Source organism: Microchirus variegatus (genome assembly GCF_963457635.1).
Source record: "Microchirus variegatus genome assembly, chromosome: 13".
Classification (NCBI taxonomy): Eukaryota; Metazoa; Chordata; class Actinopteri; order Pleuronectiformes; family Soleidae; genus Microchirus; species Microchirus variegatus.
Window position 1 is genome coordinate 20,400,117 of NC_139814.1, and position 123,602 is coordinate 20,523,718.

Consider the following 123,602-nt stretch of genomic DNA (forward strand, 5'->3'; position numbering starts at 1 on the left):
CCAGCTGCCAGTTCTTTACTGTTTTTTTACAGGAACATTTCTAACAGTGTATGCTTTTAAATCGTACAGCTTGAGCATAATGTATAGAAACAGTAGACTCATATGGTTGAAAATGCATATTTTAAATGATCCAAAACCAAAGTTACTCTTTAAGAATGATCATGAACACTTGCATCCGAAGCTTTATTTGCTTTTATGTTGATATAATAAGGAAAATGTATTTATTGACACTTACAGACAATTTTACAAGACTTTGAATTAACTTCCCACATATGTTACGCAGGTATTGTTCAAACAGATTCACAGTGGGGCCAAGTTTTTCTCATTTACTCTGTCTCTCTACGTAGTTTCGCCGGATTCTCCTGGCAGCAGGTCAGGGGTCATTAGCTCATCATATCTCCATCTGAGGCCTCGCGCTCCAAACAGCAGCGCTAACATTCCTCAGCTGGCACTGACTGCTGTGTCTGCTCCTCCTCCTCCTCCTCCTCCTCTCAGCTGCTGGTAAATAATCACAGACGTAAACTCCATATGGACGGGAAAGTGGTCGCAGGGAATCGCTGAAATTCTGCAGACTCAGTTTTCAGTTTCATGTCGTCAGCGCGTCTTCCTCGATGTGACGTGACATAAATGTGACGCTGACATATAAGGAACTTTAATGTTGAATCTTTACATTGCTGATTCATTTATTAGCTTTTAATTTAAGTTTGGAGTAGCTTAAAGTGTTTATTTCAGGGTTTCATTGATTTGTTCAGTGTATTTTGTTATTAATAATATGACATAAAGCTTAACAAAACGATTGTACCCTCATTTTTAAGATTTAATCATCATTTTTGAGAGTTTTTTTGCTGTCTTAATTAAACTGCACTCACTAAAATAGTGCAGAATAAGTATAACTTTGGCAAAAATAAAGGTCTCAAACTAATTTCAGTGCTATTAAAAGTAAATATACATTGTCTACCTTATATGGTTATATTTCATCCACTACTGGGGTATAGGCTTCCTGTTGAGTTATTTGAATCCACTGTCAGTGCAGTATGGTCACCACAATTTCAATATTGTTGTTTTCTTATATATGATTAAATAACGTATTTCAAAAATTAACATATATTTTAAATAATGCGGTTGAATTCAAACAGATCATTTGTTTTATTTGCATCTTATGCATCGCTGATGTTAATATACATCTCTTTAACGCAGGAGTCTCAAACTCAAATGACCTGGGGGCCAATGTGCATCTATCGTGGTCAGATTAAATAATAGTGTGGACAATGGTAATTAAAATATGTACCAAGAGAGATTACGGCCACTGCCATTTGTGGCTCAGGCCCTAACAAGCGTATACAATTGAATGTTGTATATGATACATTTAATAATGGGATAATTATGACCAAATGTCTTATTATTACTGCTATAAAAACATTGCTAACAAACATGTATTATATTCTATCACCTCGCTGTGACACACTGTGTTTAAAAGACACTGAGGTCGTGGGCCATGTTTTCATTATAACATGATATTAAGTGGGGGGGCCGCATGTAATCGATTGGTGGACCGCATGTGGCCCCCGGGCCGCCAGTTTGAGACCCCTGCTTGAACGTCTACACTTGGTGAAATGGTCACGTATTCGCGTCCTGCGACACTTTTTGACGACCCCGCGGTGATGGAACTGATTTATCTTAACTCGTATTGGCCTTGTTTGGACAAATCTCCGCGTCCCAGATGTAAACAATAATGAAATTCAAGTGGTGCTTAAGGGCCACGAGTGGAGTCTGTGTCGGCGCGTGGGCCAAGTTTGGATCTGGAAAAGATCATGGTCAAGTAGTCGCTGGTTTGATTTTGTGCGCTGACGCTGGTTACAAAGAATCAATATTGAATCAAGGAGGGCGGGGGGGTCGAGTTTCCAGATAAGCACTCGTGGCCACGATGGCTATTCATCATAAGTCTGTGGAAACCTGATAGGTCAGGAGAAATGATATTCCAACTGGAGTGGGGTCTCCTTATCTCTGCATAGCAGGGGAATAAGAGACATATGGATCGATACCAGGCTGTTGTGTCGTACTTTGCAATTATCAACAGCTGATTCTGTCGTCCCCTCACGCAGCTGCATCTTTTAATACCACCATAATCACAAGTTTTGGAACAATGCCTGAAAGAGGATTACAGCTTTGGTGAAGTGCACTTGAATTTCTTTCCCTCGACTGAGAAAAAAAAAAAGAACATGGCAGACGTAGAAGTAATAACAATCATTAAAAACAAACGGTATATTTGCAGTTTTTTAGCAAATATTGAAGGTTTGTTTGAGAAATATAGAAAATAGTTATCCTTAAATGTCTTCGTCAGCTGCATTAACATGTTTTTGAAGCTTTATTTTGGTAAAACACGATCATTAGTTCAGTTAATTCACACTTAAGTTGGTAAATGATGTGATGAATACGTCTCGTGATGCTTTAAATTAATTTAACGTTGCTTTATTACTGTACAGCATGATTTAAATAAGGTTTTTAAAGTTTCCACAAACAAATTTGCTGAATTTTCTAAACGTTTCTGGTAAAGATTCATGTTTATAATGTTTCAAATAACAAATATACACAAAAGGAAGTTCTAATTCTTTAACTAAATTACTACATTATGCACAAACTTGCGCTTGTCTGGTTATATATTGTGTGTGATTTGGGGATTACCACGTGAAGTGAATGGGTTTAAAGCTGCAGTACGTAACTTCATTTGTGGCTGTTGACGTTCTAATTCGGCGTCTGTTTGGTTTTAATGAACAGAGACAAATATGAGAAGAAAAAAAAACAGACTTTGTCAGAGAAGCAAGACTATCAGACCTGACTGAGGGAGCGTTTGAGTGTATACAGCAGCAGAGCAGGGGCGGGCGGAGACCAGAACTGTGGAATTCACTCACGAGAAACGTTTCATGGGTGCTTGTTTTTTGTATTTTCAGTCAAACATCAGCTTACATCGCACTTGTCTGTTTTCTACGTCTGTCTTGACTTATTTTTATTCATTTAAGTTAAAACAACTTTTAAAAGCACAGGGTATTTAAAAAATTTACATAAAATTTAAAGAAATACAGTTTGATATTTGATTTATTTGCGATGTATAGTATTAATGTCTAAATTGGTGAACCGTCCACGTATTCACGTCCTGCATCACTTTGACGACCCGCAGTGATGGAACTGATTTATCTTAACTTGTATTGGCCATGTTTGGACAAATCTCCGCGTCCCAGATGTAAACAATAATGAAATTGAAACGGCGCTTAAGGCCATGAGTGGAGAGCCCTGCACTACACTTTTAACTTCACCCAAACTACAGAGTAAAAATCGTTTTATTTCCTTCTGGTGTTACAATCAAACTAGTTTGTCAAACGTTTTCTTGATTTAACTCTAACGTCTTCACGTATGTCACAGTTTGCGAACATGAAACTTGACATCTTACCAAAGTTTATCAGATCCGTGTCACTTATAAGATTAATAAAATCTCACAGTTTCAGTTTCAGTTACCGAAATATTCTACTCAAGTAAAAATACCACTATTTTGATAACAATTTACTGAAGTACAAGTAAAAGTACTGGTCTAAAAATGTACTTTAGTTAAAGTAACAGCGTAGCTTGTTGAGTAAAAGTTACTTAGTTACTTTTTTTAAAAGGTTGAGGTTCTTTCGTGTGTCGTGCAAAAAGGACGAGGGGAAACAAATCTCACATGAATTGTTTTTTCCTGTCCTCATCGTTCACCGCCAAAGTTTCTGGTGTCATTTTTTATTTATTTTTTTAAATCTTTCAGGTGTGATTTAAAATGTAGTGAAGTACAGTACTTTTTGGTAAAATTATAAAATGTATAATTCATTACTTTCCACCAATGACTTTTAATCTGTGGAAAGAGAAATGTAAGCTCTCAACAATGTCAAGACACTATTCTCTGTTTCTTTTGCTTTATTTGCCATTTTATTGCAGCTGCAGAAGCAAATAAGTCATTACAGTATATCTTTTTTTGTCGTTTTTTGACTAAACTCCTCATGGGACCGATTAACATGAAGCCTCACCTGTCATTTTAATGTGAGCTCAGAGTCCCTTGATCATCACTCTGCGGAATTTTTTCTTCCCCAACAATCGAGACATTTTTCAGTCTCTTCTGGCGCCAAATAGTGGGAGGTCGTTAACCAATGAAGCGCAGGCTCCAACACCTCCTGTGTATCCTGGCAGTAGCCTATCGCAGCCGCCTGAAGGGCAGCTAATGATGGACAAGAGGCGGAGGCAACAAGGAGAGACGAGCGCCGGTGCCTCGGACACAAACCAAGGAGTCTCACTTCCGAGGACGGAGCTGTGCGCGCTCTGCTCGACGCGCAAACTTTGACTTTACGCACGAATTCTATCTCATCTGCGGGTGCTTTCACCTCTTCTTTTTTTGCGGCGTCGAATGTGGACTTTACGCAGTTTTTCCTCAGGATTAGAGGATGGTAGAAGGAGCGTGTTACTGCTTGTGTGTGTGTGTGAAGTGTGTGTGTGTGAGGTGAGAGACTAAACCTGGGACATTCGTCCACAGGAGCGCGTGTGTGTGTGTGTGTGTGTGTGTGTGGTGCTGATGTTCATCCCACATCTGTGTGTTTGTGTGTGTGAAGGGAAACATAAAGGAAGCAAGTTCCCAAACGCACAGGGAGTTTGGCTCAGACTGGAACATTTTGGATCTGTGCGTAAAAGCAGCGGCTGATCCAGGACAGGAAGTGGACTAATTCTTATTAAGAGAAAGAAAAAAAAAACACCACACAGATATCCTCATTTCCATATCGAGTGTGAGTTTGTCTGGAGCGCAGCCAATCAGCCAGCGAAGGGCAGCGAGAGTCGTAAAAAGCGTTATCCTCCCTCCATCATAATTAGACTGACATGCGCAATCTGCACACGGACATCAGCACCATTTCACCGAGCCCGCTCCCACCGGAGGCTCCCGCTGTCTGCCCGTAGATGCTGCGGGGGAAAGACAGCACCGAGCCGCACAGAGACACGGAGAGACGGACACGGAGACGCGGAGACGCGGACACAGAGAGCAACATGTCCCGGCGCAAACAAGCCAAGCCGCAGCAGCTCAGGTCTGACGGAGACGCAGCGCAGAGCGGACTCAGCCGCAGAGACGGTGCGTGACTTTGAATCCACTTTTACTTGATTTAAAAAAAAACAAAAAGAAAACATAGTAGTTTTCAGGAGTTTGATAAAAAAAAAGAAAAGTTGTGATTTTATTAGTTTTTAATGGAATAAACGAAACAAACGGAAGAGGAAACTTTTAACATTTAACATTTTTAACATGTTTGAAAAAGTTCATGATTTACACCCAACAATCTTCACGTTTCAGTGAGTTATTGCTTTATTTTCGTCAAAATTCACCTTCAACAACTCAATATGATTTTGGAGCAGAAACAAAAGTGACACAGTGTATAAATCTATATCATCTTAAAACGATCTTATTATTTAATCCTTCAGCTGCTGAAACTCGGGCCTGTTTGTGTGAACTTTAATCCACCAAAATTAGGATTAAATCCACTTCTTTCTCTCTTTCTTTAATTAATAATTAATTCTGTTTAATTTTCCTCACATTGTAATTTAAGCTTATGCTGTGTTTAGTTCTAGACTTCTCTGGTTACTGTGTTAACTTAATAACTAGAAACACTGATGATAAACCAGGCGTAAAACCATGTTTATTATGACTATATATCTATATATATATATGTGTGTGTGTGTGTGTGTGTATATATATATATATAGTGTCCATGTGCTGCATTATTATCTTTACATTTTACCAGAAGTGTGCAGAAGAATAATTGCTAATAATTACGAGCACAGTCCATATTATTTGTAATGAGATCTCATTTATTGAATCTCACTGCGGGCCTGTGTTATAAAACACCATCACTCACACACACACACACACACACACACACACACACACACACACACACACACACACACACACACACACACACACACACACACCCACACACACACACACACTTTGACTTTTCAGCATGTTAATATTTCGTTGAACAACATGTTTCATTTTCTCCTCATGAAGCTCATATCAGAGGCTTTTATTAAGCTCAGCACTGACTCAAATCATCACCACTGTTGTGTTTTTAAACTCAGTGAATTAATTAACCTTTGACCTCATGGATCACATTCAAATTTGTTGTTGTTTATCCTAAAAAATGAACTGTGAATTTGTTCTGCGAACACATGTTTCTTTATTTGGTGGCAAACATCTTTAAATATTCCCCCATGCTGCTACGTGAGAGCGTATAAATCGAAATGATCCTGACGTAACATAATTAATGTCACACCTCCTTTGTTGATATTGGCTGTTGTCGCTTATTTTGATGCCAATCCTCATTATTTACTATTTGATGGATTTGAAGCAAGATCACGAGACGCCATGTGAATGAATATACAGTCATGAAAGAATGAGACTTAATAGTTTCTGACATTTAAATTGGGGATTTCACTGCAAAATTGAGAGGTCCTCATTCAATGATTTAAAATCAAGTCATTTATTGTGACGATTTGTGGACAAAAGACACAAATTATTACCTTTTTTATAACTGACAGTTTCCCGTTGTCTTGACTAAGTGCGATTTTTGTCCATATCTGTCAGTTTTAACGTAAATGGTGTAACTTAATTTACTGATAATTAATCCACACATCAGAATTATAGAGAAAGTGCAACATAGTTGTATTTAAAAACATCTTATAATATTTTCCTGCATTTTGAGTCAGTGTGACATTAAGGCAAATGACAAACTTGCAATCAAAGGTGCAGTGTGTCAGATTTAGCCACATGTATTGCTCAGCGTTGCATGTAGCATGTATGTTCAGTTATATTGTCAAAAGTTGTTAAGTTCACTGTCCACTGTGGGCCATTGTGGTCCAAAATGGCGTCCCCTGTAGAGCTGACCCTGGCTCCTGATAACGATTATACACGTCTGACAAATCAACTGTGATTATTTTATCTTTAATTTCACACACTGGACCTTTAATAGTGCAGATAAGTGGGACTGAAACTGTGACTGGATTATTAACCGATTATTGATTGAGCTTTCTAATTATTCAGGTTCTACATTTTTTTTGCTCTTTATAACGAATATATAATTTAAAAGGAAATAGTTTTGCGTTGTGAACAAGACGAGACATGTGAGGACAGATTTTCCACTCGATTAACTGAGAAAATGATCGACAGAGTGATCGATTATGAAAGTAACAGTGACTTTAAACTGCTAGTTTGAGTTATATATCTATATAAGTTTAAACAGCACGCTTTTAACCCTTTAAGTTACTACTCAACCATTTGGTCGACCACACTTTAAGTCACTATATCTCACTGAAAAATGCATCAAGCTGATCTCACTAACACTAACAGACGTCTCAACCGTTTGGTAGAGGCCTGTATCTGAAATACTGTAGGGTCTAATTTCACGTTATTGTTATCATGAGTAAATAAAATAAAATAATAAAAAATGCTTTTGCTTTTTTCGTGGTGCGTACCTTAAAGGGTTAATAAATTGAACTACTAAGCTTGTCAATTTGACAATAAAAATTGTCACTCTGGCAACAGATAAACTTCAAAATCTGAACACAGTGAAATGAAATAGTTTGAAAGTGTGATTTTGAGTTTTCTGTGTGTGCTCGTGGCCGTGAAAAGTGTTGAGTTGAGTTGTGTCAGACTCAGACTTGGGGGAGGGGGGGGGGCTCGTCACTCGGGGGGGGCCCTCGTCACTTTGGGGGCCTCCCACTGCTGTGCAGCAGGCGCTGAGGCTCCGGCACCATGAGCCGGGCTTTGATGGAGCCCTGCTGACTTAACCTCTGTGCGAGGGGGCAAGTGCTCCGGGTCTGGATCATAATACAATTAGTACATGTGACCCTTTGACCCCTGCCGACCAGAGGTCAAACTGCTGCTACTCTGACAGCCTGTTTGCTCTTCAGCTGCAGCTTCATTATCATCATCATCATCTTTTTTGTTCCCCCCCCCTCCCTCTTTCTTTTTCTTCTTCTCCTCCTCGAGGCCAAAACCACACAACAAGAAACAGCCATAAATCTGTTTTCTGCCCCTGACACTGTGGAGCAGAGCGAGGGTGACATTTCTAAATAAATTTCAAACCGACGGCGCTCGGAAAAACTCGCTCGGCCGAGTCAAATCAAACCTCATCTTTCCCGATCTTTGTTTTCTCTGGACGTGAATCTTACGCAGTGAAAACATGGTCCCGAGCTGCAGCAGTAAAAATGTTTTCGCTCCCGTGTTTGTCGAATCGCCCTGGTGATTCTCAGACCACCCACTCGCCCAAAGCAGGAACTCTGATTATTTCCTTCTGACGACTTTACAGGTTTCACTCGCACAGCTTTTTTTATTACAGTTGTCTTTTCTTTCTTTTTTTTTGCTGAATTTAGTCAGAAACTCTGTTTTTATTAGGTCAGATTGTTTAGAAGTGAAGCTTTTAACAGGTAAATCAACTCATGTCTTCAATATACAAATCAGGATTTTCTGAGTTTCACTCCCACAACTTTTATTACAGTTGTCTTTTTTTGAGCTGGAATGAGTTAAAAACTACATTTAAAATAACATATTTCTTCGGTTTTACTTGATATTTGTTAAACTCTCACAACCTTTGCCACTGTTTTCTGTTCTGAGCTGAAAAATATGTTTCCATTTTTGTTAGATTAAGTTTGTAAACGTGTTAATTAACTTATTTATTCAATGTACAAACAAGGTTTGACTTGATACTGGTTTTCCCTCACACAGACTTTGTGTTTTTTTGGAGATGAAAGAGTCAAAAACTATGTTTTTATTAGGTCAGATTATTCAGAAGTGACTTGTTTTTAATTTAATTTCTTTAATATACACATTGAGTTTGAGTTTCATTCTCACAACTTTTAAGTTTAACTTTACTTGAAAAAAAAAAAAAAAAAACTGTTTTTATTACGCCATGTTGTTAAAAACTGAAGTTAATAACACGTCAGTTAAAATATGTCGTTAATAATAAAAATAAGGATTTAAGGAGTGTCATTATAAAGGTGTAAATATATCAGACGTCTCTCTTTGTTTAGCTTGAGCTATGTGACACTGACAACACACACACACACACATATAATTAATAACATCTGCATCGGCAACTTTAAAAAAAAAAAAAATTCTGTCATATTTAAACAATTTCTTTTAAATACAATTTTATATAAATTTCCCATTTTTATTCTCAAATGAGTGTGAAAGCGTGTGTGTGTGTGTGTAACATTAATTTATTATTGATTCCCCCCCTGATCTTTCCATCTGCTCTTGCTGTCTGTTTCCTAATGGAGCAAAGCCGGAACAGATGATTGTAAAAATCCTAACGTCAGACATCAGCTCCTCAAAGAGAACAAAAAAATATATATATATATATATATATATATATGGATCAATGTCAAACTGAAGCAGTTATTTACCACCAGTGTTGTGTACCCTGATTTTATTTTAATTTTTGCAGAAAACCACATTACATTTTTGTTTTTTAACCGGTTTCCTGTAATTCAGGAATTCTGAATATGTATTTACTGTGATAGAAACATGTTCTAAACTGTAGAATTGTTTGAGGAAATAGTGATTTTCAACTTTAATTCACATAATTCACACATATATCGCCTGAGATGCAGCAGAGAAAAGGACAAAATGTCCGTCTCCGAGTGACGACGTGGTGTTGAGACCACTGTCGTCTCTGAAAGACGAGACACATTAACTGAAAATGTATGAATGCGCAGAAAATCAATGTCCTGTATGGGATTACGTTATGTGTCTAGAGATGGGATCACTTCACTGATGATCGTCATTGATCGTTTACAGGACGATAATTAACATTGTAAAAATTAAAGAAGGGCAAAAAACAGACCCATGTTTATGGGCCCTTTTGAATATCATGACTTTATACACAGGCTTCACATCTGTGAACAGTTAGCCAACCTTTGCTATAATTGAACTTCTGATATAAACAAGGGGAAACACGGTGGTAGCTATTTAATTTCTAGCTTCATAACTAAAGAAAATATATTTTACACCGTTTATGACCGTGTTGGGTTCGCTGTAGTCGTGCGTAGTCGTGTGGAAGACAGAACGCTTTTTTCTTTCTTTGACTTCAAACTAAACGTTTCCAGATGTGATTTGCATAATTTCATAGAAATCATCAAGGGCTTTCGACGTGAACTGTTTGTTTTGTTTGGACACTTTGAAAACCCTGGTGGAATTTTTTGAAGTCCGGTGGGTTTGAACGATGCTTGTCCCACACAACATTTGTTGTTTGAAAAGATGGGCTCTGTGTGTGTGTGTGTGTGTGTGTGTGTGTGTGTGTGTGTGTGTGTGTGTGTGTGTGTGTGTGTGTGTGTGTGTGTGTGTGTGTGTGTGTGTGTGTGTGTGTGTGTGTGTGTAAGGATTCATTACTGTGAGATTAAAGGGGGGAGAGAAAAAATGTGCCACCGGTGAAATAAATGATCAATTTTGCATTCTTAATCTTGTTTTCTTTACTTTTTCAGGCATCTTGGAAGTCACGGGGAGAGAGGAGAGTAATGGAAGCTGCCAGAGCAGTGAGGAAACACACGTCTGTGACAAATGCTGTGCTGAGTTCTTCACTTGGACTGAACTGAGCGAACATCACAAAGTCTGCACTGAGGACTCCTTGGTGCTGATAGTTAAGGACAATGAAGTTCACGAGGAGTCTCCCGTGGGGGCCTCGCCAATCCCGAGTGTAGCGTCCAGCAGCGACTCATCCCCGGAAGAGTCCACTGATGCCGGCTTTGATCTGGGAGACAGTCTGGATAACATGGAGGAGGACGAAGCCATGGAGCTTGATCCTCACCCGCAGGAGAAACACACTATGACCTCCAGCCCTCGGCTTCCAGACTCGGCCGAGTCCGCTTCCCCTCAGACGTCATCTGCGGCCGACGGCTACAGCATGCCCAGCACCAATGTGACGCTGGAGATCCTCCACAGCACCAGAGTGGCCGTGGCCCAGTTCTCGCAGGGGATCAGCGGCAGCGGTGCAGGGGGGAAGGCGGCGTCAACGGCCATCCCCATGATCCTGGAGCACCTGCTGGCTCTGCAGCAGCAACAGGTCCACCAGCTGCAGCTGATCGAGCAGATCTGCAGTCAGGTAGCGACGATAAACAGACACCCAACACAAGCTGCGTTGAACCCGGCCTCCAGATCCCTGCCTCTGACATCGAACCCTTTCCCCTCTCAAGGCATCGTCGCTCCTCCCATCCTGCCTCTGTCCGGAACAATGCCGTCCAGTGTTAACGGACAGGCTGCCGTTACTTTGTCGTCCGTGCTTGAAAAGTCTCAAACTGTCCCCTCGCAGACTGTTGTTGGGAAGTGCGACTTCAGAGACGTTACGTGTACCTCAGCATCCTCGGACAATTCAGCCCCGTCTCTCTCAAACAGCAGCAACAGCAGCAGCAGAAGCAGCAGCATTTCCATGTTGCTGCCTCCTTTCACCAGCTCGCAAAGCGGCAGCAGCATCAGCTGCACTCAGACACTGAGCTCTTCCACCAGCCCGCTGTCCCTGGGGCAGAGCAACCTCCTTAGCTCGTCCTCCAGCCTGCCATTTCTACCTCAGAGCCCCCCCAGCAGTGTCATTTTCCCCAACCCGTTAGCTAGCATCGCCGCCACAGCTAATGCACTTGACCCGCTCGCCGCCCTGATGAAGCACAGGAAAGGGAAACTGTCCAACGTGTCCCTATTTGAAACCAAGCCCAGCCCGGAGGAGCCCTTCTTCAAGCATAAATGCAGGTTCTGTGCCAAAGTGTTTGGCAGTGACAGCGCTCTGCAGATCCACCTGCGCTCCCATACAGGAGAGCGGCCCTTCAAGTGCAACATCTGCGGCAATCGCTTCTCCACAAAGGGGAACTTAAAGGTGCACTTCCAGAGGCATAAAGAGAAGTATCCTCATGTTCAGATGAACCCTTACCCGGTGCCAGAATATCTAGACAATGTGCCAACAACTTCTGGGATTCCCTACGGAATGTCCATCCCTCCAGAAAAACCTGTCACCTCGTGGATGGAGAGCAAAACAGGTGTAGCTACTCTGCCGGCCACCATGGGTCTTCCTCTGTCCTCCACTATTACCAGTGTCGGAGGCTCAAATGACCTTGTAAGTGTAACACCATCCGTTAAGTCTCCCTACCAGCCATCTCCTGGTGAATGTGTGTCTTTGTCTCCTAACCACAGAGGCAGCGAGGCTCATTTCTCTCCTGTTTCAGAGTCGGCACCGTCTAACCTTGAGACTGAAGCATCCAATATACTGAAAACAGAGGGAGTGCACCTGCCGCAGAACTGTGCAATGAGGCCGAGAGCCACCTCAGAAACAGACACAGCTCATGCTACTATCCCATCTACGGCCACCACACCCGAACCCACCACCTCATCATCCCCTGTCCCCGACTCTCCACCAATCCCGTTCAACTCAGATGAAATTAGATTTCAATCGGGCGGCCTCCTGGATTCTATGCAAACATCTGAAACCTCGAAGCTTCAGCAGCTGGTGGAGAGTATCGACAAAAAGATCACAGACCCCAACCAGTGCGTGCTCTGTCACCGCGTCCTCAGCTGTCAGAGTGCACTGAAGATGCACTACCGCATTCACACGGGGGAGAGGCCCTTTAAATGCAAAGTGTGCGGCAGGGCCTTCACCACCAAAGGGAACCTGAAGACGCACATCGGCGTTCACAGAGAGAATCCTCCGGTTCAGGTGCAGCACTCGTGTCCAATTTGCCAGAAGAAGTTCACCAACGCCGTCGTTCTTCAGCAGCACATCCGCATGCACATGGTCGGACAGATTCCAGACTCCACCCTGGTGGACGGGCTGCAGGACATGGACAGCGACGTGTCCGTCAACGGGACCAACTTTGACAGCCTCAGCAGCAGCGGCAACGACTTCAACGATGACATTTCGATGGAGGACGAGAACGAGGAAGAGGAGGAAAGTATGAAAGAAGATGCGAGTCTCTATAAACCCTTGATCTCGGAATGTAATTCCCCTCCGAAGTCCTACGCCATTGTTTCAAGTCTAGCAGCTCTGGAGAACCAAATGAGGATGATTGACTCGACTGTAAGCCTAAACCACTCGTTCTCCATAAAACCCCTCACGAATGGTTTTGTCAATAACAGCCAGCTCAACATTAAAAGTGCTTTATCAGAGAAAAGGGTTGTCAACGGCCCGCTCGTGTCCGAGTCCTCCTGTTTACCTCACGCGTCCACGTCTCCCAGTCGAAGCTGTTCGGAGAATGTGACGATCAAATCACCTGCAGTGAAACACAACAGACCTGAATCCCAGGAGGCGTTGGCAGCGTCGGTGAAGAGAGAGCAACCCGAGTCTCCCACGTCAGCAGCCGCAGTCGCAGCCGCCCAGGAGCAGAGAGGAACCCAAGCCAGCAAACTGTGTGTGAAAGAGGAGACGTCTTACAGTTTGTCCTTTCAGCTGAGCAGAGACAGAGGTACAGTCAGAACGACCTGTGTTCGTTTCAGTGCGCTCGTCTTCTTTGTGGAGCTTTTGCTCATTTGTGTCTTTGATTTCACCTGCAGGTCAAAGCATCCCCAGCCTGGTCACCAGCACATCGCCGGCCAGCATCGTCAAGACGGAGGTGAACGGCCACAGTCGCCCGAGCAACGCGCACGAGGGCCATCGCGCACCGTTCACCGTCCACGTCCCTCCGGCTCACCCGTCAGTCGTCAGCCCGGCGATGACGTCGCTGCTCGGCCCCGCGCCGCTGCCGCGACGGACGGCGAGGCAGCACAACTGCAACGTGTGCGGGAAGAACTTCTCGTCGGCCAGCGCGCTGCAGATTCACGAGCGCACGCACACCGGGGAGAAGCCTTTCGTCTGCTCCATCTGCGGCAGAGCTTTCACCACCAAAGGCAATCTGAAGGTAAAGAGATTAAGGGCAATTTCGTGGTTCATAAATTGAGATATTCATCTTGTATATTGCCATGGAAAATAAAGAGCTAAAATGTGAAACATTGTGTCTATATTACATCATATACCAATACCAATTTCCAAAATAAACCAACCAATTCATTAATTTAAAGATCTTTAAAGCCCAAAACCAATTAAAAGTCGTACTAGATGAACTCTAGTTGTCATATGATATACTACTGAAGGAAATTGGCAATAAAACATTCTAAAAGGTGATTAAAGATGTAGCATCAAAGGCACAAGTAATGGCGCTTTTCCATTACACAGTTCTAGCTCGACTCGACTCTTCTTTTTTTTGCTTTTCCACTTGTAATAGTACCTGATGCTTTTTTTAGTACCTGCTCTGGTGAAGGTTCCAAGTGAGATGAGCTGATAATAAAATGGGACGTCACGTCAACAGACTGCAGGCCACTGATTGGTCAGTCCGACACAAGAATCAATCTGAACAATGCCGAACTGTAGATCAGTTAAAAAGGCTTTAAAATCCTGAAAACAGGCGTTAATCGCCAACATTTAGCAAAGGAAATGTCTTAAAACAGATGAGCCTGGTGTATTTAGTAACAGCAATGCTGAAAGCTGACAATCGTGACTCCGAAATCACAACTGGAGTAGGACTAAGTCTGTTCTCTGGTCATGCAGGAAGTGTACTGAACGATTCTGTGAACAAATCTTTTTAATGAACTGATTCAAATTATTCAATTCACCGCGTTAGAGCTGAGCAGTGCTCAAACTGTAGAATGGAAAAGCGCTGTAACGTATCAACTTTGGGATTTAGATGAAGAACGTCCACCAGATTAAATGTATGTCATATCTTTTAGGTTCACATGGGGACTCACATGTGGAACAACGCACCAGCGAGGCGAGGCAGGCGCCTGTCCGTGGAGAACCCCATGGCCCTGCTGGGTGGAGAGGCGGCCAAGTTCGGGGAGATGTTTCAGAAGGACCTGGCGGCTCGAGCCATGAATGTAGACCCTGGATTTTGGAACCGCTACGCGACGGCTATCACCAACAGTCTGGCCATGAAGAACAACGAGATCTCGGTGATTCAGAACAGAGGCCTCGCTCAGCTTCACCCTCTGAGCGCAGGCATGGACCGAGTGAGAGCCGCAGGAAGCCCCATACCCAGCCTGACCAAGACAGGCATGGACAGACATTTTTCTATGCTGATTGACGACAGCAAAGAAATAGGGATCAACTGAACAAAAAAGAATGACAATAATAAAAAAAAAAACACTTATGCAAACTATTGTGGACGTTAAGATATTTGTAAAACGACTCGTTTGTTCTAATGTATTATATATAGACTTAAAAAATTAAGTTTTTATCAATTGACAGAGAAAAAGTAGGATATTCACATTTTGCTATTTTTTCCTTTGCAGTCATTTGTGAAGGTTTTTTTTTTTTCTATAAATGACGGTGCTCAGACTCCAAAAAAAAGAAGGGAACGTGTGTTCACATCAATGATGCAAAGGGACCGTCATCTCCTGCGGACAGCTGCCCAGCGCTGCTGCGAGAGCTGGTGCAAAGCACAAACGTACGCTCCTGAAACGTAACCACAACTACACACTGCAACGGTCTGTTGTCAATGTTATGGTGCGAAATTGTCATTCTTAAAACAACAGTTGGACTGAATAAAAAAATGGAAAAAAGAAACTTACTGTATGTCTACTTCACTTCCTCACAGATTAAACACTGAACAGAGATTATATTGATATCATTTTCACACCTGAATCAAAAGTTGAATGAGGATGGATTATATCATAGTTTGCTCTAGAAACTGCAGCATTGTTTTTCCCATTTTGTGTTAGTTTACAAATAATTAAAGGAAGTTTGTATGCATTTTATTTTGTATTCATCGATCTTAGTAATTGACATTACATACTGGTCATCTCCAATGAATCAATTTAAAACAAATACAACAAAACCAGTTTCAGTTCTCAGATTATATCGGAATTAAGAAATAATCCTCAAATAAAATGAAAACAGTGTTCAGAAAAATCTAATTTTCATTCATAACATATACTTTATCAGCTATAAACATGTGTTTTCAGCCCAACGATGATAGATTTCTTGATATGCACACTATAATGCTTGTTTTATATATTTATATTTTTTTTATCATGACTAAAATATACATTTTCTTTGACCACACTGTGGTGACATATGTTGCCTTCAGTTGCTCCAGGGAAAACGGTTACTACTTATGGTTTAATATTTGTAAAAATGACAACATTGTGAGTTCTTTAAATTTTTACATCATACTGTAACATATTTAATAGAGTGGACGGAAAGCGTAATATATTTATTTTAATTTTGACATTAAAGCCTTCGGTTTGAGCTCCGTTTTGTGCTGCATATGAAAGTTCCAACTGTTTCGGACAGTACGTGAATGCCGCACACTCGGGTCTTCCCTCGTGCGTGTGACGTCAGGACGCGCAGGACCTGCCCAGCCAAGATGGCTGACAGCATCCCGTTAAATCCGGTGCGGAGTAACTCGAAGAGAATCACGTATTACAACTCCGCCAGGCATTCAAGGTATGAAGGGGCCAGACGAGCTGTTCTTCGGCCTGACAATGCAGTGAGCGGTCGGTTGTGTGGCACTTTAACCGTCAGCTGCGTCGGTTCCTCCCTAGCTCCGTAATTGTTTGTAGCGCGGCTGTTAGCTTGTGTTGCTAACACTGCTGCTGACAGCTCATACGCCGTTTCCCGTCTGACAGCTCATTCCTGTGCTCACATTGTCGTCTTTTAACACAAGAAAACGTGTTATGTAATAAAAAGTGTATCGATTTTTGTTCAAACAGCTCCATAGGCTTTCGCTTTGCGTTAGCGCGGGTTAGTGACACATCTTTGTTGACCACTTTCATTTAATTGAAGTCACATGACATCAGTTTGTCTGTGTTCCTCGTGCTGGTCAGATGTCATAGACATTGTTTTGTGTTTTTGGATTTTTTCTTTTGGCTGTGTTGAGGAACATTGATTAAAAGCCGTGATTGTGTATTTTGGGATTACTTTTTTAAAAATGTTTTTACACAGTGGAAACATTTATGAGGCAATACGGTCCCATTTTTTTCATTCCTTTTTATTCCACAAACAGGACTATTTAATAATGTGCTGTATATGGTGACGAATAAAGCTAATTATGGCATTCATACAGTCTTTAATAGAGCATTTGTTTGTCTTAGGGACACAGGTGGATTAATTTATTAATGTTTGCCAAACAAATAAAAAAATTGATTAAAATCAATGTTGCCACCCATTTTTGACACTCAGATAACCCCCCTAAAAAATAGAATGGAAACAATCAATAAAAGTTATCTCTTGAATGTAAGGGTTTATTCTTAATTCTCCATTAGTGTTGCAACTAATGATTTATTTTATAACTTGAGGGCGGAAACAGTTAGTTCATTAGTTGATCACTAATTTAATCGTCAACCATTAATTGGTTTTTCAGATTTTTCAGCGTCTTAAATGAAAAATGTCTTTGCTCCATATAACAAAGAAATCATTCAATCTGAATCGTCTTGGTTTTTGGACAAAACAAGACATTTTAGAATGTCATCATTTCCAGGTATAAGATACACCATTCAACATTTTTCACACACTTTATGGACCAAGCGTGTACAAATCGAGGAAATACTCGTCAGATTAATTGATAATGAGCCTTAAATCACTTAACATCTAGATTATTTCAAATATCACAACAACTCGATGTCTCGTTTTTGTCCACAAACCAAAACATTTCAGTTTTTGTTCAATTTTATTTATTTGTTTTATGGTGCAAAGAAACCAGAAAATATCTACATTTTAGAAGCTGAAAATGAAATAATAATAAAAAAATACACCCCAACCTTTTATTAGATTTTCTAAATACAATTGTTGAAGATTAATTGAGTTATTTCAACTACCTACCCACATACCAATCAACCAATAAAATAATCAATCAATTGTTCAATCAATTAATTATACTATTTTGGCCTTTGCTCGACTCTTACCCAATTTACTCAGGTTCTCAAATAAAACATTACTGACAATTTGGTTGGTTATTCTTTAACTTTTATTGATTCTGACCTGAACCGGTCTGTATTGATTTTCCATCTAGATTTCTACAAGATTGAAATCTTTAAATAACCAAATTATCTTCTTCTTAGTAGTAGTGGCTAGCTCTGTTGCCTTACGGCAGAAAGACCCGTACTCTGGTTTCCTCCCACAGTCCAAAGACATGCAGAGGTTAATTGGACACTCTAAGTGGAACGTAGGTGTGAATATCAGCTCAGATTGGCTTCAGCCTCCCACGACCCTCATGTTCAGCATAAAGAGGTAGACGATGAATGAATGAATGAATCTTATTTCTTCTAATGAAAATTAGCAGAGTAGACTGTCCATGTCTTAATGAACGTGGCCCCCATAGTCTCTTGAAACACCCCTGGTACTTCTATTTTAACCGGTATCATATTTAAAATACACACTGGTTGCTGTAGTGATGTGAGAACTTGGACAAAGATGGAATCTGTAGAGAGATGGATTGATTTATTTTTAGAGGGCAGAGAACAGAAACTGAAATTTGAGCCTCGGCGCGATTGACGTCACTTTTGCTTCTCCCTCTTTATTCACTTTTCTTTGTCTTGTGGTCCGTGATTAACGCTCTTGTGACAGCGGTGTTCTTGCTGATACGTAGCCTTTGTTTACAATCACAAATGATTCTCATGTTTAGCTACTGATAAGCAGTGTCTGATACGTGGCTTTTTGGATGGGGGTCAAATTAAACCGCCCCGATGTGAGTCGTGACTTTTATACATCTGAAGGTGATGGAAGCATCTAAAAAAAAAGTATTCTTCCTGTATTTAAATGAGATGAAAAGTGACTGCTTCCCACGATCAACAGCACAGTGTTTACTTTAGCTGTGTATGTTGATCAGCAGGTTTTGTTTGTTAGTGCTGGAGTCCTGTGTTCTGCTTTGCAACATATACACTCTCCAATGAAATTCAGGACACTATAATATTGCCATGTGTAAAACTGCATCCAATGAGTATTTTCTCCATGAATCGAGTATTTGTTTGGTCCTTAAAATGTCAGAAAATGTTGAAAAATCAGTGTTTCTCAAACCTGTAAATGATGATGTTCCCTAAATGATTCAGTTTGAATGATTGCTTTGTCAATTAGGGCAATTATACCAGAACATATACACATTTAAGAACCTGAAAAAAATCAGAATTTTTGTTTTTGATTATTGGAAAAAAAAATAGTTGACGATTAATTAATACAAGACAGAGAAGACAATGGATTCCAGACTAGTGTTTGTAAACTGTGGTTGCATCTAGTTGTTGCTACTGTTGTACGGGGTGGAGAATAATCCAAATATCTTTGAAGAAACAGCATTTAATCAAATATATGTTGGAACTTGATTTTCTTTTTTTTAAAAGTGACACCCTTAGTTTCCAATTAATAATCAATAAACCTGGGTTCACATTTACAGTGACGTACGCGTTGATTTGTGTTGTTTTAACTAAAGGGAAATTCATTTCTGCGTCGTATCCTGTGTCGTTATGACATTTCTAATCGCTGCTTACTGTCCTCACAGATACTCTGTAGAAGATGAGCCGTCTAACCTGGATGAAATGCCACTGATGATGTCGGAGGAAGGCTTTGAGAATGATGAGAGCGATTATCAGACGCTGCCCCGGGCCAGAGTCCATCAGAGACAAAGAGGTTTAGGGTGGTTTCTACTCGGAGGGTGGAAAGTCCTCTGTGGCAGGTATGACTCTCATTATTAATATATTCTAAACTAATCATGCGTTGGTAAAGTGTTCTTTTTCAAAGAAATTAGACACTATAGGTCAAACAATATGCTGATTTTTAGAAATCATAAAACAAGCCTTAAAAAAGGCGATTAGTCCAGTACTTGTTTGAAAATGTTGATCAGTGTTCCTCAAACTTGTAAATGATGATGTTCTCTAATGTCTTTGAGAAAAAACATTTCCTGATTTCTTCGTTATATGGAGCAAAGAACCAGAAAATATTCACATTTAAGAAGCTGAAAAATCAGAAAACCCTAACCTAAAGTCTCATTGTGGAGTAATAAAAAACAAGAATTCATACAATCAGGTGATTGTACACTTATTCCATATGAAAATGATTTACTTTATATTTTACACACTGCACCTTTCACCTCCATTAGGACTGTGGAAGCTGCCACTGTTTTGTCATTCAGTTAATGTATGTTCGGTGTATAATGTCAGTACGTCTGCCTGTGACGATCAGCTTGGATTTCCAACGCTCCGGTAGCTGTGCGTGAAGTGAAAAGGGAGGATAAGGGCATATTTTTGGTCGAGTTCCTTGATGCGCATCATCAGTCCAAAAAAGATTTTCAGGTCAAACAGAAGAGGGAGGGCGGTTTATCCAGCTAATGATTCATTTGACAGGTTTTGTCCTCTAAAGATGCTCCCGTCTCTCGCTCTCATTCTCCCTCTCTCTCTGGCTCAGAGACGAGTGTTTGTTTATGCCAGAACAATAAAGTGTCACAGTAATAAACAAATGTTTGTGCAGCACTCCACTGCCCAGAAAGTAACATTTACCCACAGAGCAATTTCATAGAATGTATGGTTTTTGTTTTTTTTGTTGTCAGCGATGCATCTCCTGTTGAAGCCGCATATTGATCCCCAGCCCTCCCCGAACAACCACCCCCACCCCTCCCCCGACTAATGAACAAATCGGATTTTTCACAGCTGACCAGTTTGATGCTTTCCAGTAATTTTATGTGTGCTTAGTGTGGGATTATAAAACACAAATAATTCACACTGAATAAGCCCCGACTGTTCAAATGGCATATTATTTGAATAGCATTCATTTGCTCAAATAATCGCTCTTATGAATCTGGACGGCTTGTGCACAGAGAACACGGCAAATCCAGGCCAATACAAACAAGGCGCTTTATATTTTTTTAAACCAGAGTTGATTTATTTAGTTTCATGTTTTGCCAACTTGCTTAAAAGGTGGAAAAGCCAGGTCGATCAGCATGACGGTGCCCAGGTGCCAGGTTAGGTCATGCTCACATCGAGCCGCTCTCATTGTAATTTACCCCCACACGCTACGCTGCTGTGTTTGTGTTTGATATCAGATATGCTAGATAAGCTCCAGTGTAGTCATTAGCAGGTTGATAGAAAGTCAAACACTTTTTTTAAAAAGTGAACGTCAACATACAAGTTATCTCTTTTTTCTTTCTTTTAGTTTTGCACAATGCACATCGCTATGTTCTATAAGAGAGGACTGGTGCTTATGTTAGAACAAGGAAATGAATGCCATTTTTTCATCATGGTATGGTGGGGCTTGGTACAGTATGTTTTGGAATGGTAAAGCTCTGGGTCAGGCTTGTATTTGGACTGAGAACAGTGTTTATGGCTGTAGAATTGTCAAATATGTTCCTGGAACAACCCCTGGATAGATCGCCAGTCTATAGTTATATAATTTTCTAAATACCACAAACGGTCTAGGAGTTACGATTTGCGTTTTCACAGTCTGTGCATAGTGAAGCAAGCGATATATAAACAGTAGAATTTTTATCCTTCCGATATCCAATCCAGTGACTGATATCCTATCATGAATAGTCGCAGTATCTGATTTATTGAATTGTCCCATATTATGCTAAATCAACTTTTTAATCAATTAATTCTTTATATTTGGGACACTGGAGGTCTCAGTTCAGTTGGCAAAGTGTGAAAAATATGACTCACTCATGTTTTTGTGGTCCTCCTCAGTCTAAGTACAGGAGATAAAACACGCAATGTTGACTTCCGTGCTCATTGGGACGTCACAATGCGCTAAATTCCTGGAATTGTTGTCTCGCGGAGCTTGGCTTTGTCCGTAAAAATGTGAGAGTGCAGGCGAGGGAAACGGTATCTGAAAACCGGAAGTCTAAGAAGTCTGCGATAAGTTGTATTCTTGGCAAACTTCCAGCCTCAGAGGATTTATCTGCCCAGTGGATACATGTTAAATATGACGGCAATGTGCCTGCTAGAGCCTGCAAATGATCACTTTTCCAAATGCTAACTGCTGTTAGCTCCCAGTAGCCTCTGTGGCTGATGTCATTTCCTGTCCCTTAAGTTTCCTTTTACTTACACAAATCAGTATTAATGTCTTGTTTTTTTCCCCCCTCAGCTGCTGCGACTGCCTGGCCCATGCATTCAGGAGGAGGAAGGAGCTGAAAGCGCGGACGGTTTGGCTCGGCTGCCCGGAGAAATGCGAAGAGAAGTATCCGAGAAATGGCATCAAAAACCAGAAGTACAACGTCTTCACCTTCGTGCCTGGGGTGAGTCAGCGTTCACAGAACCACATTAGTGTCCTCTTACGTAACATAATTTTTTTGTTTGGGATCTTTGCTTCAAACACAGCAGTTATGGGCTTTTTATTGCTTCCATGTTCCCACTCGTAATAACCTTTACCGTGCATGGTTTGTCCTTTCATTAACAGTATGTGAGGCACAGTAGCATGTGCTGGATCTATTTGTTAAGCATCCTGTCATTAGGGTTAAGGGTTTTCCACTGTAGGAGACATTAGGGATCCATCAGTTACTTATTAAAAAGCAACCGCTTCCATGATTAAGAGGGCCACCTTTGGCTCGGGCCATAAAATGTCAACTGTCTATTAGAGACGTAGATATTCTCATCGATGTGGAACAAAACAGCTCCACCCCCCGTTCTTTGAATTATTTAATGCACACAAATTAAGTTTAGCAGTGTGCGTTTCTCCCCCCCTAAAGGTCAGGGGGGTTCATTAGCCGAAGCGCGTCGTCCATTGATCACATCGTCTCTGATAATCTGTGACCAGACACTAGACTCTCATTATTGCAAACATTATTCAAAATGTGACCTTAGATGAATAGAATACTTAAAGCTCCTCCCTCACTGTTGATATATAGCCCATTAACGACGAGGTGTCAGGAAGTTACAGTTGGCACTTTGGTGTAAGTGAATAAGAAAGTTGATCTGTTTTATTCTCTTTTTTTTATGTTGTCATCGCCGTGAGTTTATATGTCAGTTTGTCCTTCTGTTAGCAACTTCCTGTCTACAGCTTTTGACGAATCAATCTGAACTTGTTGTTACACGTAGGTTAGCAACCAAGTATGCTCCCATACAATTTTGTCAAGATTCTAACCACTGATGATGTCACAAAAATCTCTTATAATGGGCAAAACTGTATCTCAAAACACATGTGTATGCAGGATCAGACACTTAACTATCAGATTAAGTTTCATCCAGAGCTGATCCAGATTACAAATTTGGAGGTAGTTTAAATGCAACATGGAAAATCCCATTTAATAAGTTCAGATATGTATATCGCAGCAACATCTTAAAGCAGAACTTTGCAAGTCTGGTTGAGTTTTTCATCTTATTGTCCATGTGTTGCACTACTGTAGGAGTTGTTGTAGCATTAACATGCATTATACTTTTATAATACTTTGAATTGTTGTTGCATACTCTTTGTCTTCCTACTGACTTCTGACTTGTTTGTCTCACCCTTGCTGGATCCTTGTCCTCTCGTCTCTTCTCAGGTTCTCTACCAGCAGTTCAAGTTCTTCCTGAATCTCTACTTTCTGGTTGTGGCCTGTTCCCAGTTTGTGCCATCACTGAAAATTGGATATTTGTACACGTACTGGGCGCCTCTGGTAAATACACTGTAGTTTTTCTTATTTTGTCACATAAATGTCAGAAAATGTTTATGAGTATTTCCCAAACATGGAAACAATGATGTTCTCAAATGTCATGTTTTTCCACAAACCAAAATGTATCAATATTAATGATTTCTTTGTGATGTGAGAGCAAAGAAAACGGGAAATATTCACATTTAAGAACTTATTTAATCATTAAAAAAATCATCCTATTCATCCTATTACACGATTCAATAAGGAATTGATTAATAACCAGTTCATCATTGGAGCCCTTGTGTTTTTTAGGTGTTGTCATGTGTTGAACTCGTGAAATGTTGATTAATTTAATAGTTTATTTATTGTAGAGTGTATTGATTTCAGTGTTCTGTCCGAAAATAAGTAAAATGAAACGGTCTTCTTCTTCTTCTTCTGTCCTTCAGGCTTTTGTGTTGGCCGTTACGATGATGCGAGAGGCCGTGGACGAGATGCGTCGCTACCGACGGGACAAAGAGATGAACTCCCAACTCTACAGCAAGCTGACAGTCAGAGGTGAGTGAGGGGGATTGAATGATATCTTTCCACTCTCCTCCTCGTGCCAGGAACTGTTTGCTGACGTTATGATAACGGATATTTCGAGCTGCTCCCCCGTGCAATTTAGAGACGACACCCCACTGCATCTACACTTGTAACTGAAGTCATTCGTCTTGCTGTAATTGCATTGATTTTTTTTTTTCTTTCTCTCCTCTCTCGACTTCTTGAGACCGTATGATCTAAGATCTGTTCCTTTGTTGGAAGTGTGGTAAAATCCCCTTGTGTGATATTTGTGACTGTGGCGGAGGAGGCAGCTTTCACACCCAGTGTGTGCTCAAGTGAGAAGAAAGAGGAGGACGAGGGTCACAGCGTATACAGGGGAAATAAAATTGACTGAGCCTCTTTATGGGGGTGGGAATCACAGGGAGCCTCACGATACGATATGCGATACATGATCCACGATACAACAAAATAGAGCTGTTGTTTTTATCACTATTGCCATAATATTGCCAGCCATTATATTTAGTATTATATTTTGTCTTTATTCTATCACCTTGCTGGCAGCTGTTCCTTTAAATGAAGAGGAGGTCACGGGCCATATTTTCATTATAACATGATATTAATGGTCAGCCATATGTAATCAGTTTGGGTGCCACATGTGGCCCGTGGGCCGTGACTTGTTGTTATTGACGTTTATCTTTATGCAACCTGTGTTCTTCTTCCTCAGGTAAAATTCAAGTGAAGAGTTCAGACATTCAAGTGGGAGACTTGATCATTGTTGAGAAGGTGAAAGAACACTTTTGGTCAAAGTTTCATATATGAGTGTATTTATCTGTTTATGTGTAGCTGCTTCTGTGGTTCCTGGTTACGTTCACAGCAAATTGTGTGCAAATATAAGAAATTGTAACTTAAGTGTTTGCTTGTTAAAAACAAAAAAACAACAACTTTGTTTTAAGTCACATGACAGAATAAAGGAAACCAGATTTCTTTCAAGTATTCTTGCCAAGCAAATTTTTGCAGTGGCAGATTCTGGCCTTCCATCCTGAAAGTTGTGGTTAGCTGTCTGTCAGCAAAACAACCAAAAACAATCAATTTAACTGAAAGTTGCTGAAAGAGTTCAATTTGGGTCAAAGAGAAATCATTAAAGGTCTAAAGCAGAACATTTATGAAGGTTTATGAGCAAACATCTCTATATGTATAATCAATTTAAAATAAACTTTTATATGTACTTTAGGCAAGGGCCTTGCTTTGAGCAGGCTACCATGTTCCTACAGCAGCCTGGATGGACAAACCAGTCTGAATGTGCATTTTACGCTTTGCTAGCAAAAACAAAAAGAAGAACCCTTATTTTGCACTTTGTTAGAATCTGCACTTTTACCATTAGATGTCACTAATTCTTTCACACTGGATCTTTACATTTCGGGGCTAATCTTATTAAGGAGGTGGATACAGGGATTTTTTTCCCCCTTTAACTTTGTGATACAGAGTGGTTTTAATGACTCCGCGGTTCAGTGTGTGAGTACCTTTATGTTTTATTAGCTGTGACTGCACCGCCCTGTTATAATAGGAGTTTTTCAGGATGAAACACTAATCTTTTAAGGTCAAATAAAAGGGGACATTTTAAAGGCCAGTCCACAGTGTTGGTTACACATTTGTTGTCGCTGTAACTGTGGTTGCACTTTTGAAACATTAAAACTCGCCCGTGTTTGAGCTTTTGTTTCAAGTGGACAAGTTAAATTTCCATTACTGCTCTCGATAGACTTTAAAAAAAATGACCCACCGGTCAAAGTATTGACCTCCCTTAATTATTCAGGAAGACTCCAAAGGCTTTTGCCACAGTAGCTCAATAACGCGCAGCTATTTACAATCTTCTTTTTCTTTCTATTTTTCCTTCTGTTTTGTAGAACCAAAGGATTCCTGCAGACATGATATTCCTCAGAACGTCAGAGAAAAACGGTGAGTAATACTCTTTCAATATGTCCCTGTTTTTTGTATTGGTAAAAGCGATATTTCTACCGATATCTCATGTATTTCTTATCCAAATAATAGCTAAATTGGCATTGTACACACTGGTGCTCTTAGTTGGTCACTTGCCAAGTTTGAAGGCTGTCAAGTAAACGTGTTTGACAGAAATTTCAAAGGTTTCAAAGGCTTTATTGACAAAAATAACATTCTTTCCTAATGCCACTATATGAGCCGCTACATGAAACAATTACAGTCAGAAACAATTATTCCAAAAAAGGAAAAAACATAAATATGAATGAGAGGAAACAGCAGAATAAGAATTGTGAATATATACTACAGAAAGTAAATAAAATACTATGATACTAGATATGTATATGAGCGACCGAATGCAATATAATCTGTGGATGTAGTGGATGGAATGTGAAACAGAATATCAACAGTATATTCAGTTTCAGATGTGTGATTAACAGACAAGAATATCCAATGCTTCTGCACTGTGGAAAAATGTTGATCAGTGTTTTCCCAAACCTGGAAATGATGATGTGGTCAAACTAAAATTATTCAGTTATATCGAGCAAAGAAAAAAGAGAAAACATTCACATTTAAAATATTTTTCTCTACAAAGCTCCTACAGTTTTGGAGTACATATTTTTACAACACCACCCTAAACATCCATCCATCATCTACCTCTTTATCCTCACACAGTACGTTTACATGCACAGTTTAATTGAGCTAAGGCCGTCGTCCACCTAAGACGAAGACATTCCTTGCATTTATCGATAGATATGTTGAACTCTCGCTGCCCTGTGGCATTTGTTATCACTGCGTTCTGATCTTTTCCCTGCACTTCCTGTCCTTTCACATCGTCCGATCGAGGCAGCGTGCGATTCATATGATGTATTTTGCAATGTGCAAGTGACCGATGATGCAAATTCCAATTAATCAATGAGCTGTGCCACATCCCAGCTCTTTTCTGAGGGGCATCCGCAGGAAATGTTCTGAGGACATCGTTTCCATCAATCTTCCATGTGTCAATACGCTTTGACGGGAAGTTGTTGATGTCTTTATGCCTCCGACACACTCACACACATACATAAACACTCTCTCACACCCTTGGTCTCTCACACACACACACACACACTGCAGTGGTGTTATGTGAGAAGTGCCACTGCAGCAGAGGGAAGACATGAATCATCCACTTGTGTTAGTGTTTTCCATCATAGTTAGCCCTCCATGGATGCTTTATCGCTGCCCTTTACCCCCGCTGTCAGATATGTTGCTCTCATCCATCAGTTTCATATGTAATATTAGCTCAGATCAATGCAGGTCACCACTGCTCAACGTTTATCAGACCCTGCGGTGTCCACAGCAGCCGCAGCCTCCGCTCCACAGCCTCTCTGCTAATGCACCTCTGCCAGTTCATCACCATTTAAACAGCATGTACCAGGACTGCAACAATTATTCGATTGTTAGTCGATTTCTAAATTAACCGTCAACTATTTTGGTAATTGATTAATCGGAGTGTTTTCAGCTTCTCAAACGTGATTATTTTCTGGTTTCTTTGCTCCATTTAACAAAGAAATCATTATAACTGAATAATTTTGATTTGTGGACAAAACAAGACGTTTGAGAGCATCATCATTTCTGGGTTTGGTAAACACTAATCAACATTTTTCAACATTAATCTAGAAAATAATGGACAGATTAATCAGCTATGAAAATAATCGTTAGTTGCAGCTCTGTCATTAATTTTTGGGGGTCACTGAACGCATTTACTGATTTTTTATTTTTTACAGCTTAATGCAGATTAATTGTAACACATGTAATTCTCAATAATTTCTCAAACACAAAAAATCCTAGTTCAACTATTCAAAATATAATTAGATGTTACAGAAATAGCAATAAAACATTTTTTTAATTTAATATGAACAAATGCAAGGAACAATGTGGGATATTGATATTTGGGAATATTTAAAGGCACTTTTATTTTAACAGACATTTATTTCCAAGTTTAAACTGTGACAGTCTTGACACTGTTGTCTGTATTTGTGTCCAGGTTCGTGTTTCATCAGAACAGATCAGCTGGACGGAGAAACAGACTGGAAACTGAAAGTGGCTGTTGGCTGCACACAGAGACTCCCAGCAGTCGGGGTATGGATACACGACAGTGCATTGAATCTTCCGTAACAGACAAAGACGTTTTCTGTTGTTGCTAAGAAAGTTGTTTGTGTTGTGATGGAAACTCGTGACAGAAAAATCCCCCTTTAACTGAAGGCAATATTTAAGTGGAGTTTTTGTTGCCTCTATATGTGGTCAAAGTTTCGGTAAGTAATTTCATGATTGGGCTTCATGAATCCCGACAAGTTATCCTCAGTTTAGCCTACTTTTTTCCATCATGTCATGTTATTAATCAGTTATTTTTAACCATAGAGGAAACAAATAATATTTGAGAGTTTTGACTCAATCTCGGTTTCTTCTGGAGACAAATTGAACCAATTTAAAGCTGTACTATGTAAGATCATGGAAACATTTAAAACTTTATTGTGAGTCCAGTGTCTTTCAGACTGTGGCCTTCATCGGCCACATCTCTGCCTCTCATTGTGCTCAGACTCTACACAGTCTCTGAAAACGCTGGAGCAACGTTACTCTCCACTGGGGTTTCAGTAAAATAATCTTCCCTGCTCCTCTTTAACCGCTCTGCCCATGTTCTCACCAGGAGAACACTATCTGAGGACGAGCGAGGGCCGTCGACTCGCCTGCCTGAATTATTTAATGTTTACAATCAATTTTCCCTCCATTATGAGGAGAAAAGAGGCCGGTGTTTGGTGCTTGACAGGTCATAGGGATGATGTGTCTTCTTTGAGGCGTTTTGGTCAAGCTGATCAAACATGATTATGTTATTCCTGGTGATATATTTATCCTTTATAAACGCACAGTCCCCTAAAGGGACTGTGCGTAAACAAAAGGCTGAATGTTTAATTGTGTGTGTTAAAACTAGTAGAGTTGCAATTATGTAATGGCTATTTTCATAATCGATTAATCTATTGATTATGTTCTTGATTAAGTTTGCCATTTGGTCCATAACATTTCATAAATTTTCAACATCAGTGATCCCCAAACCTTGAACTTAAGATGTTTTCAAATGTCTTCCACAAACCTAAATTATTTAGTTTTAAGGGAGTACTTAGTTATCTGGAGCTTCTTATTTGCATTTAAGAAGCTGAAAAGAAATCAGAGAACACTCAAACCCAATAATTAATCATCAAAATGGTCAGCGATTCATTTTGTAATTGATCGATTCATTGTGTCAGCCCTAAAAACCAGGGTAGTAAAGTTGATTGAGACCTTTTCTTTTCTTTTTTTCCTCCCTTGTCTCAGGACCTGTTCTCCATCAACGCCTACGTCTACGCCCAGAGGCCTCAGTTGGACATCCACAGCTTTGAGGGCAACTTCACCAGGGTACAGTTGCACGTTGACATATTTATAACCCGAACAACAAATCTCAAGCACATGCGGATTATTTCTATAGAAGCTGAATTGACGTAGAAGATGTGTATCACCGCAATATGTTGACATGAGGCAACAATGAGCTCTTGTGTGTCCATCTGGGCCCCGTTGTTATCTCCTGCAGACATGCCTCTTACATCACAGGCAGGTTCTCGCTGCTTCAGCTCCATCCATCCCGTCTTGCTTGTTGCTCAGTGATTTTTTTTTTCCTTCTTCCCCCTCCTTCCTTTCTTTTTTTTTCTCGTCTTTTTTTTTTATTAATAGGAGATTAGTGCAGCCCCCACAGAGAGGAGAGCTCCGGTACAAAGGGAGGCTTTGTGGGCCGTCTTCACTCTTGGCCACACACCAGGCTTAGTGAGCGAGCACTTCCTCCGCTCATTCATCCTCCGCGGCCTTCCTTTGCATAGCGTGTGCTTTTAGTCTGAGCAGGATGGGAGAAAAAAAATGGGTTCCCACAGATCTACAGCAAATGAACTTACCTATTTATGAGGGGTTCTTTTTTCTCCCCCCCCCCCCTTTCTTTTTCTTTTCCCTTTTTTTTAAAAGGCGGATATTGTGGCTTTGTTTGTGTGGTCTTTAATCGAGACCCTGTGCAGTTATGATGCCAATGTCAGAGCGGTCAAGCGTTGCTGCAATCTGCCATTTATTTTTCATGCACCTCTTCCCATTTGTGAGTGGTCTGACAGGATGTGGGTGCTTAGGTATCATAATTATCATATCAGGGAAGCCATTTGAGCCGAAACTGGAGCCTTGACTCTGCACTCCTGACTCATGCCATTTTCAGAATTCGTCTTTATTTAAGTGAGAGGGCTGAAACACGGGAGGGTGGGGAGGGTGAAACAGGAGGCTCTCCAGGGGCATATTTATCACTGAAATCTCATCTACATGCACTCTCTATACTGTTTTTAAAAGGAGCCTCTATCACCGTGCCAAATCTAGTGAACGTATCTATAAAGAGGCTACTGTATCACTACAGTCTGCACAGCTGTGTCAGGTGCTTGTGGAAATGAATGGCACAGGAGCGCCCAGTCATTCTGCTCCGGATGTGTACTGACGTAACTGAGCCTTTATGTTCGTTTTTTTTAAATAAATACATACAATACAAAAACAATACGTTAACCAGAATCAGAATGACTTTACTAATCCCTCATGGAGTAAATTATAAAAAGAAAGTATCATGCCTACATAGACATGGGTCATGGAAAGTGCTTGAATTGTCTGCAAGAAAGAAATTAAGTTCTGGCGTCTCCGGCCGCTAATCTGAGTTGGTTGCTGTTCTTCAAGTGGTTTTAATGTGGAGGCTGCTACGGGAATATACGGAAATCACGTAAGGCGATCCGTCATCCATGATAAACGACTGATTCTGAACGTACAAGTGACACGTTCTAATCACGTTCTGCAGCAGGTTTGCTGCTACTGATGTGCCCTTGTTTGGTAGGACGCCACCTACAGTTTTACTAGCGGTGTTGTGGACACTGTCTCAATGTCCATGTAATATCGCGATAGTTCACTTTATCGATTCCCCCTTCAGCTGTCTGCATTAGAGTTTAATAGTTCTAACAAAAACTGTCTAGTTTTACAGGAAATGTGAAAAAAATATATACTTTGTTAAAGACACTACTATAAATACTGATATTCATACCCAACCTCAATACATTTTATTACCATAAAAGATCTGTCATTAAGTTCAGTCAAACAGTGATTACCAGCATTGATTTCAGCTACAAATTTCCTATAGATTTTTGTTTCCTATAAGAGAATTTTATATTTTATTGCATCAATTGTCTCATTAAGTCTAAAAGCAAAATTCACGACCTCTTTTGTTTTGCTTATCTGCTCCAGGGCTTCGCTGAGCAATACCAATTAACGGTCGTCTAATTGCAGAAATAAATCCACCTCATTGAGGAAGTCTCTGCCTCTCCTCTTTGGTTGTGTTCACGGGCTGAAAGTGTGAGACTCACACTGTGACAAAGGCTGTAAAAACAAAAGAAAGGTTTTTAAAATGTAACTCATTCTAGTTATTTGTTTGTTTTTCTCTGTAGGAAGATGCAGACCCACAGATCCACGAGAGTCTGAGCATTGAAAACACTCTGTGGGCGAGTACAGTTGTGGCATCTGGTGAGTGACAAATTTCTAACAAAGTCCTTGTACATTTTCACGTTTTATTTTGTTGTGATAAATCGTGGGAGATTATGACACTTTCTTGTGGGATTATCCTCATCAGAATAATCGAAATTCGCAATATTATCATATATACAGTATTAGTACTGTATGTTGGCGAGGCAGATGTGATTGACCACAGTCGACTGATTTATTGAGATCTGCAATTATTTTGTATAACAGTATTTGCGCTGTCAAGCAAAACTATCAGACCTGACTGAGGGAGCATTGGGTGTATACAGCAGTAGTGCAGGGGTGGTACACAGCTATACTGAGAGACACAGAGAGTTACTTACTACAGCTTTAACAGAAATTTAGTCACCATTTTCAACTTCACGTTTGTCTTCTGCTCAAGTTGTGTTGCATGAAACTAGGACAGCAACAATTAATTGATATATAATTGATGCTTATTTAACCACCATCTATTTTGATAATCACTTAATTGTTTTGAGTGTTTTTTTTAAAAAAACAAACATAATTTTGAAGTTCTCTGATTTATCTGCTCCATATAAAAAAAAAATCATTAAAAGTGATTTTCTGATTTGTAAATATCATCATTTAGCAGTTTGGGAAACACTGATCAACATTTTTCACCATTTTCCTGACAGTTTATGGACCAGCCAACTATAATCCATTATGAAAATAATCCTTAGTTGCAGCAGCCCCGCTCGAATCATCCACATCATTGACCTTAGAGGATGTTGCATTTGATACTGCCGCGCTCTTGTTTGAGTAAGTCTGAGAAAAACCCACAGCTCGAGGTAATCCTCCCGCGCTTCAACAAAGCCTTTCCCCACAGAAACAGTTGTGTCAGTTGAGAGTGTTTGTGACGCTCTCAGCGTTGGCCGCACCATTGATTTGTGGTGTTGCTCTCATCTTCTGGCCTGACCTTGACCAGAAGATGAGAAACACACACACACACAAACACACACACACACACGCATACACAGACTCGGGCAGAAAGCCTGACTTGGATGCCTTACATCATCTCTGCTCGGGGAATGTCATTGTCCCTCATAAGCCTCTCCTTGACAGACACTTCACTGCCGTTGTCACTACTTGAACTGGCCCAGATTTCACCACATTTTCACACACTTACAGGCCTCAGTCCAGCTGTGATGAGAGAATTAGTCGCTCGCATAATCAAACTGAAGCCTCGCCTCACGCTGAGCCGCTCACCATTTGTCACATTGCTTAATATTTCTCAACGAGAGCAATCTATCACCGCCCTCCTCAGACGCTGGAACCACTGGTTGCTTTTCTCTTTCTCTCCGGCTGCACTTTACTTTTCTTCTTTTTGTTGTCCGATCATTTGTAACTTCCCCGTTTTTATAGTTTGGGGAATTCGGGGGGTATTATTTAGGTTTATTAGCGCCTTTGCTCTCCCATTAAGCTCATTTAATATTAATGACCCGTTCATCCTTTGTAATAAAGGCTCTGTAATGAATTGGCAAATAAAGATGGAAGCATATTGATCAGGGTTTATGAGGTTCCATAGGGTGGCTGAAGGCCTTGAGAGCCTAAGCGTATTAAACTCCTGTCTGTTGCTCTGAGTGGCAAAGAGACAAAACTGCCTCAGCTCAGCCTTATTGTGTTTCCCCTCATGCAGTTCATCTTACTTGACCAAGATGAGTGTGTGCATGTATGTGTGTGTGCAGGTGTGTGAGATGGTGGGGGTGATGTTCAGTTAATGAGCAGCATTACTTTCTTTGTCTCTCTCCTCTTGGCAGGCACGGTGATAGGGGTGGTGATCTACACTGGCAAAGAGACCAGAAGTGTCCTGAACACATCCTACGCCAAGAACAAGGTGAATATACGACTTTACATTTTGTATTTTTTTTTTGGCTATTTTCATTATCTGCTGCTTAAAATCTCCCCAAATATTAATTTGGTGAATGAAATGTCAGGGAAGTCTCAACAAATCAAGAGGACATTTTTCTATTACACAGAAATGTTCACTGTCTCAAAGGAAAAAGAAAAGCATAAAGGCTTAGATTTTACTGCAAATAATATTCTACAGTGCATCAATATAAAGTGAGGTTTTTGAGATATACTGCAACTCAATCAAGCACTACAGTACACAATAAATTACATGGAAAATACAATATAGGTTCATAAAGGATTTAAAAATAATGAAATATAATGAATTTACTCTGTAAAACTCTCTGTAATCTTTGTTGTTTTCTGGTTTCTTCCATTTTTACTCGATGTCAATAATTACTCAATTAATTTCTAATAAAAAGAATTCAGCACAATCCAATTTTCTGTTAACATCATTAACTGGAGGATTTGGTCAACAAAAAGTGTGTGACTTTTATCACCATCAATAATTAATATTTAGTGATATGAAAGCATCGAACAGGACAGCTTGTCAGGATATAACACTTAGCCCTAACAGATCATCAATTTTGTGCTGCACCTAGATTGTGTTTCTGATTTATGTTGAGGGGGAAAAGGGTCAATTTCTACAATAGTAAGGAATTTTCTGTGAAAATGTGAATGAAAGATTTTCTAAAACTTTGGGGACAAACAGACAAACGAATAATCCTTCACATTGTCAAACCTACTTTGCTAAATTTATTTGTGACACTCAATCTTCATCAGGAAATTCTCTCCTAAAACCCTCCACAGGTTTTTCATGCCAGACAACAAATAACTGTATTTTTCCACATTTTTCCTTAATGAACTGAACGCAAAAGTACCAAAGGTCTGTGAGGTGATGCCAGTGTGGACATCGATGTTTTGTAAAAAGCTGCCGAGGGTAAAAGAAACATTCACACAAAGTAACATCTGTTCCAACTTCCCCTCATGCCATCTTTGTTCCCCTGCCTCTAATCACTAATCAATCACTGTGGCAAGGTGCTTTTTTAACCTTGACTCTCTAGATAAAGTTGGGCCTGTCAATGCTAAAGGTCAGCGCCAGTTGCTAATTAACCAAAAGGGAAATTAACTAACCGAGGATTTAAATGACATTTTCAGCAGAAAGCTAATCCCGCCGAATCCCCATCGAGCGCTTTTGTCCTCCGATTGAGGGGATCAATGAAAATATAAGATTTTTACCTGGAAGATTGTGGCACTAGATAGACACAGGTCAGGATCTCAGCGGCACAAGCAAAGTTAACACCCACAGCTGCAGCTGCACCTCACAACACGGCCTCTCTCTGCTGCAACGCAGTTTTGACATCGGTGTCTTTTATTAAGAACGCTGATGTGGCCGGTCGAACTGCAGGGGCCACTGTTTTGTGTAAGCTCGCCAGCTGAGAGGAATTCAATATTTCAAGGAGATGATGTCAGAAGTGCCAATACGGAGCCTGGAGATTGCGGGAGAAAGTCGATACAGTGCGGCTAAAGTCACAGGAACGTTTTGGCCTCATATAATCTGTAGTGACACCAGCCAGGACAATGCCTGCACTTGATCAATCTGACAGGACGTGAGGCAGACTCTCTCACTCTTTGTCTCAGTGTTGTTTGACAGAGACGGAACAATGTCATTTGACAAGAAGCCACTCCTCAAAAAGATTGTTTGTTCGCACGTATCCAAGTCTCTCTCTCTCTCTCTCTCTCTCTCTCTCTCTCTCTCTATCTCTCTCTCTCTCTCTCTCTCTCTCTCTCTCTCTCTCTCTCTCTTATTTCCAAATCAATTCCAGTTTATTTTCTAGACAAGCACTAAACAATACACTACATGCTGCTTATGTTCTTTGGGATTAACTTATTTAAAGCCAGACTTTGGCTTATTTTCAACACCAATTGTTGATTGATTGTTGAACAATCAACAAACAAACAACATAGTGAATATACACAAGTATACACTTATCTGTGCCTGGGGGGAAATGGGGGGAGTTGAACGGGCTTGGTTGTAAAAGGTTGATCATTTTGCTGTTGTCAGTGTTTATTTTTTTGTTTGTTTGCCAAAGAAGCAACAATTTTTCTACCCAATCCAGGCACTCCAATTATTTTGATTATAAAAAAACTGGACAATGTTTGATTAATGATTGCATTGATTAAAAAATGTATAGTGAGCGATGTGTGTTTGGCAAAGTGATAAAATTGACAAGGTGTCTTGAATGTCTCTTACAAAGCCTATTTGTCTAAGCTCAATATGTTGTGGATCCCAGTTGAAGTGATGGAATTTACCAGGGTCATTGAACGCATCTTGTACCCACCAATATTTTGAGAAAGCCAGACTGTCCTTACCAATACTAGAGACAGGACAAGTGTATGGGTGTGCAATGTTGTGAGAGGAGAAGAGAGCGAGTGTGAGTGAGTTTGTTGTCTTGCCCAAAGGACACATCAGCATGACGAAGCCAGGAATCAACCCCACAACCTTCCAGTTGCAAGACAACTCACTTTACCACTGAGCTACTGTTGTAGGCTGAACATTGGGCTCAACAATTTTTATCAAAATCTAAATGATTGATGATTGATGTGATTTTCAGGAGTTGCAGTATATCTTAAAGGCAAAATGTGTGAAAAATATACCATTTTATATAAAATCTTGTTCTGGCCTATACACCACATATTCTATAGACTGAAGAAAACATCTTTGTTTGTCACAGAAATGCACAAATGTCACACTGTAATCATTTTAAATGATGTTATGTTATCTCAATCGCAGTATTCAAAGTAATCGCAATTAGGTATTTTTATATTTGTTCAACCCCAACTGAACGGGATAGGAATGCTTTACGAATATTTTGTCCGATAATCTCCAGTGACTCTGGAAAAGCCTGAAATCATCCCTAATTCACGCACGGGAGCTTTAATTCTTCACCAGATTTCACCCATGTGATAAAAACACACGCCACACAAGCACATTAAATCATTCTCTTCATTCTTTTTAATGGCTTGGAGATGAATGAGGTAAAATATGCACTTTTATTCATTGATAGCATCTTTAGGTTGAGGTAATTGAGTCCTCCCTCCCTATCTCCACCCCCCTCACCCACCCCATGACTGAATGAATAATGACTTCATCTGATCCCCGGCAAAGCCTGGAAAATTTAGACCAGCCATTGTTCAAGCAGAAGGGGATCCTTTGCTTTTCAGGCATGCACTGTCTTAATTTTTCTTCATTTTAATCCACCCAAACCCCCTATTTTTCTCAATTGGTCAACCATGAACCTTGTAGTGAGGCACTGGGGTGGGGAGATACCACCCTCTCAGCCGTACCCTTTCCCTTTTTCCACAGTCCGCTACTGGGAGTTTAACAGCAACCGATAAATCAGTCACACTGGTCTCCCAGTCCTCAGGGGAATGGACTTCACTGCCTAAAACCCCCACGGTTTAGTCAGTGTAGGAATTCTGCTGCTTTTTATAAGTTCCTCTCCCTCCTCCCCTCCTTTTCAGAGACGTTCCTTTATTTGAGGGAGGAGAGATGTTATGTTCTGCTGTTTTTGTAAGCGTGGTGTGTCAGATGAAAGCCCTCTGTGTACAGGGCTTTGCTGTGAGCGCTGCCAGAAAAGGGGAAGGGCACTTCTTTATTTGACATCTTTTTCCCACATGCTCCATTGGCTGGGAGATACACTCGAAAAATAAGACAACTCTGACCCCCTTCCCTTTTTTTTATTTTCCTGAGAGCCATCTCAATATGGGAACCTCCTCCATTTTTGAGGGCCTTTGACTGTTTGTTGCATTCAGCGACAATACTTCAGCATGACATGTTTGTAGTTTACCACAAAGTAGGGCCACTAATAAACTTATTTATGCCGTACACACACAGTTTGCATAATAAAAGCCCGCAGCTAAGAATGTCTTTCACTGGCTTTGTTTTCCTCCCTGTGTAGCATGTGCTGAAGGTTTTAGGAGCAGATGGTAATTTTATAAAGAGACTTCTTTAGAGCAGGTTGTCAAAAAAAGGGAGTAAGATATTTACTGATAATCTCCAGTCTGGACTGAAGTGTTGTTCGTATAATCGTAACAGCTGTTTGTAAGCTGTGGAGGGGATTATCCATGATATACTCCTACTTTTACTTTTTAAAATAAACTGGACACATGAGCAAATGTAAAAAGAAATACCAGTTACCTATCAGCTCGCTGTAATTTCTGCTTGTTTTGACCTCTGACCTCTTGTCCCCAATAGGTGGGCCTCTTGGACCTGGAGCTGAACCGCCTCACCAAGGCCCTGTTCCTGGCCCAGGTGGTTCTGGCTGTTGTGATGATAGCGTTGCAGGGGTTTGTGGGTCCCTGGTTTCGCAACCTTTTCCGATTCATCGTGCTTTTCTCGTACATCATCCCCATCAGGTAAACTGTTGAGTTTACTTTAAACATTCACCACAACAATAGTTCATCATAGACAATGTATGACATGGATATAGACACAGCCTTCTGGTTTAAAAATGAAGCTTAAGAAGTCAACAGGGGGAGAGGAATTTGATTTTATGACTTCAGTAGTAAATGGTCTCAATCACTAGTTTTAGATCTTCTTTATTAGAATACAATGAGGATTGTGTAACTTATACCCATTTAAGAGGAAAACCAGACAATAAAGCACAGCACATATGAGTGTTCACCAGCATGATTGACAGCTAGTGTCATCCAGTAGGTGTCTGGTTGCAGGTGACCTTCGAAGAATCCTGTGGCTAAAACTAACCAAGGTCGATATATAGTCTGACAACTCATTGTTTGTTGTTGTTTTGCTTCTGCTCCTTATCGTTAGCTTGCGTGTCAATCTGGACATGGGGAAGTCGGCGTACGGCTGGATGATCATGAAAGATGAAAACATCCCCGGCACGGTGGTGAGAACCAGCACCATCCCAGAAGAACTGGGCCGGCTGGTCTATCTGCTGACAGACAAGACGGGTACGTCTACGTTGAACTGTTCTGTGATTTGTCAAAGCCCGGTCTTTCTTCATTCTATATCTGTTACATTGTAATATATCCTTTATGCACATGCTTCATGTTTTCTTCTGTGTTTTTGGTGTATTTCTGTGGCAGCCTTGCAGCGCCACGTACAGGTCTGGCATATGTACTACAGCATTTAGAGCATTGGTCAAAGTGTGTATAGTTTGGTCAGTAGGGAGCTGGTCAAGTGACAAAAAAAAGATATTGAAATAATGATATATATGAAGATATGTCGCAGAATTTCAAAATAAAAGTGTTTGTTTTGATGCAAAAATAATCTATTAATTGAAATAATAGCATGTTTATGGAAAACTTTCAAGAACAAAAACAGAAAAAAAAAGTTCTGTTTCTGTGTGGATAAGACTTTGGTTCTCCTTAAACTTGTCTCTTTTCACTATCATGACCTGATTCTCCAATAACAAATAGCCGCTCTTTACTGATGCTGGCCACTGTGTCACAGTGATAGAGACCTGTGGTGGCCACAACATGCTTCTTTGTCTCAGCCCTCTGAGTTAGGTAAGAATAGATTAACTATACGGCCGATTTATCCAGTTTGATAGTTAAAGCACACGGAGAGAGGACCAAACAATCAGTCCATTAGAATTGTTTAACCCCGTGGCTCTGATGTTTTTGGAAGTTAGATGCCCTCTAATCAGGTTTAACGCTCTATCAGCGCTCGTTCTGGCAGCCGGCATCCATTAAACCAAAGCCATTGCCCTCATTTTCAATGTTTCTCTCTCCTCTTTTTTTTTCATAGTGTCTGAACATTCACTCCATCTTTATGGATGCAGTGTTTTGTCTTGTTTGTTAATTAGAGAGGACACACAGTCCATATTGGAAATGAGATTAGGTCAGTGAGAGGGTTGCAGGTCCCATGATGCATTGCAAGTGCTGTGTGCTCACTTGACTATGGTCTGTCAGAGATTAATTCATATCTTTTTTATGTTTTGTTAAAACAGTAGTGGTGGAATAAATCATTATTTTATCCACGTCTCGGCATGTTTTCAAAGCATTTTTCGGTTAATCAAGTACTTGTTTAGTTTGTTAAAGTTTGAAAATCTTCTTTTGCTTTGCCCACAAATCACAAAGATTTTAACAATTTATTTGTTAAGTGGATGGTAGAAGTCAAACCTGTACATACCAAGCATGTACTGTAGGTGTTGAATTTTCTCTGATTTTGTTTGTTTCTAAAGTAAGACATTTTGATGAAGTATATATATTTTTTTGGCTTTGCAGGCACTCTGACACAAAATGAAATGATCTTTAAGCGGCTGCACCTGGGAACAGTTTCCTACGGCACCGACACCATGGACGAGATCCAGAGTCACATCATCCAATCTTATGCTCAGGTGAGTTTCTCACACCAACCAATTCAGAATAAACCGTGATGGTTGGATTATGTAGTAGTTATCAGTGGTTACAATTCAGCTGTTGATTAAGGAATCTGAAATCTTATTGTGATAAATCATAAGGTGTGTTGGACGTGAATTTGTGCCTGTGTGTCTCGTAGTTGCTTCCTCCTGTCTGCAGTGATAACATTTGTTGTTTGCTGTAACCATAGATAAAAGGCTAAGAAACACCTGTGCAAGTACAATAAGAGTAAATGAGTCAGCTTCTGACACAGTTAAATACAGAGCGCGTGTCGGTTTCGGGTCAGGTCCGGTCTAAATTCTCTCGGGCTCAGTCAGGAATGGAGGGAAAAATGTGGCCAGAGCCAGACTCTGCTTCACAACGGCAGAGAGGACAGTCAGTAACTAGCAGCTTTACTGTTCTTTCAGTCCACTTGTGTCCCTGTGTCCCTTAAACCAAAGGAAGTGAGGACAATTTGGCTTTTCCTCACAGTCTGTCACACCTTAAAAGAGCTAATTATGGGGTAGGACTTGGTTTCAGGGTTGGGATTAGGCATTTAGTTGTGATGGTAAGGGTTAGGAACTTGTCTCATTAACCCAGGATTTTGAAAAACTTTGATGCATTTCCACCAAAATTACCAGGGGGAAAAACTTTCTCCAAAAGAAGGTCCGACTCACTGTCAGCGACCGGAGCCCTGAAGCTCTGTTGCAACTCCCCTGCCCACGTCTTATTTATTAAAATGAAACAGGTTTTAGGAAACAAACACAATCAAGCGATCCACTGCCTTGTTAAATTTTTTTGACTTTACGTCATCGGTAACACTTTGAGGTGCGGTGTAAATGCAAACCACACACATTACCGGGAATTCTGGTCATAAAAGATCCCGGATATTATTGTGAGTGTCCTCACTGAGAATGCTTTACAAGAATGTGTGTTGGTTGTTAGCGAAATGAATTTATAGTTTTCCGAGAGCTGGAAATAAATAAACCTCATCGTTTTTCTCTCCTGACTCTTTGAGATTTTAATTTAATGGGCCCTTTAAAATTACAGAGTCATTAATTAGCATTAATCACACAAAGCGTAAAAACGTCCACTAAGGCAAACTTGTCACTTTCCATATGAAAATTTATATTCACTATGGAGATATAAATATGTGCTGTTTCCAGCTCATTCCCACCTCTCTCACTCTCTCCGTCTTTCCCCTGCATATCAGTATAATCAATTTTTATATTTAGCTAAGTTTTTCCAGGAAAGAGAAACCATATTGTTCATTCATCACGCCGTGTGTCCCTGAGCGACTCCCTCTACTGTAAGTCTTTTCCTGACTGAGAGGCTCAGATCTGGTTTGGAGACTTGACAGAATGATATTGTTCGCTCTCAGCAGCCGGCTTCACAACAGCTGGTCCTCACTGAAACCATCTGCCCCACACCCTGATGTGTAATCTCAGCAAATGAAAAATGACTCGGCTGTTTTTTTTTGTTTTTCTTCTTCACTGCTGCGCAGCCGAGCAGATTCTAACTCTAACTGACATGTTCAGCGCAGTAGCACACGTGTGATTTTAAGATGTTAACATCACAGTAAAAGCTAAAATTAGACGTTCCTTCACTGGAGCAGTAAGCACTGGAGCACTGGAGCAGTGTAAAGATGTCATTTACATTTCTATAATTAACTTTACATACAGTAGATAAGTGCTGTATTTACCTCCAGATAAGTGCTGTATTTACCTCCATGTGCTCACTTGTCAGAGCTGAATTCATGTCTTTTAATGCTTCGTTATGACGTAGAACAGACTTAAAACAGCAGGTTTAGTTTCTTGGACACACTCAGCATGTTTTCAAAGCTCTGTTCACAGCACACATGATGACGTTACTGTTTCACTTTGATTACATCTTCCTACTTTAGTTAGAAGCTTTGAAGAACTGAACTGAATGAGGCGTTCAAATATGTCATTATTTCACTATTTTCTCAGCCCGTGTGATATGTTTATCCTTAAAAGACAATTACTGTCAACCTAGTATTTCAATATTCCAGCCGATATTAGTATTAGCAAAGTTTTACTTGCATCACCCCTAATGGAAAATAAATTCCTCCTAAAAGTATTAATATTTTTATTATTATTTTTAACATTTACATTTATTTCTGTGCCAATTTGTATTATTTTCATGTGCAGATCTCATTCATCCAGGTCTTAGTTCCCCAAATTGAATTGATTAATTGAATCAGTAGCAAGTGTACTTACACAAACAAGTAAATGTTCTTTGTTTATATATAAAACTGTAAAGTTTTACATTACCGTCATTGTCCAGAAAGTCAGTTTAATATTCAACTAATATTATGTCTACAGATTTGGGCAGAAATATTCATGAATTCATTTAAAAATGAGAAAATCATCACATTTTACATTGTGCTGTGCAATATTTTATACCAGAAATATAAAGCAGGTGGAAAACAAGCAACAACAAAAAATAAAAGCACAGAAATAACAAACTTGCAGTATATCTTAATAATTGTGCTAATTGATGTGATTTTATTTTTAAAAAGGTTACTGTTTCCCATGTAGATTAGACTAAATTAGTCCGAGTAAATCTGTAAATCGGTCTTGATGAAGGTTGTCATCTCGTGTCCTCCCTGTCCTTTCCGTCTCTGCCCGGCAGGACTGAAGCTTTATCATAAGCTGAAATGAAATGCTCCAGTAGAGCGGGTCGCCCCGGTCACATGCAGCTGGCACAGTGGGCAGTCTGCCTGCTCGTTCACTCACTCACTCACTCACTCACTCATCGGCTCACACTTAAATTGATGGCAGAACACGTGAAAGGCCCTCAAACCAGATATGACACGATAACGACAGTGACACGACAACACTTCCTCTCACGAGTATGATCTATAAATATATCATGTGAACTTCTGCAATTTTAGCTCCCTTTGATAAGTTATTCGTGATTTCCTGACCCAGTCTTTGTGTCGTCGTTCCAGGTGACAGCCCAGCCTCCCAGCAGCAGCACCAGTGGCGTCACTCCATCGCGGAAGACCCAGGCGTCGGCACCCAAGGTTCGCAAGAGCGTCAGCAGTCGCATCCACGAGGCAGTGAAGGCCATCGCCTTGTGCCACAACGTCACGCCCGTCTACGAGTCGCACGGCAGCGTGAACGGAGAGGCGGAGACGGCCGAGGCGGACCAGGACTTCAGCGACGACAACCGCACCTACCAGGCGTCCAGCCCTGATGAGGTAGATATCTGAGATACTGTGAGCAGTCGACTTGTAGTTAGTTACGCTATTTTGTGTTTGCTAAATAATGTTTACAACGTTTAGCGACTAGCATGAGATGCATTGAGCACAGATTGTTATCCGATCTGCCAAACCAGTTTTTGATCTTTGGTGCATTTGCAGCGACAAAACTGCACAGTCCCCTTTGCTTTGCCGCTATTTTTCGCTAGTTCCCCTGCTTCAAGAAGCAAAGAGGAGTCCATACAATAGAGTGACTTCACGTGCAGCTAACACCTGACGCTGTAGTCCTGCTAGAAGTAAGGGTGGGATGACTGTGATTACATAGTAATAGTGTAGGTTATTACTGTGTGTAAATGCATGTGGTAAATCACAGAAAACACATTCTAATGTAAATGTATAAACCTATAAACATGTCACCTGACACGTGTGTGGAGGTGTAAACAGGAAGTTGATTCTCTCTGTTAAAGTTGTTTGCTTACATTCAAGAAACATAACACGATGACAGTGATGGAAATTCAGAGCAGGTATTTCTTTTTTTCTTTTTTTTAGAAAGTGAAAGTGAAAGTAAGTTTCCACTGAGCTTTTCTTTCAGTCCTGGAGATTTCAAACTAAAACAAATCCGGCAGCATTACCAAATGTCTTTATTTTGTGAAATATCAGTTGTATCCGGAGCAGAATTTATGCTTTTCAAAACTAAAATGGAGCCGTACGGATGTAACCCGAGAGTCATGGGAGTAAACCTGATTGTTTTCCCCTCTTCTCTTAATGTTTTATTGGTGATCCTAAATAACCCTGTTTTGTCATTATAGTCATTTCATGAGCAGGAAGTCAAAGGTCAAGAATTCCCTCGTAGAGGTTAAGCCATTTATTTGTCTGTGTATTTGCTGCTGGAGAATTTACTGCTCTGACTGAAAGAAGAAGAATGCAGCACAAAAACAAGCCCCTCAGGCATCGCCATAGCTTCCTCTCCCGCTCCTGAGGCCGACTCTCAGTGTAACTGTGAGTTGGTGCTTTTACGGCTCCTAATTGTCGTATAGAGTGGATAAAGAAATCTGAGGCTGATGCTTATAGTGATTATATGATGGAAACACGGGGGAAAGTCTGAGTTAAAGTGTGTTTTGAAGGCGAGCTCCGCTTCCCATACACACCCAGCTCCAGACCGTTGACGTATTTATCACCCGCTTACGTGTGAGGCTCCATAAACCCTCCATGAGACTCGCATACTTGTTTGTCAGAGCCCGGCCAAGTGTAGCAGTCAGAATGGAGTTAAAAAGGTGGTGAGAGATAAATCTCTGTTTTCCATTTTGCCTGTCCAGCTGATGTATATATTTATTTATATCCCCGCTCTTTTTCTCTCCCGTCTCTATTGTCTTACACTGCTCGGATTGATCAATATTTAATTTTCTCTGGGAGGCGATGAGTGGTGCGGGTCTGTGATTGTTGTTGTAGCTCTCTCCTCCTTTTCCCACTACATTCTTTGTTCTTTTCCTCTGTTTTCTCTCCCTCCCTCCTCATCCCTCTCTCTGTCCTCCGTCTCATCGACTGCTACATCAGATCTTTAGTAACAGTTTGCTCTCTCAGCTCGCTGCCTCTCTAATGTAATGAGCCGTCATTAAGGAGATGAAGTGGGCCAGCCGCTGAGGTCGGCACAGGGGTCACGTGACAGTAGAGTTGAGCAGCGTCCTTCTGTGACCTTTGACCCTCGTAATATCAGAGGAGCAGTTGACTGCAGCCTGTAATGACTGCCACGTCCTGGAAAGTGGGTGCTTTATCATTTACAATCAGCCGGAACTGGCAGCTTCAGTGAGTCGATCAGACGCACAGTCTGTACTGTAAGGAAGGAAAAGACGGTGTTAATATATGAAGTAAAAGATAGACATAATGAGGACTGGGCGATTTGGGCCTGAAAATAAAATCTCAGATTTTCTCATGCCAACCATAATGATTTAAATTTTATTTAAAACAATTTTAGTTTTCTTTTAACTTTGAACAAATATTTCCCCTCAGGGCTAAACTGCAACAAAATACAAGCCTCAAAACCAGCATATTAGTAAGATAGCAGGTCCCTCCTGTTGTAAACAACAGCAAAAATATAAACTTCAAACAATGTTCCAACCTCCAGGAATCTTATCTTATGGGAGCCTAAGGGCTGCACTGGCAGTTGGTTTGGAAGTTAGGGAAAAACAAATCTTCCTAAACTACAAATGCAAAGTTCATTGATAAAATTGATTTCAGAATATCACAAAGCACACCTTGCTGATGCATTTTTTTTATCCACGTGACTAAATCGATGCAACAGTAAATGCACTGACGGTAGTCTTTAGCCTGTGCTAATTCCAAATGACTCTGAGCTTATATCAGTAATGTATCTAGATCAAGATGAAAGATTAACTTCACCTATAAACTCTTGACTTCTTTTGTAAATTGACGGATGTGTTTACAGATTATAGGAGATCATTCTTCATAAAGTTAAAAGGTTGAAATATAATTTATATTGTATATTAGCCCGGATGCACAATATAATAACTGGCAGGATATCGGTATTAGGTGTGGGAATCACAGGATGACCTCACTATATAATACGATGTAATACATGGTCCATGATACCAATAATATCAGGATTCTGTGATAATCAATCATATAGCGGTACAATGACGATATCTGTCTAACTGAAGGAAACAAAACGTCTGTGAAAAATTAAAACAACATACAGAACAAAGGTCATAGTCTATGTATGGAACGTGGATGGAGCATCTTTTAACGTAGCTTTCTCCACCTTTAGCCCACCGTAAACTTCTTCTTCATCAGCCAGGTAACTTCCACCCCAAGTCTCCCTCATTCATTTGTGCATATATAGGATTTTTGTATATCAGATCCAGTGATTTTGACCAGTATCGGACCAATACTGATACTGAGTATCGTCATATCAGCTCATCCCAATATAAAACTCTTTTTCTTTTAATTTTCTTTTATAATTTGCCACATGTTTACAGAATATAGGAAATCATTCTTCAAACAATCAAAACATGTAAAAGAATAACCTTAGACAATTATACATAAAAAGACAGTTTTATAGGATAATCATTTCATTTCTTGCCCGTTTGTCATGTTTTGTTACTGCGTTTCATGTTTTTTTTGTTTTTTTTAAGCTTCCGTCTGCCGCAAATTTCCCTGCCACAAACTGAAATCATGTGTTTCCACATGTCTGCTTCTGTTTTGCGAGGGTTTCCACTATCACCACGTTTGTGATCTGCGGACATGTTTATGCTCGACCACTTGGTTCCCCGTCCCCAGGCGATTTGTGGCAGGAAAATATATATAAGTATTAGAAAATAATTTCAGCTCTTCTGTTTTGTATGCCTTAAATCGCTTAATCATTACAGAGGGAGAATTTAACTGTTAAGGGTCTGATTTCATCATGACATGCTTTACTTTTTTTTCTTTTTTTTTTTATAAAGGCAGCGCTGCCAGCGTGATTTACATCATCACTAGAACATTGTGAACACAGTTGAAATGATTGATCGGGTTGTTTAAGTCAGTCTGCCGTTGTCGTAAAGTAGTCGGCAGCAGTCTTTTCTATTAGCGTCGTAACGCGTGATTCATGTGCAGTTTGTATCCGAGTTGACAAGGCTTTAAATAGTTTCAGTTAGAGCTGATAAAGTAGATTAAAGAGCGAGGTTTAGGATCCTCAGCACATGCTGCGTGCGTAGCCATGCAACGCGCACACACACACACACCCACACCAGAATAATGGCACACAGATGTGTGTTAAAGCAAATATAGGCAGCCCCTCTTTTTTTTTACAGAGCTCAAAGGAGGCGCAGGAGAAATGACGGGGTATTACCAGGAAGTTCCAATTTGTAGGTCAGAGTATAATAACAACCTTTGAGTGAGCAAATTGAAAATGAACCCATTGAGAATTGAGTCGTGTGCAGCTGAACGCTCGCTTGGGGGCCGCAGTTCCTGCTGAGGAGAGAAAGAGGAAAGAGAAACAGAAAAACACTTTATGCCGAGCTGAATGAGAAAGGAACGCAGCGGCAGCTCTGGAGACTCCGCAACTCTCTCATGTCTCGTCCTCCAGCGCCAAGTGAAATCAGATTAAATCAGTTTATATTCAACTCTGACTTTATTACACACTCATAATCCAGTAAAATAAAGGTAATGACAACACGTAAAATGTTTCTAAATACACAAGAAAAGCTCAAAATAATATACACAGTGTATAAATATAGATTACAGTACTCCACAGCTTGCTGAATGTGACACTTATGCCATTTATTGATGTATAAAGTCATTCCTTAAAACAGCTTGAAAAGTATTAAAAACAGAAGCACTGAAGCATCTTGACCTCTTCAGTAATTTTAAATCGATAAATGTACTATATTGATCCAAAAATGGGAAATTATTGTGTTACAGCAACATGGATTCAGGGAAATGAACAGCTGTTATTAAAAGAGATAACAAATTGAAATAAAAATAAGATGTTGAAGAAGAATATTTAGAAATATTACAATAAAAATCATATAGAATGTGACCATAAAGTGTGAAAAACATACGCTACAGCTTCATAAGGAACAAGGGATTTAAATGCAAACAGATAAACAATGAAGTTGCACAGATTTATTGCACATAATTAGTTATATGACACTATATGGGTTCATTACTCAGCTTTTATTTTGGTGATTTCCACATTTGGTGGACAATAAAGTTCTATTCCTTATTGTGTTTATATTTTGTGTAAAGTACCTACATTTTGTTTAAGCTTCTATGTTCATCTGCCAGGTTTCTCGTCATATTATTTTATTTGATCATCTAAAATAGGTCAACTTTTTCATCATTTTAAGTGAACTTTGTCATCAAATTGTTCCATGATGACTGAGGAGAAAAAACAACCTTTTGTGTCTGTGTGTTCACCACAGGTGGCGCTGGTGCACTGGACGGAGAGCGTCGGCCTGACCCTGGTCAACAGAGACCTGGCCTCCCTGCAGCTGAAGACTCCTTCAGGACAGATCCTCTCCTTCCACATCCTGCAGATCTTCCCCTTCACCTCCGAGAGCAAGAGGATGGGTATCATCGTCAGGGTGTGGACTTTACACACGACAATAATATGTGTGGATGCTGCTTTCTGTGTGGTCTCTCGGTGTCAAAATGTCTTCACTGAAAGGGACCGTTTGTCCTTTTAGTGCTAAACCCTTTATTACCAGTAGACGTTAACAAGCAAAACATTTTTGTTAACATTTTAGGTTTAAGTGGCTCTTCAAGAGTCGTGCCACGTTTGCAGAAAACCTTGTTAAAGTGAAAAAGAGATTTTTGAGGGGAAATTCAGTTTCCTGTTCTTGTTCTAATTGTTGTTTGTGATTTGATTCAGGAGGAGTCAACGGGAGACATTACTTTCTACATGAAGGGAGCTGATGTTGCCATGGCGAGCATCGTCCAGTACAACGACTGGCTGGAAGAAGAGGTAAAGGCTCCAACATTAACATTCCTGCAGCCACTTCCTCCATCGTCACTCAACAAACTCCTAAAGTTTGCTTTCAGATTTTTGGATTTGTGTGTGTTTGTTCTATGATTATTTACTACTGAGAACACTGTTGTGCAGTCATGTAGTCATCTAGATAAATAAAATGGAAAAGAAAACTAATTAGCTTCACAATCAAAGGCACCATGTGTTTTTAATGTTAAATCTATTCGTCATGGATGCTTTTACTGTGAAGCAGCACCAGGAAGTGCTTTAAACGGAGATGGAGAAGAAAATTTAATTATTGGAAAAATTAGAAACAGAGACACAAATTTCTCAACTCTATTCAGACTTTCATACACTGTGGGAATGATGCAGAATGAATGAATGAAGGCTTTATTTCAAACATATGAACATTATACATTTAAAAAAGTCCCATCCAACTTGTGCTGTACGAAATAATAAATAAAAGGCATAGAAGGAAGACACATGAGGGCGATGAGATGCATCTAACACAACTAAAATACATTAAAAGGCATAATAATGTGGATTAAAGTAGCAGGGAAATAGTAAATTACAATAAAACTAGATCAAATCAAATAAAAATAAATGAATCAATAAATAACTTATACAGTGTGAAGTAGAAAAAATCCAGTGTATGAAAACTGCCCAAACTGAAAAGCGCAGTTGATGAAAACCAACAGATAAATGTCCGTTCATCACCTCGTTTAATCAGGACATCCATGCAGAGATTAACGCGGCCACATCAGGGTTCCGCGGCCTCGTGTGCATACGTTCATAATTATATTGACAATTATTGAGTCATTTAGCACCGGGGGCAGCTTTTGATTTAATTAGTGACCTAGATAAAGTGGGAGTAATTACAGTATGTCATATTCTTCAGCGGCGGTGTCGATGATGTCCGTTGGCTCTAAATACCCCCCGTGTCAAATTCACTGTGCTTTCTCTGCCTGTCAATAACCAATCAACGGCACTGATTCAGCCCATCATCCGTGTTATACATATACATACAGTATATATATATAAAAAAAAAATAAACCGCCATCCTTTGTTTTACTGTGTCCTCTGACTCTTCACCACAGGCGATGTTATTCTATATTGATTGGTCGTGGTGTTGGTAACAATATGGAGATATTGACGTTACTGTACATGATGTACTTATACAGCAGCTGCTCCAGAGGAACTCTTTATCTGCCCTATATTTGATTTACACCTGATTTTGGAGGGAAAAGACACACAAAAGTGAAGAATTAAGTCAGTTTTATTGCGTTTATATTATTATTATTGCACATAAGGGTGAGATGATGGATAAAATGCACAAATGGTTGGTATTTTACTGTTGGGTTAGGGCAAAATAAAATGCATTTAAGGGCTAATATGAGACTTTATGAAGTAAATTAAAATAAGAAATGCAGGGTTAGAACACACAACTAAAGTGATCAAAGCGTCCCAAGAAAGATGGCAGTGAATCTTGGTTTGATACTGAAACAAGGAGAGAAATATTGCTGGCTTGTTCTTCAAGTTAAAAAGCTCCAAGTTCCAACATGAATGTGAATTGTTCCTCAGTTTTTCATGGGAAACAAAAGATTAAATAAATAAAACATTATTAAACCTCAAAAATGGTGAGGATGCAAAGAAACTGGAACAAAGGAGTAGAAATTGTAATGTCTCATGAAATTGTAATGATATCCCCCCGAAACCTCACAACCATACTGTTTCCTAAGTGTCTCTTCTTGTCCTCAACCCAAAAAAATATTCATTTTAAGAAGCTGAAAAATCTGATTAAGCCAAGAAATAAAGCTTTTTTATTATCAATCATATTATTTTTGTTGTTTATTGTCATTATTCTCTTGTTTCTAACAGTGTGGGAACATGGCCAGAGAAGGACTGAGGACACTGGTTGTGTCCAAGAAGTCTCTTTCTGAGGAGCAGTACCAGGACTTTGAGGTACTTGTATCACATATTATATCATTTTCTTTGTTGTTAAAGTATATTTCCCCAGTTTTAATACACCAGAGTGTGTCTATCTATTCAAAAAAGAGGGGAACCTTTCAAATGTTTGTGGTTAGAACGGTGTTATTTTATCGCGTGGTTTTCTCTCCTCTGGTGCAGAATCGCTACAACCAGGCGAAGCTGAGCATCCATGACCGAGCGCTGAAGGTGGCGGCCGTGGTGGAGAGTCTGGAGAGGGAGATGGAGCTTCTGTGTCTGACCGGCGTGGAGGACCAGCTCCAGGCCGACGTCAGGCCCACGCTGGAGCTGCTCAGAAACGCTGGCATCAAGGTGAGACCCGGCTTAAAACTCTTTCCTGTTTTATTGTTTTTACGTTTTATATCTTGTTGCTGTGCCTTTAACTCTGTAAAGCTCTAGAAATAAAGTTGACTTGATTTGTTCTCGCAGAGGAAACATACAGTCAGTAATGTGAAACATAGAGCAGTGATGATTCAGTAGCCTTTCATGAGAGTGCTGTTGTTCATTAAAGTGATGCCTTTAAAGGTCACATCTTCACTCCATATTTACGCTCACTTGTTTCCTGCCTTAGATTTGGATGCTGACAGGAGACAAGCTGGAAACGGCCACATGCATCGCCAAAAGTTCCCATTTGGTCTCCAGAAGCCAAGACATCCACGTTTTCCGACCGGTGCGCCTTTTTTTTTTTTCCTTTCCCTCTCGTCTGTTTTCCTCGTATCTCTGTCTCCATGTGGATAATTGTATTGTGTGGCCCTCGAGCAGGTCTCGAGCAGAGGAGAGGCCCATCTGGAGCTGAACGCCTTCAGAAGGAAGCACGACTGTGCTCTGGTCATCTCGGGAGACTCCTTAGAGGTGCTACAACACAACATAGCACACAGTGACTTTTCCCTGTACAACAGATGATGCTGAGGATGCAGCCAAATAGACAAGAAGAAGGGAAAAAAAGAGCTTTTTATAGCAAAAACTAATAATTTGGATTATTACTCTTGTAAGAAAGCTAAATGGAAACAATCAGTGTTTTCATTAATTTGTCTAAAATATTTGGCAAACGAATGGATATGAATGAAAAGAGCAACTAAACCTGTGTTTTACATACGTGTTGCAGGTTTGTTTGCGGTATTACGAGCACGAGTTTGTGGAGTTGGCGTGTCAGTGTCCGGCGGTCGTCTGTTGCCGCTGCTCCCCGACTCAGAAGGCCCAGATCGTCTGTCTCCTGCAGCAGCACACGGACAACAGAACCTGTGCCATCGGTGAGCAATGAAGAAAAACAACAACAACAGAAAACATCTGTGTGGATTAGAGTGAGGAAATTGACCAAAACTTACCCCAAACCCGACACAGTTACAGTAAGATGAAGTGTAATCATGGTTAATCTTCATTTATAGTTACATCAAACAAAAGACAATATCGATATTTAGCCGACATCCTTTAAAAATGGGATTTTAATTGTTTTAATCCTAATTATTTGATTGTTGCTTACAGATAATATAGCTATAGACACAATATTAAAAGACATTTATAAAGACTCGTAATTCCAATGGGGGTCAACCTATTACTCTTTATTAAATATTTACACTCTATTTTAAATAAAGCATTTCAATTCACCCTATTTGACTCTATTTTTCACTCAAAGAACTTAAAGCTCAGCAGATGTAAAAGCTCATTCAAAGACTGGAGCGAAGAGCACAATGTTCCACTTGTATTACTCATTTAATCCACAAGGTGGCACCGTTGTCCCAGAAAAACACCTGCATTATCATCAGTGTGAGTTACACTGACAACCTTGTGTTTTTCTCTGTGCAGGTGATGGAGGAAATGATGTGAGCATGATCCAGGCTGCACACTGTGGTATCGGAATTGAAGGAAAAGTAAATTATTACCTTTATTATCAACATTCAAGTTACTTTTTGTTTTTAGTGATGAGCTTGTTCTATTAACTGATTCAGTAGAACACTATTATTTTACAATAAAACAAATTAGAGTTTTGAACATGTTTAATGTAATTAGAAACAATCATGAAACATTATAATAAAAAATTCCTAAACTGTGAAATTATCAAACACTGGTTTATTTGTGTGTAAACAGGAGGGAAAGCAGGCGTCTCTGGCTGCAGATTTCTCCATCACACAGTTCAAACACATCGGTCGTCTGCTGGTGGTTCACGGCAGGAACAGCTACAAACGTTCAGCGGCGCTGGGTCAGTTTGTCATGCACCGAGGCATGATCATCTCCGCCATGCAGGTACACCAGGGCACAGCATTAAAACACCAGCCACAAGACAAACTCTTCACAGGAAAGTTCATAAATCTCAAACTGTTTTTTCCTCTCCTCAGGCCGTCTTCTCCTCCGTGTTCTTCTTTGCCTCCGTGCCGCTGTACCAGGGATTCCTCATGGTCGGGTATGTGTTGTTGATGGACAGATGTTATAAATGTCACATCTTGATACATAAACCACATTTTTAAATTCTTTAAAATGACTAATTTTATGCCTCAGATGATCTTTTAACCGATCCTGTCTGTTGTCAGCCTCACAGCAGCACTCACCCCAGTGTGCTCATATATTTTTTTACAATACAAATGTTTGTTCTGTGCAGATACGCCACAATCTACACCATGTTTCCTGTGTTCTCCCTGGTGCTGGACCAAGACGTGAAGCCAGACATGGCTCTGCTTTACCCAGAGCTTTACAAAGACCTCACTAAGGTACCGCTTTTTTTTTTTTTTTTTAATCCTTATTTTATTTCCCTTCACAGGTAAATACCACATTTGAATGATCAAAAAAAGCTCATTAAGTGTTTAAAAAATGGGTTTCAAAACCTGTGGGCCAATGAGCGTCCAGTCTGCGACATGTGGGAAATGAGCTTAAAGTCGACAGCTTTTATGATGATATTTCACATAATTTCTAAGTAAAAGTGTTTGTAATGATGTGGTTACTAAATAACATGTAATAAAAACACAAAACCAGCTCATATATCCATAATTTAACATACATGTATTACATTTTAAAGTCGATATATATAACCAAATGTATAATTAATATTTTTGATAAAATATTGCTCAGTGTTTGTCAATAGCTAATAATCATATTTAATGTTATATTCTGTCTCTAATCTAGCGACACATATAGAAGGTGAATTTATTCCCATTAAAACTTTCCAATTAAAAAAAAAAAATTCCTAGAATTCTGCCACCCTGTGTAAAAACCCTGTTTTCCTCGTGGTTTCTTCAAGGGGCGTTCGCTGTCTTTCAAGACTTTCCTCATCTGGGTTTTAATCAGCATCTATCAAGGTAAGCGACACAAACTGGAGCTATTTAAAATCTGTAATGTTAGCTTTAAAATAGCGACCCTGCGTTGCATGACAGCTGTCAGGGCCGCTCCTCAGCCACGGCTTCATCGTTTCTGCCACGTCTTCCACCGCCGTCCCTGGGCCCCATCTGAACTCCCTGATACTCACTTTCTCAGTATCTTAGGTTTCCAACCACCATCCACTTCCACATGTGGGCTTTTGTCCGTCCAGTAAATCGATATTTCTGTAATCGCTAAGCCATGCAAGAGTGTGAGAAAGATCCATGTTCCAGCTGGAGCGTGACTTCCTGACAGCTCCAGGTTTTTAATTAAAGCCAATACCACGTCTGTGAGAGAGGGAGGGGAGGGAAAAAAAAGAGAGAGAAGAAAGAAAGAAACATGAAGACGATATGGAAAATATACCAGGCACCAATTTGACAGGAGAGTTTGACTCGCAGGAATGCACAATACGGCAGCGAGCGCTATGAAAAACACAATTATGCGATCACTTATAGTCTATTAAGCTCAATTAGTGTAGCGTTGTGATAAAATCGTACAGTTGGCACCGAGAGAAGAGTGAGTGAAAGGAGGTTTAACAGACTGAGACACACTGGAGCGCATTGTGCATCTTAATCTGCAGACCCACAAATCCTGACCTCAGTGTCTCAGTCAAACTGTTCCACTCAAATGTTCTCAGGTAGAACCCGCCTCAGGTTTCTTATTAGATACTTTAGTCCAGCATGGGAGTTTCAGACTCACATTTAAGGAATACAGCATTTTGAATCAGAGTTGCTGGGGTAAAACACACCTGAAAAACAACAAATGGTTGAATACTTATGTGTCTGCTCACATCTGAAAAATTCATTGGAAGCCACTTATTTATAGACATAGACGTGGAGTGGACAGAAGTATAAACTTATATGTTCCTTTTACACAACTAATTTATTAACTGCTTCATCCCGTCACCAAATATTTACACAATATTGTGTTATAAATTGTTCTTAATGTTCTGAGTACGGCACAAGAATATTTCTGGCTTTAAACACAACCTTTTCACCGTCCTGGATTAAACTGCTGTTCATCATCCTTGTTATGTTTATTTAAAATGTGTATTTTGTATATTCTCTTATATTATATCCTCTTGTCTCTCTTAAAACAAAGTTATTTCTTGAGGATTATATGCAAATGTCTCTGTCCTGTCAAATAAAGGTGAAAAAGCCCTAAAAGATTCCTTTTTAAAAATGCTGGATTAATCCTTTAAACAGGATCCACGACAAAACACCTTCAGTTATTTATAACATTTGGAACACGCGTCTTATTTCTTCTTCAGCGTGATTCTGCTGACAAACTAACATAGTGGTAGTCGTAGAAGTGCCGATTCATCTTTACTGTGTCCTTTGGCGCCACCAGGTGGCATCCTCATGTACGGCGCGCTGCTGCTCTTTGAGTCCGAGTTCGTACATGTGGTCGCCATCTCCTTCACGGCGCTCGTCCTGACGGAGCTCCTGATGGTGGCGCTCACCATCCGCACCTGGCACTGGCTGATGGTGGTGGCGGAGTTCCTCAGCCTCGGCAGCTACCTCGCTTCTCTCGCCTTCCTCAACGAGTATTTCGGTAGGTACTGCCTTTTTTTTTCTCTCTCTGGGTTTGAAGTAGTTGTAGGGGTTTGTTTGTTTTTTTACAGGAGAAAGAAGAGTCATAAATAAGTAAGAGCTGTGTTGTATAACTTAGTATTTCGGCCAAAACTGTTGATTATGTTTGTCATTTTGTTCAGTCATTCCCAAACACTGGGTCGGGACCCACAGACGGGTCTCAAGAGAATATTTTTGGGTCCCCACATTTTGGTTTTATATGTTATATTTTCTAATGAATAACTTTACAATGTGTTGACCCTTTACTTTCCGATGTTTCTCTGTGAATTATCATCATGTCTGCGTGGATGTGTTGCTTATTATATTGTATATTTCATATATAACATGGATTACTCTATTTCCTTTATTGATTGATTGGTTTTCTAGAACAGAGAGAACTCTCTTAGAACCTTTTGCTTCTTGATGAGCAAACGAATTCAAACAAAATGTGGTTTTCAGTGTCTGTTAAGTTAAATTGATTATGAAAGTATTGCATAAATGCTACTTATTATGATAATTTTCCTGAGGACGGTGGAAGAACGTAGTTTTCGTCACTGCAGCCATTTTGTGTCAACGTTGATGTGATGTTCTTCTGGCACATTGGTGTCGTCTTTTTCTTCTCCTCCGTTCTCTCATGTCTCTCCTCACGACTAACATTATGTGTTCACTCACTGTGTCTCTGCTGCGCTTGTTTTGCTTCTGTACGTTGACACCAGGCATAGGCAGGGTCTCGCTCGGAGCTTTTCTTGGTAGGTGTGCAAATGTCTGAACAATTAAATCCATCCGTCTGTCTGCTTTTGTTTTGTCTGTTTGTTCCAGGGTTGTCACTTTAGTTTATTATTTATTTCTCTCTTTTTTTTTTTAAGTTGTTTAGATCATTTATTCCACTGTTTTGTGAATTTTCATTTTGCAACAAACACTGATCCAAATCAGACCTGTTATTAATGTCTTCAGCTCCAGGAGTCGCACTCACCAAAATATTCTTGTGGCAGCACTGAAATGCTGTTTTTGAGTTTTCATGAATGCAACCAATAATGCTACTTTGGATAAACGATGACGTCATAGCAACACCTCAGATTGTTTGGATTATTCCCATCATGATAGTGATCATGAGGATCTTTTAGGGTCATTTTGTGCGGATAAAGACATCTTTTGAGAAACAGAAATTAGCAAAGGCTCGGGGCAAAATTCCATTTGAAATTTCCCTAGCAATAATCCAAAATGCCATGGAAAACAAAAACAAAACGATTGTCGTCCATTCAAATACCAAAAAAAACAGTTGTTCAAATCTGAGTTTGATGACATGAAGCGTCTTGTCTCCACCTGCTCTGCTCTGCTGCTGTATACACACAAACGCTCCCTCTATCAGTCTAATAGTTTTGCTTGACGGAGCCTGTTTTCAGAATGAAAACAAATGATTTTGATGACGTTTCTGTTGATGAAGAACAAACCTGTACTGCAGCTTTAATACCAGGTCTGAACTCATGACTTTTTCAGCCGCATCGTGACTCTTCATATCATTTTTTTTTTAACACATTTTACATAATGAAGTCATGCTGACACATGTGACTCAGCAGCGTCTTTCTTTCTCCTCCTCTCAGACCTGTCCTTCATCACGACGTGGCCTTTCCTGTGGAAGGTGTCGGCCATCACTCTGGTCAGCTGTCTTCCTCTCTACATCATCAAATACCTGAAGCGCAAGTTTTCGCCGCCAAGCTACTCCAAGCTCTCGTCGTGAGCAAAAACACTGGGATGTATTTATTCTTTTTCTTTGTTCTTCTGTGCACTTTTTTCTTCACCACGCCGGTCCTCGGTGGTGACGGACACGTGACCCGTGGAGGTGAAAGTAAGAACCACTGATTCAACGGAGAGAAAACAAACACTGGCTCTTTGGATCTTCTTTTTCATTTTTCTCCTCTCCTACTGAGTCTTGGGATTACTTGAAAAGTCGGAGCACATAGTGACAGACTGCCTTTCTTTTGTTTTCAGACAATTCAGCGTCAAGTGTCATTTTATACGGTCACTTCTTCAACCTTTAGATTTTTATATGTGCAGTTGATTTTTTATCCTAGGTATTAACTGCTGCGTCTTTCAACACTTGAGTTGCTGTAAAGGATAAAAAACAGAAAAAGTGACTTTAATTTTTCTCTGTAAATAAGCGTTTACATGCTGAGGACATAAAAGCTCACTCGCATCTACATAAATCATTTACCAAAAATCATTTATTCACAAATGCTGAGCACATGTTCCGATACAAACCTCTACGAGTCATACTAAAATGTCTTTTTGCGTGTTTTTGTATTAAGACGAGGAATGACGACATCGTAAAACTTCAAATATCTCATATTTGAGCATCTGTCGATACCAACACCACTCCGATAACTGCCGCTTTAGTTACGCCTTTTGAACAAACTCCACTTACACTTTGCTAGGAATATTCTACTCGTGTAAAGGAAGAAATAAATCCCCTACATGATGACTGGTCCAAAATGGCCGCCTCTGTAGGGCTTGCCCTGCTCCTTATTTACATTTTAAAGGCTCAAGTATAAGTATAATCATTTTTAATTTCAACTTCTGCTCAATCTAAAGTAATTTCACCTAATTTTTACTCACTGGAGCTTTAAAATACTGCCGTGTTTTCCCTCACACAAACAAAAATTATATTTCTTAGCTTTCCGTTTTTAATTTTAGCTTAGCTTAAACTAATTCCACTCAGTTTTTACTGCAGCGTGTTACTTCATCTTCTGGTTTAGAATGTGAAGCTTCGGAAGTTGATTGGAAGTAGCAGTTACCCTCCAGCAGGGAGCGAAATTCTGCTACGTTACAAAACAAATGGGAAATGGGAAATTTGTTTTGCGACCAGTAGACTCTGTCCGTTATTTTATGCACAGATTATGGTTGAATGTAATATTTAGGGCTTATGTGGACATTAATTTTTTGGACCAGTGTCGGACTGAAGCTAGGTATTGGACTGAAGCTACGTGTCGGACAGAAGCTAGGTATCGGACTGAAGCTAGGTATCGGACTGAAGCTAGGTATCGGACTGAAGCTACGTGTCGGACGGAAGCTAGGTATCGGACTGAAGCTACGTATCGGATCGACTTATTCCTGAATAAAACCAGCACTCCACAGCAGCATTAAATGTATCGTCTGCGTATACCCTTGTGTCCGTGTGTTATATATACCCTATGTCCGTCTTCTCGCCATGACGACGGTCGCTCACGTTGAACCTCGCTATCGTTAGCATTCTCAATCGTCCAACGTTCAACAATCGCACTGAGGTTTTTGTGGCGTTTTTTCCACGACACTGTTCCAGCACGACACGACGCAGCTCAGCACGGCTCAAATTTGTGCCCGTTTACTTGTCATTATGGTAGAACCTCAGGACTTCTGTGGAACGGCGGTCCAATCACGTTAGCTTCTCAGTAGCGTAATAAGGGTTGAATAACTGCCAGATATTGAAAGTGAAAGTTATCTTGGGGGAAAAAGGGGCAGTGACTTTACAAGTCACTAGTTTGTGTCGCGTATAAAACCACGTCACGGAAGTTTCACGCAGCCAGGCTTTGATGACTCCGCCCACATTAAGGACCCACTATAGTAATGGAAAACCATACCAAACTGTGTCGAGTCCAGCTGGAACTGTTACCATGGAAAAGCACTTTGGTTTGTCCTGCTGCTGTTTTTCATTAATCATAAAAAAAATAAAACCACTTTAAAAGTCACAAAAAACGACCCTGAATCAGCGACGGCTGAATATTTTTAGACCTTTATCGACAGTATGACCCTCCCACTGGGCCTCGCTTTGGCTTTAGCCCGTGGTGGACGTTGACATTCAGGAGTGGATGAGTTTTATCATTCGCTCCACACACTGTGTGTAAGTGTTAAAGCACAGTGTGTGTGTGTGTGTGTGTGTGTGTGTGTGTGTGTGTGTGTGTGTGTGTGTGTGTGTGTGTGTGTGTGTGTGTGTGTGTGTGTGTGTGTGTGTGTGTGTGTGTGTGTGTGTGTGTGTGTGTGTGTGTGTGTGTTCTTGTACTTGCGGCATACTGAGGACCAGTGAGGTTTTTTAACCAACAAAGTGAGGACATTTTTACGGAGTGAGGACATTTTGGCTGGTCCTCACTTTGTTTTCATTGAAATCACTTCCTTAGGTTGCTATAACATGCTATACTCAGTTTGTCAAAAATAAAAATCACATTTGGACGACATTGTATAGTATGACGTTTTTGTCAAAATTTTGGACCCAATTTTTTTGTCAAAATTTTGGACCAATTTTTTTTGTCAAATTTTGGACCAATTTTTTTTGTCAAATTTTGGACCAAATTTTTTGGTCAAATTTTGGACCAAATTTTTTGGTCAAATTTTGGACCAAATTTTTTTTGTCAAATTTTTTTTTTATTATTTTGGACGACAGTATAGTATGACGTTTTTGTAAAATTTTGGACCAAAGTTTTTTTGACAAAGATTTTTTCAAATTTTGGTTGACATAGTATAGTATGACGTTTTTGTCAAATTTTGGACCAAAAATTTTTGGTCAAATTTTTTTTTTTACATTTTTGTCGACACCGTACAGTATTACGTTTTTGTAAAATTTTGGACCAAAAATAAAAAAAAATCGAAAAAGTTTTCCAGCCCTTTTTGCTCTGGGGCTCCACCTGCAGACATTTTATGGTACTGCAACCAGTAGTTCTATATAGATGTCATTCATGAAGTAGATATTTGTTATTGTGTTGATTTACAAAGTGGAAATGCTGGTCCTCACTTTGTCAGCAACCCAGTCCTCAGTATGCAGCAAGTTCAAGAATGTGTGTGTGTGTGTGTGTGTGTGTGTGTGTGTGTGTGTGTACTCAGGTTAAATCATTCCCTTAATCATGAGTATTAATCGAGGCGGCCCGACTGTAAACGTAGCTACGCTGTAAGAGAAGGACTGCGTCACTTCAGTGTTGATGGAAGTGAATTTTACATTCTCACATAAACGATGTTGATTCTTTAATTCCTGTGTTTTTGTTTGTCGCGGTGTTTTAAATGTTAAATATGTAAAACTACTCCACGTCTTACGCTGCACTCTCAATCAGTGTCTGTTGTTTTTTTATTATTATTATTCATTAAAAACTAATTAAAAAAACGGCACAACTGAAGTGTTTTCATGTGTTTCCTGACACTGACATCCAAGACTGGGGAGGTTTTTGTAAAGATGAACTTCATAATGTGGCCACTAGATGGCGCGAGAGACCAGATAGTGGAGAATGCGTGTGTTTAAAGGAGCATTTCAGTCAATGTTGGAGGTCAACGTGAACTGAAATGTAAAATATGAAGCATGTACAACAATTGATCGATTATTAACAGATTACCAAGTTAATCGCCAATGATTTAGATAACTGATGAATCGGTTTGAGTGTTTTTTTCAGCGTCTTAAATGTTGAATATTTTCTTCTTTTCTTTGTTTCATGCCACAATTAAATGATTAAAACTTAATAATTATGTTTTTTGGACCAAAACATCGAAGAGCATCACTGGTTTTGAAGTTTGGGAAACACTGATGAGAATTATTTGGATTTTATGAACCAAACAATAATTTACAGATGAATTCATGATGTAAAATAATCCTTAATTGCAGCTTTGGGACTAAGATGTCGTGAATTTCTCATTATTTTACTCATTTTTACATACAATACTCTTTATTACTGTATTGTCTGATGAGCTGGTCTCACTGAGGCTAAAAATATGGGAAAGTCAGTTTCTGGTCTGACTTTTTGCATAATTTTCTCCTCTGGCTGCAGCCAAAATTGTCTTGTTGCCGTTTTATGTCCAAAGGTTTTATGTTGTGGTTTTGGTACAAATTTTATTTTTACCTTTTCAGCAGAAGACTTGAAAACCAGGGAATGTGCTCTTATTGTGGAAAAGTTCGAAAAATGTATTAATGCAGGGGAAAACTTCAAAAATGCTCTCTCCAGTGCAGTGAGAGACACAGGAAATGACATCATATTAATCACAAAAGTCAATAAAAAACACATTTATGGAACAAAACCAAGTCACTAACTAATGAAGAGGTTGTATTTTTGGCATAAATCAACAAAATGTATGTTAAAATCACTGAAATCACTATCAGACGATTCACATCAGGAATCGTCATCATGGTCTTCATTTAACCCTGGATATTATGTTTTATCTTTCTTTGTGTTCTTTGACTTTTATTCCAGCAGGAAATCTTGTCTGCGCTCAGTTTACGCCACGTCAACACTGAGTCACTGACAACACACACACACACACGTGAAAATGACTCACAAACACAGACTCATTTAAGCCTAAAAATAGACACTTTTACAATCACAAACATCAATGGACGCTTAAACTCACACACGGTAGAGGAAACTTACGTTTTTAACGTCTTCAATTGGATCAAATTTGAATCTTTAGATAAAATATACGGTGCTTAACACATGTTTTGGACTACAGCTGCTCTAAATTAACAACATTGTTAATCATCAAAATCATTGTTTATGTTTCCATAACAGTTAATACACCAGTATGTAGAAGCTCTTTAACACAAATTATATTTTTACATGCATTTTAAAACCTACTCTTTTAGAAAAAAATGTGTAAGAACATTATTCTGCATTAGGACATAACATTCTAGTTATTCAGATATAAAAAGGTGATTTTTGAAATATTTAAATTAAGCACTGTATGTGTTATATACAGTATTATATAACATGAATATTATGCTAAATATGAATTATTGTACTGTATAACATTGACTCATTCTATTTTTTTATGTTTTTACAAAGAAATAAAGAGCCCTAAGCATCATTAAAACAGATGATAATAACTTGCAAATCAACATTCAGATGAGATTAGAAATAAGAAAAAGTCGCTTTTGAGAGCAATACAGAAGTTACAGTGTGTGCCTTTAAACGTCAGCAGTGCACAGTAAAGATTTACTGTTCATTGTAAAGAAAAAAGATAAGTTTTATTGTGTCATTATAAAGCCGGCGTTGAGCGCAGACACACAATGTGTTATCAATCTCTTCTTCACCACAGTGAAGGAGGAGACACTGATGAATGTGATGGTCTACTGGATTTAACATGTATAACATACGTACATTTCTCTATACGTCGTTTTCACCACAGGAAAAGAAGAAGATATACAGCGTTATTTAACCGTTTTCTTCCATATGTTTGAAAAACCAGCAGCGAGTTTAAGGAACAACTGATCATTTATATTTATATATAACAGAGAACAGCTTTTCTTTTTTTATGCATACCTGTGTGTATATGTGTCTGTGTGTATATGTATATATACATATATATATTTACGTATATATATATATATTTATGTATATATATATATATGTATGTATATATATGTATGTGTGTATATATATATGTATATATACATATATATATATATGTATATATACATATGTATATATGTGTATGTATGTATGTATATATGTGTATGTATGTATGTATATATGTGTATGTATGTACATATATATATGTGTATGTATGTACATATGTATGTATGTATGTATATATGTATGTACATATGTATGTATGTATATATGTATGTACATATGTATGTATGTATATATGTATGTACATATATATGTATGTATATATGTATGTACATATATATGTATGTATATATATATATATATATGTATGTATATATGTATGTGTATATGTATGTGTATATGTATATATATATATATGTATATGTATATATGTGTATATATGTATGTATGTACATATATATGTATATATGTATGTATGTGTGTATATATATGTATATATGTATGTGTATGTATATATATACATATATGCATACGTATATACATATAAAGCTATTTAATGTTGAGAGAAATCCATTAATCCACTCTTTCATGTAGATTCTGATTGATAACACTTTATCAAGCATTTACTTATATTTATGTTTAGTTTATATATACATAAAAACACAGATATTTATTGTTATCACTTTTTTGTGGGTTTAAATGAAACAGTTAAAACATGACATTTTTAAATCACTCATATATTAAACATTTAAAAAAATGTATAATCATTTATCTGATAAAAACACATACAAAACACAGAGAATTGCACAATAATACATTACATTTGTTGAATTATCCTTTATTCTTTGTCTTTGCTTGGGTTAATTCCATTTTATTTATTTATTTGACTGAACACGGAAATGAAAACATAAGAGAATTACGTGTCTATAGGTTCAATTCTTGCAGTTTGACTCATTCAGTGCCAGGAACAAATAGCTTTAATGAAATAAATCAAAAACATTACATTACAGTGTGTTGACATGTAGAAAAACAGAAACACCATCATAAACCATTTGTTCCTCAACAGGTCGTAATAAAAATAAAAGCGTGAAAACGAGCGAACCCATCATCTCTATGTGATCCAGGCCATAAAGTGGCTGTAAAACACTGACGCAGCACAAACTGCACATTTGTCAAATTATGATTCTTTTCTCTTTTTTTCTATATGTTGCAGGGAGACCTACCATTATGCCATTATGCTATCTTGTTACTAAGCGTCTAAGTGGCTTCTGCAGCCGTGTTCCATCTGACTGGGCTTGCTCGAAAATTCCACACACAGCAGCAGCAGAGATGAAGTTACCAGTAATAATAATAATAATAATAATAATAATAATAATAATAATAATAATCCAGCAGTGACTCAGTGAGACAGAGCACTTCTGCTCTCCAGGATTATTCCCACATTTCGTTATTGACTCAAACTCTCTTTGTGAAACACATGCTGAACGTAAACGTGACGCGTCGTTTAAATAAAGTTATTATTTCACCTGCGTTCGCCGTGTGACGCTGAGCCGAGCTGACGTTTACATGAATTTTAATGGAAGAAAATGGAAACGACAACATGGAGTCGTGTTTTCTTATTACAGCTTCAATATCGGGGGATTCGTACGAGGACGCGACTCGTTTCTGTAGCGATTTAATGAGGTGAACTCGTTCAACTCTGCGTTTGTCGAGATTTATTCTCATTTACTTGAGAGGAGCCGATAAAAAACTTCGAGAATTGTTCAATTCTCTTTTTTTTTGTATTTATTTGGTAAACACATATAATACATTGGTAATTGCGCAGTAAAAAGTAAAATATGTTTAATTCTACACAATATTTTTTATGTGTATGTATATTTGACAGGAACAGATGCAATACACAGGATAATCTTAAATCTTAAATTTTGTCCCATTTAATGCCATTTTTTGTATTTATTTGATAAACGGATACAATACACAGATAATTAAGCAGTAAAATGTTACATTTGTTTTATTCTATGTGACATTTTGACTGATTTAGTGCCATTTTTTATGTATTTGTGTGTATTTGACAGGAACGGAAACCTGTGAAGAATTGCACAGTTAAACGTTAAGGTCAAAGGTTAAGGTCAGGCACTTGGCATGTGTGTGTGAGTGCTTGTATGGGTGTCTTTGTGAGGACCAAAAATACTGATGGTCCTCATATGAGGGCTTTTTTGAGGGTGAAGACTTGGTTTTGGGGTTAGGGTTAAGGGTCAGGGTCAGAGCCAAGGAATGCATTATGTCAATGAGGGTACGTTGGATGTGACGCACGCTTTCATTCATCACCTTGATCTCGAAATAAGATAAGAACTTGTTTTTATTCAAAGCTACAATGTGCCGCTGCAGAAGGCCTGAAGAGCCACATGTGGCTCCAGAGCCTCAGCCTCACAGTCACGCTGCCAACCCTGGTACCGTTAGAGAGAGAGAGAGAGGGAGAAAAAAATGAACCTCCTGGCCTTCTGTAAAAACGCTCCCTGGGCTCGCTGGACTCCGCCCACTGCTGTAACCAAGCGACGGGCCTTCACAACAGGAAACAGAGCAGGGGATTCCGTCAGAGCGGCAGAGAAAAAAGGAGAACATTGATGAGAGACAGGAAGTCTGACTGTAAGAGAGAGAGAGAGAGAGAGAGAGCAGGGAGGGCACGGGGTGTGTCTCTGTGTGTGCGTGTGTGTGTGTGTCTCTGTGTTTGTGTTTGTGTTTGTTACCTCTCTGGGACCTCTCCTGGCACAAACACTGACCCCTCAGGTGTGGAACTGTGGTAAGGGTTAGATTAAGGTTAGTCCGTCCAAATGAATGGACGTCAGTGCAGTGTCCTGAGAAGACCTGTTCCAAGTGAGGACCTCACATTCTGTCCCACCGTAAAAAAAAAAAGAGCCATTTATGGGTCAAGACTGAGTTTTAGGGGCAGGATTTGTGATGGTTAAGGTTAGTATAAGGAGCCAGGTAATGATTTAAGTGTCTTTATTAAGACTGCCGTACAAGAATATGTGTGAGTTTACTTGTATTTAACTTGTCTTAAACACTGACCTTCATGGAGACTAAAATCCTGGTCCTAATGAGACAGAACCTCATTTCTGAGGAACTGGTAAAGTTTAAATCTAAGATTTGAATTATGGGGATAATAAGGATTTCTGTTTCAAACGAATGAAAGTCGGTGCAAGATTTAAAAAAGATATAAATATGAGAATGTGTGTTTGTGTGTGTGTATTACTTGTGATGTGGGGACCTAAATGTGTTTTTACAGTCTCATTATGGGGACAAAAATCATCAGTCCCCACAACACAAATTATTACATTTGAAGGTGAAGATAGTTGTACGGTTAGGATGAGGTTAGGTGAAGGTCAGGGTTGGGGTTAGGGTAAGGCCAGTAGTAGTTATACTTAAAGTTGGTGCAAGTCAGGAGATAAAATTAAGTCAATGTGATGTCCTCTGAAGTCATGGAAACCAGACTCTGTGTGTGTGTGTGTGCGCGTGCGACATAATCAGTCTAAATTGCTCAAACTACCGCGACACAAAAGCTTTTGCAGCAAAGAAAGTCATATTTTCTCCCTCATTCCTCAAATTGACCATAATAAAATTAGTGGGTTACTCATGCAGTGAGTCATCGTGACAAAAGCGGCATTATTATCCACGAGTTTTTTATATTTTGTGTAACGTGACCTGACACTTCACCACTGCTCTGCCTTCCTCTCTCATTGCTCTCAGTTAGCGATTACTCAACGTTCCCGCACTTTTCTGAATTGACTTTTCTTTATTGAGTTGTTCTGCTTAATATTTATCTCTATCCATTCATGAAATCAAACATAAGAAACTGTTGTGAAATGTCAATCTGTGTTCACCAAAATCTCAAAAATATCAAATGTCCTCAAATGTTGATTTTCAGTTTAATGGCACAGAAGAGAAAAATAAAGCAAAAATATGTAGAAGCTGAATTCAGAGAACTTGTTTTTAAAGAAAAAAAAAACACCCAAACCAACTGACAATCGATCATTTCCAGCTCAGTTTGTCATGAAAACGTGAAGCACAACTGAAAACCATGTTCTCAAAAGCTGAATTCTCCACACCACATCACTCACACACAGCTGCTCTGTGCTTATGATTCACAAATAAACACTGATGACATCAATTCAGAACGCCGTTAAATCAAAACGCCGCTAAATCAGTCGCACAACTGCCCTTTTGTGCGGGAAAAAAAACAAAAAAACATCCTTTACTAATCAGTTAATGGTTCATTGTTGCAGCCACATCTCAAGCTGTGATAATGGTTTGTGAGTCTGTGTTAAAGCTGCGGTATGTAACTCTTAATCTGTTATTCTGCCTCTGTTTGGACTTTACGAAGCAAAAAAAACCATCAGAGGGAGCGTTTGTGTGCGTACAGCAGCAGAGCAGGGGGCGGGCGGAGACGAAGAAGAACATGTGAAATGTGAAGCTTTCTCTGGACGCTTCTTTGTGACCAAACTCCCGACCTGTTCGCCGTCTGTTTTGACACAAAGTGACTCACTTCCTGTGTGCAGTGTGGGAATGTTGCCAGGGCAACACGAGATCTAAACAACCCTATATTGAGAAACGCAGTGAGAGTCATGTGGAGCTGACGGACTAAGAATAGAATAGGATAAATCTTTATTTACTAGACCTAAAACCACAAAAAAAAAGGCACATTAATATAATTTAAAATAACAGTAAACTTTAGAATAAAATAAATCACATTTGTTTATTTTTAAAAGTTACACACTCCAGTTTCTCAGTTTGTGAATAACTCACAAACGCCGCGTCCAGCGCTCCGTCGCGTTTGTGCTCAGGCGCGGACGAAAGCCAGGCTATGGATTCTGGGGGTTTAGAGCTGTGGTAAGAAAGAAAAAGAAGAGCGAGTCGGGGGGGTCTTTACCAACCTCGCTCTTGGCCAAACCACATCATACCGGGCACAGACTTCGCCGCCGCCCCCCGTCCCCAGTGTGGCCGCATGGCAGATGAACGAGAATGTGTGGGTTTGTGACAGAAAGACCACCCCCAACCCCAGTAACCCTAACCTCTGTCAGACTCACAGCAGATCTGTGGGAAACGATCACAGAGACACTGGAGGTCAGGACCTTTTTTTTGTTTTTTTTAAATGCTTCCTAATGAGCTTCAGTCTGATTACATCATCTGTGCGATTATTAGACAAACAGTAGAGCATGTGTCGCGTCCCAGAAGGTCACACTGTATGAAATTAGATACCTGTCAATACTTTTTAAGAAGCAAACATCACTTAATGAATTGAGCAAAATGAATCACAAAATCAAAAAACTGATTCAAAAAATTCAAAAATATTGACCATGGGCCATGACCTTTCGACGAGTATCTCAACGTTTATAATCTGACAAACTTTAAGATACTTTAAGAACTATTTTCTCAGATGCCGACAGGAAAAACTTTGGGAATGAGTTCCAGACGGACAGCCGCTTCAGGTCCATTGAGTTGTCTTTCCAAAACTCAGTAGCCAATCAGCAGGCAGCCTCCTAAGACCCGCCCATGGTCAAAATCGCAAACAAAAAAAACACGACTCAAAGAAGAAAATCAGGGAGCGCAAACACAAAAGAGTCAACGCAAACAAAATCCCCATCATTGCAAACAAAAAGTGTGTTTTCAAACCAATAAAATACAATATTTTTTGATATTTTATTTGCAATTTGTTTATTTTGAACTTGTGGTTCATTTTTGTTTGCTCATTTCATAAACTGAAAATACACAAGACCCAAATCTAATTCCATATCACTGTAAACAGCGTCTGACTTGAGGCATTGAAAACCATATTTTCACATGAAATCGTGACATCTTGAATCCCTCAGTTAAATAAATGCTCTTGGGCAACACGAGTGGACCAGTCCGTTTACTTGTTTCCTAGAGACGAGAATTTCCTGTGGGATTAAAGTGACACATGTTGGTTTGCCGCTCGTCCAAGTTACCCAACGACTGGCCTTAAATTCCAATACTCCCTTAAATTCCAATACTGTGTGAAATGTAGTCTCAGTTTATTAAATAACAAAATTAAAGGTACAGTTTGTCAAATTTTAGCAACTTCTAACTTTGGAACCCTTTGTTTCCAAAGGTTCCAAGATGGTCCAGTGAGGGCTATTGTAAAAACACGGTGGTCCAGAATGGTGGCCTTCGTAGAGTTGACCCGGATCCTGATTTACAGTAAATATAAAATGCTCATTCTGTGTTTTTGGATGCCGCTGAAAGCTGGCGATAGGCATGCTATGATGACTCCGCCCATTTGAGGCGGTACTATAGTCGCTTCACCAAGTCGTGCTGGAACTGTATCGTGGCAAAGCTCCAATATAGGGTGTGCAATCCACTAAACCCCATTCACGACCTTGAATAACCTTTTTCACCCTGTACGACTCTGATCTAAAAGATGGCGGCGCCAAAGCTTTGCTAGCAGCAGCGGTGTGAGGCAGTGTTGGTGTAGCAAGAAAAAAGGGAACCAATCGGTAGGGGGTGTCGACAGAGAAGCGACATCTAGCAGCTTTTGTAAACATCCAACATGGCGGCCACTGAAGAGCAGCTTATAGCTCTCCGGTCAAAAGTCATTAGGGTTAGAGATGCGTTTTCATTTGCGTCTTTTGGTCACACCTCTTAGAAATCAGAGGTGACTGCGCAGTTTTCTGGCGCTAACCAGGCTAAGTTTGAGCAACAACAGAGGCGTTAAAACCCCAAACTGTGAGATAAAAGACGCCGATGAACACTTTCTGTCTCTGACTACGGATAAATATCAAAGGCTTGACCTTGAGTTTTCAAAGCACCGCGCAGGTCTTTGAGAGGCCCAGAGACTCCTCGCGTGTTTTAATGATGTTTGGATGTTTGATGATGTGGTTTGACAAGGAGTCTCAGACAGTTGTGTAACAAAACACTTTTAATATGTCTTTGAAAGGAAAATATTACGATTTTAATAGTTGGCACGAAGCCTCCAGACCTGAGACTTTTTTTTACAAGGCTGGAGATTTTACTAGGCGTTAACTCAAGACTTGATTTAGACTCTGGTCGTCATCGCTTCAGCGCCTGTTTGTCAAAGCGGCGTTTGTTGATATCAAAGCGAGGACTCTGCTGTCTCCACATTATCAACACAGGACACTGCATGTGTTGTTTCTCATTATCTGCGTCTTCACATGTGGATCTGGATCCATCCGGGCCTGTGGCGGCCAGTTTTCCAAGGTGTCCGCTAACCAGCACCAGGCCCGGCTGGAAAAAAAAGCGACGAGGCCCAGCTCCGCCGTGACGTACGCGAGTCCACGAGTCAATCAGCAGTCGGGCTATTTATTAACTGCAGGCGGGTGGAAGTGTTTACTGCAGCACATGTTTCACTTACACATAACTGTGTAGCGGCGACCCCCCCCCCCCTCCCTCCCCCCGTCCTTTTGCCCCAATTAGCCGCCACGCAACCTTCGCTGTCATCCCCGCTAATGATATTTCCATGAGGTCAAAGCGACGCGCAGGGTTCCACAAATGACTGGGCAGTCGCCGAGCCTCGTCCCCGTGATGAAACGGGACAGTTTGGATTTCACAAGTGTCGTCACGCCCTCGGATCCTCTGCTGGAGGGTGGAAGCGCTGCCAAGCATGAGCTCCCACTGGGTGAGAGGGGGAGAGGGGGAGTGGGGGGGGGGGGGTAATGTTGCTTTATTGCTTTGGACGCGGGGCGTGTGTGTGTGTGTGTGTGTGTGTGTGTGTCATGTCGTTGCACAACGTGGAGCCAAATGTGGATTAACAGCTGATTTCTATTTCTTTTTAAGTGCGTGAAACGAGGGATGCTGTACATACACGTGGCCTGAAGACGAAGAGGGACAGAAATGTGAGGGAACTATGTCCAGGGCCAAGTGGAAAGGGAATTTGGCTGGGAACTGAAGGGTCGCTGGTTTGAATCCCAACAGGTCAACCCCCATGAGTTCCCTGGGCAGTGCAGTAGCTGCCCACTGCTTCTGCTTCTACGAAGGTTTCTCGTGATAGTACGTGGTTATTTGCACTGTGAGACTGATATAATGACGGCATCTTTTACTTTAAAAATATGAGTCTTATACTGTACAATTATTGATATACTGTAAGGCAAACATATCGCAACACTTTACTGTATCCGTCTATAAGCAAAGAATACAAAATGGACCTGGAGGGCTTCTTTGTTTTTATCCATCTAACTTCTCCTCCGAGTCATGGAGAAGCTACGCCAGTCGATCGAATTGGTGGGAAAATCTCGTCAGTCTGCCATTTTTTTGGCGCCAGTGTCTCGATAATCACATCTCATCGTTCATTAGCGGTGTTTTGTCCCATCGCTGTACTTACAATTACTTCAACACGGACAGAAGGTTTTAGAAAAACACTCGGGAACATTATGCTTCATAGTGAGCAGTTCCTGGATGGACGGAACCTGCTGAAGATCCTCTTCATGATAATTCATCGTCTTCTTTTGTGAGTTGCAGTAACGGCGAAGCTTGAACGAAGCTTTCCAGCTGTTCCTGAAGGGATCCTGATGTGTTCCATCTTGGGAATTTTGGACGTCAACATTTTGTGGTTTTGAGTGAATCATCTCGGCAACTATTGGAGGAATGAAAACGAGTGCAAACATCCGCGATCGGCGCCACGACAAAGACGACAATGGACAGTGACCTTCACGTGGTGACACTCCACCACACTTGAGTGTCTGTCAGTGGGCGTGATCGCTTCTCCTCCACCGCCACTGTGGATTCACACCAACCAGCTGATAAGATGCTGTAAGAGCAGATTCCCACCTCCAGGGATGGACAGACTCTATCAAGAGCTGCCATGTGACTACTGTCATCACAGAAACCACGGGTGCACTGTCTGCTGCTGAATAAGATCCAGACCTGCCAAACATAGCAACAGCCCTGCTGCTCCTGCTGCTGCTGCTGCTGCTGTTGCTGCTGTTGCCACCAGGGCCTGAAAAAGCTGAGGAGAGAGAGAGTAAGTATACACCAACCACAGAGCGCTGCCTATGGAAAAGAAACTCTATGAAGATTCTCAGTTCAGCGTGTTAAATGACAGGGTATATGATAGGATTTTTATATAGTACTTCTGCGCAAGTATGGATAATTATGAGTTGTGTGGCCCCCGCAGACGTTGCCGTCCGTCGGCAGGAAGTGGGAAGGGAATTATTTGTCTGTGCAAACAACTTCAAAGCCACGTGACGATGCCTACACCAGCTCGGAGGGAAGTTTCGGGTTTTATAGTGTTTCGTATACGTCTTGTGAAGCAGCGCGTTGGTGTATTTACTCGTATATGCTGTGGCCTGTCCCGTCTGCACGTCCATTTTTGTTTATATACAACACCCACACAAGTTACCCAAATTGCTTATAACAAGAAATGAAAATAACAAACAGTAAAATGAGAAATTATACATTAAGAGCAAAAGGAGAATGTCACAGTGCTTCTAGATAACAGAAGCCATTCCAAAAATGTTCTTCATCCATGTTATTAGGACTGAGACTGTTTTGTAAATGAGGATAAAAGGAAACAGATACAAAGTGGGTGGAAAGTGCAGATTAATATTGGTGCTGCCCACGAAAACAAGAGGTCACAGTGTTTTGTGCTGTGTCATGCAGAGGATGTGGTTGACCCGTGGCTCAGAATCAGCTCAGATTATGCTCACCAGGCGTGTTGTGAAGATGTTTTGTTCTAGTTACTGGAGGTTTACTTTTTGCGCTCCAGCTGCATATCGGAGCCTCCAGGTTTCACTGCCAGCTCCACTAATTATGCTGTGTGAAACCCCAGTGTGTGTGTGTGTGTGTGTGTGTGTGTGTGTGTGAGAGAGAGAGAGAGAGAGAGGGAAAGAAAGAGGAGATCTCCACTGGACCCATCTGGTGGTCGGACGCGCAGATGCGTCAGAGCTCTGAGGGGCGGCGCGCCACTGCCGAGGTGATCCCCGGGTTTAAAAGCGCAGAAGTCCTCTTTGCGCCGGAGCAGTGCGTCACAGCGACCGAGCAGATCCAGGATCCCCCCGTTACAGAGTCAGAAATCCCGAAAACAGCTTTTTCTACCACACATCTGCATCCGCCATGATCATATTCATGCTTTAATACATTTTTTTACGCGTCGCGCTTTACGGTTTTGGATACGACTTTGTTTTTTTTGTTTTTGTTTTTTTTTGTTTAATATCGGAACCGTCGTTGTTCACCACAGGCTTTTTTCATTTACATTTCTGTTACTTTGAACTTCGTCGTCTCTCGCTGCGGCGAAAGAGGATCCTGAGCGACAGCTGGGGAATCTGTAAACTCCGCTTTATGGATAAAGGATCGCTCCCATCTGTGACTGCGCTCAGAGTGTGATCTCAGACGTTGCTCCCTGACCAAAGAGCGAAATGAAATCCGCTGAAGAAGGTGAGTTTGACTTTTATTTTCCTCAAAACTCTCTCTGTCTCTTTTTCATTTAAAAAAAAAAACTGCTCCAAACGTGGTAATATTCAACTTTACGCACAGACGCGTAAACGTGGAGTTTTATCTTGATTTAATCTGTTGAGTGTTCACACACTGAGTCTCTGTGATGTTAGTATTAAAGTGCAGATGCAGTTTCGTGCCCCTCCCTGCTGATCTGGGCAAAGTGGGCGTGACTCATGACTAAACAGTGCTCCCAAAAATAGTCCGAATTGAACCTGCGTTAATGACTGTGGGCAGCAGCAGCAGCAGCAGTGAGTGGAGCAGTATTGATGGCAGGGAGCCCCTCAGGGTACCTGTTAGGATGTCAACTCATTCACAGCAGTCTAATTATAGCAAACAAACTCCTGTGTCACACACCACAAGCAGAATTAAACATACGCACAATTTTCTTTTATTACAAGGAGTCATATGGAGCAGCGCTGATGTCATAGTCTTTACGCTGGGGCCCCTAATTCTCTTTAATTTACAGCAGACAGGAGCTGTGGTGACTGCAGGCTGTCTGACTGCATCTGTCTGCCTTTTTCATCCATATCAATGTGCCCGGCTGTGGTCACACAGCCTCATGCAACCATATAACCACAACTCCCTTTCCCATGTTCCCCCTCCTCCTCCTCTGCTCCTTCCCTGCTCCCTGCTGGTGACCTCAGCCTTCGCCACAGACGGGCAGAGTTTCTTACGAGCCAGCGGGAGCGTTGGACTGAGACCACGAGCTTCCCCGTGGCTCGGTACAGCGTGCACCTTCACAGCATGCAAATAACCGAATCGTGTCCCTCCTGTGTTTATTTTTGAAGCCTGTTGGAACATGAAACTGGCCAACAAAGGCCTCACTGTGTGTGTTTTCATAATGTCACAGTTTATGGACTGCAGCATGTGCATTAAGTGGCGTAAATCTGGCAGCAGGTAGTGGAAAATAACCACCTGGTCTAACATTTGGTTATTTTTAGGCTGCAGTTATTTTTGGCTTCTTTACTTGTGTCTCTCACCTAATTTGATTTGTACAATTTGAGCCATTCAGAGACGCTTTGTGTCGCCGGCATCTGTGTGTTTCGGGAATTCCGTTAGATGAGGTGTTAAGTTTTTGCTTGCAGATCCTCTGCACTGGGAAGGAGCCCGAGCCAAATCCAGTAGAGAGGCTGCTCTCTTGCCATTATAGGCAACAGCTCTCACAACACTCGACTTGGCAACTGTCTCCCTCTCAGGAGAGGAGCCAGTAAATGTGTGTTTGATTATCAAACTCCGTCTTTTGTTGCTTTTCAGATGCATATGGCTTCACGCCAAATGTCAGCCTCTCCCTCCCGCTGGGCAACTCTTGTCTCCCGTCACAGTACCACAACCTCCAGTCCAGCCCCATCATATCTGTCTGTGTCACCGAGGCTCACAGTTATGACACCCAGGATGACATGAGAGCGTCCGGCTACTACTCTTCCCCTAATAATAATACCCGCCCAAACGGAGCACCGACCCTGGAGAGCCCCCGTATTGAGATCACAGCCTACGGTCAGTTTCCTGAGGATGAGGTGGAGCAGAACAGCCTTCCTGTTGCTAAGCGAGTCAACTCCATCGTGACACTGACCCTCCCCAGTGCAGAGGGTTACCGTGACCCCAGCTGCCTGAGTCCGGCCAGCAGCATCTCGTCTCGCAGCTGCCACTCTGACGCTTCCTATGAATCAAGCTTCTCCTACAACTATGATAACTCGCCTCAGAATTCTCCATGGCAGTCTCCGTCTGTGTCCCCAAAAGGCTCCACCCTGGCCCTGCCGGGTGACGGCTGCACATCAGGAGGTTCCCCTCGCCACTCCCCCTCCACCTCTCCTCGCACAAGCATAACGGATGACACCTGGATTGGTCAGCGTGGCTCCAGGCCCAACTCCCCTTGTGGTGCAAAGAGGAAGTACAGCTTAAACGGTAGCGGAGTGCAGCACAAGCAGTTTCCCTACTCACCCAACCATTCGCCTGGGCTGTCCCCACAGACCTCCCCTCGCCTCAGTGTCACAGAGGAGAGTTGGCTTCCCAACACCAACCAATACACCAATTCAGCTATCCTGGCTGCCATTAACGCCTTGACCACAGATGGCGTGATTGACCTCGGCGAGGGAATCCCAACGAAGGCCCGGAAAACCAGCCTGGAGCATAGTCCCACTGTCAGCCTGAAGGTGGAGCCAGGGAGCGACGAGCTGAGTCCAGGACAGCTTTGTGAGGACGAGCACATATCCAACCGCATGTCTTTAAAGAAGGAGGGCTTCTGTGGCGGGTTTCTGGACGTGCCACAGCACCCGTACTCCTGGCCCAAACCAAAGCAATATGTAAGGTGAGAAAAGAGCGGCACGCACTGATTGTTGAAATAAAGCCTAAAATAAATAACATGATCAAATGAATGAAAACATACATTGAGGATTTCAAATATTTCCATATAGATCTGTTTCTTAGAGGATTTAGCAGTTTAAGCGTATTTGTAATTTCATAACAGCAGTAAGGCAAGGTCTGGCACAACACGCTGTTCACATTCTGCACATTCTACCTTGATAAGTGTGTCTAAAATAAGCTCTCCTCCCATGCTGTTAAGTTGACATGTTCAACATGTTCTCGCCTCCGACAGCCCGTCCCTGCCAGCACTCGACTGGCAGCTGCCATCCAGCTCAGGGCCGTACAGCCTGCAGATCGATGTGCAGCCCAAGTCCCACCACCGAGCCCACTACGAGACGGAGGGCAGCAGGGGAGCGGTGAAGGCCTTGGCGGGAGGACACCCTGTCATTCAGGTCTGCTGTTGTGCTGCACTCACATGTATCTGGTGGACGCTTGTGCCGAACTGCATTGTTGATCTGCTGCAAATCACAAATTTATCAATTAATATGTTCATTTGCTTAGAAGTTGACAGTATCCAAACAGTGCTCTCTGACATGGCTGTGTTCCCCAGGTTGTTGTCAAAAAGACTCTGCTAACTTCCAAAAGCCACTTTTTGCACCAGGTGTGAGGCACGCCCACCATCAAGTTCCATATTACGAGACCTATCATTGATTTATAAGGTTCTCTCAGGCACAGGGGTTTGACAAACATGCAAAAAGTTAGCTAAAAGTTAGCCAAAGACGACCCTGTTCGTGAGGTGATGAAGGGCGGAAGGGGAGTAATGCTAAATGGACTGGACAGGAAGTTAGCTAAAAGTTAGTCCAAGACAACACTGCCAATGTTGTGGAGGAACGATAGTAATGCTGGACTGGAAGTTAGCTAAAAGGTAGTCGATGACAACATGGTCAATGTTTATAAGGCGATGTAAGCAGGAGGGAGAGTTATGCTGGACTGGAAGTTAGCTAAAAGTTACCCAAAGATGACATTTACAGTGTTCGCAAGATGATGTAGGGAAGAGGGAGGATCACGCTAACTGGACTGGACAGGAAGTTAGCTAAAAGGTAGTCGATGACAACACTGTCAATGTTTATAAGGGGATGTAAGCAGTTAGCTAAAGGTTAGCTAAAAGACATCAATGTTAACATCAGCTTCAACTTTTCCAGGAATTTTCTTCTTTTCTCATGAGAAAAACACTGAAATTCTTTCAGAAAAACAACAAAAAAAACAACATAATTTTAATATTTATCATCTAATCATTCCCATAGGGACCCAAACCACATGTTAGGAACCGCAAACCAAGACCGCTGCGTTTCCTGTAATGATTAGTCCAACACACGGTGCACCCATTAGCCCCATTTATTCTCCAAACCCCTTACCTCGTCACTGCTCACGTCAACACTTCCCCTTCCCTCCTGCTTTTTACCTCATATTCCAAAATAGATCTGGTTAGCATGTGTTTCATGACCTGGCTGTTATGGCGTTCAAAGACGTCACATTTCTGAATGGAATACCATAGGTATGCTACGAGACAGACCAGTCCACTCAGCCAGTTCCTGTCCAGACGTGGGTGAGTCAAGCTTTTCCACTGCGCCCTCAGTTGCAGCACAGACAGTTACGGAGCGATGTAGCATGGCCAGTAAAAGCTTAGTCATGAGCTTTAACCACAGGAGCTCTGGTGGTCGAATCTGAAGAAAAAAATAAATGTGGGCTGCAGATATGTTTTGGTTATAAACCCATCTGGTCCCCCAACCATTACTGCTCTCCGCTGACCTCAGTCTCTGAATAAATAAAGGGTCTGAAGGAAGGAGTCGGGTAAAGTGAGCGGTAAGCGAGGCTGTCACGTTAATTAATACTTCTGACATTTTAGTAACACGTTACAATGGGTCTGCAAATTTACTGGACGTTTGTGACGTAAGGAGTAGAATATTTTTTGTTTTTAGGTGTGATAATGTGTAGTTTTCCTTGTAGCCACAGAGTAGCTAGCTGTTAGCTCTTTAGGGAATGCTAACATTTTTTCGCAGCCATTTAATCCAAAAACACAACAAAGCTCTCCATAAATTACAGAAATAAAAAAAACAGGGCTAATCCTACAGAAAACTTTTTCTTGTCAAAACACTCTCAAATGTAAGGATTAAATTTGTCTATTTAATTTTTGACTAATTCACTGTGCGTGAAGCATTAATGCTAACAGTTAACAGTTGAAAGGGTTAAGATATTACTGCACATGTTTATTAGCCTTTTTGCGTATGGAAGGTTGAAGAAATTAGCTAATTCAACAGATTAATTTTGGCTTCAAGTTAGTGTACAGACCCAAATACTTTTTCTGCTTGGATGCGGTGGAGCTTTTTTCAGCTGGAATAAATTTAAAATAAATTGCAAGTAGATGAGACATAACATGGGCAGCACTGTCGCCACATAACAATGTTTTTTTGGTTCTAATCCCAGTTTGGTTGTGTGGAGTTAGCATGTTTTTGTTTTTTAAGTGACCGTGTGGGTTTTCTTCGTTTCTACTCTCAGCATTTCCCACTGTTCGAAGACATGGAGATTGGGTCTAGGTTAATTAGAAACTAAATTGATTCTGAAGGTGTGGATGAATTACCCTTAATGGATGAATGGGACAAAAACAAAAATGTTGACTCTCTTAATGTAAAAGGAAAGAAAACAGTTTAATAGATAACCCTCTTCTTTTAAATTACTTTCACTATATATTTTCAACTGTGTTGTCATCTTTTTTCGATCAGGGAGCCGTAGAATTAGGGAACACAAGTACCACACATATGTATGCAGCTGTAAAACTTAAAAGAAGTTGAATGAAAACATGTTGTGCTACCCAGTGTGTCGCAGCAGCAGCAGCAGCAGCAGCAGCCACACATCTGCGCACGACGCATGTATTTGTCCATGAGAAGGTGCTAATGATTTAATGACAGGGTTCTGGGTTCACTCGGGCTGAAATAGAGAGCGTGTGTTCACTTTAAAACCCAAACTCAAACCTCCCCCTTCTTCTCCGCCAGCTACCGCCCCAACCACACAGACTTCCCTTTGTTTAGGAAAGTTCCCGTGTGCACGGCTGACATCACCGCGCTCTGCGTCCCGCGGAGGCGGCAGCGGCTGAACCACACACGTTTCTGGCAGGCTGTGATGGAGATGTTGGTGGGAGCTTCAGACAAGGCCGGCCCCATCTCTGTGACTTCCTGATTACATGGTACACGCAGGGGCTGCAGCCTCTGCTGGCTGACGAAAGCCTCTGCGGCTCGTCCCGACGCTCCCGTGATTCAAACCCTGCCCAGACTTCACAGAGTTTATTCTGGAAGGTCCAGCTCTGTGTGGTGCACTTTTTCTCCACCGTCGCGCATCCATCACGGCTTAAACTGGCTGTTTTCTGTTCTCTTTCAATGCCATCGCCGCTGCGCTGGCTGCCTCAACCACACCCGCCTTTACACCGGCAGCAGACTGAAGTATGCCCCTCTGAAGTGCTGTGTGCCGTCCTCACCACAGTTAATGCTCAGGGTTTCATGCTGCACTTTAGTGGAGAGGAAATACCCTTGTTCAAGTCTGTGAGGTCTTCTTTTCAGTTTGAAGTCAGCTTTCTTGACCCAAATTTCAACATAATATTTCAGAGTCATGAGCCTTTTCTTGGCTTTGATCCTTGTGATTTCATTTAGATTCTCAAGCAAAGTCATATCATGTGAAACACAAAGTGTGACAGGGTGAGTCACTACTGGAATATTCCTCACTGCACAAAACATAAGCCTTATTCTCTTATTCGGATGGGATTAGTTTTTCATGGAAAGGTGGGGTAAAGGAATCATTACCAGAGCTTCCCAATGATTTTAGTCCCGTACGAATATCAGTAATCATTTCCGAACTATGTATGTAAATATTCCGTCTTATCCTGTTAACAAGTAGTTTTTCACAAATTTCCAAGCAATGTAGCCGCTTGAATTAGCATTCATTTTGCAAAGGGTTAGGGTTAGTCTGTGGCAAACCTCGGGTGTTTTTGGTGTACGACGAACACCATTCTCAACCAAAACAAGGTCCAAAGCACTTCAGGTAAATGCCTCAGCACCATGGCCTTAAAATCCGACATTCTCCCCAAAACTGAAATTAAATTCCGTGTTTCCTCCCTGGTTTTAAATCATGAAATCATGAAGCGATGTAGTATGCACAGGTGGCGGTAGTTTTATTGAGATTTTTTTTATCCCCTGCAATTTGACCTATTACAGATGTCCTGTGGTTAAACTACATTATTCTGTGCTGTGAAGAGAGCACAGAGAGGTAACCCCTGTCCATTCCTCACCCCTTTCTCCTCCTCTTTGGTGCCTTGAGCAGCCGGAGTCTCTGCATTCCTCTTGTGGGTGATAATATGAACTAGGGAGGAGTGGCTGCATTTGCTAATGTCAAACTTGTAGGGCGGAGGAGCCGAGGGTTTACATTTAGTGGTATCACAGTGCTTTAATCGCAGCAACAAATCATGTGTTGCTCGCTGCAGCTGCTTTTTGCAAAACATATTCAGATTACAGAGCGAGTGAAGCCAAACGGAAAGAAAAGGCTCTCTTGATTGCAAGATTACCACCTTGATAATTTCCCGTTGCTAAAATGATGAATGACGCATAGGATTTGCAAATATTCCCACAAACAAGTGCTCACAAATGATCGTTTCTGAAAGCATAACATTGACAAACGGCTAAAACGAGACGTCTGACAGTATCGAGTTTGATCATTTCGTCTCGTCTGAACTTTTGATTCTGACAATAATTCAAAGCAGATAATCACTAATCTGTTAGCGATTACATTCTGAAAGCAACCACCGAACCTTTGCGAGTGCGCTACCTCACTTCATCACACTCCTCTGCGCTGCCTAAATAAACAGCATTGCTAGGCAGCAGCCCCATTTCCTTACACAAATATACAGGGCTTTTGCAGGCTCTTAACTCTGACAGGAATCCTCCTCCAAATCACATGTTGTGCCTCCCCGGGCTGAGTTTTTCACCCTCGGTGTGGTGGGCTCTCCTCGCCTCAAGTGAATCCTCTTTATGTTTGTAAAAAACTGTGCTCTTCATTTCCACAGTTTCCCTCCTTCCCTGACGCTCCCAAACAGAGCAACTAATCATTGGATGGAGATCAGTTTTTGCTGCTACACAAATTTGACTATGTTCAAAGTCAGAATCACCCAACATATATGCGATAATGTCAGAGAGATGATTTATTTACGTTTATTTATGTACAAATTAGGCCTGCAAATAACGATTATTTTCAAGTACTTGCTTGATCTGTAAAATGCCAGAAAAATATTCCCAAACCTGGAAAAATGATGTTCTCAAATGTCTTGTTTTGTCCACAAACCAAAATGATTCAGTTTTAATGATTTATTGGTTATATATAGCAAAGAAACTAGAAAATATTCACATTTTAAGAAGCTTAAAAATCAGAAATCTTGTTTTAATTAATTGTTGCAGAACCTGTAGTACAAAAAATAGAAAATAAAAAATAAAATATATTAGTAAATAAATAAGTAGAATTTAACAAAAACTAACAGAACAAATATAATTAACATACATTTAAAAAAAATATATCTATGTTATATACAACACATAAAGGCATAAGTTCTATTTTCAAGGAATTTCATGAAATGTTTTTTGTTTTTTAAACGTCTTCCTTTTCTTATTGTTTATCAAGGAAAACAATTTGATCATTTGAATTGATTTCCACAGAAAAAAGAGGAAATAAAGAAAGTCAATGAAGAAGTTTGTAATAGAATGTTGTCCCTAATTAAGTATAAGTTAATTTCGTCAAAATAATTGATCCAGATTACACCAATATAATTGGTCTTCATATTCATAAACATACTTATATCACTTAAAATAAAAAACAAAGAACACAACTTTAAATATGTAGAATTTGCACATTTCACACATTGTATTCTGTCATGTGCCACATGTTGCCATCGGCCGTTTTTCCAAATCGCGTACAAAATCACGTTGTTGATCCAAAATGAATTCGCTTATTTGCATGACGACTGACAACATAATTGTGTTTTAATAACACTTTTTCCTCGTTTTGAAACAACATAAATTATGCATTTTTATTACACACTCCGCATACTTCATCGTGATCGACAGAAGGGGAAAAAGTTGGTATTGTAAAAATACTGCGGACCACAAATCTTGCCTCAAAATACTTGTGAACTACTTCACTTTTCCTAAACGTCATATTTAAACATTTGATTTTGTCTACTCTGCAGACTCTGAAAAAAAATAAACGCAAATTGAGGGTTTGTCCAAATCCTTAAGTGGCTTGCTGAAAAGTAAAATAGCTAAATTTGTTCAGGACACACTTCTGTCCTTTGTTAGGGCCCCTTTTATCCTTTGTCTTGTGTTTTAATTGTTTTGACTGCGACGGATTGCGCTCCAAATCCTCCCTTGTCACATTGTATGGATATCATACATAACTCTCCAAGTGTGTGTCAGTCGGAGCTGCTGCTCTCGTATTTCAGCCTGCGGGTTTGGGCCTCATGCCGGCTCTCTACAGTCTGGGTGGTTGAGGTCATCCTGGCAGGAGGCCTCCTGTCAACTAACACCTATGGAGGTCTGGGCTTGAAGCTCCAGTCAGCAGCAGCACGCCTGTGCTGTCTCCAGCTCCGTGATGCTGGGATCGGTTTACTGATAACAATCAGGGGAGGGTCACTCGTGAGAGTTTTTCTTGACCCTGAATGTCCTGGGATTAGAGGGACTGACGTAACCTTGACTTTTGTGAAACACTAGCTCAGTGTTGTTGCGCGGCGAGCATGGGGGCTCACAAATCACATCGCCGCTCAGTGTAGGTGGTTTTTACTGCTCTCTGGCAAAGGCTGCCCCTGAGATTCAGCTACTGTAGGATCAACATCTTGGCAGGCCTGAGATGTACTGATGGAGGAAGTGTATCATTGGTAGTAAATTAAAGAAGATGGAAATGGTGATTACAAGATCCTAAATGGGCACTTTGTTTGAAAACCACCGCGCTGAAAGCCTGAACTCTGACAGACCCTACATTTGTTTTTTGACAGAACGCGAGTGAATTCCTTTTTGAGGACTCAACCGCAACTGTGTTCTCTCTCTTCTCTCTGCCTCCCCTTTAGCTCCACGGTTACATGGAGAGCGAGCCGCTGACCCTGCAGCTGTTCATTGGCACAGCTGACGACAGGCTGCTGAGGCCTCACGCCTTCTACCAGGTCCACCGCATCACTGGGAAGACGGTGTCCACCCCGAGCCACGAGACTTTGCACAACAACACCAAGGTGCTGGAGATCCCACTGCTGCCGGAGAACAACATGCGGGCCATGTGAGTCACCAGAACATGAATCCATCACTGAAGTTTTCGTTGGTTTTAGTCTGAATTAAACAAATGAGACAATTTTATGGTTAGGGTTTGGTAAGCGAAGACTCGTCTTTGATTCCAGAATTGACGAGGTCTTATGTGGCTTCCCAAAATGTTGCCTGAATGTGGTTGAAAAGTGAAACTTTGACCACCAGAGCCTTAGTATTTTAAAGTCTTTTAGGGCAAGACCACATCAAGTCATCTGAAACAATCCCAAGTCAGGTCTGGAGACATTTAGACAAGACCATGTTGTGTCATATCAGTCAGAAAGTTAAGACTTGAAGGCCAACTGGAATCTCATCCTTCAAGATAAGTCCAAGTCAAGCCACAGCCCAAATTCAAATAAGATATGATTTTTCTGGGATTTTACCAGGTCAAAATATTGAGACATTTTGGAAATATTGGTTTCAAGTCATTCTTGAGGTCTTGAGTCAGATTAGACGAGTCTAAGTCAGGTCTTAAGACAAGTCTACATTGAGATCTGAGACCTTCAAGGCTTAAGAAAATTGGGAGAAGCCCATGCCAACATTTTGATTCATTTAAGATAATTCCAAATAAAAAATTCAAGCAATTTGAGGCTGATTCATGTTGGGCTGTGTGTTCAATCAAGTTCTTTAAGGTCAAGTCAAAGTCAAGGTCATGTCACAGCCCCACAGATGAAGAAATGACATGTATCTTTCATTTCTTGGGGAGTTTTACCAGGTCACAACAGGAGACATGAATATTTATTCCCATGCAAGTCAAGGCCACATTTTTCTTAGTCTGACTTTAGTCCAAGTTTGAAATCACAAATCTGACATGTATGAAACACTATTGATATAAAATATGGATTTTGCTCAGATAGCGTGACCATCTTTCACTGCTCTGGCTGCTCTGCAAAGATGGACATCAGACTTTGTTATTTGAAAGCCTTCATATTCTAATTCAAGGCATTTTCTTGGATGCATCCTTCACTTCTATCTGAGGGGGATTTTGGTACAAATTAGGCTAATTAAATCCTCCCAAACTGTGTTTGATTACTGCCAAAACATGAAAAAGCTGATAATCTGGAGACATGATGTTGACTTGTTTTGTGTGTCTGTGTATGTGTGTATGTGTGCTTGCCCCCCTGTTGTGTTTGGGTTTTGAAAGTGTTGCCCTCTGCACACAGACGAGTGGCTTTCACATTTTATAAGCCACACAGATCAGATTACCGGGGGAAGCTTAAAGCTGCTAACATCGGGCCCGGTGTTTGTGTCTGAGCTGCAGGCAGGAGCAGCATGTTTGCATCAGCACTTTCTCTGCTTTTTAATGGATGCAACACATAAGCGCCTCTTATACAACGCCATCTCCTCGGGATACGGTTTCTCTTTTCTCACGGACGACACGCCTCAGAGAGCTTAAAGTTTAGGCCGGGGATTTGCAGAAGATTTATTTGTACAGACATGACATTTTAGTCTAACGTATAGATGTTTTATTAAAGTGGTGAACACAGGCGGGCGTTATTATATTTCTGAAATAGCTTCTCTTTAGGCAATTTAGGGGAGCACGTCTTGAATTAAACCATTAATCAACTTGAGTCCCCATTTTTTCACATTTGACTTGGTGTGACTCCAATTCCATAAATCCAGTGATTGAACTACTCGTAGTTTTTCTTTGTATTCGCACTGAAACATTTGTCAGGCACTGAGCGGACGCCTCAGTGTGTGTGGTTTAGCGCTCGGCCTGTGTGCGTAGGTGGAGAGCAGAACAGCTGGGGTCCTCAGCATCAACACCTGATTGCTTCGCCAGCGGAGCAGACCCCAGTGTCTGGCAGGAAGAATGTTAGGGAGTGTTCAAATGTGTGTAAAAGTTGACATTAACTAGGCTTTGAGGAATGTGGCATCAAGTAGCACGGCGGTGGAAAAGCTAGGTTTTTTGGTGAGGTATTGTGCAGACTGGGAATGGTGGAGAAGAATGGCAGGGTGGTCTTTTATTAAGTGGCCGATGAAGACTGTGACACTGTAAAAATATATAACTTTTGGTTTTTAGAGTTTTTGTTGGGGAACAGTACTTTAGAAACCATCTGTTATCGATCATAACAAAGATTTTGATATAATTACAGTCCCCAGCCGTGTATTTCTACAGACTTTTGTATTTAGCCCAGGAGTAAAGTCAGTGAGGTGTAAAGGTTGAGGGTGGTGGTGTTAATCTTCTCTTGACATGGCTGCAGCCTCTGTCAGGACACTGTTGATGGAATCCAGAGTTAATATCACTTTCAATTTGGCTGCAGTGCTGCATAAATCACCACCTGAATAACTGTGAGCTTGTACATACATCATAAAAGATAATTTTGCCTGGTGGACAGAGGGACTTTGGCAGACGCTGACTCTCCGTCATGTGTCTCCACTAACAGAATCGACTGTGCGGGGATCTTGAAGCTGCGTAATTCAGACATCGAGCTGCGAAAGGGGGAAACCGACATCGGACGCAAGAACACACGTGTGCGGATGGTGTTCAGGATCCACATCAACCAGGCCACAGGGAGAACGGTGTCCTTACAGGCTGCGTCCAATCCCATCGAGTGCTGTGAGTACATCTTGTTTTCCTCTCCTTCTCCAAAGCCTAGAATCCTCCGAAATTAATGCTAAAATCGTTGTTAGTTTAGTCAACTAAGTGAGTTACAATATCTCTCTATGGGGTCAGAATGTTTATATTTTCATTTTCTTGGCATTGAAATGCAATCAATGGAAGAAACGCTACTTTAAACCACATGCATTTAATTACGTTCCTCAGAGATTTCTCGTTGCGTTCAAATTTTGGTCAGAAGTCAGGATTTTTCCAACTCGGAAAGACGGAGCAACCTCACAAACCCTTTACTCAAAAACTGCTACTTCTACTTATTTATTTATTTCCTCGTAAAAATCAGTTTTACATTTAATACTGTTCAATTTCAATCAATGGACATGTTGCTACCCTGTTTAGCACTGTTATGAACAGGTATTGCTAACAACGGCGAGTCCGAGTAACTTTTGCGTCCATTTTTACAGAATGATGTCAACTCCCAGTTCTGAATTATGGTGTAAATGGAACGCACCGTAAATCCCATCAGCCTCAGCTATAAACTGTGATTGATGGTTGTTAGCAAACGTTAGCATATGGTAGCACATTAAACTTGGATGACAACCATGCCTTCATGGTCATTAGCATGTTAGTAACACCATAGTGCAGTGTATCTTATAATGCTGAGAGCAATATAATGTAGTAGTAGTCGTAGTAGTAGTAATATTAATAGAAGTACATAAGTAGATAAGACACTTTTACCCAGATTAATACAAAAAAGCTTTATTGTAATTTTAGCCTCAGCTACAAACTGTGCTTGATGCTTGTTGGCTAACGTTAGCATGGTGACATGTTAAACTTGGATTGCAGCCATGGTCATTAGAATGTTAGCATTGTAACTGCGCCCATAAGAGCAACATGCTGTAGTAGTAGATACATTAGCTGTAGACTAAAAGTATCTGTTATAACATGTTCTAATAATCAAAACTACTTTTAAAAAACAACGACTTTATTGAAACTTCTAATATCTGAGGATTTTCTTGAGGTTTCTTTCTTATTTCCCCACATTTTTTCCGACGATCTTGTCATGTCACGATTGTCAAGCTCACCGAGACAAACTGTGATATCTAAATTGAAATTTGAACATTTGAGGACCTGCCCAAGTCATCAACTGATGCTGAAGCTATGTCGTAAGCAAAAAAGAAGTCAAACAGTCGTCAACTTTTTCTCTTAAAATGAAATAGTGTCAGGTTTTTCTGGGTGTTTGTCAAACAATGCAATCAATCACCAACATAAGAACAATGGACGACTTTATGAGACTGGCTTGATAAAGTCCATTGACTGTCAGCTCTGCACTACAGCCGACCTTCCTCTGGACCAGGACACACTCAGGCACATCAACCACTTCATGTGGTTCTGGCTCTGAGAGCTGCCATAGAGATTAAGTCTTATGAGGTAAATGAAAGACAGTAGTTAAACCATGATCTCAGCCCCTAGAAATAGACCATTGTTAGTTTCTGAACGGCTGCCACAAAGCAATTGTATTTTTTTTCCCCAAATTCACTCTGTGTGTGTGTGTGTGAGGTTATTCAGCAGACAGATGCAGAGAAACGCAGAGAAATGGGAAAAATTGATGGTTTCCAAAGACAGAAAATTAGGGTTTTATCAAAATCAGAACGCAGCAGCGTCGAATTACGAGAAGATGATCCTCACAAGAGGGAATTATTCCCCGTTTTATTTATCTTCTGCTCATGTGTCGCGGTCAATCGCGGTAAAATTGCAGGTATCTTTCACGGAAGAGACCTGACCTTGGCATTTAGATGGAAAAAAAGTTTGTAAACAAATCATAACAAATAACATATCATTTCAGAGCAGGGGGAAAAAAAAGAAAGAAAGGAAGTGAGGGACGAGAAGAGCAGGCCAGAAGAGAGGGAGGAAAGATACTCTTAGAACTAAATATTTGAGCGCAAACATCCAGTATAATTTGAGGAAAAGACAAATAATAAACAGAAGGGGAAGCCTCTTTTTACTTCGAGGCAAACAGGGATGTGACACGAGGAGGCTGAGGTTTACAGCTGCACCGACGCCTCTGTGGAAGCGGTCTAGGTAGCGATTCAGCCTGGGCCTGGATGCTCAGGTCTGCATGGGGAGTGGGTGTGTGTATTAGCCTGAGTACGATGAGTATGCTTTCTCTCTTTCTCCCTCCCTCCCTCCCTCCCTCCCTCCCTCGGAACAGCCCAGAGATCAGCACAGGAGCTGCCGCTGGTGGATCAGCAGAGCCTGGAGACGAGTCCCGCCCACGGAGGGGAGAGGATGCTCCTCAGCGGACACAACTTCCAGCACGACTCCAAAGTGGTGTTTGTGGAGAAGGCTCAAGGTAAAAGAGGAGGAGGAGGAGGAAGGGCTTCAGTGTCTCAGTGTGTGTGTGTGTGTGTGTGTCTCCTGATGTTGGAGAAAACCCAAAGACTGCTCCCTCCTCTCCCTCCGCCGTCAAAATATCCTCCATCTTGCCAGAGTGCCACATGTGGTGCACATTAATGTGCTGTATTTTTAACCCAGCAGATTTACATTTGCAGAAGTTTCCATTGCCTGTTCAGCCGAGGAATGGATCACAAATGCAGCGTGTGTGTGTGTGTGTGTGTGTGTGTGCATGTGAGTGTGTGTGCACGTGGCGTGGATGCACACAGGTTTGTGTGTGTGTGTGTGTGTGCGTGTGCCAGGCCCCAGTATTTGTTTCTCTTTTTCTTTTCTGTTAAGTCTCTTTGGTTTGGAGCGAGCGGGGACTGCTCCCAGATGTTGGTTTACAAACAGCAATTTCCTTGATTAGCTTTAGCTGAAGCAACGTGAGGCGCGGTGTGGGCCGAGGCTCGGCAATGTAAACACGAGTGATCCTATCAGCCATGTGACTCATTCAAGAGAGAGAGAGAGAGAGAGCAAAGGAAAGGAAAGAAAGACAGAAAGAAAAGAGGGGAAACCTTTTTCATTGTTCCACCTGTGAAAGCAAGAGTTCAAGCCTGGCCAGGATCAGGCTGCACCTCCTCCTCCTCCTCCTCCTCCTCCTCCACCACCTCTTCCACCCTCTTACTGTACAATGGAAGAGGGAGATTGTTTACCAAAACAAGAGGAGATTATTTGAGCTCAGTCCTCTTTGATTAACCTCGATCTTTTCCGGAGAAAAGCGCCAGATCACGATGTAAATACACACCGCAGAGGCAGAAACACTAAAGCTGCTGCCTGTTAGGCAAAATAAACAGTCAGCAATGATGGAAAAATATAAATATCCTCTTTGGCACCTCCACACTCTCCACATACAGTTTGTTCTTCTGATGTTGTTTCGCTGGATCAGCTCAGTCACATTCAGAATCGGCATATTTTAGAAATCCCTGGAGAGAAATTCGGTTTATTACATTTGTTCCTTCAGAATTAAAATAACGCTCTGGAAAGAGAATTAAGAAAACACCAAACTAGCAACAGATAATACATATACATAAACATGACAGGAAACATGTGCTTAGTGCTGCGAGTTCTGTGATGAGAAATGAAACGTGTGAATGTAGTTTACGTACAGAAACTATTTTAAAAATGTCATTACGCCGTCAAAACCACGGGGTTTATAAGACGTGGTTATATCTACGCTGCGTAGGAAGTTATGTGAGGTTGTAAAGTTTAAGTAAAAGTTATTTAAAGCTGTGTTTTTTTACGTAACACAAGCAAACAATAAAATATAGACTGAAAACACATGATCTTACAAAACAAAAAAGTGAAAGAAAGAAACTAGGATCAGGACATGTTTGAATAATAATTAATAGACAATTTACTGAGCAAATAAATATATTTAATTAAAAGTCATTTATTATTTACGATCTTTAATTACTTTTTAGTGAGTGTGTGATCACGTAACTGAGCAGAAGCTGCTTCTGAAATTATTATTATTATTTTTTTAAACTATTTACAAATTAAATTAGCATTTTATTACTAATATCTAGAGGAAGATTTCAAAGGATTTTTTGGGTCAATCTTACCTCGTTTAATGCCAGTAAAATATTCTTATATGTATATATTCTACTTAAAAAAAGACTTAAAAAAAACTACTACTGTCACATTAAAGTAAATAAGAGTGAATAAAAGAATATGAACATATATAAAAATCAAAAGAGAAACAGAGATGAGAAGGAAACATCATGCAAAAGTTATAAGCCCACTCAAGTGTTGTTTAAAACTACAGAACAGCAATTAAAAATGTTATATTGACATATTTTATGATAAGTTAAGATAAGGTAGTCCTTTATTAATCCCACAAAGAAGAGATGTACCGTGTTACAGCAGCAAAACTCAGTCAACAAGTTATAATATTATATATTTAAATAATTAAGGTAATAAACATGCAGTTTAACATCTATTGCTATAGAATCAAGAAAAGTATTAAATATTGTCAAATAGACTATTAGTGAGTAAAGTGGAATATATGCAGCCTAACCTTAATATTTACAGTGTAAAGACTGGAGGATTATATTTATAAACACACAATAAACCAGTTATACGCCTTTAAACCACTAAGGGTAACTTTGCCACGAGAGATTTGGCCTCGAGCGGATGACATTATTTCTGAATCATGAGCATATTTATTGGGCTCCGTTGAGACACGGAGCTCGACAAAAGAAAAGAAAATAAGCTCACACCTTTGTAAAGCATGGTTAAAGTTAGGGACAGAAGCAGCAGCAGCAGCAGGAGGTTGTGCTCCTGTGTGAGCTGTGAATCTGACTCTCTTTAAGGCCATGTGAGCCTCTGGACAGGCGTTGATGGGTGTGCTCCCTTGTTTTTGACGAGGGTTTCCCCACGTCTGGCACGAGCATCAGATTCCTGGGCAATCCTGCCATGGAAACACCCTTGAGCCAGGCTTCCACAACGCTGCACCCCCACCACCCCGTTATTTTCTCTCCTTTTTCCTTATACTTCCCTCCATCCTTCCACCTCTCTATCCAAGTTGCCTCCGTGCCACCAGCTCTCAGGTCATTAACTCTGAGAGCTGTGTGTTCCCCGCGGATCGCACTGGGGCTTCTTTAAAAATAGACACAGTAAACGAGTCGGGACGTCATTAATCTCAGGGGTGAGATGGCGTCATGAGCTGCAGTCTAATAATCCCAGGAAGATAACACAGGAAGGTGCACGGTGTTTGAAAAACCGCTTTAATTCTGCTTCGTGTCGTCGTCGTGATAGAGTCTGAGGGTTTAATTTGCCTTCGCTGTTACTTCGCTTGGGCCAAAGCGCGGGCTCTGAGAAACAGTTTAACGATCAAACTCATAAATCCTGAGTGGTGGATTCAGTTGCCATAAAGGGCTTAAGCATTTAATTTCACCAATGCACAATTTTCCTGCAAATTTTCCAATTAGGCGCTCTCACGGAGAAAAAAGAAAGAAGCCCTGCGGTAACACAACATGTGAGCACTGACACAACAGTCCCACTGGTTCTGTGTTAGCGTGGATGTCAGAGTTTCCCCTGTAATTATATCCAGGATGGGTCACCCTGCTGCAAGACGCTGCCAACAAGCTAAAACTTTCATTTGTTTTGGTTTCTATTTTAGTGTCCAATGGTCTAAATGATGTTTCCACTCTGCTGACAAATGAGAATCTGGGGAAACACTGGCGTGAGTGTTTTCAGGGAGAGGAGAGAAAAGAAGAAGGAAGCAGCAGCAGCAGTGGCTGTGATGTTTTTGTGCATGCACAGATTCATATTCATGTTTTCGAGTGGGTTGTTGTTGTCACGCATGACTCACTGGCGAAGGAAACCCCTGTTTCCTCTGCAGAGACGCTCACACGCCGTCACCTGTTCCTGCCGTTTGAACACAGCAACGCTCATGCTAGTCTCGCTATCTTATCGCGCGCCCGCCTGCTTTCCTGACATCGGTTGCAGCCAATCACTCATGTGATATTTCAGACATCGAGCCTGTAATCTAAACCCGACCCCGCGTCGTCGCACCTTGCTTTGATTTGGCCGTCGCTCTGCGTGGAAGATGCTGTCGGTGATAAGTCACAGTCACTCCATTTGCTGAATGAGGCCCTTTTTTTTTTTTTCCTGTTCTTCATTCACCTCTGTTTTTCTCCACGTTTTCCTTCTCTCGGCTCTGCTCAGATGTGATTTATTGTCTGTAAGTTGACAAGTCAGACTGTAAATAGAAATGAGAGACAGAGGCGAGAAGATGAACAGTGTGTGCAAACTGTGAAGAGAAAAAAGGCTTTTCTGAAAACTGGTTCACATTAAAAACACCTCATACTGGTCACAGAAAGGTCAGCACTGCTCTACTGTGAAAAGCCTTTTTATGATACCGTCATGCTAGGTTAGCATAGGGCTGTCGCGATGGGGAATTTTAGCTGTTAGCATAACAAAGTACAAATACTTTGTTATTGTACAAAATTCAGTTATTTATATTTCTAGCAACTTTTACTCCACTACATTTCCTTTAACTAACTTTGTTAGCAAGGCATCTTGCTCCGGAACACGCAGAGCTACCATGGCTCAATCCTCACTTTTTTAATACTTTTATTTCTCTACAGTAAATGTCATACTTTAAAGCTTTTACTGAAGTAATATTATAAAAAAGTGACTTTAACTTATAGTAATTTTCTGCTAACATACTTGTACTCAAGTATCTCTTTAAGGTACTGCAGCAAAGTTACACCAAACCCATTTTTTGTCCCGGTATACATATTAGCAACTTGTGTCGTAGAGCTCCTGGTGACCACACACAGAAATTATAGTTTTCTTCTCTGTTTTGAGTAGTCTTGCCGCCGACAAGTACGTGACGCCATCTTGAAAATATGTCCAAAAATGTCCGATGTGAACTGTTAGCAAAGTTAGCTACCAGGCTAGGAGTTCAACCCTTGAACTCAATGACACATTCAACCCGTGTCTGAATGTGTCATATGGTCATCTTGTGTTGTGGAAATGTTGGCTACTCTGCCTCCCCATGGTTACCGATGTTACTGCTCCATTTCTTCTAGCGTATCTGCGTGTCCGTAGCTGTTAGCACTAGTACAGAAAAATCCATTATCTCGACATATTATGTAACATTTCACACCAAAACCATGTGGTTTGCCCAGAAGTTGAGTTTTCATTCTTGACCTTTAAAGCAGCTAACCACAGTAGATGCCGTGTCTGTGTTGTCATAGTGATTGTTGGGTGTTTGTTTGGTTTCCATATGTGCCCTTTCACCTGCCCTCAGCCTGTTTGCTCACAAGATCCGATCTAATTGATTTTAATCAATTTTCCCTCTGCTCAGTCTTTCCCCACACAACCATTTCTAATAGCTTCACTTTAGAAGGAAATCCTTGCTGCTTAGAAACCCCCTAATGACAAGAACACTTGCACATCTGCTCAGCTGCACAGTCTCGACAATAATCAGTTTCTCCGACTCGCTCACATCCACTGAACCTTCCTTTGCTCCAGTCGTGGCTGTGTTGCTGTATTTTCTGTTGACCCAATTTTCCTCACTTCCACGGTTTTTCTGAGATCTCGATGAGCTGGAGCAGAAAACTGGAACACTGCGGTGTTGTTGGCCACAGCAGCGTCAAGAGAACGAGGACCTGAAAATTGAACTGTGACAGGATTATCACGCTGCGAGGCTGCCAGATGGTGTTTGGAATTACCTGTAGAAAATAAAAATGACACACAGGGCCACCGTCACACTGTAAAGCCCCCGAGAGCAGAATGACAGTAGAGTAAGAGCGGCGGTACAGTTGTTGTAGCTCCGCTCAGAGCTGTGGTTTTGTTTAGTGGGAGTGTTGCTTTGCTTCAGCGGCGGACATGGTCAGCGGCCTCGGTTTTGTTGCATTCATAGAACAATGACTTCTACTTGAAGCCATTCAGTGGTTTGGCTGCCTCCGACACTCCGGAGAACAATGGCTGTTTTCATAAACAAATCAATTACAGCCGCATAAACAGCGTGGATGATGTTTTCATAAATTACAGTGCATGATTCATAAAAATTGCAGGCCCGCTTGGGAAATTTAAGAGATTATTTGCCTCCAGATGATATTGCTTGGTGCTGGGCACCGTCGTAGCTCTAGGTTAGTTGATGTCAGGGTCTGTTGCCTTTTTTTCTTTTATCCAAGCCGCCAAGACTTCCACACCACAGCAGCTTGCGTGCAACCTTTAAAAGTATTTATCGAGCTGAGTAGTGCTAGAGCTATATAATAAAAAAACAATAGAAGAAATAGGAACTTACTTTACTAAGGCTGGGTATCAGTTAAACATTTTCAATACAGTATCTAGACTTCAATACTGATTCCTGAACTCTACCTTTAACAATCCCAATTTATTAAGTATCTTTTAACGAATTGAAAATGGATCCTCGTACATACCTTACATACTATCATTTATTCGCACACACACACACACACACACACACACACACACACACACACACACACACACACACACACACACACACACACACACACACGTGTTAAGCCACGTCTTCCTCTTCTCTTTTGTGGAATGAGCTCCAGCTCTGGTCGTAACTTCCTCTTCGCCTGGAGACAGCCAATCACGAGCACCGTTAGATCTCCGTCAAACAGCATGCTCTTTGCTCATTAACTCCTTAGATACCAGAACATTTCATATCAAATGACAACACACGACCGCAAAAAGTCAGTGCCACGAAAAGTGCCTGAAGTTTGTCGCCAAATAATAATTTCATTCCACGTGATCACACCACAGAGTTTGAGACTTCTGACTTTTTATGAGACGGAGACTTTGAGAGTTGGAGCTGAAATGAAAGAGTAGAACTATTTGGTAAACGTGAACTCTGGAAGTATGCAGGACCAGATTTTTGTTAAAAATAACCATAATTGTGCAACAGAAGTGAAGAAAACATCTTGGATGAGAGGTGTGATGTCTTCAACTTAACTCAAGCAAGTCCAGCTGCCTTACAGCGAACTTTCACAGACACTTGGAACAAGAGCTTTGGAAAAATTTAACCAACCTTTTCTGTAGCAGTAACCGTCTGATGAATAGGAAAAGTACTTCTCGATCTATCTGTAACATAACTCTAGGAAACATTGATCGCGTAGAAACCTATACATTTGTCAAGATTCGACAACAAACTGACCAAATCCACGTGTTTTCAGGTCAGTGAGAAGGAGGAACTTCCAGTCATCAGTCAGAGGACAAGGGAACTCTTTGAGCGTGGCACATGTGCCTGGGCAGAGCATGTGTTTATATTTACTGTAGGTTATGAGTGCTTGGGCATGCGCCACCCCGCTGTTTCACTCTGGGCATCGACGGTTTTCTCCACCCAGCCCCAATTAAGGAGCACAAGGGGCTGCTTGATTCCCTTTTATAAACCCAACATGACAAATAAGTGCATTGTATACGGTTTGATCCACCGTCGCCTGCCGTGACTCTACGCAGCACACCAGCGCTGTGTCATTGACTGCTCTGTGTTATGTCTGCTCGGGCAGAGTAATGATTTGTATAGACCACCGCTAACGAAATGTGAATGGCGCGTCCTCTGCACAGCTGGGACGCTGCCAACGCGAGCGCGGCTCGTGAGAACTGGGAGCGAGGGGCACGGAGTTTGTGAGGTTGAGGTTTCTAGGGTTGTTTATCTTCGATAGAGCAGCAGGCCAGCGAGTTAGAAGCCATATTGTGTCTATTGTTGGAGCCGCTACTGGAGATTGTCATTGGTGCAGGCCTCGTGCAGATGTTGCCCTATAACTCCGGAACGTTCTGCGGTGATCTGTTATCCGCTGCGCTCCTTTTTAAACAAAAGGCATGGCCCGTGAATGCAGCGTTTCAGTGCTCGTTTTTCAGCTGTGGGGAGGAAGTTTCCTGGCAATAGGTGGAATAATGCTCAGTTTGATTTTCTGTCTCTGTATTGATGTGAAAAATTATCTGACTGTGAGTTAGAGAGAGAGAAGAGAGAGGGAGGCAGAGAGAGAGAGAGAAGAGGGAGATCTGAAAAACATGTTTACCTCCTGTAGTTTGACGTCGGCTGTGAAGGCTTCCCCTCTGGACAGGTTCCCAAAGAGCAGAGAGGCAGAGGGAACGAAGGAAAACAATTGAGACGAACCAGAAGATTGCATTTTATTTTTATCTTAGTTTATTATTATTTTTAATCTGAGCTCCTAGTATAGAGTTTGTGCATTAGGACCCACTTTTTGAAGATTTTCAAGACCCAAACCAAAAGCCAGATTGTTTCCTTTCTTTTCATCAGCATTATCATCATCTTTGTCTTTCACTTACTCTTTGATTGCCTTGCCAGGTACACTCTTAGAAATAAGGGTTCCAAAATTGTCCTTCTACAAGGGCTGAGGTTCTACCTGGAACCATTTGCTTCGGAAAAACCCTTTCCTGAAGAAAGAGTTTTTCAAGGGTTCTTTGTAACACTAATGGTTCCAGTAAGAACCATTTTGATCCAGAGAACCCTTTAAAACCCCTTTCCTGAATAAAGGGTTTTCAAAGGGTTCTAGGTGGAAACCTCCAAAAATGGTTCTCCTATATAAGCCAAAGAACCTTATATGGTTCTACATAGCACTTTTATTTCTAAGAGTGTAGGAAACCTCTCCAAACTTGGAAAGTACATCAGAACCTGGTTATAGGGTGATCAGATGAATGTAGTTACAGCAAAAAAAAACATTATCACATGTCGTGTTCCCTTCCGCTTCCTTTGATCTGCATGCAGGTCACGAAGCAACCATGGGAGTGGCCAAAACCCTTCTTTTTAGGGTTCATCGGTCCCCGCTGATGACCTGCAAAGTCATTGTGCCACCTACTGGCAACAGGAAGTAGACCTTCTGTAGCATTGCTTATATGAAGCTTTTAGAGCGGAGGTGTACATGTGGTCTCTCTCTCTAGCGCCACACAATGGCCATTGCAGTCGTTCCACACCCCGACATTGGGGAGGAATTGGTAAACGAATAGTTCCCAAGAGATGTTTGTGAAATTAATGAAAACACATTCATTCAAGTCTGCCAATTTGTTTGAGGACCCCCAAAAACATCTCACCTGACCCATCTGTGGGCCCCGACCCAGTCTTTGGGAACCACACTAACCCAGAGGATGGGGAAATCTTCTGGGTCAACCATCTGAATCATTTCCTGCAATGACCGCGTCTCTTCTTGTCAGTTTTGGGAAACGTTGCGCAGATGCAGTCGGTCAGCGATCGGTTTGCGAGGAAAACACTCCCACGGAGGTCATTCCTTTGTTCCGAGCTCATGTCGGACGCTGCCAAGAGTTATCACAAGATAATCAATGGTCTAATTTCTCACATGATTACACTCACGAAAATGCATTCGCACAAACACGTGAGTCTTGAGTTTCCCACCGGTGCGGCTGTGGCTGACAAGACTCACTGATTAGACGAGTCTCACTCAAACATCCACATGTTGAACTGTAGATCGGTTAAAAACGACGTCAGATACTGAAACATTTTAAAGGCCCAGTTGACACAGACACTTAATTTCCTGATTGTACAATAAGTTGTTTTTCATGATGAGCCTTTTATATTTATATTAAGAGTTGGGTCAGTTCTACGGATCACCATGTTTTTACAGTAGCCCACAATGGACAAACTAGACATCTTTTGTGTTTTGATGCTAACTGAAGGCTACATAGTTTCTCCAACACACTTTGAAAGGAGGATGAGGGGAAGGTTATTCAGCTGCTACATGCTACTTCCTCACAATACAATATGCGATACATGGTCCACAATACCAATAATGTCGCAATACAACGATCCTGTGATAATCATTGTATTGCAAGACAATCGTACAGCGATATCTGGCTAACTGAAGAGGTAAAATTGCAGGATTTCTCTATTTATTCACAACATAGAGAACAAAGTGCATCAAGTCTATATATTGAACATGGATGAAGGATGGATCTCTTATCGTAGCTTTCTCCGCCGCTATCCCGTTGTTCGGTCAGGTAACTTCCACAAGATAATAATGATTTATTTGTTAAGAAAATCCTATTTTTACAGTGTTCATTTAAGTGGATCTTCTTTGACATCTAATCTATCGTCCCACTGAGTTTCAATGAGGATTTTCTCAGTAATTTTTGCATAATTCCACTAAAGATGTCAATAAAATGTTCTGTAGTGAGAAGATCAAAGATGACGATAAAGGATTTTGTTATAATTGAGAATTTCTTTTTCTAATAATAAGCAGCTTTTTTACAGTTAAAGGTTTTACATTATTTCCCTTTAGCCATTAAGTGTAAACGGGAGGAACACATGTGTTTCCTAACTTCTCTGTTGGCAGACGTTCAGCTCAGTTCTCCTCTGTCTTAACTAATGTATAATTGATTTAAACATATAAATAGGCAAATACGATTGAACACACATGTATCTAATTTATCAATTAAGATATAAAAAGGTTTGTTTTTGTCCTGATGAGCTTATATTTAAGCTCTTGCATCACCCTCCTCTTCATGTCTACTTCAGACCCCGCTCTCTTATATAATGACTGTCATTTTTTGGCCACATGTTGGACATTTTTCATTTCTGAAAAGTCGTGCAGACATAATAACAGGAGTTATTATGAATAACAACCTGTGTTTAAATAATAGTCTGTGGCACGGGGGGGGGGAAACGGGGCAGGCTTCAGCTGCCAGACGGTGCTCGAAATATTAAGTCGAGCACACGACGATCGAAAACGTCTGGAGAGGAACCCGCCAAGAAATTAGAATATTAAAACACGTAGCCATGTCCCAGTTCCAGAGAATAATACTCAGCAGGTGCACTGGAAAAGTGACCAAAGTCAGGATAATCGTCAAAATCTCCAGAATTGACATCCTTTTAGTCCTGTGTTGCATATCCATTGAATCCTTCTGTGCACATGTTTATTTTTTTAATTTTTTTTCTAAAGTGATAAATGTGGTTTGAATTCTTCACGGAGTTCCAGAATCAGACAGGGAGGAGAAGTCGGGGGGGGAAAAGGGGAGTAAGTGCAGAGAGAGGTAAACAGGTTCCCAGTGTCTCCTCAGACATAATAGAAGCTGTCAGTGTCTGGCTGCACCTCCTCCGTCTCTGCCACCTCCTCTCCTCACACACAACGTTGTAGCGCGTCCGTCCACACGGCTCTGTCTGCTCCACTCCAGCTCAGCGCTTATCAAACTCCACACAGTCTGACCTCAGCTGAACCTTTTTTCTCCCTTCAAATATTCCCACGTTGAGTCAGTTAAAGCTCCGGTCTGTAACCTTTAGGGATTTTTTTGTTGTTGTTTATACTGTGATTATTCAGCCTCTGTTTGAGTCCTGACTGAGGGAGCGTTTGTTTGTATACAGCAGCAGTGCAAAGGAGGGTGGAGGCAAATAAAGTTGTAGTAGAATTCACTTTTTTATCTTTCCACGTGTCATATGCCGTGTTGTTTTGCTGTTGCTTCTGTCACTTCCTGTGTGCAGGGTGGGAATCTAAGTGTCATGTGGAGCTAATAGATTTAATTAGCATTACAGGGAGTCATTTGACAATGGTATCTTGATATTTGCTACCGATTTCCCTGAATTGATTAGATTCTGATTCACAAGATCCCGTTTAATTTCCACGTCTGATTCAATTTGATATTGATTCTTTCGAAAAAATAAAACATTCTGCTCAGATATGAAAGTGATATTAGCAGAACTATTAATTAAAGACCCCAAATTTAAATGTAATAAGGCACTTTTTATTTAATATGCCCACACAGTGCAACTTCATTGTGCACCTTTAACACATCCATCCTAGAAGTGCGGCAGACAGTTTGAAGTCATTATCACGTTGTCCAGCAGAGGGTGCTGTTGACAGTAAAGTGTTGTTTTCAGTGTGTAGTCTGCGAAATTTGTGCAGAGGATACAGGAAATGGCTCGATTTTGGGACGTTTTTTTAATTGAAAGTGGATTTTATTGATTAATGATTAGAAAATCAATGTTTAAAAGTCACACACGACAGTTTTAAAGTCATTTTTGACTCGCATGTCTAAAGATGTTGCCCTGGTTTCCTTCCTTTTTGCATTGTGTGAATTGGTAAAAATCAAGTTTTTCTCATAGGTCATTGGGCAGAAAAACAAATTAAACTTTGTTTTCCACATCCTTGTATGTTTTATTGTCTGAAGGGAAAACCTCTTTAAAGTGGCATGTTTGCGAAGGGGAAAGGAATTACCAGAAAAGGAGAAAAATACCAATACCATCATTTTATGAGCATAACAGACAGATTCCTGTGAGGAGGAGAAAAAAAACAAAAAACAGAAGAGGTTTAGAAAGCCGAGGCGAGTTGTCAGTTTCCAGTGGTTGCATATTAACGAGCCCACCAGCTGCTCGAGCATGCTGGGATTCCACACAGCGATGAAGTCAAGGTTTCTCTCGTCCACCAAAGATGTCGCTCATCTCTCTGGTATGACTCGCTTTTTTTTTAGGATTGCATCAGATTTCTCTCTCTCTCTCTGGGTTTGTCGTCTTGTTTCCGTCTCGGTTTTTTGTCAGACTGAGGATATGAGCTCATGAGCTGCAGGTCAGACACTATGACGTGTGTTGATGCCCCTTCAGCAGCAGTTTTATATATATATCTTTTTATGACTTTTCTTAACAAAAGCTCCCCTTTTCTCTCTCTGTCTCTATTTCTTTGTGTTTTAGACGGACATCACCTGTGGGAAACTGAAGCTAAGGTCGACAGAGACGCCTCCAAGTCTGTAAGTGACACATGTGACACTTTTATCATGAATGATCTGCTCTGATTACAGGATGAATGTGGTGAAGCAGCTGTTGTTAAACTGAATTAAAGCTCCAGTCTGTAAGAATTAGTGACACCTAGTGGTCAGACGACAGATGGTAACAAATGCATTATGTAACTACGGTGGCCTTCACTTAAGCAAGCCCCTTGCCTAAAGTACATATAAATGGCTTATTCCAAGTATTTTATATAGTTATTTTGCAAATAAACAAACATACTTCCATGTACTATTATATATTTTATTACTTTTTTAGATATTTAATTATAATTTTCCATTTTCCAAGAACAAATAACGGGAACAAACAGAGACAAAAAAATAAGCTATATTATATATTTGATATAATATTAGATTTCTAATAATAATAAACCATCCCAAATATCACAGACTAGATCTTTATTATTTTAATTAATGCGATATTTGCCAGAATCTTCATGAACTCTGTTTGATCCAGACCTTTACTTTGAAGGGTCTGTTCCACTTTAAGTACATTATTATTAATTATTCATTGTTATTCACTCGCACACATGAAGACAACCTGGAGAATGGATATTCAAGGCTTTCTCCTCTGGAAAAGAGAAAAGAAGGATGAGGAGAGGTGGTTTCAATTTGAGATTAAATTTACCTCAAGTTCAGCATATCATTATTATTATTTTAAATAATGTGATAGCACCAATGAGACTGGTCTATACTCACCATAACACAGAGCTAAGTGTAAAAACATTATAAAACCTTCTGTCATGAAGTGATAGATGAAGATGAATATACCAAAAAACAGTCCACAGTATGTTTACTGTAAACATGTGACCTGTGGTGTTGTGGTCTCTCATTTTTACTCACTGCAAGGAAGCAAATAAGGACATTTCCTTCAAAAAAAAGGGATTCATTTAAAACCAGGCACTCGCCACAGAATTATAATTAACACTGGAAACACACACACAGCGGTCTGCACTGGCAGAATGAACACACACACACACACACACTTGTTATTATATCTTAGCGAGGACACATTTTAGTCCTTAACCATCACAACAAAGTGCTTAATCTTAACCCTTAACCTAATCTTGATACTTACCCTCACCCTAAAACCAGGTCTTAACCCTGAAAAAGCACTTTAAAGTTCCCCACAAAGATATAAATATGCACACACACACACACACACACACATGAAATTTAACAGGGATAAAAGTGTGGATTTGTTGAGCTTCTGAGGTGGAGCCATGGAAACAGCCAGGTTGTGTTTGAAACACGTGATAAAAAAAGGTTTTCGAAAGTTCAACCTTCAACCTGAGTTTGAGCTTGGCAACGTGTGCTGTCGACACACACACACACACACACACACACACACACACACACACACACACACACACACAGAGATAGAGAGAGGGAGGGAGGGAGGGATGCAGTGGTGGGAGTCTGGGAGATAGACGAGGGGATTAGACGGTGTCTATATTTGAGGCGTTGCACCTGCTCCCTGTGTCTTCTCATTGCAAAACACACACTTTCTCTCAAATCACACACACACACACACATGTACGCACAGGGACTGCTGGGACACATCTGTCTGCATGAATATACAAAAGGCCTCCCCCCCCCCCCTCAGCCCCAGTCTGCTGGACTGATCCCAGTTTAAACACTGACGCCACGTTGGCCAGGTTTAACCTCTGCTGCTTCACCAAACCACAGACTCTCAGAGTCCCTCGCGGCCTCCATCACCTGCGCCGGTGATGCTCCGTCCCCCATGAGGCAGTCAGGTCTGGAACCAGAGGGATGATTTAGTTTCCGTTTTGAAATAATTTACAATCAGACGCGTCGGGATATTCGTAATAAACGTAGATTAACGGCCGTGAAGCGCAAAGTCCAAAAATACTTGTGTGGATTTCACGCTGTTTACACAAACCCTGACCATCCGCTCGCTCCCCTGTGAGCGTTTAACGCGATTTTACAGCACAACACGTGTGCGCATAAAACCTTCAAATCAACGTTCCCACTCGTGCGCGGCTTGGGATTTAAAAATTCAGGGCCTGTTTTTCATGCGCATGCATGCAGTGACACGTTGGACGGCCGCCACGCTCGAGTACAACGGCGCAAATATGTCCTGCTCAAACCTGGACGCAATTACACAAACGGTGGAGCGTTTCCAGAGCTTTTTATCAGCTAATTCTCCGCGGGACGGATGAACGGATGAATGGATGGATAAGGGTGAGGAGGAGAAGTCAAAAAGCCTCATCTGGCTTCACTTGACTTGTAGTGATTTAATAAAAACGTGTGTCAGCTTTAACCTGTACTTGTCCGGGGGCCAGCTCTCGTCCTCGCACACCGCGCCGCAGACATACGACTTCCTCCCTGGCTACTGAGCAACACCTCTGACACACTTCATTCAGGCTCTATATTCACATACACATGTGTGTTGTGTGTGAGGCGGACGCTCCTGTAGCCTTCGCGGTCTTCCTGACGCGGCGGGACGCTCTGCTGGGGAAATAAACTATCAGGACACTCCCGCGGTTTAATTTATTCACACCATCTGAGTTATTCGCTGTTCAAATAACCAGGCTTCTCTATAGGCTGAATTAATGGTCCCTGTGTGGCTCGTTTTGGGATTACAACCAGATTTTTCAGAGCGGATTTCTTATCCACTGCCCTCATACAACGCACACATAACGTCAGGCTCTGGATTTCAAGAAAAGGAGACACTGGCCACATCCACACTACACCATTTTCCTTTAAAGACACATTAATTGTCTCCCTGACCATCCACACTACCCCGATGTTTCAGAGCCAGATGTTTTAAAGGTCCAGTGTTTAAGAATTAGTCAGTGTGTTTACATGCATGGTCCAAATTTAGTCAGACTAAAACAATAATTAGGTTTTTTTAATGTCATGCAAACACGTTAGTCCGACTAAAATGGAGCTAGTCTTAGTCAGACTAAGACAATAATTTGGTTTTCTTAATGTCATGTAAACACGTTAGTCTGACTAAAATGGAGCTAGTCTTAATCAGACTAAGATGATAATTTGGTTTTCTTAATGTCATGTAAACACGTTAGTCCGACTAAAATGGAGCTAGTCTAAGACAAAAATTTGTTTTTTTAATGTCATGTAAACACGTTAGTCCGACTAAAATGGAGCAAGTCTTAGTCAGACTAACATACATGGATAGTGTGATTCTTAGACGACGTATAAACTGCAGCACTGTTGCCTGAAATCATGCTCTCATAACTTTTCTCTGACTTTTCACCATGGATGTTTTCTGTGTTTGGACTCTGTGAAGTAGTAAACAAAGGAAATGGAGAGAATCAACTTCCAGTTCACCTGATTAGCCATTTTTAAATGAAAACATGCAGCTGGATGAGGCCTAATTAACACACATATTCAATCAGTTTTATTTACTGTAGAGCTATAAATATCTCTGCTCAAACACCTCAGAATAATGTAATATAACAGATAAGTGTGTTTTTTCCCTGTTATTGTGAGCCACGAGGCAGATAAGATAATTACATCTCAACAGGGCAAAGAAATACAAGTAGACAATATTGAGTTATGTTAAACAGATACCAAGAGAGTTGGCAGAGATATAAAGGACGCTTCATACTGTGCAAAAACATTTGAATTCCATTACTAGGTTTTAATCGAGGCGTTAAATGTGTTGTTTTGCAGAATTCGCTCATCGTTGAAGTTCCTCCGTACCGGAACCAAAGACTCTCCACTCCCGTCCACGTCAACTTCTACGTCTGCAACGGAAAGAGGAAAAGAAGCCAGTATCAGCGTTTCACCTACGTTCCTGGCAGCGGTAAAGCTCTTCTCCTCACTCTGCTTCTTACTACTCTGGACTGAAATGTGAATATGCTTGAAAAACAGAAAAAAAGCTAAAACAGTTTGACAACATTGAGCTTGGTACTGTAGCGGAGCGTCTGCTGCTCCAGTGAATGTGGATTAATTAACACTTTCTCAGTCGTCTGAGATCAACATTTCTCTTTTTTGGAGATAATACTCATCTTTTCTTTGGGTGAATTTGGATTTTACTACTAGAAAATATAGACTAAAGGCAGGAGCTTTTGAAAGGTTGACAAGATCCACATGAGACTAACCAACCAACCAATCTACCGAGTTCCATTCTTATGCACCTACATTCCAAGAAACACTCATCCATTCATCCATCATCCAACCAACCAACAATACGTACATAATTTCGTACCTACCAAAATCCATCCATCCACCCATCATCCATCCAACCAACCTACATATCTACCTACCTTTGTACGTCTATCCATCCATTGAACTAACCAACCAATCAATCTACTTAGTTCCATTCATATGCTCCTACATACCAAGAAACCTCCATCCATCTTCCATCCATCCATCTATCATTCATCCCTCAAAACAAACCAACCAACCAATCTACCTACCTACAAACTTTCTTACCTGCTTAAAGTCAATCATCCATCCTTCCAACCAATCTACCGACTGACCAACTTACATACTTTAGTATCTACCTAAAAACCATCCATCCTTTTATCCATTCATCCAAACCAACCAACCCTTCAGCCTACATACATACAAACGTTCATATTTACCATCATACATACCAGTACATACTTTTGTACCAACCCCAAAAACCATCATCCCTCCGTCCATCCATTCGTCCAAACCTCAAAACTTTGGTGAACCAATAACCGTATCATCAGCAAACCACCCCTGAGTTTGTCCTGTGTTAGTTTTTATGGTCTTCCCCGTTCTCTCTGTAGGCCTCTTGTTCTCAGGCAGCTCTTTGTCCGTCACATTTCAGACTAATAAGAAACACTTTTACATCTGAGGATGAGAAACGTTGTGTATTCCCTCTCGTCTGGTGCTTTTTTCTAGGGAGGAACAAAGCTTTACTTTTACAGAAGAAAAAAAAAATGTCTGAAATGTGTTATTCTGTGTACCTGTGTGTCTACATGACCACCGCTGTGACACACCAGGGTGGTGGAAGGGGGCATGGGAAAAATGTGTTATTTGTAAGGAGAAGCGATTTCCAAGCTAAATATAAACACTGACCCACAAAGTGAAATGCTAAAAAACCGCTGCTAATTGCACTCTGGGCTTGGAGCGAAAATCCAGTGGGTGGTTCAAAGCTGTGATTCAAGTGAACTGGCCCAGCCCAGTATGTAGGCGACGGAGTGCCCCACTGTGAAAGTGAAGCATTGTCCTCCAGACTCGGCGAGTGTGAGGGAGTGGACGGAGTCGGGGACAGTTAGTCTGGTCACAGCTCAGGCAAACAGCCAGCTGGGAAATATTCTAAAGTCGGGGGGGGGGAGTTTCAGAACAAATTTGGTGAATATATTAGTGCAAAAACATCATCAGAAGCGAGAAAAATTTCAATAAATTTCTCTTTGTCCCATTTAGTTTTTGCTGTAGCTGCAGCAGGTGCGACAGCAACACATATAAAAACACCTTGTTTATTTCCGTGGCCTGCAGCAGACACGTTGTAAAAACCAAATTGCAGGTTTTCTCTCACTTTTATGTGGCGTGACAAACATTTGCACTTCTTCTGCCTCCTCTCGCTGCGTCTGTGCATCAGCAGACAGACAGACACATTTCCTCCAAACAGGCCCAAAATAGGGGTGGATGTGCTATTTTAAGTCTTTGCGGTTGGTGTAACCATCTCATCGCAGTTCCTCTGTTACAGTTCAAGCTGCAGTCAGGCGTGACGTGCCCTACTTTCACTCCTTTTTTACCCTAATTAGACCCCTCTTTAGTCTGATACACCCTGTGAGGTTAAAAATATCTGTTTTTTTAAGTGGCAGCGAGCAGAGTGGTGAGATTCAGATGGACAACGCTGTGACAGTGTGCACCAATAAAATATAAGAATAAAAACTGCAGAGGGAAAAATAAAGTACGAGTAATTTACTACTTCAGCTTTGATTTCAAACACATGCTTTGTGTTCTAATGTGAAACAGCTTCACCGCAGCAGTGAAAGCAGGAACCAGATCCAGGTTTGTGATGCAGTCGCATCGAGTCGTAGTAGTTCCGCGAAGCCCGGGGTCACAGCGCCGCTGTCGTTCGCTTGTAACTGCGCTGTAATGATGATTGTGCGACGCCGTGTGTCGTGTCACGAGCTGCGGCAGATTGATGGCCCCGCGTTGAAAAGATTCAGATTCATGTTTCGCGCTGGAATCTGTTCGAGCGGCCAAGAGCGCAGTGACCGCCTCGTTTCAACTCGGCACTGCTCCTTGTTTGTACAACAACCACAATCCACGTACACCCCGAAGCCACCATTTTGTCTTTCATGTCCTTTCTCTCTCTCTCTCTTTGTCTCAAGCAGTAATTCATTTTAAATTACGTGACCATGCTGCGTTTGACGCTGCTGCTGCTGCGCTTGCAACGTATGTCATATATCACACATTCAGAGGACATTAGTGCCAGAGCAAGTTCCAAAAGAAATAGGGCTTTTATTATAGAAGCTGCTGGATGTTTCTCGTGCTGATGACTCATCCCTTTCCCCCCTTCTTCTGCTTTCTGTAGTTGAGTGAATATTTTCAGCAGGGTGGGAGAGCCCAGGCCCAGACACAGAGACTCATTGATGAAAGTGTTTGTTTGGCAGCGGGTATCCTAGCCACAAACCTACTCACTCACTCACTCTCACTCTCACTGTTGCATGAAGGTTGGAATATGTCTTTACATATTCCTCCTCTCCCACTGGTCAGAAACCCATTTAAACCTGGGTTTAATCATGTTTTTTCATCAGTTGAATCTGCGTTCACTCCCACGTCACATGACTCTGCAAAAGCACTCAAGTTTTTATCGACTTTGGCTTCAGTCGGCATCAGTAGGAGCAGCCGTTGCCCTGTCTTCTTTGTCTGCTTTTATTTGTGGCAGTGACGCACGTTTCGTGCATCATTTCCAGTGCAATGCTACAACGCATATTTACTTTCTGGGTGTTAGCATAGGTGTTAGCTTAGCCATTAGCCAGGAATATTTTTAGCACCACGGGACAGCAGTCGGTGGTGAGCAGAAGGGAAGTGGGCTTGTAACCGGAGGGTTGTCGGTTGGAATCCCCACCAGATCAAGGGCTGGTGTACCCTTGAGCAAGGGCTAATCCCAAGCCTGGTTAAATGGGAGGGCTGCGCCAGGAAGGGCTAAATCAAATGTGCTGATCATCCTCTGTGGCGAGCTCTAGAGGGGGGGAAACCTGAAAGAAAAATAGAAGCATCTGTTGGATAGATTGAAAGAGGGACCAAAGGAAGAGTTAGTAAAACAAAATTGTAACCACCATAAGCTGTTGTCTCCATTTTGCGTTCCTCATCTTAAGACGTTCTATAATATGGAGTTTTTTTCTATACGTTTCTTATAGGAAAACTGTGTTGGATCGTTGCAGACTTGTTGAGAACTTTGTCTCATTTACGTAGGGCAGACACGTGTTAGCTTAAACCACCAAGTCACGATCGGAATAACTGTTGATGATTGGCATAAACCATAGCTACTACCGATCGGCATGAACTTTCCTTCTGAATTGGCTGTTGGAACATTGGCATTTTATTCCAGTTATTCGAGTCCATGTAAACATAGTTATTGACATTGAGCTCTTTACGTTCATGTAATGCAGATGTGAAAAAACCCAAAACACCACAGGGCAAAATAAATGATGCTAATCAAAATATCGCAGGTATACTCGCTAGTTTTAGCGTGAGAGTCTTTAATTAGCATTTCCCTCCGTATTCCCTCAGTTCCGACGATAAAGACGGAGCCACACGACGACTACGACGCTTCACTGGTGTGCACTCAGCATGGTTCCACCGTGGCCCTGCACCCCAAGCCATACTTCCCCCCACCAGTCATGACCCCGATGATGACCGCTGACTTGAGGCCGTGTGTCGTGGGCGGGGCTTACCCCGTCGGCCAGGAGCGACTGGCGGTTAAACCGACCTCTTCGTCTCCGAGCACCAGCCCCAAACTTCACGACCTGTCTCTGCCAAACTTTCCCAAGTGCCTCCCCGCCGTCCCACAGTCCCCGATCCCTCACGTCTCCATCATCCAGGAGACTCCAGGCCGCTACCAGCTGCCCAGCCTCTACCCGCCCAGCAGCTCCTCCTCTTCCTCCCCAACCTCGCAGCCCTCCACCCCGACTGACGCCCCCTTCTCTCCGACCCTCTGCATCACGCCGGCCCAGCCGGTCAGCGCCAGCGCCAGCCCGGACGCCAAGCAGCAGCAGCAGCACGCCAAAGTGCCAGAAAGACCACGGTCATCCCTGCAGGAAGATGGCGGCTCCTCGACGCTGACCGTCAGCATCAAACAAGAACCACAGGAGCTGGACCAGATGTACCTCGATGATGGTGAGCGAGAAAGTTTTTCAAATCTGGTGCCTGGAAAAAATGATTACACAAAGAAGTCGTCCAAACTCCTAATTAACTTCACTAAAATGTATTTTTATTGCCCTCCAGCATAAAAGGACCATAATATATCTGCAGGTGCTGATAAAAACAAAGTTCTATTGATATCACATGACTCAACCATCACTGGGCCAAAAACTGAAACTTTTGGCCCAAATCTTCATATGATTTAAGGGAATAGTTCAACATTTTTGGGGAAAAAAATACTAATTTGCTTTCTTAATTAAAATTTAAGAAGTTTATTATCATATTCATAGTAAAAACCTGCTCAGAAAAATGCAAAATAATGGAAATCGCCAACAAATCTGAATAGTTAGACTGATGAAGATCAGTAAAATCTGTTCTATTTGGTGACAATTATCAGTTGCACCAATATGAATCATTTTTGTTGTTGCAGTTTCTATCAAAATAACTGTGATATAACGTTTTTTTTTCCATATCTGGCAGCTTCAGTCAAGACTTTGCGATATCACAGCCGACCAATATCAGTGTTTTTGACTAAATGACTTTCATCTGTTGCTTTTCTTCCCTTCTTTTGTCCTAAAATAACTCCACAAAGCTGACATAATACGTGCAGCTCAGCAGACATTTACACCACTCCTCGCTCATATGACACCAGTGGCACACGTCTCTCTGTGCAGCCTCTGCTTGGATGTGATATCGAGGTTAATGGGATCATATCAGAGTTATTTTTCCCCTCTAGTTCTGTTATCCGATCCAGTGATTTTTGAGTATTGAAGCTTCTTTGATACAGAATATTGTTTTGGCTCGTTCCTCGTGGAAACACAGCAGCTCAGACCATGTGGCGTCAACTGTTACAGAAAAACAAGAATGATTTTGCTTAAAAATGACGTCTTTGTTGTTAAAAAAAAAACATGAATCACGTTGTCGTGTTTGTCAGGAACGCTGCATTTTTCTCACTTTCTTTGTCATTTAACCCCATGGTTCTCAAACTCTGGTGCTTCCTCTGGTGGTACTTGGAGGAAAATCAAAAATACTGTTTTACTGCATATACCAGAGTATGTGATCAGAGTGCAGATGAGGGATTTTGACCAGAGTGCGTAGAAAATGAGAAAAATAACAATAATAATAATTGATAATAATCACCTTATCTCTCGCTCCATCTTAATCTAACTTCACTATACCAGTGTGTGAAGTATATGTGAGGAAGAGGGGGATGATGAGAGAATAAATCTGCCACCTGACCTATTTACACCACTGTGTTTTAACATTGGTGATAACGTGTTGTTACATCAAGAGCTCAGTATTTTCTCAGGTGGCTCTTGGTGTAAAAAGTTTGAGAAACACGCTGATCTAAACAAATGAAGTAATAAAATAAGTGTAAATATGAGTAAAACACATAATAAGATATATAGAAGTCAGAATTTCCGAGTTGACGGGGTGTTCCTTCAAGTGGAACTCGTCCTGAAATTAAATTTTCGCCTTGGAAACAAACAACTGAGCACACACAAGTTCCACATGTGTGTGTCCAGCAAAACAATGGACAGCAAAAACAATAGTCGTCATAGTAACATGTGTTTGTATTTACTTTTATAAATTAATCCGTATCTACACTCCCTCCCTCACAGACGGTGTTGTAATGTAACAAAGTACAAAGACCTCATTAATTTACTTAAATACAAAAATTAACTTATCTGTTATTTATATTTTAAGCAACTTTTACTCCACTACATTTCCCCTAACTATCATCTATTACTCGTCTATTTACACCACTGTCCTTTAACGTTTGAGATAATGATGATGGTACTTCAAGAGCTCAATATTTTCTCAGGTGGTACTTGATTTAAAAAAAAAACAACCTATGACGCAGTCACATCACAGATGCCTGGTGGTCTGGCTCCTGATAAATGTTGCCTTTAAACCCCGGATCAGATAAAATTGTCCAAAACTCCCTGATAGAATAAGTTCAGGTTTGTGTGTCTGTGTGCATGTGTGTGTGTGTGCATGTGTGTGTCACCAGGAGAGCAGGATTTTAGGAGCATGAATATTATGATCTCAGCACTCAGGCTCTCTGCTCTCACCACAGAGGTTTAGGGGCCGTGTGCTCTGCGCTGCGGTGATGTGAAATAAATTGGATAAATGATCTTCCTCTGGACACAGAGAAAACACAGGCCGGCTGTGAGAGAGGAGGAGAGCAGTGAGTGAAGGAACACTAAGCAGCAGCAGCAGCAGCAGTTATCAGAGGACAGAGCGGCGAGGCTTTGATCCGTCACCAGAGCCCCCGCTGAATCGTCTGGCCGAGCTTCCTGACGATGGCGAGCGAGACTCGGTTGTCGGGCCGCAGACATTTTTCCCATGCCACTTCCTTTAAACAGTCTGGGCAAATACATTAACACTTTTCTCGCTTCTGTCTGCTGGGATGTTTGGCCGGTGAGAAGTTTAATTTGTAATCGGGCTTTCGACTGGTGCCACCGCCGCCGCCTCGCGTCTCCTGAGGATTCCCAGCTTTGAACGACCTGTAGTTAGAAAATCCAGGTATTAAAGTGCACCGCTGGAGCCATAATGGATACGTCTGAGGTATTTGGCCCCCGTAATTAGTCGTGTTTTCATTGGAGTATTGAAGGAAATTGAAGTCACGTTAGCGTTCCAAGCCTAATGCGGCTTCTCACGTCTATAAAACCTTTGGCAGAGTTGGATATGACTCTCAGGCCTCGCTCAGGTGCAGAGATGTTTTTTTTTTTTTTAATTTCTCGTCAAATATGCTTGTTAAACTATACACAGACTTTTCAGGAGTTAAGTCACTTATCAAGTTATTTATTGAAAGGGTTTCAGGCTTTTGTGCAGTGTGTTTTTCATCTGTAGCATTGCCATCTACTCATTTAAAGCTGCAGTAGGCAGAATTAAAAGTGTTCATAAAAATAGGTATAGCTTTGTGGTTTGAGATTGGTACTCGCGCTGCCGCTAGTGACCATTTATTGGACCATAAAATGACAGGAAATTATGAATATAATTTGATACTGGTACCGAACAGTACCTAGTAGGTGTGGGGGGGAAAATCGATTCACATAGGAACCGCGATTCTGAATCGATTCATAAACTTCAAAAATCTATTTTTGGGGATTTTTTTTTTTTGAAAAACCACACAAAACACCAGCTTGTGTTTTTGTGTACAGTTTATTTTTGTAACTTCTGGGAGAAAAAGGCAGCTAGTCTAAGCTTTTATTTATTATTATTATTGTTATTTTTTGTACACTAAGTAAGTTTTTATTTGTTTTGATTTAATAAATGTTAACTTTTGTCTTAAGTTTGCCTTTGTGTGATCACGTTATCACATTATCTCACACAAACCATTGTTTTGATGCCATAATTTGCCTCAACACACTATGCATTGTATACATTTTTGAATCGAGAATCGTATGAATCGAATCGGTTGAATCGAGAATCGATTTTTAATCGAATCATGACCCTAAGAATCGGAATCGAATCGAATGGTGAGCCACCCAAAGATTCACATCCCTAGTACCTACTGTCTCTGTAATAATAGAATTATACGTTTCAACATTAGGAACATTTCCTGAGGAGTTAATGGTCCCAATCCTTAATTTCAGGTGTCAATTTTGTGAATTATCTTCTCATTTAGAGGAAAATCGAGAGCAAACAACAGCACATATGAGTGTACACTAGTGTGATTGACAGAATCTTTGATTTTAATTTAATTTCAGTACATTATCATTTTAAAAACAATCATCTTTTTAAGACAGGACCATCGTCAGGTGTTTGTCACGGACACAAACATGGCTGTTGCCCTCGTATCATACCATGTCTCTCTGTGTTTGCTCAGCTCTGTCATTTTTTTCACACCGTCTCCTGAGAGGTTACAAACACGACCGCTCATGGAAAATATGAATCATGTTCTCTGGCCTGCAGCCACAGCTATAGGCTGAAAAAGACCTGGAGAAAGTTCAGTCGCGCCGCCGTAAAAACGCGCTCCGCACTGGCACAGAGTGAATCTGTGAAGAAGAAGTGGACAAAACCATAGACCAAGACTTTAGTCAGTGGTGAGGAAACATGTGCATTAATGTGAAGTCAGAGCAGGAGCCAAATCACATGACGACATGCTTTGTTTTATGACATACCGTACTGTGGCCTTGGTAGATGTCAGAGCAGGATAATGGACGACCTGAGACGATATCTAAAGTATCTGAGAGTCAAAATCCCTCACTTCCTACTATATTTTTACAGCCACAGCGTCAAAAACCAGCAGGATTAGGGGTTAGGGTTAGATTAGTCGTTTTAATTACATTTCAGCTTTCTATAATCTCACCTCCTACGACATGTTTGTTTTTATTAAGCATTTATCTGTCGTAGTCTTATGTAAAATACTATTGTTTTAATTATTGTCCCGCTAACTCTGGTGCGATAATTAGCTTAAGATAAGCTAGCAAAACGAAGTTAGCTTCCAGAGTTTTCACAGTAAAAGGAAACAATTAACCAGTAATTATTAGTAGTACTAGTGTTAGTACTAGTAGTGTTAGTAGTAGTACTAGTGTTAGTGGTGGTAGTAGTAGAACTAGTAGTGTTCGTAATAGTAGCCGTAGTAGTAGTAGTAGTGTTAGTGTCAGTAAAAGTAGTAGGGTTAGTAGTAGTAATAGCAGTGGGGGTAAGTTAGTAGTAGTAGTATTACTGGTGGTAATAGTAGTAGTAGTAGTACTGGTAGTAGTAGTAGTATGCCATTTTAGTCAGATTCAATAATTCAGAAACCAAAACATACAAAGCCCGTTTAAAATAGTTGTCCCTTTTTTTAATAAAGTTTATTCTGACTCATCTAATCCAATCCAGTCCAACTTGATTTGTAAAGCACTTTAAAACTTTAAAACAACCAAAGTGCTGAACAGAATAATAAATAAAAGACAGAATAAATAAGAGCGCTCATGATGCAATAAAATACATACAAAAAACAACTAAAATAAATCATCAATCAATAAAGTCATGAAAGAAACAAAATAAAGTAAACAAAAACAATAAGGTCATGTGATTAAAATAAATAGTAGTTTCTGTGTGAGGCTGCATTACAGCAGTGGTTTATATCTTTGTGTTTGCACTAATCTGTCTCTATAGTGTAAGTTTTTCTTTCTTTTTAATTTCAAATAACACCTGGATAATAAGAATAATAAATGTGTATAAAGGTTAGCGAAAGTCTGTGGTGAACTACAGAACTGCTCTGTGGGAGCGACTGGACTCGCTGTAACGCAGTCGGAGCCTGGTGTTTTGGGCCAAGAACATCTCGTGGCTTGTGGCCTGGACTTGACGTGGCAGTAAATGGAGGAGGATTTGTGGCATTTTTGTGTCTCATTTCTGCTCCTTTCAGCTGATTTATTTTGGAGGAGCTGTTGAATACTGTATATCTCACTTCCTCTGCGGGGATTGTGTTATCACAGGCTTGAACGGTGTTGACACGTTTCTGCCCTTAATGAGACAAACAGTGGTGTCCTGCTAATTGTTAGGGAGTTCCTGGTTTGTCAGGAGTTTCCTGGTCGGAGCGCTGGACTGTATCAGTCACCCTCCAGCTGCTCCGGGCTTCCACGGCACAGGAAAGCAGTTCCTGGAGTACGACAGCGCCACCTTCCCCCCCGAAGTAGACGTGAAAGTTAGACGCTTGTTGTTGAATAAAATGGTCTGTGTTTGTATCACTCAAATCCAATTATTTACCGCTCATCCATCGTTGCCCCAACGAGTAACAAAACTCTCCGGATAAACAAAAGTGATATTTGTCCCGGTATTAAAGCTGCGATATGTGGAATCGCAAGAGAAATGGACGATTGTTGAATTTCATCTGCAGGTTGTTGAAGCCCCTCCCACCACATGAGCACTAGTGGTGTCACTTTTTACGATGCGTAAAATTTAAAAGAAGTTAATCTTTAGTAGCATAGAGACTCCCGCACACTGTCTGGACTTTTATTTTGAAAGAGAAGATTACCCGAGTTAGGGCTGCAACTTATGATTATTTTCATTCTTGATTAATCAAGCACTTGTGTTTGTGGTTGAAAAATGTTGAAAAATGAAAATGATGAGGTTCTCAAATATCTTGTTTTGTCCACATATTGCTGCGTGGTCCAACAGGAGGCGCTCTGAGTGCAGCTTGGCTTTTCAAATTTGCAAATTTTGATTGAACTGTTCACTATTTAAACTGCACTGACTCCAAACCCAAACACAGCGTTTGCTGATGTCGAGAGCTGCGTCACACACACATGTCACACTGGTGCTGGGGCTTTAATTTTAGAGCACACACACTCACAGATCAATACATCAAGGTTTTTTCTTTGGTTTGTTTCTTTCAATTAGATCCTCGACATCAAATGTGACGGCTGAGTGAAAAGTGGGCCATGGCAACGGTCACGTAAACAGTAAACGCTGTTGCCGCAGCAAACGATGAATCCTCACTGCCTGCTTCTCCTTTGTTTTTTTTTTAATGCCAGCACATTTCTGTGTCTAAAAATATCTTTTACACCATTTTATTGCCACGTGAAATGACAGCACAGGATGTAGCGTAACGGAGCGCCATAAATCATCTCTGATTTCCAAAGTGGCCGGAGAGGTCTTGGCTCAAAGTTAAGTTTGTGTATAACATTTCCCCGAAGTTTGAACCTGAAAGAATATATTGTGTATATGTATATATACATATATATATATATATATATATATCTGAGTCCAGATGTGCAGAAGGTCAAAGCCAGATCAAACAGAGGAGCAGAGGTCACTCAGTTCAGTCTGGAAGAAGGAGTGAGAGAGCGCACCAGGCCGGAACAACTCACTGCAGGAGGGTGGAGATGTTTATTTCTTCAGGTTCAAGCTCGTCTCTCTGGTGATATTATTATTATTATATTGGCGGACATAATGTATCACATTCATGTGGCTGCAAATGTAGGTGAAATGTAGGGCGCGTTAGATTTACGTCAGATGAACCGAGAGAAGTTTGGAGTGACGTCATGGAGTTCATGGCTTGCAGATGTGTTCAGGTGTGGGCCCCGAGTCTCACATACGAAAGTTTCGTTCAAGTTATGGGGCACTTTCTGTTTAGCGGTGAAATTACGGCACGATTGAAAATGGCCGACTTTGTGTATGATCAAGTAGATCGTAGATATGTTCAAGGCCGCCTTCCTGTTTTGTAACTAATGGTTGAAAATCGCAAAAATTCAGATGGTTACCGTGGCCACGGCCGTTTTGAATCTGCGAAACCTTGTGTTTAGTACAAATTGACGCCTTTTTTATGGTAACGATACGCTAACATGCTCAGACGAGTCCGTTCATTTACAAAGCGTGAAAATCACAAAGATGGACGGCAAAATTCAAAATGGCCGAATTCCTGTTGAGTCGAGATCATTGTCCCATTGGACTTATTTGTTCGTCTTGGGCTGTGACATGTTCACATCAAGTTTCGTAAAATTCAGCGCAACTTAGTTTTGACTTGCTCCATCCGCATTTGCCAAATACGATGCTAATATCGCATTTTCACCTCACCTCGTTAAGGTGCTCTTTAACCTCCTTTAGAAATCGTAATCGTAATATTAATAATAATCTGAAGAAAAACAATAGGTTTCTTGCACTCTGTGCTTGTGTCCTAAGAAATAAATAGATTGATTTTATTTGAAGTATATCTAGTGGAGAGTTCACCAAACTGCGACGTGGACATTTGTCCTCCATGTTGTTAACAGAGAGACAAAGCCGTGAATCACAGTCCTCATGTGTCCTTCACATATTCCGACGATCTCTGCTGCTGCTGAAACTGCAGTCGTCAAACATCACTGTTTAATGAGGAGCTGTCAATCACAGCGTCTCCCACACACACACACACACACACTGTCGTCCAGTAAACAGCGTCTCGCCCTCACTGTGTGTTTGTGCTATATTTGACGTTTGTCCTCAGATGATGATGAGGAAGATGATGGCACACTTTTCTGTTTTGTTTTGTTTTATTTTACCATAGCAGCCTTTACGCTGTCATTTGTTTGTGTGTGTGTGTGTGATTAGAAGTGTCCTCGTCGTCCTTCATGACAGGAAGTCGGTGATATTCCCGGTGTCGGGTCACAGAGAGAAATACTTCTCTACCGTCTGTGATTTTAAATTAAAGGAAAAAAAATATTTCCATTGTGTGTGTGTAAAAGTGTGTGTGTGTGTGTGTGTGTGTGTGTGTGTGTTTCTGGGGATCTAAGGTTTCCACACTGTCTGAGTCAAACTGAGGGAATTCCTTCCTCGGAACGCTGGCCTGGATTCCCAGCCCTGACTCCGGGGGTGTTTCCCCTTCTTCTTCCCTGAACCTGATCCTAGATCATCACTTGTACCGCGGTGAATCACAACAACATAGTAAGACAGAAACCTTTACCATAGTATATACAGTATACTATATATATATACAATGAGCAAACAGTAGGGGTCAGTGGAGAGAGAGAGAGAAAATGAGCATGAGCAGCACCTGCCTAGACTGGTTGTGGTGAAAGGACAAATGGGGGGACGACAAAAAAGGGGACACACGTGTGTGGGGATGAAAAAGTCACGTAACTCTTCACTGGTGTATCACAAAAAGACGTAAAACAGGAGACGAAAACAAAGGTTCCACATGTCTGTCTGGTGAAAAAGTGGACAGTAAAATTAAATTGTGTGGAAATGATACATAAAAAAAAACATTGATTGGTTAATTCCTGTGTTTTTATTTATTTTCTTTCTTCTTTTTTTTCCCTGGTATATTTTTTACTGGTTTATCTTTAGTTTCTCTTGGATGGTCCCTCCCTCTGTTATCAACCAAAGCACACAGCTGATTAAAGCAGATAAACAAGTGCACCTGGATCCTTTAGCAGCAGCAGCAGCAGCAGGAGGAGGAAGAGGGGGAGGTTGCATCATCTCTCCTGATAATAAAGGTCTGGGGATCACAGATACGATGTGATTAGATTAGCGTCGGCTCACGGGGAACAACACTTCCTGTGGAGCTCAGACGCTGCTGGAAAACACAACCTTAACGCTGCGTTAATCGTATATTTCAAGAGTCGTTTAATAAGCGGTAACTCGTGTGAAAGGTGTTAATTACCAACAATGATCACGCCCACTGCTGGCGCTTTTCGGCACCTCGCGGTTTGGTATCGTTTTCCATTACGTCATAGTACGTCATAGTTTTTGTATGTGATCAGTTGATGTAAAAGATTTGTTCAAAGAATCGTTCAGTACTTCCTGCATGACCTTGTGACACAGTCACTGAACTGAAATACGACTGAACGAGTCGTGATTCGGCTCACGATCGCCGGCGTTCGGAAGTGGATGTTTTCAGGATCAGTCTTTTTTTGACTGATCTACAGTTCGCTATCGTTCGCTTTGATTCTTGTGTCGGACGCCGCGCTCATGACTCTTCCAGTGACGACACTCTCTGACCAATCAGTGTCCGGCAGTCTGTTGACGTCACATTTTAGTGTCAGCTCAGCTCGCTTGGAACCTCGCCAGAGCAGGTACTAAAAACAAAGCACCAGGTACTATCACTGATGGATGAGTCGTGCTAGAACTGTACAGTATAGTGGAAAAAGTGCCATAATATTCAACATTATACACAAACAGTGTTTACTGTTACTGTGACATTTTGAAAAGATATAAAACAAATCTTTCTCCTCCGATATCTGCCTGATTTGTGGTGCATCTGTTACCACAAGGAGGCAGCAGCAGCCGCAGCCAATTTTTAACCAGAATTTAAATTTACGAGGTTGCTTGAATGCATCTCCTCTAATCTTATATCCTGCAGAAGTTTAGAATATTTGAATATTATAATATTCAAGAACCTCTTCTCGATGAACAAAATCCCAATGAAAAGATAATCATCGTAAAATATTGTTTCATTTTTGTTGCTCACAATTTAATAATGAACTGTATGTTTTATTTATTTGTAAACACAGCTGCTAAAATACAGCCACAATGCTAACAATTGCTATATTTCGTCAATATTGAGATTATTTGCAGGTAAAAGAGACAAAATATTTCAAATGTTATCTTTATACTTTAAATGACTGAAATTTGGCATCAAACATTGGAAGTTTGGGAATCTTTGATTTATATTATTACTTAAAAATGGCTTATTAGTCGTAGCTTTAATGTCATTAAATGAAATGTTTGTTTTCTGTTCCCTTATTTGCTTCAGTCAGGTTTCGTGTTTTTATTTGTCATTGACATTTTACCTTGAGACACAGTGAAGTCACATGACATGTTCCACCAACAGTGAATACATTTGACTGCACTGAAAATAAACTGCTAGAAATAAACAGTTGAGTTTGGTCCAAAAGTCGTTAAAGTCTGACTCTGTCATGAGTTTATCGCAGTCACATGAACAACATGTCACCGTGTTTCCCTGAGGAGCTGAATGAGACCTTTTTGTTATATTTTCAAATGTTTTTATAGATATGGGTTTATCTATTTATAGATATGCAGCAAACACACACATTTATTCTTAGAATTCTGACTTTAAGAATCAACTTTGTTTGACTCAATGCTTAAACACAGAAACTTTCACATGTGACTCTAATCGTCTTCCATCACTAGTTAAAGAATACAACCCTGGACGCAGAAATGTCTCTTTTATTTGTTCTTTTACGTGAAAACATGTTGATCTTCCTTCTCTCTCTCTGTTTTTTTCCTTCACAGTAAACGAGATCATCAGGAACGACCTGTCGAGCATCTCCGTCCACAGCCACGCGTAGTTTTCCTTTCACATTTAGAAAAAAACAAAAACTGACTCTATACTAAAATGCTTTTGCATGCTCGGACTACAGCGTGTGACAAACAGCAACAGGAAATGCAAAGAGAACAAATGTAAATGTATCGTCCAGACGACCAGGGTCCAACGTGTGCCTTGTTTTATTGTTGTTTTTCATATATATGTATACATATATATATATGTATACATATATATGTATATATATAAACTGTTTTATGCAGAAATTATCCAAGGAATGAATCACATGACTGATGTTTTGTTTTTTTTCTAAACAAACACGTTACACGTTTCCTAACGTGTGAAAAGTATGTAGCAACCAAACCTGCCATAAACAGACGTTTAGACGCTTTTAGAGGACCAAGAATTGTCTTTTTCTCTTTTTACTCTGTTTGTAAATGATAATCCAGTGCCTCTGGTGTTTGTCTTGTTTTTGTTTGTAAATACAGCGTCTGAACTGCTTCACTCTGCTTCATATCTGACAATGTAACGGGGAGAAGTGCCTTTGACTGGAAAACGGAAAGACGTGAGCGGAGTTTGGCTTCACAGCCTCGAAAAATGTACATTTAAAAGCTCCAGTGTGTGAGATTTAGTGACATCTGGTGGTGAAACCGCAGATGGCAACAAAGCGTGGACTCCTATGGTGGCCTTCACAGACCAGAAATGATGTCATTCTACTTTGGTTATTTTTTTTTAGGTTTAGTGACGCTGTAGAAACATGAAGACACAAAATGGTGGCCTCCGTAAACTATGACACTTGAAAGTCTGAATCTAATCTCAGAATCTTGGAATTCTGAAAACTTTTTTTTTCTTAGAATTCTCAGAATTCCTACAAAAAAATATATTTAAAAAAATATATATTTTTTTTTCTTTGGATTCTGACTATAATCTCAGAATTTTGACTTTAATCTCAGAATTCCAATGTTTTTCCGTATTAGTTCTGACTTAAATGAAGCAAGATTCCACCAAAAAAAGAAAAATGCACACTAAAAAAAATGTTTTTTTTAGGTAGAAACATGTCGGCACAAAATGGCGGCCTCTGTTAATCAAGGGCCTGTCCTTACAGGGAGTTCACGCACAACTCAGTTAAAATGTCACACAGCTAGAATATAAAAAGAAGACAGCACACAGCACGGTGTGAGTGGTGGCTAGCACTGTTGCCTCGCAGCAAGAAGGTCGCCGGTTTGAATCCTGGTCCAAAGGAGTCCACAATCCAAAAATATGCAGTGCGGTTTATTTGTCACTTTACTGAATGTAAAAGTGGACAATTTTTCGTCTTGTGTTGGCCCCGCCCCTTTTACCTTATGTCCTCTGGGATTGGCTCAGCCACCATGTGGGTTACGATAAAGTCGCCGTTAAGAATCTGATTTTGAAGATTCCAGAACTGCGATTTTGAGGTTTTATAACCAGACGTTCACCGAGTGTCCACTCCCACTCATATATATCTTACACATACAGCGTATAGCATAGCTCGCTGTTGCCTCACAAATCTTACACACTGGTCCTTTAAAGAATTTTGTTGTTTTTAAAAGCGAGATAAGAAAGATGTTATTTTTGCAGGACAATCACAGAGTAAGGGTCATAATGTCTCTATTAAAGAAAAAAAAAATAGTTTTCTCTCGTTTTGAAAAGTTGCACAATCCCGACTCGGTTTTTGAGTTTTACGATAAATCAGAGAGATTAAATCTGCGTTCGCCACCAACAACGAGCACTTAACCACTAAACCTGTGCTACTTTGTCGCCGTCGTTACTGGAGTTTTTAACGACTGAAAAACCCAGAAAACAAAGCTACTTCCTGCCTTTTACGCGCTCGTACAGCACAGTTTTTTTGTGTTTTTTTTAGATATAAAATTTTAAAAATGAAAAAAGGCCTCAGCACTGACGTGGAAATAAGACGGACGTTGAAAAATCATCTCAGTTTTCGACTCCTTGTTTGTCCGTGGAAGCTATGCAACGTTAAAGAATGTAAACACTCAGCGAGACGGCGTCTTCATCCAAAGGAAACAGCAATAACAAATATATATATAAACTCTTCTTTTTTTTAAGCGTATTTTCATATTTATTCCCTCAGCATGTGCTCTGTTTATCCATGTTTATCATTCAGCTTCTTTCTTTTTCCCGTTCACGTTTTTCCTACCAAACTGTATTTTTGCCTCTTTTTATCGTTCCCCTCTTTTCTACGTAATCACGAGTCTTAATGCGTTTGACTGAAGAAGCCATAGTGAAATGTTTACTCTGAGAGTTTGTAACACTCTGTCACCTGTCGCGTGTTTTTGTCAATAAAGAAAACTTTGTCTCTTTCGTCTGTGGCGATACGTTTCTGCAAAGAGAGAGAGGAAAAATAGCCTTTAAATTTGATTAATGTCAACAAAATAGACTTTTATACAAATCTGCCACTTCTAATGGGATTTCTTTTGCATTCATACAACATTTTTTGAACATTATTTTTCATCAAAATAGTGAAATTCTGCTGTTTTTCTAAATAAGTAAGATATGGTACTTTTTTAATTAAGAGATTCTTCTGAACTATGCTTTTTATATGGATATTTGTCCAAATAATAAGATTTTTGATACGAAATTATACTTTTCTAAAAAACAAATTTAAATAATGATAATTTTCTGAAATAACAAGATAACATTTCAGTGAAATAAATGTGTTTTAAAGACATATTTTCCATTTAAATTTTTATTTTTTTTCTTCAAAGATAATTATTTTATTTTTAATAATTATTTATTTAATTCTGCTGGTGTTTTTTTTTCACAATAATGACATACAGTAGTTGTCATGGAGATATGACACAGTTTAAAATATGTTTCTCATTTTAAAAAGTCATTTAAAAAATACATTCCTGCTTTATTTCTTTGAAATAATTAGATAATTGTTATTAAAGATGAAATAAGTTAATAAATGACATCATTTTAAAACGATATTTTCAAGTAAAATACACCAAAATAATAATATATATGATCATATTTCACAGAATTTCAAAATAAAAGTGTTTGTTTTGATGTGGAATGATAATTAATTCACAATATTAAGAGTTTGTAGACGTCACTGAGACGGTTTTAAAGTGAAATAAGACTGAGCTTTTTAAAACAGTCAATTACAATTGAGTAAAAACATTATTTGTAACTAAAATAATATATGAAAATGGCATAAAAAAATAAAACATTACTAAACATAGATAAAAGAGTGAGTTCAGATGTTGTTGTGCAACACTGACACCTTGTGGCCTCGTTACATAACTCACACAAAGTCAACTTAAACAAAGGCAAATTCTGTTCTGTTTGTTGTGCTGTTGTTTTGTTTACGTGACGGAGACGCTCTCACGTGAAACTCTCTCGCTCGTCGTTTATGAAAATCAGGACGTGTTTGTCTCACAGTTTGTTGTCTTTGCTCTGCACATGTTTCTCAGGCGTTTAGGGAAATCAGGTGTTTGTCAAAACGTCGCGTCCTCAATAAATCTTTGTCTCTTTTGGTTTCTGAGCAGCTGCTGAATTCACGAGGTGAGGTCGAAATGTCATTTTTTTTTTAAATTTTTTTACTCATCTACAATAATCATGTGACTGTAAATGATCATTTAAACTTAACTTCATCTCCAAAATGTTACCATATAAAAGCTTGTATTACTGCATATGTATATTTTTATTAAATCTTTCTTTACATGATAATCTTTATTTAATCAAATAACTAATTTCTCCATGTTTTTGGACCAGAATCATTTTAAATTAGACAAAACAAAACACTGTCATGATGTAAAGATGGATTTACTATAACTTCTAAAGTCTAATTATGTCCAGTTGTTTAATTTAAGATTGAACAGATCAATATATTTGAACAGAACTGTTCTATATTTGAACAGATATTAATCAATATTAAAATAAAATAAAATAAAAATTTGCAGAAAAACACTATCAATATAAAAAAAAAAAACAGAATTGAGAGATTAGGGAGCTGTGGACTGTTGACACTTTTACCTTATGTGTTTCCGTGGATTAAATGTATTTATATATACATATATATATATATATATATTTCTTAACTGTTTTTATTGATCATTTAATTTTATTTGTCATTTTAGTTTTTTTTATATAATAATGACAGAATTCTAAGATTAGAGAGGTGTGGACAGTTGACACTTTTACCTTATGTGTTTCCGTGGATTAAATGTATTTATATATATATGATAAATAAAATTAAATGATGAATAAAAACAGCTATATGTATGTATATATATATATATATATATATATATATATATATATATATACATATATATATGATACATTTTAGTTT

The 123,602-nt window shown here is 40.6% G+C and overlaps 3 protein-coding genes across 4 annotated transcripts; all 3 read left to right on the top strand.

Annotated features, from left to right (window-relative positions):
* Positions 1-5,052: 5,052 nt before the first annotated feature.
* Positions 5,053-15,175, top strand: sall3b (spalt-like transcription factor 3b; the record flags this gene model as incomplete). The annotated part of the gene is made up of 4 exons (XM_083899369.1): positions 5,053-5,134; positions 10,540-13,497; positions 13,580-13,929; positions 14,795-15,175. The coding sequence occupies 4 exons, from the start codon at positions 5,053-5,055 to the stop codon at positions 15,173-15,175; spliced, it is 3,771 nt and encodes a 1,256-aa protein (XP_083755495.1).
* Positions 15,176-16,431: 1,256 nt separating this feature from the next.
* atp9b (ATPase phospholipid transporting 9B) lies at positions 16,432-57,299 on the top strand (the record flags this gene model as incomplete). 2 transcript variants are annotated; one of them, XM_083899955.1, is made up of 30 exons in its annotated part: positions 16,432-16,511; positions 19,555-19,728; positions 22,128-22,278; positions 23,521-23,634; positions 24,057-24,165; positions 24,875-24,933; positions 26,052-26,103; positions 28,169-28,263; positions 29,491-29,571; positions 31,662-31,737; positions 33,510-33,586; positions 37,859-38,019; positions 38,435-38,577; positions 39,856-39,968; positions 42,944-43,195; positions 48,115-48,276; positions 48,564-48,656; positions 50,538-50,621; positions 50,787-50,957; positions 51,217-51,315; positions 51,408-51,497; positions 51,751-51,895; positions 52,449-52,513; positions 52,731-52,886; positions 52,979-53,043; positions 53,239-53,347; positions 53,875-53,932; positions 55,341-55,544; positions 56,278-56,310; positions 57,163-57,299. In XM_083899955.1, the coding sequence occupies 30 exons, from the start codon at positions 16,432-16,434 to the stop codon at positions 57,297-57,299; spliced, it is 3,408 nt and encodes a 1,135-aa protein (XP_083756081.1). The 2 variants fall into 2 exon arrangements, with proteins under 2 accessions (XP_083756081.1, XP_083756082.1); XM_083899956.1 differs by lacking the exon at positions 56,278-56,310.
* Positions 57,300-73,179: 15,880 nt separating this feature from the next.
* Positions 73,180-121,516, top strand: nfatc1 (nuclear factor of activated T cells 1). The gene is made up of 10 exons (XM_083899913.1): positions 73,180-73,260; positions 74,575-75,625; positions 75,914-76,073; positions 82,775-82,977; positions 85,388-85,560; positions 87,770-87,910; positions 100,139-100,194; positions 103,891-104,023; positions 107,941-108,546; positions 119,236-121,516. Exons 1-10 carry the CDS (start codon positions 73,242-73,244, stop codon positions 119,289-119,291), a joined length of 2,598 nt encoding a protein of 865 aa, XP_083756039.1. The 5' UTR covers positions 73,180-73,241; the 3' UTR covers positions 119,292-121,516.
* Positions 121,517-123,602: the final 2,086 nt, after the last annotated feature.

Excerpts from the sequence above, each read along its gene's own strand:
- nfatc1 (XM_083899913.1), top strand. Across the intron at positions 75,626-75,913 it reads AAACCAAAGCAATATGTAAG|CCCGTCCCTGCCAGCACTCG; the intron begins GTGAGAAAAGAG and ends CGCCTCCGACAG. Across the intron at positions 104,024-107,940 it reads CACCTACGTTCCTGGCAGCG|TTCCGACGATAAAGACGGAG; the intron begins GTAAAGCTCTTC and ends GTATTCCCTCAG.